The sequence below is a fragment of the Protomyctophum bolini genome (genome assembly GCF_963924005.1).
Source record: "Protomyctophum bolini genome assembly, chromosome: 10".
NCBI lineage: Eukaryota > Metazoa > Chordata > Actinopteri > Myctophiformes > Myctophidae > Protomyctophum > Protomyctophum bolini.
In genome coordinates, this window is record NC_137871.1 from 40140112 (window position 1) to 40249107 (window position 108996).

General features: G+C 41.9%; 8 protein-coding genes across 13 annotated transcripts; 4 read left to right on the plus strand and 4 right to left on the minus strand.

The window, feature by feature from the left end:
* The first annotated feature begins 9684 nt into the window (after positions 1-9684).
* On the plus strand, positions 9685-22771 carry pcdh12 (protocadherin 12). Of its 2 annotated transcripts, XM_080774514.1 has the most exons (4): positions 9685-13233; positions 15984-16075; positions 17816-17967; positions 21274-22771. In XM_080774514.1, the coding sequence occupies exons 1-4, from the start codon at positions 10294-10296 to the stop codon at positions 21696-21698; spliced, it is 3609 nt and encodes a 1202-aa protein (XP_080630640.1). In that variant the 5' UTR covers positions 9685-10293; the 3' UTR covers positions 21699-22771. The 2 variants fall into 2 exon arrangements, 1 of the variants encoding a protein (XP_080630640.1); XR_013964783.1 differs by lacking the exon at positions 21274-22771 and having other exon boundaries at positions 15984-16187; positions 17816-17935.
* A 3487-nt stretch (positions 22772-26258) lies between these two features.
* LOC308322720 (NEDD8-activating enzyme E1 regulatory subunit-like) lies at positions 26259-28404 on the minus strand. The gene is made up of 2 exons (XM_080774128.1): positions 28297-28404; positions 26259-27970 (listed from the first exon to the last, which is right to left on the minus strand). Exon 2 carries the CDS (start codon positions 27961-27963, stop codon positions 26350-26352), a length of 1614 nt encoding a protein of 537 aa, XP_080630254.1. The 5' UTR covers positions 27964-27970; positions 28297-28404; the 3' UTR covers positions 26259-26349.
* Positions 28405-30817: 2413 nt separating this feature from the next.
* stx5a (syntaxin 5A) lies at positions 30818-38932 on the minus strand. 2 transcript variants are annotated; one of them, XM_080774039.1, is made up of 12 exons: positions 38781-38932; positions 37760-37991; positions 36538-36608; positions 36259-36314; positions 36075-36145; positions 35833-35949; positions 34174-34230; positions 33949-34030; positions 33251-33331; positions 32994-33097; positions 32567-32688; positions 30818-32362 (listed from the first exon to the last, which is right to left on the minus strand). In XM_080774039.1, the coding sequence occupies exons 2-12, from the start codon at positions 37820-37822 to the stop codon at positions 32203-32205; spliced, it is 984 nt and encodes a 327-aa protein (XP_080630165.1). In that variant the 5' UTR covers positions 37823-37991; positions 38781-38932; the 3' UTR covers positions 30818-32202. The 2 variants fall into 2 exon arrangements, with proteins under 2 accessions (XP_080630165.1, XP_080630166.1); XM_080774040.1 differs by lacking the exon at positions 33251-33331.
* An 8692-nt stretch (positions 38933-47624) lies between these two features.
* On the minus strand, positions 47625-61864 carry vegfba (vascular endothelial growth factor Ba). Its single transcript, XM_080774133.1, has 8 exons — positions 60697-61864; positions 56293-56344; positions 55854-56050; positions 55476-55549; positions 55245-55280; positions 51041-51124; positions 49422-49619; positions 47625-48151 (listed from the first exon to the last, which is right to left on the minus strand). Exons 1-8 carry the CDS (start codon positions 60772-60774, stop codon positions 48130-48132), a joined length of 741 nt encoding a protein of 246 aa, XP_080630259.1. The 5' UTR covers positions 60775-61864; the 3' UTR covers positions 47625-48129.
* Positions 61865-63664: 1800 nt separating this feature from the next.
* dnajc4 (DnaJ (Hsp40) homolog, subfamily C, member 4) lies at positions 63665-71163 on the minus strand. The gene is made up of 7 exons (XM_080774741.1): positions 70811-71163; positions 69841-69953; positions 67211-67301; positions 66316-66485; positions 65340-65522; positions 65140-65226; positions 63665-64795 (listed from the first exon to the last, which is right to left on the minus strand). The coding sequence occupies exons 2-7, from the start codon at positions 69948-69950 to the stop codon at positions 64702-64704; spliced, it is 735 nt and encodes a 244-aa protein (XP_080630867.1). The 5' UTR covers positions 69951-69953; positions 70811-71163; the 3' UTR covers positions 63665-64701.
* Positions 70247-75619, plus strand: LOC308323116 (aurora kinase B-like). 2 transcript variants are annotated; one of them, XM_080774740.1, is made up of 8 exons: positions 70247-70281; positions 71926-71992; positions 72112-72136; positions 72500-72688; positions 73095-73233; positions 73768-73916; positions 74227-74401; positions 74605-75619. In XM_080774740.1, the coding sequence occupies exons 3-8, from the start codon at positions 72117-72119 to the stop codon at positions 74776-74778; spliced, it is 846 nt and encodes a 281-aa protein (XP_080630866.1). In that variant the 5' UTR covers positions 70247-70281; positions 71926-71992; positions 72112-72116; the 3' UTR covers positions 74779-75619. The 2 variants fall into 2 exon arrangements, with proteins under 2 accessions (XP_080630866.1, XP_080630865.1); XM_080774739.1 differs by lacking the exon at positions 70247-70281 and adding an exon at positions 71510-71604.
* Positions 75620-76191: 572 nt separating this feature from the next.
* On the plus strand, positions 76192-80844 carry LOC308323115 (aurora kinase B-like). The gene is made up of 9 exons (XM_080774738.1): positions 76192-76305; positions 76732-76770; positions 77968-78034; positions 78257-78299; positions 78528-78716; positions 79248-79386; positions 79473-79621; positions 79715-79889; positions 79993-80844. The coding sequence occupies exons 1-9, from the start codon at positions 76297-76299 to the stop codon at positions 80164-80166; spliced, it is 984 nt and encodes a 327-aa protein (XP_080630864.1). The 5' UTR covers positions 76192-76296; the 3' UTR covers positions 80167-80844.
* A 1027-nt stretch (positions 80845-81871) lies between these two features.
* On the plus strand, positions 81872-101661 carry bod1l1 (biorientation of chromosomes in cell division 1-like 1). 3 transcript variants are annotated; one of them, XM_080774247.1, is made up of 28 exons: positions 81872-82115; positions 83224-83348; positions 83538-83728; positions 83920-84417; positions 84701-84850; positions 85074-85234; positions 85761-85857; positions 86008-86125; positions 86445-86508; positions 86636-88478; positions 88573-88643; positions 88868-88988; positions 89191-89301; positions 89386-89429; positions 90209-90296; positions 90572-90636; positions 90775-90856; positions 91415-91473; positions 92251-92314; positions 92466-92512; positions 92660-92870; positions 93288-93361; positions 93667-93775; positions 94654-94727; positions 95132-95234; positions 95776-95875; positions 96512-96574; positions 100399-101661. In XM_080774247.1, the coding sequence occupies exons 1-28, from the start codon at positions 81999-82001 to the stop codon at positions 100520-100522; spliced, it is 4974 nt and encodes a 1657-aa protein (XP_080630373.1). In that variant the 5' UTR covers positions 81872-81998; the 3' UTR covers positions 100523-101661. The 3 variants fall into 3 exon arrangements, with proteins under 3 accessions (XP_080630373.1, XP_080630374.1, XP_080630375.1); XM_080774248.1 differs by having other exon boundaries at positions 93673-93775; XM_080774249.1 differs by lacking the exons at positions 93667-93775; positions 94654-94727.
* The last annotated feature ends 7335 nt before the right edge of the window (positions 101662-108996 follow it).

The window sequence follows — 108996 nt, forward strand, 5'->3', positions numbered from 1 at the left end:
TTGTTACATTTATCATGCATGCCGTTACAATTGATCCGATATGCGCAGCAAATGTAACACTGAAACAGCGTCCACGTTCGGTTGAATAACTCCCGACCTGTTTTATCAAAAAAATAACTTGAAGTGGTTTATGGTAGCTGACATGTGTAGGTCCGTTGCCTGAAAATATTACATGTGTAGCTAAACGGATCTCTGAGTAAAAGAATGAAACGTGCAAAATGTTACATCCTTGGCGGCTCTCCCCTATTAGTTTACTCACAGCACAGCACCGTCACTCCTGTCAGTTATTTCGTCCTAATAACTTGAAGTGGTTTATGGTAGCTGACATGTGTAGGTCCGTTGCCTGGAAATATGACATGTGTAGCTAAAGGGATCTCTGAGTAAAAAAATGGAACGTGCAAAATATGTTCTAAAATTGTATTGTATTGTGTAGTGTATTCTAAAATTAGTTTAGGGTTGTATAACGTTGTACAACTCAATCAATCAAACGTTTGTTTAATCAATGTATTGCCCCATTGAAAAAAAAGAAATGGCCAAACTGGTACACCCGATGCTATTTAATATTTCCCTTATGTTTGATACATTATCTTATCACATCCATGGTATGAAAACAATGCTAAGGAGTTGCTTCAATGAAATGTAATAGCTTTAAGCTGAAAACGATATGTTTAATGGTGTTTTTTAGCGTTGTTACATTTATCATGCATGCCGTTACAATTATTCCGATATGCGCAGCAAATGTAACACTGAAACAGCGTCCACGTTCGGTTTAATAACTCCCGAGCTGTTGTGTGTATTGCGTGGTTAAAAGGCCGTGTGTTTGTGTTGTAAACAACTCATGTTATGTCTGCGCACACTGTATGTTGCTATGGCTGCTGACGTTAGCATGTGTGCTATCAGGCAAAAGCTGAGATAGATATGCAACTACTACTGGGGAAAATGCCATACAAAACACAGCACCTAATTTCGGAATGTTATTGTGACCTATTGAGCACAATCAGACCATCATGATTTGCTTGCTGGACCTATAATTAATTTATTAGCATTAAATGTCCACTCGCCCATCCAAAAGAAAAGCAAGATGGCTGCGACAGATTGTGAGCGCGACGGACTACGGAGGCCAGGAGGAACAGAGCTGGTGACGTAAGAGGCAGGCAGTGTTGCCAGGTTTGCGAATTGTAAGCGAGTTGCAGTGTATGCAAGTAGCGTGGTTAAATTCCTTGTTTCTCGGCGTGTTGTGGCACCCGTTTATCTGCTGGCTCGATCGTGATTTTCATAAAAGTAATATTTGCAGAGTAACTAAGAAACTTGAACGGCTAAAAAATAGGCTATGTCAGTTCGGGGAGGGTGGCGAATTTATTTTGCATATAGAGATGTGTGGTGAAAGTGTGGTTCGGTCGGAGATAGAGCATGAAGAATGAGTATGGGTACACCTTTTCACTTGTATATATGATAGACTTGGTAACCTAACTGTAGGGAGTACAAACACAGTAGAGAACCTTTGGGTTAACATCTATGAAAAGGCAACACAATGAGCAGAAATGTTAAATAAACCATGTAAATACAACAAATTGAGCAGAGCACTCTAGGGACTTGAACCCCGTTCTGGAAAACCAGAAGTACCACACCAGTGCCTTAGTTTGTTTTGTTGTAATTTACAGGTCCATTATTTTCATCTTTTCTCAAATCCTGCAAAATCATGAAAAACGGCATGCAGTCTGGAACCATGGACTATAGTAGGCTATAGCCCAGTCAAGAAAGACGAAAATCCATGGGCTATATAGCTATATTTTGTCTTTTTTTCAAATCCTCAAAATGATGAAAAACGGCATGCTATAGTAGCCTATGCCGTCCGAGACAATGGGCTGTAAATTATGAAAGAAGAGGATTTGAAAAAAAGACGAAAATCACTCCGAGACCATGGGCTATAGTCCATGGTCTTCGAGTGATTTTCTACCTAAAATTCTGATTTAATAAATAATAAATAATAATAAAGATTCAACTACCTAAAACTGTATTGTGTGTTTACAAAACTAACTAAATCTAACTAAAATTGTAGATAAAATGTCCATAGTTTTAGTCTTTGGCAAAAATAGCAGATCTACATGCTCACAATGCGTCACGATGCGTTGCGTTGTGAGATTGTTATTTTTCCCGACCTTGTTGCATCTTTCCCTTAACTAATCCATATTACATTAAGAAACTAAACCTAACACTAAAACTAATTAAAACCAAACTTAACACAAGCCTTAATTGGAAAAAACATGAATACAAATAAAAACAAATCCAGCAAACCTGCTTTCGAATTGAAACTAAACTGAAATTGAAAACAAAAACTCAAAACGAAAGAAAAAAAAAAGCCATAATACAAAAACTATAATAAACTTGGGACATTTTGAAGTGAATGTATCAAACTGACCAGACACAGTAGAAGCAGATACAAACCATTTCAGTCTCTGACCACTAATCACACACACAGTATGGCTGGAATCTCTCTGTGATTGTTGCCAAGGAAACCATGTTTATTCTGCATAAAATAGTACCTCACCACTTTATGGCCTACGCGCGCTATAGTATGACGTACGATATGGGCTATAGCCCATGGTCCAAAATGATGAGAAACGAGGCTAACTTTTTTTTTCAAAATTTCAAAAAACATGGGCTATAACCCATCGTTTTTGTCATTTCGTCATTTTTTTCAAATCTTCAAAAATGATGAAAAACGGCGCGCTATAGTATGCCGTACGATATGGGCTATAGCCCATGGTCCAAAATGATGAGAAACGAGGCAAACTTTTTTTTTCAAAATTTCAAAAAACATGGGCTATAACCCATCGTTTTTGTCATTTTGTCATTTTTTTCAAATCTTCAAAAATGATGAAAAACGGCGCGCTATAGTATGCCGTACGATATGGGCTATAGCCCATGGTCCAAAATGATGAGAAACGAGGCTAACTTTTTTTTTCAATATTTCAAAAAACATGGGCTATAACCCATTGTTTTTGTCATTTCGTCATTTTTTTCAAATCTTCAAAAATGATGAAAAACGGCGCGCTATAGTATGCCGTACGATATGGGCTATAGCCCATGGTCCAAAATGATGAGAAACGAGGCTAACTTTTTTTTTTAAAAATTCAAAAAACATGGGCTATAACCCATCGTTTTTGTCATTTCGTCATTTTTTTCAAATCTTCAAAAATGATGAAAAACGGCGCGCTATAGTATGCCGTACGATATGGGCTATAGCCCATGGTCCAAAATGATGAGAAACGAGGATAACTTTTTTTTTCAAAATTTCAAAAAACATGGGCTATAACCCATCGTTTTTGTCATTTCGTCATTTTTTTCAAATCTTCAAAAATGATGAAAAACGGCGCGCTAAAGTATGCCGTACCATATGGGCTATAGCCCATGGTCCAAAATGATGAGAAATGAGGATAACTTTTTTTTTCTAAATTTCAAAAAACATGGGCTATAACCCATCGTTTTTGTCATTTCGTCATTTTTTTCAAATCTTCAAAAATGATGAAAAACGGCGCGCTATAGTATGCCGTACGATATGGGCTATAGCCCACGGTCCAAAATGATGAGAAACGAGGCTAACTTTTTTTTTCAAAATTTCAAAAAACATGGGCTATAACCCATCGTTTTTGTAATTTCGTCATTTTTTTCAAATCCTCAAAAATGATGAAAAACGGTGCGCTATATTATGCCGTACGATATGGGCTATAGCCAATGGTCCGAAATTATGAGAAACGAGGATAACTTTTTTTTTCAAAATTTAAAAAAACATGGGCTATAACCCATCGTTTTTGTCAAATTGCGGAATTGCGGAAATTGCGGAAATGGTAATTGTGGAAATTGCGGAAATTGCGGGGATATGGGCTATAGCCCATGGTCCAAAATGATGAGAAACGAGGATAACTTTTTTTTTATACTAAATACAATTAGCCTGATATGAACCACATCAAACAGTGCTGCATACATAAGTGTGAATAAAACAATCACTGACCATTGGTGTCTTGGGAGGTAGAACCCAAGAGTAGTCTTTGCTGTTGGCATCTGGTGTTTGTTTGAATGACTGAAGCTCCATTCCTTTTAAGGTGCTCCTAATCAGATAACGAGCAGCCATCTTGCTGCTGCATTCTGGGAGATGTCTGGGATGTCATGCTGACCATATTTGTGGTCCATGTCTGAGTTTTGACTCAACAATGAGTCCAGTGCTGATCTTAAAACATCACTTCATCACAAATTTTTGCATAAGAAATAAGAACTTTCTCAAACAAATATTTGTTCTGGGTCTAGTGAACAGAAATCATATGTAATAAATAGACTTGGTAACCTAACTGTAGGGAGTACAAACACAGTAGAGAACCTTGGGGTTAACATCTATGAAAAGGCAACACAATGAGCAGAAATGTTAAATAAACCATGTAAATACAACAAATTGAGCAGAGCACTCCAGGGACTTGAACCCCGTTCTGGAAAACCAGAAGTACCACACCAGTGCCTTAGTTTGTTTTGTTGTAATTTACAGGTCCATTATTTTCATCTTTTCTCAAATCCTGCAAAATCATGAAAAACGGCATGCAGTCTGGAACCATGGACTATAGTAGGCTATAGCCCAGTCAAGAAAGACGAAAATCCATGGGCTATATAGCTATATTTTGTCTTTTTTTCAAATCCTCAAAATGATGAAAAACGGCATGCTATAGTAGCCTATGCCGTCCGAGACAATGGGCTGTAAATTATGAAAGAAGAGGATTTGAAAAAAAGACGAAAATCACTCCGAGACCATGGGCTATAGTCCATGGTCTCGGAGTGATTTTCTACCTAAAATTCTGATTAAATAAATAATAAATAATAATAAAGATTCAACTACCTAAAACTGTATTGTGTGTTTACAAAACTAACTAAATCTAACTAAAATTGTAGATAAAATGTCCTTAGTTTTAGTCTTTGGCAAAAATAGCAGATCTACATGCTCACAATGCGTCACGATGCGTTGCGTTGTGAGATTGTTATTTTTCCCGACCTTGTTGCATCTTTCCCTTAACTAATCCATATTACATTAAGAAACTAAACCTAACACTAAAACTAATTAAAACCAAACTTAACTGGAAAAAACATGAATACAAATAAAAACAAATCCAGCAAACCTGCTTTCGAATCGAAACTAAACTGAAATTGAAAACAAAAACTCAAAACGAAAGAAAAAAAAAAAGCCATAATACAAAAACTATAATAAACTTGGGACATTTTGAAGTGAATGTATCAAACTGACCAGACACAGTAGAAGCAGATACAAACCATTTCAGTCTCTGACCACTAATCACACACACAGTATGGCTGGAATCTCTCTGTGATTGTTGCCAAGGAAACCATGTTTATTCTGCATAAAATAGTACCTCACCACTTTATGGCCTACGCCACCAACCACTGCACAAACTCTAGAGAATACTCTCTCTCTCTCTCTCTCTCTCTCTCTGTCTGTCTGTCTGTCTGTCTGTCTCTCTTCCTCTTTGTGTGGATGGGCATGCACGTGTGAAGGTTCACCAACAGCTGCAGGAAATATGGCATCCTTTTCCCACATTTGTCGCTTCCCTCTACCACTACACCTACTCACAAACGTTGCACAGTTTAGTGGCGGCATAGCCAATGTTAAAAAAAATATATATCACTACCACTCTCTCAAATATTGAATGCCAGCCCCTTGTCTCACAAGCGATGCCTCCACTGACTCAGTCCCCTGCCTTCCTCCCCTCGCCTTCGTCTAAAAAGCAACAGGATTCACCCACTCACTCACTCAGTCTATTTCATGAGAAGAGAAAACACTCATCTTGTATTCTTATGTTTATTGTGTATGCAAGAGTGGCGCAGACATCCGTTCGGCGGTGCCATGACAAACACGAACGTCCTTTTCTTTGTTCAGTCTATTTGCTTATCTGTCCAAATGTTTTGCCTACAGTAGCAGCTATCACTGCAGCCTGTGTGTGTGTGTGTGTGTGTGTGTGTGTGTTTGCTTCGTCGTCCCCGTATACCTCGGTGTCTCCGTCTGCAACTGTATTTTTACCACATTTACAGTATAATCACTGTGATCACGCAAACAAACACAATCACACACACACACACACACACACACACACACACACACACACACACACAACACGTACAGTACACTTCACTTCTTGGCTGCTCCGTCTTGTTTACCAGTGTCCGTAACATATCCTGTATCTGTCAGGAAACCATCATAAATAGTAGCTTTCTCCTCAGAGCTAGGTGGCTGGGTTCTTCTCTCTCACCTTCCTGTTTTCCATGACCACCACCAGCTATTGTTTTCAAAGCACAATGATGTTTAGGCACCCAAACCCCAGGAAAAACCAAAGGAGAAAGGACATTTTTGAGTTGTTTGGAGTGAGTAGCTGTGGGGGGTGTGGGGACTGTGTACACTGAAGGTTGTGTTTATGTTGAAATCCTACACTCGCACGACCCACAGCCACACGCACGCACACACATGCACGGGCACACACACACACACACACACACACACACACACACACACACACACACACACACACACACACACACACAGAGTAAAATTGTGGCAATCAGATGTACAGGCATTAAGCATCACGACTCAGCCACATCAAAGCTGTGGTTGGAGCCAGCCAAGTGAACTGTTTGCACGTGTGTGTGTGTGTGTGTGTGTGTGTGTGTGTGTGTGTGTGTGTGTGTGTGTGTGTGTGTGTGTGTGTGTGTGTGTGTGTGTGTGTGTGTGTGTGTGTGTGTGTGTGTGTCCATCTGTATCTCTGTGTTGCCATCAGTGGAGACTAGAGAGGATAAATGGACACATACTGTAGAAGAGAGGTGGAATGAGATAAAGAGAAACAGAATGAACGCCTGGAAGAAGGGAGAGAGAGTGAGAGAGAGATGGGGGGGGCTAACAAAAGGTAGAGCAAGGAGAGAGAGAGGGGAGAGGCCTATACGTTTAACAAAAGGTAGAGCAAGGTATTTCTAGGAGACTCTGGTCTTACTGTGTTTCAGACCTCAGGCTACAGATGTCTGACTCAGTCCAGACCACACTGCCCATGGGAGGAAAACATTGGCTGGCAGGTATAGATTTACAAAAGATGGTGTCTGATATTATTACCACCAACTACCAAAGTCAACAATGAGGTCGATTTTGTCTGTGGCTGCACAGTAAAATCCTTCAATCTGAGAGTGGTGCTAATACCAAGAAAGTGGAGCATATCACTCCAGTTGTTAAATCCTTGTGTGTGAGATAATTGATTTGAAAATACTGGTCTATAAAGCTTTGAATGGTAGGGCCAACCCAACATACATTTCTGGTCTTGTGCGATATCGTGAACCACCCTGGTCCTGCATTCTGTCCCTAAATTGAATTTGATTGAGTTACTTTTACTTGACTGTTTTATGCATCCTAATGTCATTGTTGTATAATAATGTATTTGCTTTGCTTGATATAATTTTAATTCACATTGAATTGTGCAGCTATACAAATAAAATTGTCTTGATAGATTCACAGAATGCTTAGATAATCCACAAAATCAGCTAAAGTTGAGATGCTTGGACAGGAAACTATGTTAGAAAGTAGTTGTGAGTACCAAAATAAGCCTAAGGCTTCACACAAAACTCATGCCCATCACCTGCTCAATATATCGTTAATGCCGAACTGCTCTTCTTACTGACGATATCTGTCTGCATGCTTCCAAGGCACTGTAAGTCTGTAACCCAAAATGAAATAATACAGAAAATCATGCATGCAAACAAAATCATTCATGTTCGTGTTGCATGGTGTGTGCATGATTGTGTGTGTTCACAGCGCACACGCGCACACACAGTATGTTTTAATTACTTCTTGACCCGTCCTAGGTTGTTTCTTTTGGTTCTTTGCTCTGACCACATGTAACAACCAGGATTCAAACCCATGGTCCCCCGGTGAGAAACCAAACATCTACTGCTCATTCAAAGGGGAATCCCCTTGGCCACAGGAGATACTGTCTGTCTGCCCAAAACGTGCAAACAAGAGCTGGTCACAACTTATGGATGGTGTGCTTTAATAGACACTTTGTTGTTAACTTTCTAAGTAGAACTTATTCATTACCACGTGTATAGATGTGAAGATTTACACATGTGTTAAATTAATTAGACTGCAGAGTGCACACTGCACATGTGGATGTGTGCGTGCGTGTGTGTTTGTGCTGTTGGGGCCATGGACATGTGCAAATGTGTTTTGGTGCACTGGTTAAGCAACTGTGGAGACATGCACATACAAAGTGTGAGGATACAGTCTCGCACGTACGCACGCACCCGCGCATGCACGCACCCAAGCACACGCGCACACACACACACACACACACTCACAGAGTTGCAATAAGCTTCAGAGTGGGGGCTAGAATGTGTGAGAGTAAATGCCGTGTTTGTTTTAGAGATATCCTAATCGTATTGGCTGACCCCATGCCCTCTGTGTACCACACAGGATGTCTCACTTGGATAGAAGAGGTTGGTCTGGGGGGGTGGGGGGTGGTATACCGTATCTTATGTGGAGACCAGAGCCCTACTTCAACTGTGACCCCAAAACGTACCGCAGGCAGAGTGGTTTTCTTCTATCTCCGTAATCATCTTTTCCCAGAGTTATCACCACCCCTGGCCTGCATTATCACTCTGTGAAAAGCTTTCATTGGCTGGCAGCGTCGATGGCTTTGTTTAGGTTTCATGACCCCCCCCCCCCCCCCCCCCCATCCACCTCCAAACTGAAAGGAAAGTGATATGCTTGAAACGTCTTTCTGTGTGATTCTTTGTCGGACGCAGGATTTTGTCAGCATTGAATGATAAATAAGCGTTGGGCAAGCTGGAAAAACATTAAGCACAGCCACAGCTGTGGTTTGTCAAAACTGGTCCTATAACTCATTTTTAACACGTGGAAACAACCCATTTGACATTTTTTTCCATATTATTAACATGCTTTAAGCATTTATTTCATTGTCATTTTGTGTTTTCAACGATTCCAAGCTTCCCAACAGTGATGCCTTCTGCATTTTGTTGGTTTGTAGGTCCTTGGGATCTGACAATGGCTGTCATTGTCTTTCTTGGATGTCCATGGCTGTAAAGATCAGGCACAAGACTTTAAAAACCAAGCAAGCGAATGAATTTACTGCTGTGGTGCTTAACAGAAAAGCCTCAGTGTCTTCACGAGATGACTTTAAAGCATACTGAACAGAGCTCTTCATGACAGTTGATTCACATTCTCCATATTTATGAGGGAGACTTATCGTATCTTATTTTTGTTGTCACAAGACCAGAATGTTCATCACCGAGACGGACTTCAGATACTCTTGTAGTGTGTTCGACCCCTCTGGGGTAAAATGTCACATTTTGCAAATGATTTAAGATGCCAGCATCCAGCCTGTGATACATTTATCCAGAGTTAGTGGTGGGGGGGTGGGCGGGGGTGCTGGAGAGGAGGCATCGCGTTTCTTTAAAAGCACTCCAGATTTTCTCTCAACTTCTGCCCAGCATCGTCAGAGCTGAACTTTTTCATGCGTCGAGACTGGAGAGCCTGGATTGGAGGAACAACCCCCTCTGTTTTGATTGGCTGTGACCTTCCCAGCATGTGGAGTCCTGTATCCAAACTCCCTCACTCATTCAGATCCAAACTTTTACTGAGAGCAGGAATACCATATGAGCCGAGAGGCTGGGAGCCAGCAGCATTGTGAGTGAGTAATGCTAGTAGGCAGGGCTGTTGTATATTGAGCAGTGGGTAGAATAGTGTATTGTACCATTGTCTGGAATCTGGATGGTGTGTGTTGGAAAAAGCTGTTTTTTAATGGAGCTCTTGGTAGAACGGAGTTATCCAGTAGGATAGATTGTGTTTAGTTATTAGTTATTGTGTGTTGTGCAGCAAGCAGGATTGTGTGAGCGGAAGATAGAGGCTGTTATTCTAATTATATACTTCTGTAATTATGTCCTGTCTAGACTGCAGTTTTTGTCAGATTTATGTTCTTAGAATCAACGTATTTACGTAGTTTAGAATATTATTATTAAACATTTCATTTTTATTCATTTTATTTTATTATAGCCCTCAACAAGATTATTGTTAATCCACTGGATATTTTGTTACATGCCATCCTTTGATTGTTTTATTTTTGAATGGTTGTTAAAATACATCCATATTATATTACTTTTACTTAAACAAAATCGACTTTTACAGTATAAATTATAGTTACATAATTTGATAAGATTTGAGTGGGCCTTATATCCTTGCCATTCTGAATGATAGAAAATGCCCATTTAGGTATTAGACAGCTGATATCTGCCACCACCATGCTGCTGGTTCTACTGCTGGTTCTGAGTGTTAGTTGTGAGGCCCATTCCTCCGAGTCGTCGCCGCTGACCCTCATGTACCGTGTCTGGGAGGAGCAGCCGGCCGGGACGCGGGTCGGCCGTCTGGTCGACGACCTGCGTCAGAGGGACGAAACCGGCTCCCTGGAGGACTTCCAGGTCGTAGAGCACGGGCAGGCCCTGCCCTTCTCCGTCGGTGCCCGAGATGGCCTCATCTCCACCCTCGGCCAGCTGGACAGGGAGGAGCTGTGCCGAGGTGCGGACCTGTGCGAGCTGGCCTTCAGTGTCCTGTACAGGAAAGGTGGCGCTGTGCAATTCCTGCGGGCGCGCGTGGAAGTGATGGACCTTAATGACCACAGCCCTAGCTTCCCCAGCCCTCTGCAGGAGGTGGAGATCTCGGAGACGGCCACCCTGAGGATGAGAATCCCGCTGGACAGAGCAGTGGACCCTGATGCCGGGCCCAATGGTCTCCAGACCTACTCGTTGTCCGTCAACCAACACTTTGCGCTGGATGTGAGGGTGGCCCCAGGTGGGACCAAGCAGTCAGAGCTGGTGGTGATTAAAGAGCTGGACAGGGAAGTTCAGGCCTCCTTCGACCTCACCCTGATGGCCTGGGACAAGGGGAACCCCCCTAGGTCAGGGAGCACATTAGTCCGTGTAAACATTCTGGACTCTAATGATAACAGCCCCACATTTGAGGACAGTACACCCATTGTGGAGCTGGCTGAAGACACAGCCCAAGGAACGCTAGTCGTCAACCTCAAGGCGACTGACCCTGACCAAGGCGCTAATGGGGAAGTGGAGTATTCCCTCAGCAAGCACGCACCTCCAGAGGTACAGAAACTCTTCAGCGTGCATCCCCAAACCGGGGACGTGACTCTGAAAGGCCTGCTGAACTACGAGGCCAAGCACTCGTATGAGGTGGACATTCAAGCCCGCGACCATGGACCCAACTCAATCCCCTCTCACTGTAAAGTTCATGTCAAGCTAAAGGATGTAAACGATAATGCACCGAGGATCCACATCACCTGGACGCCGCCTGACTCGCCTGTAGCCACCGTGTTGGAAGGGGCACCAGAGGACACATTCCTGGCATTGGTGATGGTCTCCGATGCAGATTCGGGGGACAATGGCAAAATGAAGGCCCACATCCAGCAAGGATCTGGCCCATTTCGCCTCAAAAGAATTCATGGGGACAATTACATGATTGTAACCAATGGCAGCCTTGACCGAGAGAAGGTTATGGAGTATAATATCACACTACTCGCCCAGGATTATGGAGACCCTCCACTGTCCTGTGTTAGACACGTCACTGTTCATGTGCTGGATGAGAATGACAACGCCCCGGTCTTCTCCACCTCCAACTACAGGGCTTCTTTTCAGGAAAACAACATTGCCGGCTTCCATGCTCTCAAAGTAAATGCCCATGACGTAGACCTGGAGCTTAGTGGAAGGGTGTCCTACTCCATACGGGAGTCCAATGAACTCGGATCACCCACAGCGTCGTTTGCCATCCACCCAACCAGTGGTGTGGTCAGCGTCCAGCAGTCTCTGGATTACGAGGAGTCCCGTACCTACTTATTCATTGTGGAGGCCATTGACCAGGGCCACCCCCCTCTCACCAGCACCACCACAGTCCATATTGATATCCAAGACGTCAATGACAATTACCCAATCATCACTGAGCCAAAGCCCGTGAAAGGAGTGGCATCTCTAAGTGTCCCTGTCAACGCAGACAGGGGGGAGATTGTGACCGAACTCGGGAATGGTGTGGATGAGGGATCCACCAATTCACCCATCAATCGCCCGGCACATGATGGACTCGTGGGATTCCTGGCTACAACCGTAAAAGCAGAAGACCCAGATTCTGGCTTGAATGGACAGCTCAGCTTCCTCATCGCTGACGGCAATCCCACTGGGCTGTTCTGGCTGAATCACATGACGGGGCAGCTGTTTGTCAACACCACCAATGCCACCGAACTCATTGGGAAAACATTCAAGGTGGACATTTCCGTATCCGACATGGGAACTCCCAGCTTGGTAACGAAAGCCACCTTGGAAATGACCTTCATTAATTTGAAGGACCATCTCAAGAACTCGTCTCCCGGCAACCGCCGCCAGTTGAGCTTCACCATGATGATAGCCCTCTGCCTCGGTGCCACGTGCCTCCTGTTACTGTTAGCCATCGCCCTGGTGACCACGTTCTGCCGCCCTGAGAAACGAGACAACCGGGCCTACAACTGCAGAGAGGCCGAGTCCACGTATACCCGTCATCCGCGGCGCCCGCAGAAAAACATCAGGAAGTCAGACATTCAACTTGTTCCTGTCCTCAGAGGACGAAAGGAAGAGCCCTCAGAGAACGAGAGTGAGGCCCAGCCGCTGAATCCCCTGCCCCCGATGACCGGGGAGCAGCGTTCTGGAAGCCAATACAGTATGGCGGCAGCATCCATGACGTCCTCTGTGCATCCCCAGTATCCAGAGGCCGACGCCACTCTACCCATCTCCCACGGCAGAATACTCAGGAAGCCCGGAAGCATAGAACTGGACGGCACTCTGCCCCGGACCCCGGCGACGCCATACCGGACCCTCCGCAACTCTAGAAACACTTCCTCGTCTTCTTCCGGGTCGCACACCAACACCATTAAGCGCTGCACCGACCCCGACTCCCAAAGCAGACCCGAAGGAGAGGAGGAAGAGGCGCCATCAGGTCCATCGTCGTCACAAGCAACGCTTCGTAGGCCCAAGAGCTCAGAGGGCAGAGGGAGGCAGGATGCTGAACACAGGCAGATGCTGAGGAACCTGGTCCGCCTGTCCATGGCCGCCTTTGGGGACAACTCCATTGAGCTGTCCGCGGCTTCACCAGAAGTACAGGTTCGATAAACTAATTTATTTCATTCTAGCACACTGGTCCTTAATTGTTTTACTTTGTCCCTGTGTATAACCAAAGCAAAGTTATTGCAGAAATTGTTTACCTCAAGGTTTAACGGGAAATCCATTACTGAGCATGGTGAGGGAGAGCCCCTCCTTCCCTTAAAATTTCCCAGTGGCCTCTCTGCTATTTTAGCCTGTTCCATGACTTAACCAGACAGCCTAAAGGGACAGCTGACAGATGATTTTAGAGCTAAAGCATAGCGTTTATTCAGGTGCTCATGTGTCAGAGACAGTCGAGCCGACGGCTCCCCTACCCTCCCCTGAGAAATAGGACCGATCCTTTCTACTCAATATCACATATCATATTTGTATTGAAAGAATGAGAGTGGGGGTGCCAGGAAGAATCAGTGGAGTGCTGTGATCCTTTATGGGGGTGAAGCGAAGCCAGCCAAAGTAAACTGCAGTGTATATGTGGTGTAAGGTAACACCGCTTTGACATGTAAGGGCTGCAGACTGTCCCGTTACAAATGGTCCAAATCACTCTTACTGAGCCTGCTGTGACGAAAGACAAACAGCAATGGGGCAGCTGAGAAATTCCACAATAACTTAAAGGTCACAATTGCGGTACAATCTATGGATTAGTTATATATAAATGATGCTTACTATAGACTCAGTTGGTTGAGCAAAATTATTGTAGGTCAGACGAATGCGCGCGCGCGCGCACACACACACACACACACACACACACACACACACACACACACACACACACACACACATGTCTGTATTTCAATTTGGTATTACGGTGCAACACTGTTGGGTCCTTTCGTACTTCAATACCATTTCAGGTTTTCAGTTGCGGACGTGCTGTGGTAGTCAAACCTTCCCACCATTAGGATGGAGACGTACAGAATGCTGTGGTAGTCAAACCTTCCCACCATTAGGATGGAGACGTATAGAATGTTATAGTCCAGGCGGACAACAACGCCCTGCTGACAGAGAACAAAGAGTTTGGCCCGTCCCGACGGCCTCACGTGAATTCCATTAGTAAGAGCAGGAAGCCGGAGGCTGATTCTTAACCCAGCTTTTCCTCAGCGTCCTGCGCTACCCGCCCTAGTTGGCACTTAGGCCTCTGAGGTCTCTCCCAAGAGGACCCTAAGGAAGAGGCCTTGGTGGACTGAGTGAGGGAGGGACTTTCTGCTGCCCCCCACACCCCTCCATCACCCCCCCACCCCCCACAGGTCCATATTTCTGAGGTCTATCCTGGAAGGAAACGGGTCAAAGAAGAATAGTCTTTTACGCAGAGGCCCTTTCCTGTCCCTGCAAAAAGCGCACGTGTGCATAAACACACAAATACTATAGCCTACGCGGAAACACTACGTACATGCACGTGTATTCACATTTACGCCGCACACTGGCATGCACACACAGACATGCACAGCACACAAACATGCACACACATGGCATGCACACACAGACATGCACAGCACACAAACATGCACACACAGACATGCACAGCACACAAACATGCACACACATGGCATGCACACACAGACATGCACAGCACACAAACATGCACACACAGACATGCACAGCACACAAACATGCACACACTGGCATGCACACACAGACATGCACACACAGACATGCACAGCACACAAACATGCACACACTGGCATGCACACACAGATATGCACAGCACACAAACATGCACACACAGACATGCACACACAGACATGCACACACAGACATGCACACGCAGACATGCATGCACACACAGACGCCCACCGCGTCCGCTAATACTACAAAGCTGTCAGCATAAAATGGTGAGGGCCTGGCCATTGTTAGAATCCCACATTAATATATACTGTTAAGTTCTCATACAGAAATAATATGTATCCATTTCACACCTGGCAGTGCTACAGTGCTTGTTAATCTCTTAGACAGCTAAACTAACTGATAGTGAAGAACTGAAGATTGAAGCACTTGGTCAAATAGACACCAAAAAAGTCATATGTGTAAAGTGAAGCCTGGTAATAATAAACAAATGTGGTTAGTTTAGACATACTATTGGTCCGACTGTCATTAGACCTATACCTCTAACCCTAACCCTGCATGTTCGACCACATGTCCTCTTGTTTCCGCATGTCGGTCCGTTGGTGTGTCTAATGTGCGTGTGCATCCTGTTTAAAGTGCTGTAAACAAACATCCCACATGACGTCACGTTTAGTGCTCTAAACAAACATTAAAAGTCCATAGGCAACATCTGCCATATACAGTAAAGGCAGACGTTGGAAGGGCTATAGCGCCAGCCCTCAAGAACAACACAGCTCTAAAGTTTTCTGATGGAAATCTTGGCTCAATCAACCGGTCAATCAGTCAGTCAATAGAAATCAAAAGTATTTTTTTTTTGGTCAAAGGCTTGTTAACCCATTCAGGACGGGAACCCCAAGCTCATAGCGTGGCACAGAGTGCCGCGCTACGAGCTTGTAGATCTGCTATTTTGGAAAAATCGTGAAAATGTGGCCAAATCTTTGAATATATTTTTTCAACTCAAATCTTTGCTTCTGGGGGGTGCCCTGGAACAACAGATTGTCAGATAGGGGTCCGCATACAAATATACATCCTGGGGGTCCTTGACATGAAAAAGGTTGAGCACCACTGACATGTTCTAAAGATTAAATGTGTTTGTCACCGTAGCATGGTCTCACTCCAGGTCTAACTGGCCTCTCCTGTCTTCCTCCTTGCAGCAGATCTCTCAGCTCCTGACCCTGCTCCGCCAAGGCCGGCTGCAACCCAGGCCAAACTTCCGTGGCAACAAGTACTCTCATCGTGCCGGCAGGTTAGCTCATTGACCCCTCCTCTTCATCTAAAAGAAACAGCTCTACAAGACAAAATAAGCAACAAAACTAGAAACTCAGCATGAAAAACCAAAGGATTTGCAGCTTTCAGAGGTGTTTAACATATGCCTAAATTCATGCTGCTCCAGAGGGACTATAAAAACTCTTCTTTTCCCTTTGTTCTTCCTCCCCCTGTCTTTTTTTCAGACTATCATGTCTTTGTTTAAGAGCCAGGTGGCTGCTAGAAAGCAGGCTATGTCCTCCCACTAACCCTTGCAGGCTTGTGTAGTCCATTTCATATTATGCTATGCTTTATGATCAAACCAATGTGCTTTTGACAGCAGAGAGGTCACATGACACTAACTTTATCCATGTGACCATGTGACTTAAAGAAACAGTACCGCTCCCAGTTTGATAACATCCTACACAGGTACGGAGAGTGAAACAACTCTAGTTGGCTTTTGAATCACAATTTGCTCATGCTTGATTGATTGTTGCCAGTCCAAACATAAAAACTTGTCAATGAGTGCAAACAGAACAAAACAAAGGAGAGAAGATGCCGATCAAAGAGGAAGTGGTCTTAACCTCAAATGACAGGAAGCATGTCTCATAAGCCCATGGGTGCCTGCCTGTGTGTGGGTATATGTGTGTCAGTGAGAGAGAGAGAGAGAGAGAGAGAGAGAGAGAGAGAGAGAGAGAGAGAGAGAGAGAGAAAGGGTGTTCAAGGGACAGGCTATAGCAAGACCAAGTGTTTAGTGTATAGTGATGGTGTGACTCAGAACTCTGTGCCAGGAAGCAGCACCTTCAAAAACCACAATGTTGTCTTAGAGATGAGATAAGAATTGACATCACTTCACCAGCTTTTGATACCACATACAGTAGATAGATGACAAATCAGGTGCACTTCATCATGTGCAGGATATTCCATGCGCATGCATGCTGCTGCGCAGGTACGCATACATTAAGTGAGAGACACACACACACACAGAGACACACACACACACACACACACACACACACACACACAGCTTACGTCCATGTAGGCCTGTCTCCAAGAACCCATAACTATTCTTGAAGATAAAATGTTCAATAGGTGTTTTCCCGGTGATTTTTAAGAACACGGTGAGCTTGTAGATCTGCTATTTACGGCACGCAAACCATGTAGCCCTTTAAGGAGCCCATAACATGCTGTAAATGAGCTGAAAGAACCACAGAAAGGCACTCTATTATCCATGTAAGGTGAGTGGGCTGCTGCTCTATGATCACATCTAATGATGACTGCTCTGGTCCAGTCCTATATCACACATGTTCATTATCTACATCATATCTACATCACCGACTGGCAGAGAGACTTCCTGTCTCAGCCTGTCTCTGCACTCAGTCTGATAAAGAGTGTGTGTGTGTGTGTGTGTGTGTGTGTGTGTGTGTGTGTGTGTGTGTGTGTGTGTGTGTGTGTGTGTGTGTGTGCACGCACGCGTGCCCGCCATTTATCAAACAATCAATGATTGCTTGATAAATGTGGGCATAAACTAAAACCTGGGCTCGAAATTAAGATGGTTTGTACACTGTACAACAAAAACGATGAATATACAAAAGAAGTATTAGTAGTATTAAACCTTTACAGCCTATGGACCATATACTATACTGTACAGTCTGGTGAGTGTGCTGACCTTCCCTGTAAATGCCATCAGTTGGAAGTCCATAACCACCTAGATACTATGTTTTCTCTCTCTCTCTTCCAGGTCTGGAGGACAGGACTGTCAGGATTGGCAGAGTACCAAGGATAGTGGACATGGGGAGAGCGAGCCTGGAGACGTAGACTGGGAGGCAGGCAGAGACTCACCTATAGACCCCCAGCTGGAGGAGGGCATTGCCAACCTGCTCAACAACACTGGTACGACGAAACCCTCTTCCCACTCAATTTAATGAATGCTGGTATATTTCATACCGTCAATATCACGTCACCCTACCTCGTCAGAATCTGCATTGTATATCCTGTCACAAGACTCTTGTGACAAGAGTAGAATCGTGACAGTGCATCATGGTGCATGGTGTTAGTTCTTAGTTCTATGAACAAACTGTTGCTCAGCAAAATGCTTCATAACGTAACAACAATGTTGGTGTAAATCAAGAGATTTGCTGGAAAAGGCTCTTGTATGCTATTGCCTACAGGTGGAGAGAGTGAAAGCAGTGTGCTTGCCTGAGAGAAAGCAGTGTGTGACTGTGTGTGCCAGTTGAGGTTGGGTTTAGAGATCAATTGGAAATAGTGATAGAGCCTTTGTTAAAATAAATGAAGATTGTAATACCAAGCAGAAACAGACTGTCATCATTTGCATGTTATACCCACTTACACACCCTACAATATGACAAATAGCTAAAATAGCCCATCTACAAGCTCACAACGCATCACACCGCTGAGTGACTATTTAATTATTATTTTTTTACAAATTTTGAATAAAGGATTAGAAAAAATGACTTTAATTACCCCAAATAGGGGCCCGCCATATAGGGTACTATGGTAAACATAGGCCTACATACCGATACATATAACTTCTTCCTGATATTGTTCTTGACAGAGGTACATTCTAACCAGGGGGCCCGCCTTTGTTCATGCTGATAAAAGGCCTAGTACACTGAATCTTTTTTTTTTTTTACCCAGCGAGCCTTGGGGCTCAGTAAGGGGATTTTTTCATCCTTGTGTGAAGATTGAGAGAGATTCATTTTAAGTCAGTGCAGCTAGTATAACAGAGAGGAAACAAAGGGCCGTGGCGCGGTGAGTGTGTCAGTGAGAAAGAAGGTGTGGGTGGGGAAGGTCAGGTGTGTGTGTGTGTGTGTGTGTGTGTGTGTGTGTGTGTGTGTGTGTGTGTGTGAGTGTGTGTGCGTACCAGTGTTTGTGTCATAGTTGAGTCACCGCTGCCCTGCAGGCACCATTCCTAGCGTAACTCCCCCTAGAGTAGAGTGACACAGGCCAATACGAGAGAAGATTACAGAGGTGTGAGTCTGCCTGTCTTTACAGATGCTGATTGATTTTTGCAGACCTCCGGCGACACATTACACGCACAAACGTGCACAGACTGAACACACACAGTCTCACACACACACACACACACACACAACTTGAAAATTATTAGGATTTTTTTTACCTGAGGGCAGAGTGACAAATGCGTCTGTCTTATAGGTGTTGTACTGTATGAGATAGATAGATAGATAGATAGATAGATAGATAGATAGATTAGCCTTACATTATCAAACAATCATCATTAGTTCAGCTTTGCTCTAATTAACAACATGTTGGTTAGGTTTTAATGGGCCCTATCAGTGGCTATTTATGGCTTTGGTCTTGAGTGCATGTGTTTCCTCAAGGTATTTGGGTATAGAAGGATTCGTCTGGTTCCAATAATGAAGTAATAGCCAGGCTACTTTGTGGACCATGTAGTCTCTTTGCAGGCAGACCAGCTGTAATAAAGTCAACACGAGTAAAGCGTGCCAGTTTAGTGGCAAGTTTAGAGAATGTTTCAGCCTCCACTCTGTCCGTCGGCGCAGAATGTTTCAAGCAAACGAGAGCAGCTTATCCCAAATTACAGCTGTGTTTTCGGCAATCGCAACCAACTGAAAGAGAAAAGATTAAACGAAAGATGGCCGTCATGAAAAGGGCCACTATTTACAGGGCCGATGCACTTCAACTGAAGCTGCTCGACCTCTCACTGTGATGTGGGCAGCTTTCTTTGATCGCTGAGTCGCCACGCTCCGTGTCAGTTGCACACAAGAGACCTTGATCAGGGCCAAGCGTGCCTCAGCCCGGGTCTCTCTGTAGCATGTCTTTACATGGTCCAGCAGCATATTAGCGATGCAACTGCAGGGCTGCTCCTGAGTTATCCCGGTGTTGTGAGGAAGACTTCAGAAGGGGCCGCCGGCCATGTGATTCAGCGCCGCTTTTGATGATCTCCGTGGTTCAGATGCTTCGAGCCGAGGCAGCCCTCTCTCCCTCTCTTTCTCACTGTCACTACTTAACAGGCGTGTGTGCTTGTATGTGTACGTGGGTACATGCATGCGCGCGCGCGCGTGCGTGCGTGCGTGCGTGTGTGTGTGTGAGTGAGTGAGAGAGAGTGAGAGAGAGAGAGAGAGAAAGATAATGTAGTGCAAGCACATGCCTTGCGTCTGGTTGCGATTAGATGAAAGAGACCACAGTGCCAGTAGTAAAGCTTTTTCCAGGCCATGAACCTAATTAGATTCAACAGTGGAGAATGACATTAGAGGAAGAGGGGTTGCACCAAAAAACAAGAGGAAGTCAATCAATTGCGAATTAACTTTTTTCTTGCTAACCTCTTAAACCCCAGGGGGGTCCAGGAGGGAAAAAATATCGGAGTTGGAACCTGAGACCTTGACCAGCCCCATTTACCCGCTGAGAGCTGTTCATGAGGTGGACAGCCTCTGCCCCCGCCGGTGGGGGATTGGGGCTTTTAAGCCATTGTATAGGCTACTGATGTACTATGCTATAGGCAGCACTCAGTGTAATAAGACTTTTCAAGCTCACAAAATCAACGTTGTTAAATTGTTACATACATTTGGTACATGGAATAAAACAAAAGGAAGACACAGTGATTCAGTGTCTAGGTTTTATGTCGGCCAAAGAGACACAAATCAGACACACCCTGATTTTGCATCTCCGAAAATGCCTGGAATGCTTGACTACAGAAAATGGCTTGGCTTTAAGTGTCTTTTCAGCACATTGGAGTGTGTACGTGCTCATTTTGTGCGACCACGTTAACCACTCCGACAGGACTGCTTCTCAAGAGGATGGCAGGAAATGCCTGTTCACAACAGGCAGATAAATATACTCCTCTGATGTCCCTTATCCTGTTTTTAACGCGACATACAGCACTTTAATCTATCTGAGGGAATTGTACAGTAGGACGGAACCTTGAGCCCCATTTCCCACAGTGGCTCCTTCTGTTATTGACGTATATCCTGGGGAATTACATTTTCTTGACAGTTCAAGGATCATTTTGTTTATTGAAACTGTTCAGTGTCTAAAGTTATAGAAACGTTTTCGGAGTCTTTGTAGAGAAACGGTCAGGGGAATAAACTACGGCCGAAATGCAGGGACCAACAACAGGACACCTGGCTGTTTATTACTTGTGTCCATCTGTAAAATTTGCTTCAACACCTTACGTTCCCTGTCTGTCGCCCGTTCCCGCAGATGACGTTTTCGCGGACTTCCACGACCCAGCATGGATGGCTCGGCTCTCACTCCCCCTCACTGGAGACTACCACGACAACGTGTTTGTCCCAAACGGGCCGCCATCCCCGGATGACCTCGGTTCCAACCACGATGTCCACCACGACTCCAGCTCCTTCTCCACTTTTGGCAAAACGCCAGAGAAGGAAGGCCCACTGGGCGGGGCTTTGCTTTCTGAGGTCAGCACTCTGTTTGAGATGCTGATGACGCAGAAGGCTGACGCTCAGCCCAGACCCTCTGCCGAGGTGCTCTACAGACTCTCTGCTGCCTACCGGCGGTCGCTAGGCCTTGATGTGGCTAGCGCTGGGGGGGCCAACGCCCCAAGGAACTGTGGGAACCCCGAGAAGAGGTTCCCTCTAGCTCAGTCCTCTGGACATTGCCAATAGATGTGCTGGTAATTGTCTATCTCCGTTCATGGAACAATGGACATATGTACAATCAAGTATGTACATTTAAGTACAATGGTGCAGACATGCAGATAAGCAAGTTGGAGAACTGCTGTCAGGTTTCTGCACTTTTTGCAGCATCTTCAGGCATTACGTGAAACACAAATAATATGTATTTGTACCTACCGACTGCAACTGTAAATATCAGTCACACCAATTTTGTTTCTACAGTACAATGTTTTATTTTTAATTATTTTCTTCTGGAGTGAAAATTATGTCCTTGAATGGCTAATGAATGACATGAATGATCACTGCCAGGGCTGATTAAGTGTTTCAATTCCACTATAGACCAAAGCCACCAACCACACAAAGATATCTGTATATGGTTATGTAAGTTATTTCGGGACAAAAGTGTGTAGCAAATGGCAAATGCTAAGTATTGATGTGTAGAAGAAGTAATGTGTGCAGATTGTATATAAATGATGGGGGTTAAAGTATACTTGTTCCTGGTATAATTTCTCTGTTCAGACAATCAAGGGGTCAACTTGATTTCAGCTTTTAAACTGTTTCAGTAGCCTACATGTGTCAGTCGCATAAGAGGTACAGTAACTATTTCATTCAGGCTCAGGAGATTGCCATTGAGTGAATAACGTGCTGTGCCTTTCTCCTGACGACCTTTGGAGTGGAGTTGCAGTTGAACAGCCGCAAGACCAAGCCAAAAGGAAATGTCCCTTTGTCTTGCCTTAAGACAAAACAATAACCACACTAGCAGTACTGTTGCTCCTGAGGTCTAGAATGTGACATTCCGTATTTCCTGCCTGTCTGCCTGCCTTGCCTACACTTCCATTAGGGCCCTTTGAAATATGTCTCTATTGTTGTTCATTATTTGTACACAAGTAAACTTCATAGTTTACTTTATTTGTAATATTTAAAGATATTAAAAAAAAAACGTGTTTTGGATATGTGTCAATTTTGCCTGTGAAATGGTTATTATTGGTTTAACTTTTTATTATGGAAAGCTGTTATGTTTTGTCCTTTTTGCTACATATCAAATGAACAGCACTTTGTATATACATTTTGCATTAAAATTGATCATGGTTATTGTATGGTCTCATCAATCAGGTTACCAAACATGCACAGCAAACCGGTCCTTGTGAGGTGCCAGCCAACGGATTAAACACTAAATAAATAAAGAGTATAGCCACACACTTGTTATATATAAACTTATATAAACCTAATTATAAACTAATTCAAATGTTGTGAAAATAACAATTGCCAGCTCTTATTGATTGATTGATTGATTGATTGATTGATTGATTGATTGATTGATTGATTGATCACATAAGCACACATGGTCAATGCTCACATACGCGTGACATAAACAAACTATTAGGAGATTAAGGATATATTATGTCTGATTAATATTACTTCTTTTCAGTTTTCTTTGTTTTTTGTATATAACATATACAGTAGTAGGTATGATAGGCCTTTATGTCCATAGAAAATCAATTGATCCAGAACAGGGTCTTCCCAAACCTTTTCATGTCAAGGACCCACAAAAAATGATACTCAATAGCCCACGGACCCCCCATTTGTAAATATATACCAAGGACCCCCAGTTTGACCTGAATCCGGCTACGGTCCTCTATTTAATGGCATTTCTATCTCTGGGACCCCAATGTATATTGTACAATCAATGTTAATTTAACTCTGAGAGTGTAAAAATGGAACCAAATGGACGCGAACTTTGGTTCCATTTTGTACACTCTCCGAGTTACAGAGCCATAAGGATCCATTTGGTTCCAAACTATCATTTAACTGGGGACCCCCTGGAACTCCCTCAAGGACCCCTGGGGGTCCCCGGGACCCCACTGCTCCAGAACACTGGTATTCTTCACTTTTCACAAGTAGAAGAGAACACACATTTTAGTTGGAAAGACATGACGCGTACCTGTAGTAGGTTATCCGACTCTTGAACACTTTTCCTCCTTGAGGTTTCTGCTTCCATATCGGCTTCTCTTCTATCAGGACACCTGACACAGCTGCACTAACTGGAGCCATTACTGCAATATGTAGAAATTTAAATGAATTAGTAACCTCCAAATTAGTGTAATGTCTCTGTATTCAAATAATATTATAGCATGTGTTAAATACCCTATTGGTCTGAATATAATTAAGACTATTGTCTGTTTTTTCCCATGGGAATATCCTAAAAAACGGGGTCATATTATGGGACAAGACTATTTGACATTCAATGTTCTTTTTCCACAAATTAGTCTTTCTTTTTTTTTTATTATCCCACGATTTTGTAACCCATTTTTCACCCCTGTGTCAATTATCTAATGTGATCCTGGGCTCTACACACCCTCCGCCAACCTGGGGAGAGCAACGGACTTGAACTCATGCATGAGTGTCCAAGTTGCTCCTTTACACCTGACAGGGGGGAGTTTCCCTGGTTGGACGTAGCGTGTGGAAGGAACACGTTATTCCAACCAGTTCCTTTCCCCTCCATCAGGCGCCCCGGCTGGCCAGGGGGAGGCAGTTTAGAGACCAGGATTACTGCATGTTTTTTGTGAGGGTATACCTACCCTAGGGGACACGGGGAGAACATGCAAACTCCACACAGAAAGGCCCTTTCGCCAACCCCGCCTCGGGTACGGGCACCGATGACAAATCAGTTAGTCTTTAATAAGGGGGTTGTCTTATAAGAGTCGTCTTACAATACGGTACATATTATTTAACCAATAAAGGTCATGAAAATCACATTTGTGTGGGGCACATTTTATCATTCTGATCGTGTATGAATGATGAAGTCACAGAAGTCACGCTCATGTGAAGTCATTTGCCATTGACTTGGACTGAAAGTTTGTAGGCCTACGGAACAAATTCTGTTAGAAAAGAAGTCCAAAGGCCACCCACATAACATCATGGGCAGAATACAGTACACAAAGCCTGACATTGGAGGGGCTACAGTGCCTCTCTTAAGAATGGCATTAATTTGAAATTCAGTAACTATACGATATTTTAGTGTGACATCTAGCTTTAGCTGGTCCTCATCAAAACCATATGCAAAAACAAGCTTAAAAACATATAATCATATTAGAAAACTCACCTTTATTATGTTTCCTGGTAATTTGTATCACCTTGGTCAAATGATGTCACTTCCTCAAACTCACATTCTTAAAGGAATACACAATATAGGAAACATTCGTGTTAGTGTTTTATAGGCTACATGTGACAGGACTGACTGAAAACATATGGAAAACATGAGTTTTAAAATACTAGTTATTTGTCAAATGTATTGTATGTAGAATTTCAACTAAACTTTAGTTTATGATAGGCCTATTCCTTCCCTAAATAACAGTATTCAGAATGACTAAGATGATATGAAGAAGATATGGGTTCGATACTGGCTGAGGACAGCTAGGCCATTTCTTCTGAATTTGTAATGTTTTTAATGAAGAAAGTAATATCTGAAAATCTAAAGCATTCCTTTACAGAACAACTCACTGAAATCAACCATCCGATTGATTGATTGATTGATTGATTAGCAGTTTGCATAAAACGTTCAATACAAGGTTTGCTAGAGGAATTAAATCCATTCTTTATGTAGCCTACATCAATTCATAAGAGTTTAAAAAATGTTTGATCATACAAGTTCTTTACAACAGTTAATGACAGATATAATTAGGCAATATTTTTTATGACAGTATAGTGGGACTTTTTTTCCCAGCAAATAGACATAGTGTCTATTTCACGATGATGTACGATGATAAGAATGCCCCTCACTTCACACAGGTGTGATCTTTTTTTCCCGGGTTGTCCAATCGAACATTTGCACATATGCCATTGGAGTTTTTGTCTATTTCTTCTTTCTTGCTGAATTTATCTCTCTTTATTTTGTGCCATTTTTGTGGAAATTATGGAGTGACTCAGACACAGCAGCAGGAACGACTAGGGTGCTACAGTGAGTGAAATAAAGACCAATCGCATCACAACAAGGAAACCTTAATAGTTGAGCTGTAGCTCCCTCCGGTGGACAAATTAGTGCATGCAGCTTACAGTGAGTAGTCTATACTTGGACACCCAAGCTACATGTCATGTGTCTGTCCAGAGATGCTGAAGATAAAACAAGAAACACCACGCCTATATACTCCAGCACATCCTCCAAGACATCTGGGACTGCTGGTGTGCGTCATCATCAACAAGATGAAAAACAGAGAGCATATCTTCCTACTGTCGCAGCAAGTATTCAGTCTCGAAAGTAAGTCATATAGACCATACCTCAGCCACCTCAGCACTCCATATGACACACACCATATGAAGCAACCTAGCTGCTTCATATGGTGTTTACTGTTTATTGACTTTGTGGAGGCTTTCGACGGTCTGCATCAACCACTTTGGAAGATCCTCCCCATGTTGTGTCACATTGTGTCCGTCCCTGTATTGCATGGGGAAATAATCACAAAGTACTTGGAGGCCAGGTTATGACATCAGAACTATACTGACAGTGTATGATGTCAGTACTGTGACATCAGTCGACCCCTGGGCCCTGTCCATACTTGGGCACACTCCTGGGCCTGGCACACAGACAGACAAAAATCTGAGATCCCCATGAAGCGGTGCCATTATTAGACCTCATTTCATTCTTCTACAGCGAGTAAGTGGCGGATGTCTGAGACATTGCATTGTAAATGAAAGTGTTGTTGAAGGGTACGAATTGGTGTGTGATGATCTTGATTGCTTCTTGAGCAGCTGAACCACCTACAAACGAAGCGACTGTGTGTGGCTCTGCAGCACCGCATCGGCAGAACTCGTGGACGTAATCATCTTTGATGTTTACCTCCAGGTTGTATTCCTGCAGCAGGCTGCTCACACACAGCTTCAGCTTACCGGTGTCCTCTTCCACCTGGTGATTGCAAACCCCCGGGTAACGGCAGTGCTGCTGAAAGAAGCGATCGACAGCGCGCAACATGAGGTAGAAGTTCATCTGGCTGTCTGGATCGTCCATTTGTTCAGTGATTGTATCCTTATTGAATGAATCCACGCTATATTCCTCTGCTAGAGACCTACAACGGACCACCTTCAGGAAGGCTGCGTTTTTACAAAACAGTTTGACCTCCTTTTCAGAGATGCTCTCCGGTGGCTTTCCCACAGCCTGCAAGATGCATTCTACATGCTTAGACACAGCGGTAGCATCCTGCAGTGCCTTTTCCCTGTAAACATTCTGAAGGTTGATGAACTTCTGGGAGTCTGCAGTCATATCTGGGATGGTGCCTCGCACAGGCAGGTTACCAGCGCCTTCATTCTGGACGAACTGTTTGACAGCTCGCAGTAACACCCAGAAGGATGGGGTCTGTGATGTGATCTGTTGTTCACAGTGCTGTTCACTGTTAAAGAGCTCATTCACAGCATCAGGAATCTTGGTGGCGTTTATGGCGGTGTTGACGTTATTAATAGCCTCCTCAAAGTTTTCCTCAACTTCAGGGACACCGTTCTCCTTTTTCAAAATCCCTTCCCTAATCAACTCTTTGAAGGCATCCTTTTCCGGTCTGTTTTTGGGTGGCTGATTATTGTGCTCAATGTCATCGAGCCACTTCTCCAAGTATTTGGCAACAATAATAACCCACGGTGTGTGACTATGATCCTTCTTCTTGAAGCTGTCCAAGTCATAGGATTCAGTGTGTTTTTTTAGCTCAGAAAATGGCTTTACTAACCGCAGATCTTCTATGGCATTGTCTGGGTGAGACTCAACCACTGTGTGTTCTTGCACCACTATTCTCATGTAGCCAATTAGGCCGTACGTTCTGCAAACTAGGAAAGGTACACGCGCGCTCCACAGAGCTGAACCTAGCCTCAGGCATGTGCTCTCTGGCAACTGAACACCAATGACCAGGGTGAACCTTTGAAAAAAGCCCGGGTCATTGTCCAGGAGCTTCTCTGGAGTCTCCTCGACAAAGTTTCCAGACACGTCGCTGTTCAGCTCTTGCAAAAGCTCCGTGGCAGCCCGAGCTCTGTTCTTTCCTATACAGCCGTAGCTGAGAAAAAAGTTGTTCCCAATATCCTCCCCAGAGACTGTGTGTCCATCGACGATGGTGAACGCTCCAATACCTGGGAGGATAAGGTTCTTCAGAATCTCTGTTCCGGATGCTGTTGCATTTATGAGACACACGTGTGCATTCTCGAGGGCCTCTTGACCGTGGTCACCCCACAGTCTGAGTTGTCTGTCATATTTCTGTTCTTTTGAGACTTTCAGGGCTGCCATGGTCACTCTGCAGAACAGTAATGAGTTAACACTCCTGCTATATATAGGGGCTACACCACTATACTGTACGTCACTAGAGCATCAGTGTAGCGTCATGAACGCCCTATTATGGTATTCATGAGGCATATAGTGAAAGCAGATTCTGATTAAAATAAATCATAATATTTTATGTAATTTATGTAATAATATAATAATAATGGAACAATGGAAACCCCCATAGACCCATGACGTCCTCGGAATAGCGAACATTGAGCTAGATGATACCATCTAGCTCAATACCATCTAGCTTCAGTTGTCACTGGGAGCAACTGAAGACGTGAACGTCAATCTCACCCATGTTCTGCATGTAGGTCTCCCCGGTACTGTACCCTCCGACGCAGTAGACCTTGTTCCCCACTGACACAGCAGCATGAAGGTTTTCCGATGGTCCTTTGAGATTCACCGTCCCCGGCAACATATTAGCAGAGAAGTAGAAACTTGGATCAATGAAGAGCTACAGAGTTACAGAGGGCTCAAATGTCACGTGATGCTTGGCCAATTCGCAAAGCTGATGGGTATGCATTGGGTTGGCCAATCAGGGAAGCAGGGCCTTTTTTAACCCTTGTTTTAGAGGGGCACTAGCTCCTCCTATATACCGCTTTTGTCCCCACTAAATGCCCGCAACACAAACATTAAATGCCATTGACAATGAAGGGGAAATTTACATCCTCTTGTCCTCACACGTCTCAATATTGGCAATTGACAATGAAAGGAGAAATTAGGTCAAATGTCCACCAAATATGACGTAAGTTTATGGCGACACAAACATTAAATGCCATTGACAATGAAGGGAAAATGTACATCATATGTAGACGTCATATATATATATATAGCTTTTGTCCCTACAAAATGTCCGCAACGCAAACATGAAATGCCATTGACAATGAAGGGAAAATGTATGCCATCTTGTCCTCACACGTCTCATATTTGCCATCGACAATGATGAATTGGCAAATATGAGACAAGATGACGAACATTTCCCCTTCATTGTCAATGGAATTTAATGTTTGTGTTACGGACATTTTGTGGGGGGCAAAAGCTATATATAGGAGGGGCTAGCACCCCTCAAAAAGAGCCAAACCTTACTGAGTGAGCAAGTTGTTGACAGGCAGGACTGGTTTAGGCATACAATGAAAAACAACCTTTCCCCTTAAGCAAGAGCAGCAACAAAGGCATTCAGTGCACACAGTTGTATAAGAGTCCCAAAACTGTCAGGTGGTATCTTCCAGGAAAATAGAAGCTGTGATTTGGTGGCTCAGTGCTGAATGATGCAGAAACGCACAAACTACAGTTTTACCATGCATAAAGTACCTCACTTACATGTGCTATGTGAGAACGATAAGACAACGATAACATAACGAAAAGAGAGGATGGGACTGTGGGGGTATTAGAGTCTTGATAGACTCTTAGTGGCATGTTACTGTATGTAATCATCTGACTGTATTGCTTGGTCATAACAGTCTGGTAATTACAGATGTTTAGACAATCAGGGTCCTTTACTCACATTAAAAGATTATATCTATGTGACTGCAGTGAGAGTTAGGGGGGATTCACACTATGGTTCCGGATGTGCACTCGGGACCACTGTCCAGATGTTGTGGTAGTGTGGATGTTGTGGTAGTGTGAATGCTGTGTACCGTTCCCGGGAGTGGATCACCCAACCGTTCCAGGGACCACATCGTGACCGATTGAAGTGTACTCGGATACGGATCGCTGCAATGTGAAAGCCTTGAATACGATTGAATGAAGTGTACTGGGGTGCAGAAGAATCAGACCAGATCGGTCTGATTGGATTAGCAATAATATGAAATAAAAGTAGCTACTACCTTATCTACATAGACAGTTTACAGGTTACATTAGGAAATCCAATTAAGGATTAAACAAATGTATATACTTAAATGTATAAATTAAATTTATATATAAAAAAGTACATTAAAAAGCCCATTTGATTTATTAGATTCATCAGCTGAGTTTGGGTTTTGTATCACCACATGGGGAAGTTGCAGACACTTTACACTGTCAAAGTTAGTGGCTAATGAATTCTAACAAATTCTGCTCTTGATATCTCAAACAAGTCGAACGCTAACCTAGGTGCCATTTCAATGAAATCTTAAGAGCTTAGGTAGCCTACATATTAAATCAGATAAGATGTCGTAAGAACTGAAATGTCTGCATGTAAAGGCTCATTCATAGTCTGGGTTTTCGGTGGTGGGGTGACCACCGAACTACAACATGACGTCACGAGCCTCAGTGAAGAGCAAACCACCGCCACCGCTCCAGCCCTTGTCTCCGTTTTTACTCACCACCGCTCAACGTTATTTCAGCTCCGATGGTCAGCTCACCACCGGAGCGGTGGTCACCTCACCATCGAAAGTCCAGACTATGAATAGGCCTTTATGCAACAGCTGGCGGCAGCAGAGTTCAGCTCAAGTCACCCATCTGTATAATCAGCACATTACCACAGAAAGCCTCATTACCATAATCAGATGAATGAATGCGTAGTACAAACTTAAATGCTCTCGTACAAATATATAGTAGTGAGCAGAAATGTTTTTCCATTGTGAATGTCATTAACGTGATTGTGTAAATAAAACAATTTGATAGATGATCGTGTAAAACATTTAGACACTTGTGTCTATATGGTATGCACATAAACCATCGGCGCATGACTGAGGGACACAAAATACAAATACAGCACAACCTTTAAGACTCTCGACTTGTGTCACCATAATAGCCAGCTCTGCATGGTTAATTACCAACTAGACAATCCTCTTTTCAAAGTTGCCATAAGGAATAACAGCCATTAACAACAGCACCCTATTATTCTTTTTATTAATATGCACTTTTCTTTTCAATACATGACTATTTGCACTTTATACACTGAAGTGAAGGCATTTGGCTAAAAAAAGACAGGGAAAATAGGAATAAGTGTTTTCTTTTTTTTTATATCTTAAAAAGTCGTGGTTATTTAAATTTTAAATAACTGTCTGTACATTAATTGCCTTGCCCTCTTTGAGAAAGGGATAGACTGCTCACAACACGAGGGGCAGTTACTATCGTAGCGAAGTAGTGAAGACCAGCCAGAATCTTCTGGGTCATCTGGCTGATCGTGAGTCACGTCATTAGGGGGCTTTCACAACTGGCATAACCCCTTTAATGTTTAATTTGTATGAGCTTGTAGATCTGCAATTTAGCATTATATGAAGCCTGCGTTGTTTTCACTTTCTTCAGCATGAGCATCTAATTCAACCGGCCTCATGATCGATCACACTGCAAGCTCCAAGGACCACAGAGAAATCAAGTCAAACCATATGAACCTCACTCGGGCCCCCACAGAAGGGTCAGTTGGGCCCGACAAGTTCCGACAACATATTACACACCGTTACTGGTCATCATAAACAATACGTCGTTCATGGTGATCCGTTTGGTCTAATAATACATGTTGCGTTCTTTGACTGGGTTATGCAAGTTAAGTCCCCTTCAGTCGACTGTAATACTTTGACCGTGTGCCTTCATAATGCAAGGAGCTGGACCACAGAAAGTGTCTTTGTATCATGTCACAGTTCTCGAAAAGTACCCATTTGGCAAATAAACCTCAAAACAAAGATTGGTCAAGTAAAAAAAAAAAAAAAAAGGTTGTGATAAATGGTTGACATATATCATTTTGTTATCATAAATCCCACTCTTCAATTAAAAGAATGCATGACAGAATATAGAGGGGACCGATTTGTGAACAGACTCCAGTCAGCCAATCATGGTTGGAAAGGAGGAAAATAAACCAAAGACAAAAGAAAATAAAACTAGTTTGCAGAATCAAACCATTAAAGGGATTAAATCTTTATGATTAATTGTTTCTAAAGTAACAAAACAGAGCTTGCACTATATATAAAGTGGGTATTCTTCAATAATTTATCCTTTTCATTTCGGGAGAATTCAACATCATTCCCTACTTGGTGGAGAAAGCTTAGTCAAAGTGAGACTGAGAAGGTTCGTTTGTAGGAATACCAGAAAATTACTTTTTATCCCTCCCACCCCCCTCCGAGCATGGATTCTGTGTGTCCAACAAACGTTGCCTCCATAGAATCAGATAATACCGTCCTCTAAACTGGCTGTTTTCCACAACCCTTTGCTTCAAGTCCAGCTTTAGCTTCCCTCGTCCTTATTGCGTCCCGTCCACTTGTTCACTTTGCTCCTTTGCCTTTAGGCAAAGAAGACAACAAAGACGATGAAAAACACAATGAGGACCAGGAAAATCTTAACCATCAGCCAGCGGTTGGACGAGACCGACTGGAAGTATTTCAGGATCTCGCTGTGTGCCATATCCACGTTCAGTTGGGTGTCCTCCACGTTCGCGTCAATCCTTCAGGAAAAAAGAAATAGCCAGGTTATAGTAATTCTCCTTTAACCACAGAGAAAATAGTAGAACACACCTATAATGACAAGTCTTCAATTATTTAAATGTAAGACTAGTTTACCTTAATTCACAATAGCAAAATTGAAAATACCATTAGTATTATTCATCATTTCATTCATTAAATTCCCCATCAACTTTACTCCCTCTCACCTTTGGATGGTCTCCTCTTGCTCCTTGACCATATGGGCCAGCTGCTGGAATATAGATCCTAGCTCCACGATGGTAGTCTCAATGTTCTGCATGGTGTCTGACCGGCTCTGGATGTACGAGTCCTGCAACAGCACAGAGAAGAGAGCCATCATCAACCATGGATGCCACGTATGCTGTACTTTATGAATCGTTGTATTCGGAAGGTTGCCAGTTTGCCATGGCGACCTATTCTATGTGAGCAAGAGACTTAACCCCTAACTGCTCCCTGGGCGTCATTAACAGCAGCACTGCTCCTAATGTTATGTGGAAAATACCCCAAGAATAAGGGAACACAATTGTGTATATTATTAGATCATGATTCAATATATCAATATATTATTATTACAGACTCACCATCACCCCTGCTCCTACAAACATGTACGCTTACCTGCTCGTCAATAAGCTGGAGCTGCATCGGGTTGGCTTGGGAATCCATGTCGATGGCCACATCGCCCATACTTCTGTTCTCATCCTGCATCAACACTGAGCTCTCTGAAAGAGAGAGAAACACAAAGACACACAGGCAGCTGAGGTGAGACAGAAATCCACCAACGGTAGCGGGAAAAAGAACAGAGAACAGCGGGTACACACACACACTAGCAGGTTATATACCCGCTTGGAGAATCGGACATTACAGGGAAATACCTTTTGAGGTTGTATAGCCCTGGTACTCATAGCGCTGCTCGCGACCGGCATGCGGCTCCTGGGCCCCTTTTTTGCGGCTCCCTAAAATATTTTCATGTTTTATATTAATTAGTGCTGCAGAATTAATCAAAAAAAGATTGAGATCTAGATTCAGACACCTATGCAATCTCATTTTGTGAAGAATCGTGCAGCACTAGTTGGCTGTCCAATTCATTTGAGTTACTCTTATGTTTGTTTTTTTTTATAAATATTTTCATGGAAAAAAAAACGAGAATCGTGTGAGAATCGTGATCTCAATTCTTGTGGAGGAAAATCGAGATTCACATTTGAGCAAGAATCGTGCAGCACTATTTTATATTATAGGTGACCAAATACAATGTGAATCATTTACATTACCTTTCAGCAGTTTGTTATGTATGACAAAAGCTAGCGGTTTGAATTTTTTGGACCTGTAAAGGAAGCGCATCAGTTCCCTGCTACTGGTGCATTTACAGGATCTCTTGTAATTACTAGCCATCACACTTGTATGCTTAGCTAAAAGTTGTTCTAGTGGGAGCCAGTGTTTTCCAATATTTCGATAAAGCAGCAGCAAAGAAAGAAAAGCTATGACTGGTGTGTTGGTGTCACAGAATATAAGAAAAAGAAAAAAAATAGAAAGAGCAGTTCTAAGTCAGGAAGCCGAGTGTGAAATTACTTACTGAAGTTGTTGGCCATGAGAGGAGAGGTGGAAACAGGAGGCTGAGAGAAATGCTCTCTCCTGCTCCGCTGCTGTTTTAAGTTCTAAAAGGGGGAAAGACAAGGATGGTTGGAAACTAAGTTAACATAAAGCAACATATTTATAGCAAGCAAAACCTTTCTCAATTTGTGATCTGTGGTAGACACTAGACAGGAATTGATGGCATGATACAAAAGGCACACCTTACCTCCGTTCTGACTTCCAGGACCGACTTGAAATCATTGGACATTGAAGCGAGTTTGGACTGTGAAAAGAGAAGACATAACTTGGTCAAACATAGTCTTTCCTGTTCTACCCCGGGTTCGAACCCAGGTCGGCTGTTTTATTTTTATTATGACTGAGCTAATGAGAGCCTGTCTGCTTGCTCAAGGGGGAAACTGAATTTAGACCTTCAGGTCAAAGTTTTGTAAAACCAGAAGCAGGATAGTGTCAAAGGTCGTGTCTAACTTAGGCACAGGATCCAAGCGTCTCAATAGAAGAGCAGGGAGACCAAATACATTGGAGAAGATCATTCACAAAAACATTGAAGAGATTTAGTCCATTTCTAATGATCAAATTCCACGACAGAGCAACTGCCACAGAAAGATATTGGTATAGGATCATGTTTAAACATATTGTGAGATGATTTCTTTTAAATTGAAATGCTTGTTTTGGCAGACAGGGGTAATACATTGGGATGAGAGTGATATTAGTTATTCTATTAAATGGTGCATTTATATAGCGCCTTTATCCAAGGCGCTTTACATAGATTGTGCATTACATTCACCCATTCATACACCGATGGCAGCGGAAACCATGCAAGGCACCAACTAGCACATCGGGAGCAATTAGGGGTTCAGTGTCTTACTTTCTTTTGTACAATAACCTAAAGGTTCAAGAGACCAATAGCATATATTGGAATAATTTTGCACTTGACTTTCGTCTAATAATAAAATAAATCAGCTGATTGCCATGGCACCAGCTAATGTGGATCCTTTAAAAAAGAAATCGCTCAGTGGTTCTCAAACTACGGTGTTGTTGGGGTTGCACATTGTCAACAAAAAAAAGAAGAAAAAACATATTTTTATCGCAAGACACGTTACAGCCACTTTTTACTTCTGCTTCTTGGCCAGGGAGTTAACAGTCTTCAAAATAAGACTTCCGGCTAAAAATACCTTAGCAAGAGGAGAACAGGGGGCAACAAATAAATCTGACAAGCAATAAGAGCCATTATGAGTGGTTGGAGATGGTAGGGTCAGGGTGGAAAAACAAGTTTGAGAACCTACCACTAATGAAAATGCTTAATAATGAGCAAATTAAAAAGCTGTGAAAACAACATTAAGAAAAGACACCAGACACAAAAATGAATTGACTGGTACTTACTGCTGTGTATTTAAGGTCCTTTCAGACAGGGAGCGACTGACGCTCCTAGTAATTAATTTTCAATGAGAGGTGTGCATTATTTTGGACGCGTAGAGAAGTTGAGGGGCGATTACACAAGTGTATTTTCATGGGAGCGGTCCTGTGAAATTGTCTCGCACGTGCTCATGAGCACAATCCAGGCGACTAGACCTGGATTGTCGTGAGCTTTTTTTTTTTACACTATTTTTGTTATTCATGTCCTCACTGTATTGCATTACTGCTTGTTTTTAATGTTGTTGCCTTGCTTTTCTTTTATTCTCCATTTTTCTGTAAAGCACTTTGAGCTGCATTTCATGTCATGAAAGGTGCTATACAAATAAAGTTTTATTATTATTATTACGCGTCCCACACCCCTCATGAGCAGACCTCTCGTTGATCCAGGCGACAACACCTTCGTTACCTGCACCCCTTCTGAAAGGACCTTTAGGGTTTAGAGTGGACCTACCTGTAAAGACACTACTATGGTGTTGGAATGGGTCTGGATGTGTCGGCCTCCCGGGGTACCACGAGACCTCACCAAGTCCTGCAGCTGGGCTATCTGTTTGTTTAGACTGTTGATGTCCTACGCACACACAGTTTCATTTTCAATTAACACGTTTTTTTTCTCCCCAACAGTAAAACATTATTATAATTTTTTAAAGAGACCATTGCACACAACTTGGGGAGGGAAAGAAAAAACAGACTCACTTGTTTGATGATGTATGTAAGCTCCTCAATCTCCACTCCCTTGTCATCAAATAGAGATTTTCTTTTTGCCACTGCAATACCAATGAAACAGTATTTCATTAGAACAGACGGTCTCAAATATACCCCAAATTTAAATAACGCTCCTAATTTAAATGAACTGAACCAAGTTAGGAGGATAACTTACAAATAGTGAGCTTCTCCAACTTGGCAAATGTATTGCTCAAGTCTTTCCCAATTCTCCTGCAATACAACAAACACATACTCTTTAGTTTCCTTCATCACCCACATGAAAAAAACACACTACTCCAGTTGATGTCATGGAGACTCCCCCCGCGTAAAGAAACAGAATTACATATACAAGTCTGCATACTGAATATCATTATGCTAAATCAAATAAGATAAATAGTTAAAAAACGTGTTAGTCAGCTATTAGTGTACAAAAGGCAGGTTTTATTGGACTCACTTAGCCATGACCGTAAAGTCACTGCGTTGCTTGAGGGCGGTGAGCACTGGTTTACTGGGTTGGACTCCATTCTGACATGAAAGAAACAAGGTAAATGATATGAAGTCATTGAGTCATATGAAAGAGAAAGTAAGTAGATACACATTGAGGTTTAGACTTGACAGTTTTCGATACACAAATTAAATGTATAATGTGTTATTGTGTACAATCCTAGGCCCTGCACACATGTGTCAGGAAAATAATGTTGGTAATATGATTGTAACATTACATACATTTCGGGGGCGTTCGGAAAATTAGCAACGAGCGCACTGGTGTGCCCTCATGTCATTAGTTTACTTAGTTTATTCAGTGCACTCGGGTGAGTTGTCGTTTGAAAATCTAGTGTGTTGTGCCGAGTGCCCACACTGACCGACCCTACTCAGAAGTTGGGGTTGTCCAGTGTGTGTGTGTGCGTCACTGCAGTGTCTCGAGCGCTCCCCAGCAGGGAGCTTTATTACTACATACGCATCAACGTGTAGACCAACTGCAGGTAGGCTAATGCTATGGTCAATGTTACAGGAAAGTGTGTTGTTCTAACTGGTCGTTCGTAAATAAGCCACACTGGTCGTTCGTAAATAAGCCACACTATGCCCAGTGCACTAAAAGAACTGAGCACATTCCCGGTGCGCATTTCAGAACGTACACTTCATGTATTCCATGTACACAGCCATAGATGATCACTGCCATACCCTATGCCAGGGGTGTGCAAACTGCAGGCCAAATGTGGCCCCAGGGCCCGCAGCTTCATACCTGAATTGTATTATGAACAGTATGGGAGTTTTCCATTGAAGTTTTTTAACCTAGGAATTTCCCAGAGTATAATTTGTCAGTGTTCCTCGTTCTTTTTTCCCACCCTGCTCGTCTGGTTACATTTGTAATGTGAACTATGGCTGAAAACAGGCTGAGTTATACTTTTTGATTACAGCACACACCTGACAAAAGACCATTGATATTAAATATTCATGACAATAGTTAAATAGAATCGTTTAAATCTGAAGGTACATTATGAAGTTGGCCCTTGGCGTGTTTTAATAGTTTCTAATATGACCACCTTTAAAAAAGGTTTGGACACCCCTGCCTTAGGCCTAGCTGGTAGCACCAGCATTCAAACGTAGGCATGAAATGTATGCAATATCATAGCCATCTGCCATTCTAGGGGCTAGGATAATAGAAATCAACATACCTGTCTGCCCTGGAGAGATTTACAGGCTGACTGGAACTCAGGGGTCCGGTCACGACAGGTCATGTTGTTGTCACCGGGGTGGGTGTCACCAGAGGATAGATTTGCGTGGAAGTGGCTCTTTGTATCTCCAGTGAATCGCTATTAAACTACCAAGAAGACCTGTCCCCCAGGTGTGTGGACGGCTCTCACATCCGAGCTGGCGAGTTGTGCATCAACATGTTCATATACTTTTCTGTAATAGAAGACATCAGAGTTTATTCACGATTGCCATCATCACACGACCCATCTACTAACTGAGACAACTTAATGTCAACAAGCTTAAACATCAAAGGATGGTAGTAGTACAAAATCCTCAGAGTTGATTTGATTGAAATTTGTATTCAGTTTAGAATACAAAAACTGCTACGAGGATGAAACCAGAAAGACTTGTTTACATCATTCAGGGTCCTCCATTTTCAATTCATCGGAACATTTAAAGACGTACACAAATGTAACCCTGTGAGTGTAGAAGCGGATCCAAATGGACCCCTAACGTCCCTAATAACAGTATAACTATTATTGTCAACAAATAAATGTAACCAAATGGTCCAATTGGTGCCATCTGTTACACTCCCACCCGGAGTTAACGTAACACTGACAATTTATGGTGTGTAGGAACGTCAGCAACAAGCCGGGTCGGTAACACGTCGACAATTACTAGGCCGAAATCTCGCACACCCCTGTAAATTAACATCATAACATAGCACAGCCATATTATAGGACAGACTCACACGGTCACAACAACAACACAACCAAAGTAACAGTCGGTCGTCCTGTGTGTCGGAGAAGAGGCCGATCACAGCTGATCCCCCGGGCCTGATCAGCTCACTCACGACGATGCTAATAAGCTAAGCTAACTGTCCGAGTGTCCGTCCCGTATCGTCCGATTCGTAGCAAAACTTTCCATCCAAACTAAACCGCTGACATTTGTACGCGCTTATCGGGGAGAGATCGATAGAGATAGGGCCCCGTTCCGACTCACCTGGGCCAGTATTATCGAACAGTCCACCGCGAAGCTTCGACGTGTTTCCAGCAGCAACAACCCCATCAGCCTGATCCTTCTTCTGACTGAGTTAAAGTTCCAATCCGGGTCGTTTCCGGAAATTGACGTCATTGCCACGTCTACCTACTGGCTGCTGCGAGCACGAGGCGCCGCCAGCAGGTGTCGCCGTATGTATTGTTTATGTTCAGACTGTTTGCATTCCTGACTGCATGTCTCTCTGCTGGTACCACCCTATATACTCTAAGGTACCACCTCACCACCTGCCTACTCCTCTCTCTTTCTTTAGCAGTGGTGGGGAAATAATTCACACTTTTTACTTTAGTAAAAGTATCAATACTGCAATTTTAGAACTACTCCGTTGCAAGGAAAAGTCCGGAATTCAAAATGTACTTGTGAGTAAAAGTACAAAAGTATTGGCATCAAGAAAGTAGGCCTATACTCACTATGCAGAATGTGAAGTGTTCAAATGTATAAAATATATTTTGAAAATAGCAGATGCGACACATTGTGAGCTTGTAGATTGGCTATTTTCAAATTACTGAAATGGATATAAGGTGTTTAATGTATGTTTTGTGATAATAATCACAAAGTAAAGTAGTAACTAAAGTTTTCAAATAAATGTAGTGGAGTAAAAGTACAGTATTTGCCTCAGAGATGTGGTGCACTAGAAGTCAAACTGTAAAAGTATGCCTACTGAATATTTGACATACTCAAGTGAAGTACAAATACCTCAAAATTGTACTTAAGTACAGTAGGCTACTTAAGTAAATGTACATAGTTAATTTCCACCACTGCAACCAATGAATTTATCCACAGATGTCAACAGATGTTCACTGTTTGAAAGGATGTTTTTGGTCAATATGCATTAAGATACAAGATACAGCTTTGAGCCCTCATGTTATTTCAGTATAGGCAGTGGACTGGTCAGCCCACCATTTTCATGATACAAAAGTAACAGCAAACCCAAAGTCTACCTATTGTGTAATGTATTTCCTATAATGTCTACAATAAGTGCTTAATGTCTGCATATGATCCATCACGGCATTGCCCTCTTTTTTGTCGATTTTGTTTAATTGAGATATGTTGATGTAATTCACTTCCTGTAGACTTCATTGTAACCACCAATGAAGGAGACTTGGCAGAAGACAGAAGCCCTGGTGGTGGTGGCGGCATAAGCATCACTTTGGCACAACCGTCAGTTTCAAGGTCACAGAGGAACTGTGCATGGTGGTAATGGAAAAGAAGAAGAAGAACCTCTTCGAATTTTTGTGAAAATTGTGACATATCCATTTAATACTTCCACCAATCAAAATGGAAAGGTTGTGGTGTATGCTAACAATATTTACCCGTGAAAACATCCCTAGAAGCTGATTAGCTTGCTATACAAAAATACCGCTTTAAAAGGATGTTTATGGGGGATGGAAGAAGTTCTATGTTTGTGAGAACGGCAGAGTGTAACTGGCAGAAAGAGAAGGTGATAGGCCGATGCTTCAAATGAATGGGCTTTACAGATATGGTATGGAGACAGATAACATCCAGAAGGCACTCTGATCTCCTCATACACCTACTGGTACCCACATCCTCAGTCTAACAAGACCTAGCATGCCAGACCACAAATATGCCCTCACCTTTATCTGCTAGCCTACTTACCCCCTACCCTCCTCACCTTTCCTCTCCTCTCTTCTGCTCCCCTCCTCTAGCCTGGCTCCAGCCCTTGATATCGCTAGCGACACCCATTAAGAAAAATATGTTCTGGGCGATTCAGTGAAACCAAATGAAAATTCAGGCTGAGTGTCAGGCTACTCCTCCTCATCACCTCTCATTCCCTCGCTTTTGAAACCATCAAATCCGCCTCACTCCGCATTACTTGCTTGATGGGAAAAGAAGAGAATAGAACAGGGAATACAGGTGTTTCTGTTTCATTCTCATCATCACATCACGTTAGTTGTTGACTTTGTGGACAGTTTCTCATGTACAGTAGGTCATCATCATGTCCTTCAACTGACTGAGAGTGCCGACTAGGCCCAGGGATGCATGTTTCAGTCAGAGATAACACTATTTGCTTTTATAATTTGTTCTTTAGAACCACACAGGGAATTTTGAACAACTTTGTTTTTCCACTTTAATAGCCATTGTCAACACATGATCATAGTTTACAAACTGTATTCTCTCTGTCTCTCTGTCTCTCTCTGTCTCTCTCTCTCTCTCTCTACTCACTCATTCACTCACACATGCACACTTGCGTGCACACATGCACGCATGCTTGCACGCACACACGCACGCACGCACGCACGCACGCACGCACGCGCGCGCACACACACACACACACACACACACACACACACACACACACACACACACACACACACACACACACACACACACACACACACACACACACCAGAGATACCATCTAACAACACACGTTTGCAGTCCAGATAGCGTCCAGTACCTGCTTCAACACAGCTGCTGCTACAAAGCAGGGAGGAAAACATGGCTGGAGGTTTTTTATCGTTAGAAAAACACAACTCCATGCACAGAGAAAGCAAGGTGGAAAAATACAGGAAGCCCTGGACACTGATATAAGAGTAAGAATGAAAGAGAGAGAGTGACAGTGATGGAGTGAAGGGGCAGACAGACAGACATCATGTAAATAACCAAAAATTCTAATCATGTTCTTGTTGTGTTTTTGTTTTGTTGTTTTGTTTATGTTTTTTATACTGCAATCATGTTTTCTGGATATTCTATATCTCATGTACAATGTTTCATTTTAATTTATATAGGTAGAGGCCTCGTATAAGCCCCTTGGGCTTTTTTGCCTCAGCCTAGCACCTTACCCTTCTCATATTTATATGTTCACTGTGTTGTTTTTATACTGTGCTGAATAAATAAATACAAATACAAATACAAATACAGACAGACAGACAGACAGACAGGCAGGCAGGCAGGCAGGCAGGCAGGCAGGCAGGCAGGCAGGCAGGCAGGCAGGCAGGCAGGCAGACAGACAGACAGACAGACAGACAGACAGACAGACAGACAGACAGACAGACAGACAGACAGACAGACAGACAGACAGACAGACAGACAGACAGACAGACAGACAGACAGACAGACAGACAGACAGACAGACAGACAGACAGAACAAAAGATAATGCCGACAAGCGAGCCCTATCAGCCCTATCAACATAGTTCTTTCACCCATAGCATTAGTCTGTAGTAATACTTTAATACCATGCAGCCTTTTAATGAGTGCAGCCAGGGCTCTAGGGAAACAGATATAGGCTATACACCTGATGTCTGCTAATGGATGACTCACTGGCTTTGACACTGTCTCTCTCCAACTACATCCCTTGCTGGCTGCATGTCTCCTATAAATCTATATTTAGTACAGGCAGACAGCCCTCCCCAGGCTCCCCAGATTGGCATTGGCCCTCTCCTCTCCTAAACACTCTGCAAGGTGCAATAAAGAGGGATAAATGCAATCATGAAATGCATGCCATCACTAGTATACATTAATTGTAACGAGACACGGTTATCATCGTTTAATCTTAGCTGTTTGATAGGTCACTAAAGTCAGGCCGTAATTGTCACGAGTAGGGAATTAGCCCTGCTGTAATATAGGACCTGCTCTGACCTCAAAATACTATATTACTGCCAGCAGAACGTAACTGCAGGTCTGTGTCATCAGCAGCAGCAGACCTCAGTTCGCCACCTGGAATGAGAAAAGGTGCAGGAGTTAGCAAAACGAACACAGAGACAACAGGCACTGAGACAATATGTTCTCTCTTATTTCCTCGCTTTCATTTCACACACATTGGTAACATGCATGGTCTGTAGTACTTGACGCTCATGACTCAGCAGAATCGAGCCGAGGAGGAGAAACAATATTATGTCTCATAACACCACGTCAGTCACGCACGCACTCACTGTCCCCAAACTCCCAGGGTGGCACTCTAATCAGAACGGCTGTTTATCTTTCATTACCGTCAAATGGGAAATAAAAAAAAGAGAGATAGATGGGGCTGTGGGTGGGGTGTGGGGGGGGGCGCAAGACAGTGCAAAATGCTGAGTGTTAAGTCAAGTGAACACAGTTTTACTGCACAGTAGCGTCATTTTGGGGATCCAGTGGATGGCAATTGCCACCTCTGGGTTTTAGCATTGAACCTCTTTTATTCATATTTCCTCCACGTCTGAATGTTTTTTTTTTGCAGAATTATCTGATTTTAGGTCGACACTTTAAAATTGGCTTCCCTATTTTGGAAATGCTATTACAGGCAAATGTTTTAAAAATGTTCTTTTTTCAAGCCGTGTTGTGATTGATTGATTGATTTTTGTTTTTGCCATCCTCTAGTTTCGAATGACATGATGCCTCTGGTAGGGAACAACGTTTCTCATGGATGATGCACGAGCAGCCGCAATGAGCAAACAAGAAGTTTCTATGAAAAATAAGTAATTTCCTTTATTATCATTTGTGACATCACGATTGTGCCCTGTTATCATCTTTTATATCTTTGACGGTGCATGAAACAGGTTTACATGGGCAATGAACTGATTAATTTCCATGAATATTAAAATGTAACATAAGACGGCATTGTTGTACAGTGTACACGTATACATGTCATATTGGGCACAAATGGTATAGCAGCAAAAAAAAAGAGTGTAGTCTGTCTCTTTATACATGGGTTACATCAGTACAATGTATTTGTAGAAAAGAAAATTTGTTTAGAATGTACATTTGAAATGAAGCTACAAATACATACTTTTATACAAGGTCATAGCTGGCTATTATATATTATAATTTTATATGCACTTTAATAGGGGGTGTCTAAAATCTACTTAGACACTGGAGGCTAGCATAGCACTATACCATTACAGTACAATGTACACAGTAAAATCCTTCATATTCATTTAACTCTGAAGAGAAAATGGAATGAAACAGACCCTCAAAGGTCCACTTGGTTCCTCTTTGTACACTCTTCAGAGTTAAATGAATACTGGAATTTTACTGTTTATGTAGATAAAGCACATTGATAATAGATACTCAGATGGTATATGAAGATAAATATATCTCCAGAGAGCCATGTATCTCAAAGAGTTGTGACTTTGAGATTCTCAAATCAATCTGGTGGCCTCGTTAGCTCCTAGGGCTTCCTGACATAATGTTTAATAATTTGATTGACCATGGGAGCAGTGTTTTTGGCAAACATTATTTAGCAATACAAAATGTGGTCCAGGAAGTAATGACCGGTTTCCCAGGGGGTTGAAAAAGGTTCCAGACATGCTCAATGTCACAATTCCTTTAGATGGAATGTTGATATGTCATGTACAGTGCACTGAATAAATAGAGCTTCGCAATTGCAGTTTATTTGCTCCTTTGAGTCTGTATTCAGCTACTAGGTTCTCTCATGGACCAATATGTGCTTTGCAATCTCAAACACAGTGCAATCTCAACTTGAATTTCAGGGACTGTGTTCTCCCAAAACATTTCCATCTAAAGTACGTCTTTACCTAATGGAAACTATATACTGTGGTAAAAGGTTAATGTTAATTGAACTTTTTAACCACTTGAAACCCTGCAGTGTCCCTATTCCAGGGGCGAACATTCAATTAAAATTGCAGATATACAGTACAAGCTCACAATGCATTGAGAGCTTGTAGAGATCGGCTATTTTCGGCTAGGGTGTTTGGTTTAAAGTAAAAAAGGAGCGGACCAAGACCATGTAGAGAGACCTGGGGGACCCCGGTCAACTAGAATATAGGGTTTAAGTGGTTATGTAAATGTAGACGATTCTATAAATGAAACAAGGATAAGATGTTTATGAATTAGCAAGAGGAACAAACCCCAAACATCAAATGATCTTAATCTTCGGGTTTAAGACTACAAAGGCTTTGGGAAACCAACTCTCACACGCATGCACGCACGCACACACGCGCACACACACACACACACACACACACACACACACACACACACACACACACACACACACACACACACACACACACACACACACACACGCACGCACACACACACACACACACACACACACACACACACACACACACACACACACACACACACACACAGTGCCTGGTCAGAGGACAAATTCAATTAACCTCAACGTTTTCCTTCCAATTATTGAGAAAATTGTTTTACAGGCTTCTGTATAATCTTAATAGTCCAACTGATGATACCTGACCACAAATCTGCTGCTGCTCAACTAGACTGTGGTTATTGCCAAATGTGAATAAAAAACTACTATAATCTTAGAGAGGTCTCAACAAAGGAATGTAACAACAGTGCTCTAATACATGGGTATTAATGTGTTATATAAGAAAGAGGTAGTGATTGAAAGAATTGATTGACAAAGTTACATCAAACATCAAATATCAAACACCAATAATCACTCATGTTTTAGAAGAAGAATCCGGTAGAGAGAGGTGGTGGAGTCTGTTTCATGACAAACAATAATTGGCGTAACCCTGGAGGAATTAAACATTTCTTGCAAAGTATAAGACCTGGAATACCTCCCCATCCTATCTCGCCCCGTTACCCCCCCCCCCTGTTCACAGCAGTAATCTGCATCGCTGTTTACATTCGCCCGCAGGCAAACACAGATATACAGCTCTGTCCCTATACTGCGCGACAAAATGAACGGAATACAAATCAAGCATTCAAATGCTGCATTGATGGTTATGGGAGATTTTAATCTAAGAAAAAATAAGTAAATGCCAAATTTTAACCAATATTCAATTCCCCACCAGGAATGATAGAACAATTGACCAGGTGTACACTGTTTTTAAATACTAACTTAAGGCTTCTTGCATTCTGGGTTGATCTCGGAAATTTTACACTGCTACAAAAGCTATATCTATGCCCTCTTCTCTTGCACGTTTGACACAAATGATATCATATACCTGTCTTAACGAGGTTTATCATTACCTGTCTTAACGAGGTTTATCATATACCTGTCTTAACGAGGTTTATCATATACCTGTCTTAACGAGATTTATCATTACCTGTCTTAACGAGGTTTATCATATACCTGTCTTAACGAGGTTTATCATTACCTGTCTTAACGAGGTTTATCATTACCTGCCTTAACGAGGTTTATCATTACCTGCCGCTCTACCTTTACTTTAACTTTATTTCTATCTCATCTATAAATGCTATTTTTTACTTCATTACATCCAGAATCTTTACTTTTAAAATGTTTTATTATCTTTGTGTTGCATCAACATTTCACTGCTTGTACCTGTATGAGTAAGTGACAAAAATAAATCCCCATCGAATCTCTTGAACTTCAGCGTGGGAAAAAAAAGTATCTAATCACAATAGTGTTTAGGAACTGAGCTTAACATACAGGTCAACTAAATAAATGTTTATTACTGTAATAATGCTTTTCAGACTATGGACTATGCACTTGAGATTCCCTGAAGTGTTCAGAGTCCTATAATGAGGCATTGGCCCATTGTTTGCCTTGCTGCAGGACTCTTAATGCTGAGATACCATAGAGAAGCTAAATGAGTGTCACAACAGGAGTTCACCTCCTCAATCTGCCAACATGATCATGTGTTCACATTATTAACCTCTGGATGTATAGCTAATTCTGCTGACCGGCAATCAACTTCCAAGCCCTCACACACACTGGTTAAAATCCCCTCCTCCCACCCAGCAGCCCTCCAGTCATGAACTGACATGGAGTAAAAAAAACTAAAACAAAGCGTGAGATTCAGTCAGAATATAAACAAGTCATGTTCCGACTGAATAACGCGCTTTCCAACCCAGCCCTATACAAAACAGCAAAAACAGCCATATTTTCCTTCAGCTTCACTGGGAACGGGTATTTGCTTAGATTCTGTGCACCACAGACAACACTGCTCAGCTGATTATTTGAATTACACATTGTAATGTATATAGTCTCCCATTCTGTGGCTTATGAGAGCCGTCTCTGTTTAAATCCAATACATTTGGGTATAGGTTTAGACGGCCAGTGTGTACATAGTTGGCCACCCAGTGTGATTCTACTCTTTATCCGAAAGGATTAAACATAAACTAAAACAAAACAAAGAAACATTCTGCATTATAAAACATCTTTCAATCAACAGGACAGAATTATAATACAAAATAGAAAACCAAGTGTACAATAAAAGTATTGCTTTAACAACGTCACAAAGAAAAAACAGAATTCCAACACATGGCATATTTCCACACATGATGTGGTATGGAAAAGAAAAGCTTATTTTTACTTGCATTCAATTCACATTACGCGTGATTGTACAAACTGGGTAAATATGTCTGTGCGTGTGTGTGTGTGTGTGCCTGCTCTCGAAGAGAAAGTGAGAGATTGTGTCTTTGCGTGTGTGTGTGTGTGTTTGTGTGTTGAAAGAGAGAGAAGCAGTGGACAGGCGCCAGGCCTCATTATTGTCATTCCCCTCACTGCCCTGACGAGGCAAACGGCTGCTTTTCAATCGGGGAGCTTTGAGAAGATGGAAACAAAAGGCCCGAGTTAAACAGACGACAGAAAGCGGATCGGAGAGCCAGCCTATGGCCATATGTGCTGAATGGCAGCCGGGGTTGACCCACGTGGGCCTTTCAGCGAGTTGGGGACCACACAGATACACCTAAGTCCCAGTCCTGCATTCAGCTCAAAATCATGCTAAACGCGCATGACTTATGAGTGCATGTGTGTCTGTGTCTGTATATGAACATCCATATGTGTGTTGTGTCCAATCACCACAGCTCTAGTTTTTCAAATCCATTCATGTTCACTGCATAGGTCCCCCCCCCCCCCCCTCGCTTCAGCATAGTACTTTCTCCACAAATAACTTTTCAACAGGCTCCTTTTAAAGAATGAACAGTCTGGATATGTCCTTCCATCAATGTCGCGTAGCCATGTCATGATTATCCACATTGTTCTTGCATGGCATAGTCATCATCATTGTATCCATTTTTGAATTCTCACAAATCCATAGCCCGTACATATTCCAATCTCCAAGCAACATCAGATTGTTGTGGATATTGTAGTCCGGACTCCAGAGGCAAGCTCTCGCCTTGCTCACAGACGCCGTATGTGTATGGATTGACAGAAGCAGCAGAGAAGCTATGTGATGATGCGTTTTTTTGACTGCACATACACAAACATGGCCATTAACACAGTGTACTGTATGTACACTCTATACATAACATTATATTCAGCTTGTAAAGCTGCATGTGTAGCATTATGGGTTATTCAGGGCTCATCCCCAGTACGTCCTTTAGTTTGAGGTACACTGCTGCAGAGGATGGATGATGAATCAGAAAGTTGAAGTGAAGTAGACTGATAGATCACCGTTTCATGGCATCACATCTGGAACAAGTAATAACATAAGAAAGGGTTTAGATCATTGTGTGGACCAAACCGGTTAACGCATTGACCACATAACTACAATGTCCTATACAAATGAAGGCAAAAAAGGGGTAAAGTATCCCCATTGCCCCTTTTCCTGGAAGTACATTCTCTTCCGAGGTTGACACAAACATTGGTGCCAGCTTAAAAAATCCCCAGTGGTCCTGGGGGCTTGGTAATAGAGGCTCTGTTTCCCCTTTTTTCCCACTGGCCTCAGTAAAAAATGATTAAGGGAGGAAGTAGGAAGGCTCAATCAGAAGCGTAGCGTCCATTGGGCCACTCTGGCACCGGCCCAGTCAAATGAGATCTTGCCCAGTCTAGCTACTGAAAAACGGGGGCGAAAAAACAAGAAAAACAACAAAGGATAGCCTACAGGGGCAGTAACCTCGAGTCACCAGACTTTCCACCTCACCTCGAGTGACATTGCTAGCCCCTCAGCCCTGTGCATGCAAATATCTGTAGTAGCCAACGTGTCCAAAATCACAACAATCACAGCAAGCCGCCTTTGTTTTGAATGGTACTCCATTAGCAAGTCGGCAAAACCGGTTAGTTGCGCGACCCCCCCCCCACCCATGGTAATTGGCAGAGTCAAAAATGTAATCCACGCTACGTGCCTCATGGGCTCAATGTCACGTCAATGTGAGACATAGAAAATAACATTCTGGCAGGGCTTATACGACACAGGGTGTGATGTGGGTCCATAGACAATTGGCTTTCTTTATTCATATATTTTGGGCCTTTATCTGATATTTTACAGTAGCTGACAGGAAATGGGGAGAGAGAGAGATGGGAAGTGACACGCAGCAAAGGTTGTCGGGATCGGGAGTTGAACCCGCAACACGCTGCCAGGCTGTCAGGAATGGATTAGCAGCCTAGGTGCCTTTTAACCCATTCTGACCGGGCACCCATTTTGGTGTTAGCATCATGTTACGCTTTATGTATTGAAAAATAGCAGATCTACAAGCTCATATCGCGCCACCGAGTGGCGCGATACGAGCTTGTAGGTCTGCTATTTTTGAAAAATTCGAAGAACGACTGACATTTTTAGAATCTGATCTCAGGTCAGAATGGGTTCATCAGACCAGTGTGTGTCCCGTGGAAACCTCGTTTGAATCTGATCTCAGGTCAGAATGGGTTAACCACTACAACATAACACAAGTCAGACAAAAAATTCAATGCTTGTAATTATTCTTCTGGATGTCTCAAAACGTGACTTTTGATATGAACTGACCTGCAACGGTGAGGGTTGAGCCTCCTGCCTTTTCGGCTGCAATGCTCAGAGGTGATGGTACAGCGGCACTGACATGAATCCACCTCTGGCACCCACTTCCTCCCCGAGCACGGTGGGCAGCGTGACGGAGATGGGGTGGTTGGAGGTGGTGTTGAAGGAGGGAGGGTTGGGGGAGGAGGGCTCGGAAGAGCAGAGGTCCTGGAAAAAAGTCGTTATTTTCAATAATGATGGTTAGGCTTCAGAGTTTGTTTATTATTAATTATGGTGGCCATAGCTGAGTGGGTATAGAGGGCGTCTGGGAATCTGGAAGGTGATGATTTATCTGCTGGGTGAAGCAGGAAAAATCAATTTCACCTCAGCGAGAGACCAGAAAATATTCTCGTTCGTTTTGTCGATGTAGACAAACTCTTTTTGAAACCTGTAACAGAGCTATCACTGTCCGTCTCTCTATCTGGCTGCGTCTCATGGTCCTTAAATTAAATCCATGTTTCCCTCACTTGTGTCATCACTTTATATATTTGGAAGTAAATAAAAGCTACATGTTTAACCCATTCTGACCTGAGATCAGATTCATACGAGGTTTCCACGGGACACACACTGGTCTGATTAACCCACTTCTGACCTGAGATCAGATTCTAAAAATGTCAGTCGTTCTTCGAATTTTTCAAAAATAGCAGACCTACAAGCTCGTATCGCGCCACTCGGTGGCGCGATATGAGCTTGTAGATCTGCTATTTTTCAATAGCTAAAGCATAACATGATGCCAACACCAAAATGGGTGCCCGGTCAGAATGGGTTAAACATCCATCATGTAGACTGCAGGTCCTCCTACATTTCTCTTGGGATTTTCTTTTCTTCTTACATATAGGCTACTGAACCTCTACAGTTAATTAATTGTGATTTTTAAATCCTTAGTTAATATCAAAAGCGGTTAAGAGTCCATCCTTAGACCTGAGAGTGAGATGCATGCAGCTTCTGTTAGTTGCAATGGCTGTGTAGACTGTAAGAGATACTCATGAGGCCTAAGACCCAGCCCCTAGAAGTTCTAAATATTCTCTGTGAGGCTGAGAAAGGTGCCTGCTCCATTAAGTTCATTAAACGGCCCTGGTCCTGCCTCGGCCCTTCTGGGAGGCCAGTGCCTTTATAATTAATAGAGTAACTTAATGAGGAAGAGAGAGGCCATCTTTGTTCAGGTCCCACTGACCGCAGCAAATTAGCCGCCGATTTCACACCTGCCAGGGCCTGAATGGGGCCGGTTCTGAGTGATGGATGGGCTTGAGGAGACGCTGCTTCCAAACGGGGTGAAGTCTGACTGCTGAGGCCGGAAATGAACTGACAGAATACTTATGACCCCCCCCCGCTGTATTGCTGGTCTCAGATCATCCTCTTTGCATTCCCAATTATTCACAGTAAAGTAGTAGCCTACATTAACTGTATAAATGGAACCAAGTTATCAAAGTCAAATTTACTGGCCTGTGTTCCCGTTCCCTACAGGCATGACATTCCAAAGCATAATAGTAGTCACTTATATAAGTTCCATGCCATTAATTCATTGTTAGCGTCCAAATGGCTCAAAAGCCTCAATAATTGCGTGGTACGTATAGGGGATCTCAACCTACATCGTTCTGATGGTCTTTGTTTTCTTCCGTTTGGATTTTCCCCTCTCCCTTTTCCTGCCTTTCCTTGTTTGCTTGGGATCGGGCCTGGAAGTCAGAGACAGAGGTAGGTTAGACAATAAAATATTAAGATCTACATGCAAAAAGCATGTGCACATCCAAATGAGAAACTATCAGCTGCTGTACAGAACATCTGAAAAAGACAATCCAATCAATCAACAATCATAACGCACACCTGCGCACACACTGTATAGTGTTTGATGAGGTGAGATCAACATATGGAATGTCAGAACAGGTCAGCTCCATATATGGAGATCTAAGGGTGGCAGCGGGTGAATGTCTTAAGTGGACAGGGTTTGATGAGGTCAAACGAGGTCAGATCAATAATATTGATCTGACCAATACAGAATTCATTCCATATATTATATGGAATGAATTCTGTATTGACCATATATGGAGCGTGTCACGGGCATGATGGACGGACTGGTTTTGCATGTTTATATAGTTATAGTAATAAATACTATAAGTAATAAATAGAGAGATAAACTGCGACCTATGGTCGCAGTTTATCACTCTCCCTCTCTCTCTCTCTCACACTCACTCACTCACTCACTCACTCACTCACTCACTCACTCACACACACACACACACACACACACACACACACACACACACACACACACACACACACACACACACACACACACACACACACACACACACACACACACACACACACACACACACACACACACACACAGCTGCACTATGGATTTTTGATTCCAACAATATCAGCTGAACCATTCTAGGAGAATATCTCTCCTTCTGACTCTCTCCCTCTGACTCCTGACTCTCTCCCTCTGACTCTCTCCTTCTGACTCTCTCCTTCTGACTCTCTCCCTCTGACTCTCTCCTTCTGACTCTCTCCCTCTGACTCTCTCCCTCTGACTCTCTCCTTCTGACTCTCTCCTTCTGACTCTCTCCCTCTGACTCTCTCCTTCTGACTCTCTCCCTCTGACTCTCTCCCTCTGACTCTCTCCTTCTGACTCTCTCCTTCTGACTCTCTCCCTCTGACTCTCTCCTTCTGACTCTCTCCCTCTGACTCTCTCCCTCTGACTCTCTCCTTCTGACTCTCTCCCTCTGACTCTCTCCCTCTGACTCTCTCCCTCTGACTCTCTCCTTCTGGCTTTGAACACGAGTGTCCCAATCCTGCTCAAGTCTTGTCTTTCAGCATGTAATGTGGACTAATTAGTTTGGACTTCTAATTTGTTATCAAGAGTGCATGAGTCTGTGTCATCAATCAATAGAGAGCACCTGGCAGGGAAGATAATATCGTCTCTATGGCGACAACAGGATGTGGGACGACCCAGGGGATACTGGGTTGGAGTCACACACACACCCACACCACAACTCTTTGAGAGGCACACACGCGTGCGTGCGTGCACACTCGCACACACACACACACACACACACACACAGGCACACACACACACACACACACACACACACACACACACACACACACACACACACACACACACACACACACACACACACACAGGCACACACACACACACACACACACACACACACACACACACACACACACACACACACACACACACACACACATGTAAGTACATGTACTGTAAGCACATGTACAGTACACGCACACGCACACACACATTTCAGTCATTTACGTCCACATCATAACAGGAAGCCTGGGGACATAAACATTAAAGATGCAATCAGATGTTTTGCTGGACCTGCCAGAATGTATCACACAAACAAACATTAGAGATCCTGAAAATGATGCCCGTCTCGCACTGTTCAGCTAACACGCTAGCTGACACTGGACAGTGTGTGGCCATCTCTGAGACAGTAGACATCCTTTACCATTATCCTTCACATGAAGGCGTTCTCAAACACTTGTGGACAAAACACCAAATCGATATGAGACAAACGCTGACATGATGACCGACAGCGTTTGGCTTGAAATGGCTTAGCAGTTCAACATGACCACCCACCTCTTATACCGTATCTATGCCATCATATGACACACAAACAAACCACTATCTTAGAAACAGTAACAGCCACTTCACCGCTGACCCGACATTAGCCTTGATGACAAAACCACTCTCTGAATAAACTGACACTGGATGTGTCAAAAATCACAAGAATCAACTTCCAGCACGCAAAGGCTTGATTTCCAGCCCTGCTGCTGAACCTTAGCTGCTGGGTGAGTGTATATATTAATAACACTTTCCTAATTTCCTAATTATGTATGCATTGTCTCACACAGTGAGCTGTGCAAAGCACATAGACAGCCAACAGACAAAATAGCCCACCTAATGCTATTTTCAAATAAGCTTTGTCAGATTCTCATTTCCTCTTTTCAGTTGACCCAGACCAGGACCTAGGTCAACTGTCTGCTGATCTTTTCCATTCCTTGGTTGCTTGAACACCCTGCACTGAGTGCACTCCATACTCTGCATTTAAGCCTAAATGAGCTGTGCATTGATAGTGTGTAAGTTCAAGTTTAAGTCCTTTATTTGTATGCAAGAAATACAGACAGTAGTACCACTGTCTGCAGGCAGTGAAATGCTTGTACTCTCCGAGCCTATACCTTAACAGCATGAAGAAAAGCTTGCACTACAAGCATTGCTATGACGGTATATGTGAGTGACATTAAATAGCAATAAAGTAAACTGTAAAGCACTGTGGGATGGGGTACAGCTGATTTATCACATGGCCTGAGTCAAACCATTTGGACTCATCCCCACAAACATCCAGGGAGAGAATGCCTCTGTCATGACAGGTCAAGTATCTGGATTTTATCTTGTTTTTTTCCCTTGTTGCTATCTATGACAGGGGTGGGAAACTTTGACGATGGAGAGAAAATAAATAATATATAAATATTCTGATATTAACCTGAGGGCTGCATTAATCCATTCTGAACGGGAACCCGTTTTGGTGTTAGCATCATGTTATGCTTTATCTATTGAAAAATTGCAGATCTACAAGCTCATAGCGCGCCACCGAGTGGCGCGCTACGAGCTTGTAGGTCTGCTATTTTTTGAAAAATCGAAGAACGACTGACATTTTTTAGAATCTGATCTCAGGTCAGAATGGGTTCATCAGACCAGTGTGTGTCAAGTGGAAACATTCGTATGAATCTGATCTCAGGTCAGAATGGGTTAAGTGAAGGTGGGGGCCGCCAGTTGCCCATGTATGATCTATACACCAAGCAGCATGGCAAGCAGTTTCTGATTACCATACTCGGAAAGAGAAGAAAAATTATTTGACCCCCCCCCAGAATATTTTAAAAATCCAACTGAATGGCGGGAAAATGGAAATTAAGAGTTTACATAGTACTTGCATAAACATTCTTTAATGATTATATTCGGTTTCAGTATTTATTTATGATGTATTTTCTCTATTATTAAGGTTATTGTAGTGGTCAATTTTTATTGGGGGTGGGGAGGGGCGGGAGTTGCGAGACATGGCCAAGGCATTTCCGGGGGTCCCCCCAGCCAAAAACGTTGAGAACTCACACATGCACAATACTCTACTGCTAACCAAATATCTATAAGCAACTTCATTAAAAAATATATATAAATTGTGATGACTAGTTAGTTCCAAAAGGTTTTTGTCAACACATTCTCTCTATGCAAAACTTACATGAATTAAACTACATTAGTCATTCTGTTGCTTATAACTTACTTGCATTAACTCTCAGTCTCAAGGACCCCTGTAATCCTTGGAACCCACTTTGGGAATCAGTGCAATATACTATGGCCAGCTGCCTGGCACGTGCAACTAATCGTTCATGAGTTCCCTTGAGCTACATGAGAGCTGGGGAGGGGTGTTGTTCAGTTTGTTGTCGACTCTAATCACAAGTGCCATATGCCTAAAAGATGAACACTCCCCTGGTCGCCCTGATTTGACATAACTGCAACAGGGATGCAATGTCTTAACACACACTCGCACGCAGGCACGCACGCACGCACACACACACACACACACACACACACACACACACACACACACACACACACACACACACACACACACACACACACACACACACACACACACACACACACACACACACACACACACACACACACACACACACACACACACACACACACACACACACACACACACACACACACACACACACACACACAGGGTGAAGCTTTACCTTGTAGTGGTTGGTGACTGGAGCTCTTCTTTTACTCTACACATAAAGACAACTGTGTCAGGATGCACAGTAAGGTCCAGTGTTAAAAATGGACCTGTAAGGTTCCATTTTTACATAGTTAAATTAACACTCTTACTTTGTACACGCATACATAGTAGATGGCAAACCAACATGTACAGTATACGGTGTGCATGGCCAATGGCCATGTGTTTTAAATGGGTACTCACTCACCTACACTCACACTGGCTATGCTCAATGAAGGGCAGTTCAATGAGTTCATGCTTCATGAAGGAGGTCCTCATTAGCTGTGGAAGGCCAGAAAATAATGACATGGATTCAAGCATGCTCTCAGTGTTCAAGGTATAACTATTTAACTGTGAACAAACTGTCTCTGCAATATTGTCGGGGAGATGGCTCTGTATGGGAATTCAGAATGGGGGGGGGGGGGGGGGGGGGGAACCCAAGCCAGGTAGGATGTGTAAAGTACGCCAGACTTCGGTGCTCTATATAAGGTCATATGCCGCATCAACATCCATATTTCTGGGTGTACTGTATGCGAGCATGACAACATGTATGAACATCCATCTCTTTCTCTGTATTTGTACACACCTCCATGGTGAGCGTGTGTGTGAGTGAGGGCACACACTCCAGGGCCTCGTCGGCACAGCAGCCTCCGCAGCGTCTCACCGACACACAGGCCGGAACAAAGAGGTGGTGTGTTTCCCCCGGCAACTCTCGCCACACCTCCACCAGCGTGTCCCGTGGCTCACAGCCACTCCGGGAGTAGACCTCCAACCACCGACGAACTGAGAGAGAGAGAGAGAGAGAGACAGGAATAAAGAAAGAGAGAGAAAGTATGAAAGAAAGAAAGAAAGAGCATTCAATATTCAATAGCGTGGAGAGTGTAGGCCGAATAGGCCGATTGAGAGTGGGGAGACCATTGGACCAGGTGTCCATGATTTAAAGGGGGAAACAGAGGAGAGGGTAATGGAGGTGAAGATACCACATCTTAGACTCTGGGATCTTTCAAGAAGAGATGGAACCGTACCTTCACGTCCCTCTCTGGACTTTGGGGAGTCTGCTGGTCGCCAGTGAGCAAGCTGAAGGAAGAAATAGAAGTAACGATATGCTGGTATTATGTATTTGTAAAGAACTTTCCTGACAATTCCGTGTTTAAATACATGCTCTTATAGACACGCGCACACACGCACACACACACACACACACACACACACACACACACACACACACACACACACACACACACACACACACACACACACAATATTGCCATTGCTATAAATTGTTAGAACCCAAGATTATAACAAATTTCAACATCACTTTTAGAAACATCTGGCTGCCTTCGAGTTCAGTAGAGCTAATCTCGAAACTAGATGAACTAAACATGGAGACGCAGCGTTCAGTCACCAGTGCATATCTCAAACAAACTCCCATAACCTGCAGGTCGAATACAACCCTCAGTTTTAAATCAAAGCTGATTCATATGGATATGAAGGAAGCATCACCTCGCAGTGAAAAAGTACAAATTCATCCAAAGAGTGAGATTCATCTTTATCCACACACGGACTGTAACTCAATATAATAAACAAGTCACGACCTGACAGAATCACGGGGATGATTTGCTTATTTTTGGAACCAGTGTTGGAAAGTAATGAGAGCAAAGCATGCAGTAATGAATAATACATTACTTTTTTGAGCCCAACACTGTTTGGAATACAGTTCTTATAATAGTATGACGTGATTTCCTAAGATTTTCCCATGGGATTTTTAATTGCGACCGAAGGTCGCAGTTAACTATGGAATCGTGCATTTTCCGTTTGTTGGTCGGGCACCATCAGTGTTTTGGTCGTGACATGATTAGAGATGGAGATGTGGAGACCCTGATGTCATAGTAAATGCGACCTGCTGTCGCAGCTAAGCCCATATATGGAGATCCCTGATGTCATCAATATTGGCCAGCAACTCTACATCTGACCTCAAACCCTTAGATCTCCATATATGGATAGTCTTGCAGAACCAGTTCTGACATTCCCTTCCCCATCCATCCTTCCTCTTCCTCTTCGATGTCTCCTTTTTTACTTATACCTGTCCATTCAAATTCAAACTCTAGACGGACCTGACCCAGTTATTAGTGCAGCCACGCCCGGCAGCTGGCGAAAACTAGAGTTCTCAACAGGCCCACCTGTCCATTCAAACTCTAATAACAAAGTTATTAGTGCAGCACTGCAGCCGTGCCCGGCAGCCGGCGAAAACTAGAGTTCTCAACAGGCCCGAAAATTAAGGCCCGGCCCTACCTGGGCCCTCATCAAACCCTGTACACTCAAGAGAATGTCCCCGCTACCACCTTTAGATCTCCATTATACTGTATGGAGCTCACCTGTTCCATATGTTGATCTGACCTCATCAAACCCTGTACACTCAAGACATGCTCCTTATATGGCCAGTACAGAATTCATTCCATGTTGATCAGACCCCCCATGCCAAAGCGCCAGCGCTCGCCCAGCAGTCTGCCGTCAACGAGGCAGAAAATACTGCAGTGACCCAGGGGAGTGACGTCAGGACTTCGGTAGCCTACTCTAAAGCACTTTGAATTGCCTTCTTGTTGGAATGTGCTAAATAAGTAGGAGGAGTAGGACGAAGACTCTACGGGTCTTCCCGGTGGGGGCTCCTCACCGGTAGGTGAGTCAGTAGGATACAACAGCAGTGACAGCACATGAATGTGCGTGGGGACGAGGAATCAATATGTCATATAGATACTGTACTGTACGTCATAGACAACAGGTGTCATAGACTGGCCACATGAAGTCCAAGATTCACCGTTACTGAAACAAGTCTTGTCATTTTACCGTTAGGTTTAATAACAAATTGACAACATGTATGTAAATCTGATGATGTGTAAAGTGTGAAACCAAATTAAATCAAAACCTTGACTAGCACAACTGTTATTGAATTGAAAGCATTTGTTATGCTGTTTAATTTTTTAACACATTTTACATCACAACTGGACTTGCTGAAACGTTATGGCTATAGTTTAAAAGAGGGCACTAATTGCAACTCTTTGATTTCTTATTTGTAATGTTACATTCTTCAAAATGTGGGTCATATGATAATATGATAATTATCATATGTTAGTGTTGCACCCAGCCAAGACCCGGCCCACAAAAACCCTGCCAATCGGGCTCAGCCTTATTGGCAGGGCTTGGAGCGCGGGATCCTTGCGTGAGGGACATGAGGGACGTCGTGTGGGGTGGTCCGTGGCGTGAAAGACTGGGGGGGGGGGGGGGGGGGGGTGTGATTGTAGCACCCAGCCAAGAGTCAAGACCCGGCCCACAATAGCCCTGCCAATCGGGCTCAGCCCTATTGGCACGACAGGTTGTCTGGCGAGTGGGAGACTGGCGTTCAATCCCAGCTCCTGTGCATCACTACATTAGCAATTGTTTTCTCTTTCAGTTCTCTAAGCAAAATGTTTTAGTTAGTTAATGGGAAATCAAGGAAAGAGGGTACTGAAAAAAGATGGAGAACCACTGGTAAATAATACAGCACTACAGCGTATAATATAGTACTACTGTAAATCAATATACATTGCTCAGCTCCCCTCATTGATCATATTCCTACTTTCCACTTTCCCAGTAGTTTTGGCCAGCTCCCACATTACAAACGGGAGGATCCACTATGATATATGTCAGGGCTTTAATGTACTTTAAGTGTTACTCTAACCAGTAAGACGCCCTGAGGGTGAGAAGTGTGCACACATCCGCCTGGGTGCCTTGATTGTACAGTGTTTGATGAGGTCAGATCAACATATGGAATGTCAGAACAGGTCAGCTCCATATATGGAGATCTAAGGGTGGCAGCGGGTGCATTGTCTTAAGTCGACAGGGTTTGATGAGGTCAAACCCTGAGGTCACGGGGCGTGGCACGGACTGGTTTTGCATGTTTTCATAGTAAACTGCGATTGCGTATGGTCGCAATAACCAATGCATACGGTAACATGTCTGGGAAAAGAGAAACTATATATTGTATAATGTATAGCTTTCTCTGTTGCTCTGTCTCTCTCTCTCTCTCTCGCACACACACACGCACACACGCACACACACACACACACACACACACACACACACACACACACACACACACACACACACACACACACACACAGCCTGTGTGTGGGGACCAAGGCCACCTGTAAGGGAATGTAGACTTTGCCCAACATCCCCGCTCCACCCCCAACCACCACCAACACACACAGTTGTTTGGCCCACATTGATAGTTCAGCCAGGACTGTGGCCATTTTGTGAGTAGCAATGACCTGATTGAAGGTATTAAATAAATAGATTGAAATTGATGATATGTTTGACCAAATACCTTAATATCAATATTGTGATGATAATATTGAACTGTGATAATAATTAAATCTATTTTTCAAAAATAGCATTTTTGTGTCAAATAAGGGTTATGTGATTAAAACCAGACACACTTTTGCCATTCTCGATAATAGGATATGGAAATTCCCAGACGGCATCTAGTCTCATATCTCCATATCGATATAATATCAAACCTATGGTGTATCATTTATTTCTCTGTCAGATCACTAGGGGACATCTGCTTGGGGTTGTATCACACACACACACACACACACACACACACACACACACACACACACACACACACACACACACACACACACACACACACACACACACACAATTATCTCAGTACCAGGGCCGAACCATCTGCAACAGTCATGCATTTGCTGGTGACGTGCAGCTGCACGTCACTGGTCTGGATCCCATGCTGCCTCAGGGAGGGCATCACTTCATGATAGTCTCTCAATACACAAAAAAGAAATCAGGCACATATAGGTCTGCCTCTCTCTCTCTCTGTCTGTGTGTGTGTGTGTGTGTGTGTGTGTGAGAGAGACAGAGAGACAGAGAGAGAGGGAGGGGGGGGGGGGGGTAGAAATTGAAAGAGTGAGAGAGTCAGTGTTTCTCTTGGAAAACTATTATCAAACAGCTCATGCCAATACTATTATGTAGTGTTACAAAATGTGCCCTGCAGGCTAGGCCAGCTACTGTATGCCACAGTGCCACTGCTGCCCACGCAACCCGCTACGCATCACAGGCTACAGTGATGACTGAACCAACCATTCCATTAGCCTTCAAAGTGGCAGCCAGGCGTCAATGACCTAGGGGATAAGTTCCACAACGGTACAACCACAACGGTGTACATTTTCTACACAAGCATGACAATGTCATGGAGGACACATAGCCATGCATGCAGACACTGTCATTCACGTACTGTGTCATTGCAATATAGGTCTATATGGCAAAAGAGAAACATATTAAACGATTAACTTTAATTATCCTGTGAGATTTTAACAATTCAGACGGCTGGGGTTAAATAGCCTTAGCTATAGGCTACATATACATACCTTGGCGTGGGACGAGGGTATTCGGGTGAGCAGCAGGAATTGAAACATTCCAAGAATAACTTGCAGCATAATCCCCATTGTGCAGTAGTCCAAGAAGCAAGCAAAAAAGATTTGGACCAATCCAAAAGGTGATTTATTGTGTCTCCTTCGTCTCTTTGCCAGTTCAAACACGCAGATATTCCAATGGTATTCCACGTTGCCCCTTGTTATACTGGGACACCTTAAGTGGCATTCTCAATTCCACAAACTTTACAATGTTTAATTTGGCAATTAAAAAAAATAAAAATCATAATATATAGTATTTTAGCCTATTTAAAGACCAAAAAACTGCCTGTTAATAATATTAGGATCTAAATAGGCTGCTACGTGTATAAACCTTGTTTTGACAGCTCGGCTTACCTCAAAGAGAAGATAACGCATGCAATCCTATAAATTAACACCTGTTTGTTGCGGACATGGCAAATCAATATTCCGTGGACATTTTGGTTAGACTTATAGCAACTTTGAGTGACCCCCCTCCTCCAGTCCCTATTTCTAATGCCAGTCAGGGGTAGTCAGTCTTATTATTGGTCAGAATCCCGTTAAACGGTCCAGCCAGGCGTCCAGGGATTCGGGTGGCGTGACAACAATACAGGTCCGTGGCCAGTCTCACCGTGTACGATCATTAAATCCTTGTGTCGTTTGAAAATAAATCATTTCAAATGACTCGTTCATTCCCAAAAGACCCCACGCTTTCGAATCACAGGGCAGTGTCGCACGTTGTCACGCCACGCCACGGCAATACGCGGGCCAGCATATTGAAAGATGACGTTTCCTCTCGAGGCGCATCTTCACAGACGTAGGTATCCCTTCTTCACGAATAATTATCCTGCTATAAACTAACAATATAATCCTCCGTTGACATCACATTATTACTCACCATGCCCCCCCGTGAAATGAGTGTCCGCAGATCATAAAGGGGGCGTGTGGAAAGAAAGGGGTCCTCATTTTAGTTGTTGTATAGTGGGTCTCCTCGTTTCGTTTGCCCTTCAGAACATGCACAAAATCATGACACTCCGCAATTCCGCGCAACCGCTTCACTGCCAACTTTTTCAAAATGGGACGGGCGCCGCGGACACAGGTGTGTAGTCTGTATAGGACCTCCTTTCAATTCATAATTCAGCAGGTAAATGATTTACCTCTCTGCAACTAACTGAACAGTGTAGGCCTAGATATCAAAAATATGAATGAGGCAGAGGTAGGCTGCTAGGCCTACATCAAAGCTAATTTTGACCATACCTATCTCAATGTCATCCAGTATAGGTTATCTCTTGTCACACTTTATTTGCACATTAACTTGAACTGTAATCATATAAACATAAAAGCAGTCAGATTGTCATGCTGCTCCAATTCCCATGAGTATAAAGTGAACCTTGTGTTCCCTTAACCTTGTGTGTGATGTGTGCGTGCTTGTGCCTGTGTGTGTGGGGAGGCAAGCCGCCACCAGTCTCTGTCAGGGAAGTGTGTTTGGGTTATAAGAGGGCACTCACACACCACACAGTCCATGAGGGTGAAGGTGGTGGGGTTCTATAATGCGGGAAAATGTTATCTCCTGCTGAGGTCTCAGCTGCTGATGACAAGAGAAAAGCTCACTGTGAGAACAATGGCAAAATCCGCCATGAAACAGAATTCACATGATACTCTTATGAGCTTAAACTGTAATCGGTTGTGGATTTTTAGCTTATCTTTCCCCAAAACTGGAAAAGCAGAGAATTATGATACTATATTTATAACAGTGAGTAAGAATAAGAAGCATCATGCTGAAGGACATATCAACAGAAACAACAGCTGCATATGGACTGGACTATATGACCTCGCCATTATGTCTCATTTATATTTTGTTGTGCAACTGTCGCTCACGAAAAATCCATAACTTCCAGCCAGCGACATATACGTACATAATGGGACACCACTAGGTGCGACTGGTGATGTCAGAGACAGTAATTCTGGTGATGTCAGCCTGTGTTGTGCTACAGTTACACCCTGCTAAAACCAACAGCCAAACCATACACAAAGCATTTCTGAGAATGACAAACTTAAAAGTTAAGAAATCAAATAAATGTTCAACCAAGATGAGTGTTTTAATGATATTGGTACCGGTGTTATTATAAACAATCAAAAGGCATTGTGGTAATTGTTGGCAGCATGTAGTGTATACTTGTATTATATTATTGTACTGTTGGAAGTAAGTTGAAGCACAGTCTGGCAGAGTCCACTGCACCAATATTTCACTGTCCATATACAGCTCAGCGGCCTTGTGGTTAGTGTCCGCCCTGAGATTGGGAGGTCAAGGATGGATCCCCGGCCGGGTCATACCAAAGACTCTAAAAAAAAGGGACCCAAAGCCTCCCTGCTTGGCACTCAGCATCAAGGGTTGGGTGGGGGGGAAGTCGCTGGCGCTGCGACATACTAGCTGTATGGCCATGGGGATGTACTTGTACATCAACAAGAGATAGGCTCCTGCCCTACAAGCCTCATGGCTCAGCAAGGCTTACCGCCGATACTTACGTATGTGATAAATAAACTCTTTGGACCTTTGAATCTACCCAAATATCTGCTGAATTGAAAGACCAAAGTATTCAATGACACCCTTTGAATTACCCATCTTGCGTATATTCTAGACCCAGCAAAGAGGGTAAAGCTTATAATTAAAAAAACAGTTTCATCATGAGGAAATGGCCGGATTAGTTCCACACTAACACTCAGAGGCACATAAAGGAAAACATAGTAAGTTAGTTCATAGTGACAATCAGTGAGTTCAAGAGAGCACTAAATGTACAATAGCATGTTACAGCTACTTTGTCTGGAAGAAGTGACCTGCTGTGCAAATTGTGCATGTGTCACAATCCAAATATTCTTGTGACAGGTGGCCCACCTGGTAAGAGCCCATAGCACATAAGTTCTAATATAATAGTCCTTCCAGCAGCTGCCTCAGGTTTGAATCTGACCTGATTCGCTTAGCTGCATGTCACCCCCTTTCTCTCCTAATCTTTGCACGGCCATTACCAGAAATAAAGCAGAACTGGCAAAAACAAACAAAAAAGAAAAAAACCTTGATTCTCTTCAGAATAATGACACAGAAGCAGAGCAGCTACTGAGTGTAGAGTGCCCTCTGTGAGTCAAATTAAATTGCTAATGTCTTGGTTTCCTTCCTAAAGCAATATAATAAGGCAGGACTTATTATACTGCTGTTGACACCTACAGTTGGACGCACTGGTGTACTGAATATGGAAAGGCCTTCTTCAAACAACAAGCTGCTTTAAAGGCCCACTTCACCACTTTTCAACCTAGGTCCGCACTAATAATCATGATACAATGGCACAGTTTTTTTCTACTCAGTCTGTGTCTCATAGGAGGGGTCTGGGCAGTTCAGAAACCCGTCCACCAGTGACATCATCGATAAGGAATCCAAGCTAATAGAAACAGGCTTTCTAGTCCTGAAAAGTAGCAATGCGAAAATGGAAGCCAATCGTTCTCACGATAATACAAATAAACATTTTTGTAAATAAAATCTTGTTTAAAAAAAAATCTGCAGTCTGCATGTTCCTGTTCCATTGCATTAACTTCTGGTTAACAACATTGTTGTTACCGGTACTTTGGAGAGGTATGTGTTCAAACATGGATGCTCAGAGTCCACTGAATTTTGACAATACACCTTTTCATAACATGGTCAAACTGTTTGCATTATGTCCCTGGTGCTGATTACTCCATTTACATTGTCTTGACTGTACCCGATTCAATAGCCCTAATTGAGGACCCAGTCCTGTTCAGTACAGATCAGCTTGATGAGGAGTTCAACACCATGTATCCCTTTATCCTGTATTACGGGAAGGTTCTGTGCATCTTTAAGCTTTAAGTACTGACACTTTCAACAAAGTCAGCAAGTCCCTTCATAAGCATAATACAAACCCTTTGGTCAACTGAACCCAATTGTCCCAGTTATTCCACACCAAGATTTGGAAGCTGCTACTTGTCATCTCCTCCGCGGACTTTGTATTTCTCCAGAAATTCTGCGTGTTTCTGACGCAGGATTTCTGTCTGTTTCTTAAAACCGTTGACTCTGGGAAAGAGCAAGCATAGAACCAATTAAATCTACTGTTACCAGTACCACATGTGGTACATAATGAATATACAAATTATTATAAATAGATAGCTTTGTTGAATACTCAATTCTGAGTGTGGTCTATTATTTCCTGATGGCAGATTCAGTAACAGACTGCTGCTTATCAAAGTTTTGTGTCAAATTATTGATTCTGCTTAAGTTATAAGGTAAGTAGTAAGTGGGACAGTGTACTATGTCACTTTTTAATGGAAAATAAACCTTGACATGGCAAAACAGGAGCAACATTTACTACTTTTAACATCATTTCAAATAAATGTATGAAAAGTAATTATTCTACACACCTGGCCCTCTCTTTAGCGTCCTTGTAAATTTCTGTGAGGACTCTGTCTTTCTCGTCCATGAAGTTAGTATGGAATTCATGGACTTTCCTGCGAGGGTAGGGCAACCACTAGAGTTATAGACAACCTGCAAACAGGAATATTCTCAACTACTACTGAAGAAGATAGGTGCCATATTCTCCTGGCGTTCATTTGTTTGTTACCTGAAGAAGACAGCATGGGCTCCAATGCTGAGTACCATGGTGAGAAGACAATATCCCACCAAGCGAAAGTTCCTTCTTCTTCGCTTCTGCCACTCCTCTGGCGTCATCTCTTGGGGCTGGGATTGCCGGAAATGCTCCCAGTAACGTATGTTCTCCTGGGCATCGGTGCTGTGAGGTGAGTAGCTAACGAAGGTGTGTGAGGTAGACGGAGAAGACAGCAGACGGTGGGGACAGAAGAACAAAGAGTAAATGAAGGCTGTAAGAAAGCGTTAAAGTTAAGATGGGTGCTACTGCTTTCACACCAGCAGGTTAAGTCTGGTTGAATCAAACCCTGTAGCATTTACCCCACTGGTTCAGTTTGTAATAATAATAAAAAATAAAATGGCTTAGTCGGATAACTTACGAGTAGAATTAACCAATATTTTATTATAGATTGTGAATTTTTCATTTAAATAATTTCAACTTTTATTTAGTTCTTGGAGAACACACCGAGGGCTGGGATCCTTCTTTTCAGCGGTGCCGAGATTACAACAACAATAGAAAGTGAATACTTTTTGGGAACCCTAGGACTCTCCACCGTTTTGTGTGGTAAGTATGCTTCAGCCTTCATATTGACAAAAGCTCAGAATTATGATGAGTAAATGAACGCACCAACATAACCAGACAGAACTAAAACGTTTCTGATGTAGAATGCAATAAAAGGTAGATATTTGGACTTGGATCAATAATTTAATTATTCTATTATTCATGCCACTGTCCTATTTCCAGGCATTGCCCGTTTAATGATGAGTGTGGCACTTCAACACTGCGTTGCTGAGCTGGCGGTGTGAACTGTCCTTAAGGATCAGGATGCTTCCCTTACAGAAGGACCTACATATTTTATATGGAGCACTGCACTGCACTGCTCTAGGAGCACGTGCATGTGAGGCTCCAATAAAAATAGCATACATGATTGGTTAATTGTGCATGTACCCACCTGGAATTACTGGAGGTGGACGTAAAGGCCTGGCTACCAGTGTAGTGCCGACTGAGCTTCAGGTCATACTCCTTTCTGCTCAGTTCCTTACTCAGCACCCGGTATGCATCATTCAGCTGCACAAACTGGCTGTGGAGGCCTGGATTAGATGGATCACTGTCTGGGTGTAGCTATAGCAACATGTGGAAGGGCGGATATGTCGAGAGTCAGCACTGCAGGCATAAAGGGCTACAAATATGGATAAAATCTTGATTAAATCTATTAGTTTGATTAACTTTTTCACTCCTATATGCATACACTGTATCTAATCCAAACATTTACGGTAAGTACACAGACACGGGTGCAACTTGTTGTGATCTCTATCATCCACAAATATCATCCAATTGCATGCATGAAAATAATTTTCATCCTGTACCCTAACTGACATTCCTGGTGAAGCCACTGTTATTATGAAAAGCGGCTGATCATATTTATTAATTTGTCAATTTGACATTTAATTTGACATCCAAATGTTCACTACAATTGTACAAATGTACATCTCAATATTGTAAGGCACTTTTGAGTTACAGTCTATGTATGGTCCTATCATGGTCTACTACTACGATAATGATATTATAACTATTATCATAACCGTGTATGATGGACAATGCAAGCTGGGGGTCTCCTTTACTGCAAAACCACAATGTGCAAACATTTAAATATACAACAACAAACATGTCCATGCTCCAAAAGCCCACTGGAAGAAATGTTGAGGGCAAACATGAATTGTACAAAAGCACCCTCATGTGGCCATATAAAGAATCTACAGCAACAGTGGTCAACAAAATGGTCACAGCAGGCAAATTGTGTCACATCACATGTTGACAGTTCACTGATGAAGCTGGAAGAACCTTACCTTTTTTGATTTATCAAAAAATGCATTTTTTATTTCTTCCAAACTGGCATTAGGTCTGACTCCCAAGATTTCGTAGTTGTTCAAATTAGATCTGCAATGACAAAACAAATACAGCACAAGAAAAGTCAAACAAAATAGTACTGATTCTGTACAACTTTACAAGTTTAGCATCACACCACAAGTGGGTGAAATTATTTTTTTTGCCAGATTCCAATAAATTGAAGTTACGTTAAACAGGTGCTGATAACAATCATTGCTATGTAGTGTTTGTTCAGTCGAGGTCTCCCTGTCTCTGCAGCGGTTTAGAAAATTAATTTTCAGTTCAGGATAACAATTTAATCCAGTCAGGAGAGAGAACTCCTCAAACAAGTGCAATTGGTAGTGATGACACAGAACTGAGCAGTGGAATGCCATACAATTTAAGCTGATAAATGGGTAGCCTACTCTTTACTGATTGGCTGAAATAGGCAACCCAATTACCCACCTGATGTTTACTAAAGAGCAGGGGCCTATTTCACGAAACTTGGATTAGAGATTAAGCCGGGCTTTAACACATATCCTGGCTTAATATATCCTGGATCAGTGCTTAACCGGTTTCATGAAAGCTGGTTGATCTTGCCAGATTAACTTAACCAGTTAACCTGGATATGTTGAGGCTTGATTCGGTTTCATGAAAGTGATGCTACATAAGTTACCATGGAAACTTATGCTTTGGACTTAGCCTGCTCCGGACCAGGCTAACAGCCAGGTTTAACCTAATCCTGATGTCTTTACTGTTCATTAAGCAGTCAAACTGATCACAAACCAATGATGTTTTCCAGATTTATTCAATTATTATGGGTTTATGTTGCCTTATTTGTATCGGTCTGCATTAAAGGACTAATTTAAGCACTATATAAAATCAAATAACCAAAATATATAGGCTGCACAACATCATGACAGCTTGTGAGCTTGTAGATCAGCTGCTTTTGGTGAATGTTCCCCATGAATAGGTTTGCTGTCGTGCAAGTGCACGGTTAAGAAGAATTATTATATTATATATATTATTTTTTTGTAAAAGTGAAAACCACTAAATATTACCATTACTCATTGTTTTACAACATATTACCATTATAACGTTTCACCCATAGTCCTACTTACACCTAGAAACCCCATTCAAACCTATTTAGGTTCATCCTACGGTGGACATCTGTGCCTGAAAAGGAATCTTTTAAATGTTTCATAGTTTTAGAAATATAGTGCTTTCAAATTTGAGACATTTATAGGCAGATAGTGGCACTTCAAAAAATCACTTTCACCTAGAAACTCCATTCACACTTTGTAAAATTCAGCTTACTGTGGAGACACATGCTGGAACTTTTTACTTTGAAATGTTTTGTAGTTTCTGAGTTATTTAACTTAAACGCCCAATGTATTCTCAATGGCAATAGCACAAATTTTGGCCTCACCAGTCTGGCCCCTGTCTGGACAACAACCCCCTTCCCCAAAGGTAGCTCCCTCAGAGGAGGGAGTTATGGCCAAATATCACAATGCGACAATATCATTATGCTTACAATATTAAGAATTCTGTTTTAAGTTAATAGTAGTGGTAAAATGTAAACTATATTTTTGGGGTAGTTAATCATTCAGTCTATCCACTATTGAGAGTATGTTCTCTCTTTAATTACAGCAGCAGTATTTATTTTAGAAGCTTAAGTCCTTGTATCAGTAAGTCTTGAATAGATTAGTAAAGATAATGAGATATACAGAAGGGGGCTGTAATGCAACTATTAAGGATGCAAACTGCCTTAATACCCCATGAAGAAGAAGGATCAGTAAATCTTTGATCCACAGAAGGGGTCTAGAGACAACAAGCCAGACTGTCTATTAAGCCAGGCTTGCTGATCCCGGCTCGCCAAATCCGCCAATTCTGAGCCTCGCTTGGCTTTAGTGGAACGGAATAAACCAGGCTGTAAAGATCAGGATTTAAAAAGCCTGGCTTTGGCCTATATCCTGGATTAGTTAATCCAAGATTCGTGAAATAGGCCCCAGGAGAGACGGGGAAACCCCTGTTGAACAGTAGCTCAGGTCCATAGGTCTAATGCGTTGCATTAGAGCAATGCAACGCATTAGAGCTATGGACCAGAGCTAGTTGAACAGACACTATAGCAATGATTACTAACAGAATACCAGTAAGACGCGCAAACGCGGGAAGCGAACGCAGCTCGTACATATTTGGGTTTTGGACGTATAGCTGCTTTGGGGACTCCTTATATGGTTATGGCTGAGTCATGGTGACGTAATCACTCAGCTCCATATATGGGCACAAAAGCGGGACAGACACACACACAGACACACAGACAGACAGACATGAATAAAGCTTTAACAATTTAAGAAAAAAACGAATGAGTATATTAGACAACACCATATATATTATATATATATATATATATATACATATACATATACATATACATATACATATACATATACATATACATATACACACACACACACACACACACACACACACTTTACCTATGTGCTTATATATATATATATATATATATATACATATACATATACATATACATATACATATACACACACACACACACACACACACACACACACACACACACACACTTTACCTATGTGCTGAGCTCTGGGAGAGTAGCCTCCATGAGACTCTCCTGTAGCACCACAGACAATTCTGGCACAACCGCACCTGGGCCTCCAACTGCATGATGGAAAATGCCATCGCCTAGATAGATATGATGACACCAACAACAACTAGGTCAGGCCATGGTGGGAGAAGCAGAGATACTGAGCGTTTATATTTGGAACACAATAGTGTACAGGGTGCAGTTCTCAACCTAAGATTGTGAAGCTGTATCTCCTTTTAGCACTGACTGTACTGGTCAGGTCTACAACTGATTAATTTGTTTCAATGGCCAATCATTTTAGTGAGATTTTCTGACCCCACCTTCAATGTGTCTCCATGGGAAACATGTGTGTCAGCAGCTGCAAAACGAGGGACACACTGTCCCTTCCTTCAGCAACAGTGATGTAAACACAACAGAGGATGCTAGGTATGATGAATGAGATGTTTTGTTTTGGAATGGACTTTGATCAACGCTAGACTAGTTGGTTCTAGTAGTCTTATTGTCTGGTTTATAACAGAAAAGGTGCAAAAATGCAGACAATGCACATTTTAGAGTTGTAATAAAATATTTGGTCAACATGTCTTTTATACACACACATCAATTCCTCCTCGGAACATCAAACAAAGTATACCCTTAATATCTATATTGGTTCATACAGTCCACGGAATGCAATGAATAGCGGCCATAACTTAAATGGTTACTGTCATTCATTTTCAATCAGAACAAACTGTTCTACCTGAGCAAGTTAATGTTATCCAGTCAGATTAGCCAGGCAGGCTAACATTAGCATTTAGCAGGATTTAACAGACAAACTATAGCTGGACAGCCTGGACTGGACAGCGGTGACAATGACATCAATGGACATTGAGAGCTAATACGCAACTTAATTGGCTGACATGGTCAAAACAACAACAAATTAACAATAATTGAAGACAGAAAAGCATAATGTACATACCAGCTGCTCTGTGGCTTCACCAAGGTTGTTGCATAACTAGTGTCACGGCTAGATTCTGCATCCCTTGTTGACTGTTGTGTTGGGTTTGTGGTGGGAGCCGATTAGTGCACGCATCTTTAGTGCACACTTCAATGCAAGCCCGTGCTTTGTTCTAAAATATAATAAATAAATACATAAATAAATAATCAAGATATAGTCCTGCAGATTTGATTCGGGTATTCTGGCTCTGAGACAGTCAAACCAATTTTGTATTTGGCAATCCAGCTACCCGGTATGTTGAATAAATAAGCAATTTCCAGTATCACCTAACTCTTGTGATTGTTATTTAAAATTATGCTTTTACTACAGTTTGTTTTTCATGGCTTAGCAGGCGGTGCTTGATAGTAACCAACACTTGTGCTCCAATCACACTGGCCATTTTGAACAATTCCGACCAATGGTAGACTGGGACCAGGTTGCTGATCCGGCCTGAGTCTAGAGCGGATACGGAAAGCTACTTGCGTGTATGAGTGCGTGCAATTGACAGGGAAACGATAGGTGGGTTCTAGACCGGATCACATTAGTTGAGGTTGGTTAACTTGGCTGCCTGGTGACGCGAGGTGTAACCGGGTGTAACCAATGGGGACCATTTCTGTCATACGTATAGGACCAATCATGAACAACCAGTGACTTCAAAACAGTGGGCTGAACGTTTCATACCAACAGTTACAGTAGCTTTATTTAAGTGTAATAAGTGTGTATTACAATAATTCGATCGCGGTGTTCAGAAATTCTTCAGTAATCAGTATATGCGGGTAACGTTCCTTTTTTAAATATATATTCCCATTGTTGGCGCTGTATTATCATGTCATTGAGTTTAAAATGTCAGTTATTTCCATTAGGCTAGTCCCAGATTGCCAGTAGGCTATCAGCCTATCTAGCTTTAATGTAACGATATATTAGCAAAAAGGTGCTGCTGTTGTTAATTATTTGAAATTGTAAACTCATGCTTTTGTGGTGTTGTGATGTGATGTCATTAATTCATAATTGGAAGGGCCAACTCCAACAACAGTGACCTCGCCCAAAACTGTTCTGTAGCAGCCTAATAACCAGTATTTGTGTGTGTTTCTAAATAGCATGCAGTAACTGGCACACATCGTGTTCAAGTGGTTCCTGACACCAAAGACAAATCTACAATCACAGGTAGACTACGCTCTGCTCTTCTCCTGCTTAGAACACATTGAGCACATTAATCATGCCTGTTCCATGCCATTTCCTTGCTGTAATCAATGCATGTTTTCCTTGCTGATATTTTCTACTAGGGCATATGATGGACTCAGCAGCAAAGTGAGTGAAATATCACAGTTTACGTACTTATCGTGTCAAAGTTTACTTTGTATAAAATGTGCTATATATATAATTGAGTACTTATTATGACATACTGTATTTTAGAGCACTGTTTCCCAAACAGTGGGTCGGGACTTATGTGGGTGGCAAATATACCCCTTTATACCGGTACCCTACATTTTTTAAGTTAAAAACAAATTCAAAGTAAATTCAAAGTAAAGTAATCAGGCTTATAAAAGCAGTGTATTGGAGCAGCCAGATGATTGTTTTCCACTGAGAGCACACAGAGCTCTCAGCCTGATAAGCCTTTTTTTTTTCTTAAGCAGTGATTCCATACTTTGTGCATCCTTCTCTTCTCTTCAGGACATTCAATGTCAATGACTTTGACATTGGTCGACCACTGGGGAAGGGAAAGTATGGAAATGTTTACCTTGCGAGGGAGAAGTCAGTGAAAGCCACTGTGGCGCTCAAGGTGATATTCAAGTCTCAGATAGAAAAAGAGGGCATGGAGCACCAGCTGAGAAGGGAGATTGAGATTCAGTCCCATCTCAGGTTAGTATTTCTGTATGTATTTATATAATGTTCATGTTATTTTAACAATCCTATAAGTATTTGCTTAGTTGGAGACCTTTCCAGATTCAATTTGCATCCAGTTTGATTCTGAATAAAATGTCTAACTACTATGAACCTAAAAACAATTGTGGTTGAGGTAGTTTTTCCATTTTTTATGGAGCTTCTCCAATAAAGAATTTCACCCTTTTATTTCTGTAAACCTGTGATGTGACAATAAAGTTGAGTTCAATCGAGTGAACCAACCGTAGTCTTGCATTTTCCTACAGAGAAACCCCTTACAGATTTTTTTTTTGCCCTGTTGATTTTGCTAACCCTGTCCAATACTACCCTTCTGCAAATAAAACTGCTAGTAAATAGTCCACTATTAATTTCTCCCTCTCCTCAGACATCCCAATATCCTCTGCTTCTACAACTACTTCCAGGACCGCTCACGAGTCTATCTGATCCTTGAGTATGCACCACGTGGTGAGATGTACAAGGAGCTGCAGAAATGTGGCCGATTTGATGAACAGCGCACTGCTACAGTAAGACAATTGAAAGAGTCTTTATTATGTAAAATGTATTAATGTTTTGGCCTAATAACAATAGGACTGTCCTGCAATGCCTTGTTTTGGTTCTGAGTTCTGACAAAATATCACCTTATAGAGTGGTGAAGCTAGTCCTTACAGCTATGCGAATGCATATACAAAGCATATTGGTATGTGGTGTCTGGTTGCATGAACTATTATATCATCAACAGATATTATTTTCCCCTAGACTTTAGACATGGGTATAACTTCTAAAGTCTAGGGGAAGTGGAGAACATAATAACATTTAAGATAAGAAGTGTGTGTGTGTGTGTGTGTGTGTGTGTGTGTGTGTGTGTGTGTGTGTGTGTGTGTGTGTGTGTGTGTGTGTGTGTGTGTGTGTGTGTGTCATTGTCCTTGCCTCTGAAAGTGTTAATGACAAGTAAATGAAAATTAATTTATGATGAATTGCCACATGTTACCATTTTTGTTACTCCTAAAATGATAGCGAAGTTCTATTCTAATGTTAATTCTAACATTTTACATCTTCAGTACATGGAGGAGCTGTCTGATGCATTGATGTATTGCCACGAGAAGAAAGTCATTCATCGTGACATCAAGCCAGAGAATCTGCTACTTGGCTTTCGTGGGGAGCTTAAAATTGCAGACTTTGGCTGGTCTGTCCATGCACCATCTCTAAGGTAAGGTAATCCGAACACTGTGATATGTTTCGACTATTACTATATATATATATAAAGCTTTCTCAAAAGCAAGTAATGCCATACAAATTGAAGGCAAAATACAAATAGATGAATAAATAATAGACCCCTTATATTTGAAATAAAGCTTTTGAATATTTTATGATTTTTTTTCATGATAACACCATACTATAATAATAATAATTATTATTAATGCAATTGATATAGGGCTTTTATAAATACTCAAAGTTGTGTGTTATGGATAATTACCGTACTATCCATACATTTTTACTATACGATTTTACCTTTTTAGGCGAGATACCATGTGTGGGACACTGGACTACCTGCCCCCAGAGATGATTGAGGGGCGATGCCACAATGAGAAGGTGGACATGTGGTGCATTGGGGTTCTCTGCTACGAATGCTTGGTTGGCAACCCACCTTTTGAAACCAGCAGCCACACAGAAACATACAAAAGAATTACAAAGGTTAACATTTCTCTTTTTCTATTCCCTTGGGCTGTGAAAGTTTATACAGTTTCTATTTGTAATAGCCCCTGCAAAATGGCAAAACAATTTCAGAACCTATGGGGGGGGGGGGGGGTTCCCATCACAATTGCTACTTAAATAATAAAGAATGTTTTTTCTCGCAACTATGACTTTATGACATTGTAACTAATTGGTATTTTCAGGTGGACTTGCGTATGCCGTCAATTGTATCAGAGGGAGCTCGAGACTTGATTTCTAACCTGCTCCGCTATAATCCGGCGAAGCGGCTGTCTCTGCAGAACGTCATTGACCACCCCTGGGTGCACGCCAATTCAAGGCGGCTTTTGCCCCCTGGTTATGCGTCTGACAAACAATGAAGCCACTGTTGTCTTTGCCTCTGTAGATTTCTATCACAAATATGGTTCTATCAATGAGCATTTGAATATTGCTCAGTGTACTGGTTAGTATTCTCCCGCTTGTCAACGTAGCAAAAGTGACGGATTGGTTGCTTGAATACCTACATTCTTTACTTACTGTACTTGTTATGCCAACTTTGGGTATAGGCCTCGGTCACAGTTGAATCACCCAATGTGTATGATATAGAATAATCAATCTGGGAACCCATCTGCAAAAAAGGGGTTGGAATCCTTTGAATTTGCTGCTGGCTGCTGAATCTTATATATCATTCGTTTTAAAAAGAAAAAACCAAAACCAAAATGTTGTACTTTGCACATATCGTAATGGGATTACTTACTGCTGTGCTTTTTGTGTCTGGATACATTTTTGTTTACTTTGCACTTTCTTTTAAATGAACCGAGAACCATTATTTATGACTAGATTGTTTTCGTGAATTATGTTTTTGTTTATTTCAATGCCCAACTGAATTCAACTGAATTATAATTCACTGATAAATCTGGTTTTATGTGAAATGTTCTTGACATGTATATACTTTGTGTGCAATGTATCCAGGATACATTGGTGGAAGATTTGCACATTACCCTTTAAATGTGCAAATGTGTCTTCCAGCGACCACAAGGTCTGCTATCCGTCTGTACCGTCCTTAGAGTATATATTAAGGTCTGTACTCCTGCTGTCTGTGTCCAAAGGACAAGTGCCTCAAACAGTCAAACCCTGTACTGATAGATTATAATGTGTATGGTTCTAGATCTTGCCCAATATTTTACAATATTAATGATCTTTTCTTTAATAAAACCCAAATTTCGATGCACACGTGTGTAGAATGCATTTTATATGTGCTCAGTCAAATCAAATTAACTATTACAGAAGCTCTCGAATTTATTGACCTATAGGCTATATGTTTCACCCTGTATTTTCTTAATCCTGTACTAACTTTGTATTTCTTTATATCCAGGAACATTATTATTAATGTATGAAAAGAAACACATTTAGCAGCTTGTACTTTTATGAGTGTGTACTGTGTACCTTATGAATCTCTTGGCTTTCCTATTTAGGTTTATTTTATGATGATAATCCGTGGTATGACGGTGATGTAGGTAGGCTGTTGCGAACCGAAAACAGGAGGTTTCTATTCCAAAATCCGAACAATTGTGGTGGTCCGTTCTAGAGCCCGCCTACTGTTTTCGTATCCGCTCCCTAGCATGATCGCTCTTGAACTAAACCGGATCAGCAACTTGACTACGCCCATAGAGCCAGTACGTACCTTCCGACTACTTCAATGCACCAACCACAACGTTACATTCCAACCAATGGAGAAGGTTTCAGTAGAACATTTGGGACCAATCGCGAACAACTAGCCCGTCTTTAAAACATTGGCGGCTGTTAGCAGGGAAGAAGGAAACAACTCAGGGTCGCTTCGCTGCTTTAAACGTGTTTATTATTTTTCCGTCCGACATTCCATTTTTACAATTTCCAATATGATGCAGGTAACGTCTTTGTTAATTTCCACCGATGTGTGTCCCCGTGTTATTGAGCAGCGATAAGACTGGACAGATCACAATGTAACATACGCGAGTTTTCTTTGTCGATAACTAGCATTAGCATTAGCATTGTAGTGACAAAGATATAACGCCTAAGTAATATCGAACGATGTATGTATATAACCTTGGCATGTAATGGAAGGTGATTGATATGAACTCAGCGCACATAATTTATGGTCAGCTAGTAACAGACACTGTGGTGGCGTAAGTTAAGTTAGCTAGTAACCTTAGCATCCTTCCTTGTGTGTGCGGTGCACAAATATACCCACTTGGATTTAGGGAATCGTAGTAGTAGTACAGTACAGAGACAGTAGGCCTACATTTGAGTACAATAAGCATCACTTAAAACGAATCCGTCTGTTTCTTCCACAGAACAAGGAAAACAAAGATCCCAAAACTCTCCAAAGACCAGTAGGTTTTCTATCTCTTCCGTCTAATCATTTGCTACACAACAGTAGCAAGGCCTACAGTTTGTGGTGTTTTGTCGGTGCCCTGACATTAGTTCGACGGTCCAAGTTGGTCTTTGTCTCTCACATAAAATAAAAGCCTGGGTAGTGGGTACCGACTCCGAGGCGATCTCTGACATAAATAAGCCTAAACCAGAGGGAGCTTATAACCACCCTTTAAGTTTTGATTGATAATACTAGTCAGAAATGTAAACAGCACGTGGTACAGTTAAGACATTAAGTATATAGCTGAATTATAACAAAAGTCCTGGGGACTTGTTACCATTGTGGTCCCATGTATTCATTAAATTAATCAACATGGTATAAAGTTACACAATGCATGTCACATCAACAAATACATTAAATCAATCAACTTTATTTGTTCAGACTAAGGGTCCAATAATAACAGACAACATAAAACACTACATACAGAGAAGAAACCCCTAAACCATAAAAACATACATTTTACAATAAACATTCATACCAGTGCAGAGATTAAAATAGGGTGCATTTTGCATCCCAAAACAGTTTATATTTAAGGGACGCAATAAAACAACGACCTCTGCATCCATGGGATGCACTACTGTACTGTACTGTTTTTATTTATTATTATTCTACTTTATTTTGCTAGCTTTAGTTATAATAATAATAATATCTTCTTCTGCTTTCTACATGAATATAATCCACATTATAACCATATAAAATTAAATTGTAGTTAAATGCAATTTGTAAAAATGTCAAAATATGACTCCTAACGTTGTTGAAGTGGGACTCATAAAATGTCCCTGGACTCATTCTAAAAGACCATTCCTGCATCCCGGGACTCATTACATTGAAAACCTATTTACATCACTGCCAGTGCCCAGTGCTTCCAAAAAGCAGACTGATACCTGGTGCTACTGAAGCCCAATAATATCGCCATATAATACTAAACTAAATATTTGATGCATTTATCATTATAAATTCTATGTATGTCTATAATTATGAATGTTTTGGTCATTTATTATACTATTTCACATTTTCATTTTGTTACCCATTTTTGTTCACAACAACATTGGAAACAGAAAAGTGGCAACAGTGAACTTGCACACTGACAGCTGTTTATCAACTGGAAGCACTACTTTTTTTTTTAATGCCTTGTCTGTCTGTTCTCAAATTTCAGTTTGCCACCCCATCTACAGTACCCGGCCCACAGCGTGTTCAGGTGAACCGCACGACTGGGATCACAGGTACCGACTGTTCTTCTCCTGTATTCTAGTATTTTTTTAAATCGAAATAAAAAAGGTCACTTAACAGCAGAAATTAATGTATCACATTCAGATACTGTTATTGTGTGTTTTTGTTACTGTAATTGTTTATGATTCAATGTAAGTTTATTATTAGTAAATATTTGGAAATGAATGTATGCTGAGAATGTGAGAAAGATGACCTGTTTGTTTTGGTGTTTTTAGGTCCTGGGAGAGCCCTTGTTTCTTCATCATGCACTGCAGCAAAGTGAGTCAAGTATACAATACATACAACACTGTAATCTACTAGTTTTTATATTGAATGTTCTATCTATTTACTATAATGCACCACGTCTCTGTGTACGTCTGTAATCCACGTAACTCGAGAACCGTTAGCCCCACCGACTTCAAATTCGACATGTGTGCCACACCATGTGTTGTCTTGTCTTAAGTTTTCTCAAACATGAGCTCCATTTGTACATTCTTCTCTTCTCAGGACATTCACACTGAATGACTTTGAAATTGGTCGACCACTGGGGAAGGGCAAGTTTGGGAATGTGTACCTTGCAAGGGAGAAGTCACAGAAAGCCACTGTGGCGCTGAAGGTTCTGTTTAAATCTCAGATAGAAAAAGAGGGTGTGGAACATCAGCTGAGACGAGAGATCGAGATTCAGTCCCATCTCAGGTTAGTATTATGTAATAGGTATATATCTAAAGTTGCATCTGGCTCCATGCTCAGGAGCGTGTTTTACTCAACCATGTCAATTATTTTCAGTGATATCTTCATTTTATTTCTTCAAAGAAATTTATTTTCACTGGAATATAAAAGTGCTGTGCATGTTTTGCCATGCCCTGTAGGTTTTAAACGATCTGGTTTGGCTGCCATTGTAGTAGTACAAAGCATTGTCATGCTAGACTCACAAGAGTTCAGCAGGTGCAAATTGTTAAACATGGGTAATAAAAAATGGGGAACATCCAAACTGTTTTTTTGTTTTGTTTTTAATTGATAGCCAGATAAGCCACAGTCAAACTGCTTTTTCAGCCCTCTTGTCAGCACTTACTGTGCAGCTATGCAAACTTGTTTCCTGATTGTGGATGTGGCCATTGTAGTATTTGCTTGTAATTCTCTGCAATAAGGTACACACATTTGTGACATTGTTTTTAGTCTTTAGTCTTTAGTTGTAGCTCCTGAAATATCACTCTACCCTCTCCTCAGACATCCCAATATCCTCCGCTTTTACAACTTCTTCCATGACCGCACACGAGTCATTTTGGTTCTTGAGTTTGCCCCACGCGGTGAGATGTACAAGGAGCTGCAGAGACTTGGACGATTTGACGAGCAGCGCACTGCAACGGTACAAGTCAATGTTTTTAAGAGGCACTCGATTTATGTTTCTCCTAATGTGAAAGGTGGTCTAATTCTAACATTTTAAATTATCAGTTCATGGAGGAGGTGTCTGATGCATTGAATTACTGCCATGAGAACAAAGTCATTCATCGTGACATCAAGCCAGAGAATCTACTCCTTGGCTTTCGTGGGGAGCTTAAAATTGCAGACTTTGGCTGGTCTGTCCATGCACCATCTCTAAGGTAAGGAATTCACTTATGTGATGTGATTTGTGCATGTATAAAAATGAATGAGCTGTAATAACAGGATCTCCTAATGTACTATAACCTTCTTAGGCGACGCACCATGTGTGGGACACTGGACTACTTGCCCCCGGAGATGATTGAGGGGCGAACTCACAATGAGAAGGTGGACTTTTGGTGCATCGGAGTGCTGTGCTATGAATGCTTGGTCGGCAGCCCACCTTTTGAAACTAAAACCCACACCGAAACCTACAAGAGGATTACAAAGGTTAACATCTATTTTTTTCCCAACCCACTTTTTGTGTGTGTGTGCTCATTGTATGTTTTTTTTATTATTGGACATTAGACAATGTTGTTCTTGATATTTTCAGGTGGACTTGCATTTCCCAGCATTTGTCACAGAGGGACCCAAAGACCTGATTTCCAAGCTTCTCCGCTATAATCCAGCTAACCGAATGTCCCTCCAGAACGTTATTGACCACCCCTGGGTGCGCGCAAACTCGAGACGGGTCTTGCCTCCTGTCTGTGCATCTGAGAAACAATGAAGACCACCACCTTTTTACGAATTTGAACTTTTTATATTTGTTTCTATATTTCTATCCTCAACTGTTTGTTTTTCAAATTTACTTTTTATATTTGTTTCTATATTGCTGTCTTTAATAAATACACACCAATGTAGGCATACCCTTACGCAAGGTTAGAGATGTCCCGACGCCATGTCTTTCCTTTTCTTTCTTCCTTGTAGACTTCGTTCAACTACCAGTCTGTAGTAGTCTGTTTGGGGGGGGGCTAGTCTGTGAAATTTAGTTAATGTCACTGTCTGTTGCAGACGGACAAGTAAAGGCTCATTCATAGTCTAGATTTTCGGTGGTGAGGTGACCACCGAACATGACGTCACGAGCTGCGGTGAAGAGCAAACCACCGCAACCGCCCCAGCCCTTCTCTCTGTTTTTACTCACCACCGCTCAACGTTATTTCAGCTCCGGTGGTCACCTCACCACCGGAGCGGTGGTCAGCTCACCACCGAAAATCCAGACTATGAATAGGCCTTAAGACCCTGCTCACTGCAGGGATGTCTTCAACAACTCTTTATACTAGATGTATTTCCTCATGCAGGTGCGGAAAAGCATGACACCCGTCCCCGACCTACGTAGTCGGTTATGCCAATTGTTGTGTATTTTTGTCTGCTGTAATAAAATGCATTTTCTTTTTTAAATATTCAACATGTGGGTGTCTTGGGTCTCTATTTGTATTAACTCTGCCAGGCCGAAGGCGTGGCCAAGGTTATTTTAGGCATTAAAGCCTTGATATTACTCTTACAGATCACGGAAATTGGTACACATTATCTCAATACCTGGAACTGATGTACACAAAGTTGCTTTACATGTGTGGTGTGGGAAGAGGGCAACTAATGGCGGGGGAAAACTAATGTAAGTGAAAAAGAGATACGAATTGATACAAATCAAGAAGTACCTGTGATATTGGCTAAGCTTGACTTCCTATACCTGTCCTGCTTTTTAATGCTTTGTATACTTGTGTGTAAAACATTATAGAAGGAATATTTAATGGGTCACCAGATGGTGAGAACTGAATCAGGGTTTTAGGTTAGATAAATGTGTATACTGTATATGTAAACTGCAAGTGACCGATTTTATGTTAACATCGACACATGTATGCATTTCTACTGTACTTCAGTAGCTGAAAGTGATTTTTATGTTAATTGGGAGTGCTTTGTCTTGACACTTTCCAGTGCTCAAACAGTGGGTTATCTGAGTTGACTACGGATAAACGGTTGAATTGAACTATATTGGTTTACCTGTTCAATTTGTCTAGTTTTAATCACTACAGACTGCGATCATAAGTTAACCTTTTTAATGGCAGATGACTACATGGTCGTTCCACCGGTAGCGTGGCCGAGCGGTCTAAGGCGCTGGATTAAGGCTCCAGTCTCTTCGGAGGCGTGGGTTCGAATCCCACCGCTGCCAATGTTTTGCTTTTGTTTTGATGTAAAACTAATTTTTTAAGCCCCAACAAATTTTAAATGATTCAGAATGTAATTTTGCAACTCCTATTTAATTTTAGTTCGTTTTGTATTATGGCTGTGTCTCTTGGCGCCTCTCCAGGATCATGTGTGTAAATTATACGCCACTAGAGGTCGCTCGCTGATAGAGTGTTTCGTAGTCGAAGCGACAAACATGCTTATTTCCTTCCGGGTGAAGCGTTTTCGAACTTTTAGAATCATAATAGAAGCAGAAGAACCCCGGTGTTATTGTTGGATGAATGTGGGACATTTATCAGGCAGCGCGACCTGTTTAGTATCGTTACGTTATTATCCCTAAGTACTGTCTCCTATTAAACTGTATCTGAAGTTCTGAACATGGCAGGATTGCCTCCCGGCGACCCACAGCTTGTGTCTATGATCGTGAATCATCTGAAAACACAGGGACTCTTCGATCAGTTCAGGAGGGATTGTCTTGCAGACGTGGATACGAAGGTCAGCTACTACAGTTTACAACAAGAAGCCTGTTCCCCAGTTAACCCTAACTAACGTTAGCTAGAGGGTTTCTTTGTATACATATCTAACTAACTAAAATATAATAAATCATCACAATATATAGAGCGCAGCGGCTCTTGGCTACTGTGGCTAGATGACATATATACGATACTCCACACACACAGTGCATTGCATGTTAGTAGTCACATAATGGCTGATATGATATTCCATACATTGCATCATGTATTCCATACTCGGCCATAGGAAACGGTGCATTTTCGTGGAGGTATTCTATCAACTCTAAACACTTCTATAATTGATTGATTGAAACATTTACATTACACAATAAGTCAATACAAAAACTGTTACTTGTGGACGAACCACGATAAAGCATTGCAGGGTCCATAATTTTCAAGTTTAATCAGAACATTTAGAGACGTACAAATATACACTTCTATTAAAAAATCATATTTAAAAAAGGGATAAACCTGTACAGTATGGTATGGGGGGTAGGGGGCGGGGCCCGGGCCCCCAGGGGGCCGGGCCGGTTCCGGCGTGCTGCCCCGCGTCCGAAATGGTTGAGAAATGACAGAGTTACCGTGCGGCGGTCCCTCTACTGTACCCTCTACTGTACTGTACTGTCACTGTACTGGCACACCTGAAAGCATCATATATACAGTTAATATGTGTGTGTGTGTGTGTGTGTGTGTGTGTGTGTGTGTGTGTGTGTGTGTGTGTGTGTGTGTGTGTGTGTGTGTTGGTTGCGCACAGGTGGTGAAAAACAACCATGTTGTTGGAAATTATACTAGATTACAAGCACTGACTAGCCCAAGTCGCAGCAATTCATTATTGTGTGTACGTACATAACACACTGATAATGCTGAGTGCTGAGACAAATAAATCCCTCCATGAAAAATGCATCAAGTGTTATATCGCTGTCTAAGGAAAACATGCAATGGAAAACATGCAATGTATCAGCAATTCTATGGCTAATAAAAATGCATATTAGATCAGAATGTAGTTCCACTTTATGCACTATATTGTTCCTGTATTGTTACTTTCAGTGTTATCTGTATATAGATTAAACATCCATCGTCCACCTTTACAGCCTGCTTACTTGAATCTGAAACAAAGAGTGGACAACTTTGTGTCCAACCACCTCTCTAACCACACATGGAGTCCACATTTGAACAAGAACCAGCTCAGAAACAACATCCGACAACTGGTTCTACAGTAAGTGAGAAGCGAGCGTTGACTAACTTCATTATGTACACCCCATCTTCCATGCACCCCACTCAGGCTACATACGCCTCATGAAAATCCTTAATATTTATGTTGTGTTCCCTTGCGTTCCTACGTCTGCGTTCCTACATCGCGCGGACTAAACCAAGGCTAACGATGCTGTTCTCTTGTACTTGTTAGATCTGGAATGCTGGAGCAGGGGGTGGACAGGATAGTAGCACAGGTGGTGGACCCCAAAATCAATCACATTTTCAGGCCACACGTGGAGAGGGTGGTCAGGGAATTCCTGTCCCCTGGTAGCTGCAGTGAGGAGCCCCCTCTTCCACTGGCTCTACCAGAGATGACACCAGAAGGCATCGTTCTTGAGCAGGGTACATAATATATAATACCTACTTAGGGGTGGGGGGGAGGGGTTGTTTTCAACATAAAATAATATCAACTCAAATATGTTGAGTGATCGAGGTTCGAGACGGTAAACATTATATATTTTAATTTATTTTATATTTTTTACATTCTGTGGTTTGACACATTTTATCTAACATCAAAATTCACCCGCTTCCAGCCTCATCGTCAACACCAGCCACCTCCTCGGCCCGCAACGCCATGTCTATCCTGGACACCATATCCTCTCTGAACCAGGAGGCCAGCTCGAGGGCCACCCCCGGAGGCTGGAAGGGTCAGGATTCAGAAGAGCTTACAGGGGTGGAGGAGGGCGAACAGGACATGAGTCTCACAGATGAGGGGGATGATGTCGATGGCGACGAGAAGATGCCAGACGAGGCGGAAGAGGCAAAGCTTGCGTCAGAACTCCAAGCACTGGACGTCAAGGTGGAGGAGGCTCAGGAGGAGCAAATGGTGTCTGCCAAAGATGGACCGATGGAGGAAGTGCAGATGGTGCAGGTGAAGGAGGAGGAGACATCAGGCGGTCAGGAGCAGGTGGATGATGCTGACAGGGCTGGCAGCAAGAACACAGGCAAGCACATGGAGGACAGGCTGGAGGATGAGCTACTGAAACCCTCCTGTCAAATCAAGCAGAAAACCAGAGAGAGGCTGAAGGAAGGTGAGCTGTTAGGAATAGTATTGTTCTTTCTGTTTTTCCTTTGTCAAAATTATCGTTGTCTTGTATGCCGTAAACACTTTTCAATATAGGCTACTGCAGATATTGACGTACCTAATCATTGCGGCTTCTTTGGTTCTGTTTAGATTGGTGAAATGTCTCCCCTTTTATCTGAACTTTTTATCTAAACTTTCTTTTTAAACTTTCTTAATACACGTTTGTATTTAAAACCCTTGTTGTTATTACAAAGGTAATGTACACGATTATTCTGTCCTCTCCTAATTAGAATATTCCTTGGAGGACTCTGATCTTGATGGCCTGAGTGACATCACAGTGAGCTCTGTCCACACCAGTGACCTGTCGTCATTCGAAGAGGATAGTGATGAAGATCAGCCTCCATCCGATTCCTCAGAGGATGGAGAGCTTTTGTCAGATGGTCTGTTGATCATACCTCTGTTTACATGTTGTTAATTATTTCCTAATAACCTTTTAGCCAAACGACATACTACTACCACAATTACCAAAATGAGTGACAGTCCACCTTTGTGTCCTTTCCTAATGTTGTTTCTTAGTTGCTGGATGACGAACACCATAGTCAAGGCCTTCTTTTATGGTGGTTTCCTTTGTTCTTTGTTCTCTGTCTTTGCCCAATTTTAAAGCTGAGGGAGGAGAAAAAAAGCAAGGCAGTGCTGCAGACACTGAAGACGACAAAGACCCCAAGCCTCGTCGAAAAGCCTACGTCCACAAGCCCTTCCTCTACTCCCGTTATTATAGTGACTCGGATGATGAGGTCACTGTGGAAGAGCGCCGAAGATCAGTAGTGAGTATTAAAGTCTTGCTTGTCTATTATTGACTACTGTATTTTAAACAAAATGGATTTTTTTTTTTTTTTAATTATTGATCAACTATCTGATTTGCTCCCCACTAATCTGTAATGAGTTTATTTACTGGACATAGTTGATTATGAGACTGACTACCTAAATTTCATCCGTCCAAACTCCATACTATGTTGTTTGTTTTTAATAGCTTCAAGTTGTGGTTTCTGTCTGAGCATCATTTATCAGTTCCTTCTTCTCAATAAGTCCCTGCTTCACCATCACCTTAAGACCGGCGAGCTGCCCAGCACAATTACATTTATTCTTACTGTTGAACACTAAACAGCTTTTGCAGTTTACTGCTTTGCTCATTGGAACCTTGGTAGTCGCTATAACTGTCCAAAATCACCCATCCAGCACAGGGAATTAAACACCTGTTTTTTAATGTTATGTATATACGTCTGATGAAAACCCTGGATGTGTTCTTTTTTCTCTCTTGCCGTATCGCTTCTTTTGCTCCTGTTCTGTTAGGCCAAGGACAAAGAAGATAGACTGCTGAAAAGACAGCAGAACAGGGAGCGCTGGGAAGAGAAACGAAGACAAAAAGCAGCTCTGGCTGAAGAACAAGGTATTTTTATGACGAGTATCACACCTTTTGTCCCTTGCTGCTGCTGATCTAATTTCTCTCAAACACACAGTCTCAAAAACAAGTGTGCAATGAGAAAAAACATTGAATGAAATGTTAGACTGGCAGCTAATTGTACAATTCCATCCAAAGATGCAAGACGACGGCTGAGAGACTCGCCCAGTCTGGAAGGCCCCAGGGCCAAAGAAGCTCGTAAAGAAAGGAAGGTTCTGGAAAAGAAAATGGCCCTCAAGAGGAAGCTTGACTCAAGGTGCATTTACAGAACCTTATACTGAATACAGAGACAAAGGCTGCATGAAGCCTGCAGCTAAAATGTCATTGTGATTTTGTGGTTATTATCTCAACATCAATATTTTATTTAGATGTTTTGAAGCTTATCAACCTGGCCATTGTTTTTAACTACAGCAGAAATGAAATGTTTCAACAGTATCCTGTTGAAACTTTACTATTTACTATACTATTCACTATTGAAAGTAAATTTGTACAATACTACTATTCACCATTTATTGTCAAACTTTGATAATATTTTGATAATTGGCTTAAGATACTATATCACATTTACTCCTCAGGAAAGAAGGGAGTGTGTCAAGCAAGAGGAAAGGAGATGCAGGTGGAGAAAGCTCTAAGAAAGGAGTAAGTAAACATGGCATTTAGGAGTACTGAAGTAGTATACATTAGTATTGAAGTAGTATACAATTCGATACTGAGTTGTTTTCGCATTGTAATGTATTGTGTGTTTTGCCTCTTGTCGTTCCAAAAGGAAGTGAAGCCTTCATCCTCAAAGGCGTCACAAGCTAAGCCGATCAGACGAATATCAGAATCCGTATTATCAGATGAGAGACACAGGAAAAGTGGTAGCATCTCTGAGGATTCAACCGAACCAAAAAAGCTGTCAGAAAAAAGCCGCACACATTCCTTCATCCTGGAATTGGAGCAAGGTACCCAGGAGTCACTGAAACATCGGCCCTTAGGAAAATTTGATCGGCTTCCCCGCAAGGAGCTGCATTCTAAAGAGCGCAAAGAGAAAGAACGCAGCCTGTTAGACGACCGCACTAAGCTTAAACCGAAAGTGGAGAAGAAAATTGAGTCCCAAGCAGACGAGACCGAACAGAAGGAGGGAGTCAGTGTTAAAGTAACACCCGATGAGAAAGGAGAGAAGAGACCCAAGGTCAAAAGTGAAAAGAAACTGCTAGGAACGACTAGGGAAGGGAGAGTGTCTGAAAGTGTAGCCGACGAGGGGGCTTCGAGAGATGCCACTTCCAAGAAGCCAAAGACCCCAGCTGTGGAGGCTGCTAAAGTAGATAAGGAGAAAGACAAAGATAAACCTAAGGACAAAGAGAAAGTTAAAGAAAAAAATAAAGGAGAGAAGACGCCAACGGTTCTGAGTAAAAGTGAAACTAAGCAGGTACTACGCCCAGATTCTGCAGGTTCCTCTGAGGACAGGTCAGACATGGAGCCAGGTCCTGACAGCACTAAGAAAAGGGAAAAGCACTCAAAGGAAGTTGTGAAAAAAGTAAAAGGCCACAGCGATGACAAGCAAGTGGAGAAGCCCAAATCTAAATCTGACGCCAAAGACAGCGAGAGAGAGAAGACTAAAGCAGAACTAGACAGCCAGAAATTTAGCAAAGCTAGCTCTGAAACCGAGAAAGATCCAAGGAAATCCAAGTTCACAGATAAGGGAAAGGCTGTGGAAAAATCCAAATTGAAATCTAAGGAGGAAGTGAAAACTGCCATGTTAACAAAGACTGACAAAAAAAATCTGAGTTTGGAAGGCAAAGGTAAAGGAGTTGCAAATGTGGCCAAACATGAACAGCAAACAAAAGAAAAGAAAAAAGAGGGAAGTGGAAAGGAACACAGGAGGACCCCAGAAGACGCTCCACAAGATAAATTGGAGAGTAGAAGTGCCAAAAAAAGGTTAGAGAAGAAGGATAACATTTCAGAAAAGAAAGAAGAGAGCTTAGATGAGAAGAAGGCATGCAGAGAAGACAAAACCGACAAGTCTGAAAGGTCCCAGACGCCTTCTGTTTCCTCGCCATGTCCTGAATCAGAAGAGCCTCCAAATAAACGAGCTCTTCTCCAAGATATGAGCACAGACTCCGAGCCCACTGCTACCACAGTTGTTACCTCTGTGTCCGAAGACACTTACGATGCACTGAGTGACATCACTCCTGAGCCAGACGACGGTGAGGCGCAGCTTCGACTCGGTGAGCTGGAAACACATCCCATGCCACCTGAGGCAGATGCTCTGCTGACTCTGGTGGACATTTGTACATCGGCGGATGCAAGACTTGTGCACAGCGTTTGTCAGGAGGTTGCCGTCCCTGAAGTCATGGCCCCTAAATTGACACTCATTGACGCTGACCTGAAGATGAAAGAGGCGGCTTTGACTCTGCTTTCTATGGACCCTGATAGCACGTTGTCTCCCAGTCTAATCGCGGTGGACTCCAGAGAAGATGGTGAGGTGAATCCGCCTCCACCAATGGATACCACTACATCCACTACATCTGAAAAGGAAGAGCCGAATGCTACTGATGTTCAAATGGTGGCACCAGCTCTATCACAGGAGGTGGATAAGCCTGTTACTGGAAAAACAGACGGCACGGGTAAATTGAAAAAAGTCAATCTGTTGTAAATATCAGATTCATACTCAAGTATGTGTTTGTGTTTTTTCATAAGCTAAATCTGTTCCCTTTGTAGATGCCCCTGATGTTAAGGAGAGAGAAACGGATGTGCCACAGGTACAAACATCTGGTTCATTCGCTCCTGAGGTGAGAATACATTGTTGTGCCTTGTAACAGTTCTAATTAAAAAATAAAATAAACGTTCTGCCAGATTAAAATTCACATTGAATACATATTTTGAAGCTTTCAGTGAATATCTGAAAATGTTCTGTCAAGTTCAGCAGGATCTATTTAGATCTAAAAAGCAATATTCCACTCCCTTTCGTCATCTTTCATCTTTAAATCATACCATTGTTCTTTCACATGTGTAGGATGATAAAACCACCCCAAAAGAACAGCAGGCTCCGGTAGCTGAAGAAAAAGCTGTTGAAAGTGAAACTGTTCCTGAGGTACAGCCTGTTAAGGAACTTGCACCACTAGCTGATGTACAAGGTATTTCACATGTTTTCATGGCTATTTATTATTATTATAATTCACTTGTGCAAGTCATCAAATTAGTTGTTATACAGAAAGGAAGTTAAAGTTTATTGTTATATAGAACAATTAACGTCTTGCTTGTATAAATACAGAGAAGAATGAAACTACTAGTAAGTAAATAAATAGAATTATTACGTTATATTCTGTAACATTTCAGGTGCAGAATGTCTGAGATCCGAAAGTGAGGAGACCAGAGATAAAAAAATGGAAGCCATTGTTTTTGACCCACTTTCTGTGGAACAAGCGGCAGACACTTCCCGCAGACATGGTGAGGTTTTGTATATTGTTTCTTCCAAATAATTAGCTTTCCCTTTAGCTTTCCAGTGTCCTCATCGGTTTGTTTTTTTTTTAGATGAAATCCAGTCAAATGTGGCAGCGGTCAAGACAGCCACTAAGGTGAGTTATACTTCATTTACTGATATAAACAATTTGTGGTCAGAAAAGTTGATTGAAAGTGGAATGCTGTGGAAGAGCTGACCACGATGAATGTGCAGTATTGTAGAAAAAGTAATTAAAAGTAGCGAGTGATGCCAGGAGTGACATTTCAGACTGGCACAAAAAAGCATATTCACATATTATTCACCTACAGATACGACTGATCATAACACATTACCAACCTATCACTGCGCTCCGAGCAGTGAGATCGACACAAACACTGTGTATACGCCTCAGAAAAGATATAATACCTGGGCACTTAAGAAACAAATTAACTGTAGCACTTGGCTCATATTTGGGTAGTCTTCTAAAGTACCCAGGTATTATATATTTTCTGATGCAAGTTGTCTCTGTTGAGCACAGCACCTTTCTACCTTCTGCTGGCTAAAGCCAGGACTTCTCTAACTGTATACGCCTGCCTGCCTTCACAAAGGGCGACACAGACAGGATTCTGATGGAATTGGGCAGGCCACTTCGATCAGTTTCACTAACTGGGTCAGTGCTCGAAGCGGGCAAGGCATTTGCCTACGTCACCCACTCCTGGCGCCGCCCCTGGCTAGTCGTACAATACTAGAAATAAAAAAACACACTCACTCATAGCCAAGGTTGCATCGAGGTTACGACTTGATGCAACCTTGGCTAGGACTATGAGTGAGTGTTTTTTTTTGTTTTTTTTACTAAACATAATTCAGTGAGCAATGTTGAAGTTCATGGTGGTCTGTTATTGAATAATACTGTAGGTTGAGCAAATGGCAGATGAGAGCAACCAAGCTAAGATGGATGCAGAAGATGAGGACAACCAGGCCAAAATTGATGCAGATAATATTAGTAAGTGGTTCATCTAACTTTACTTCGTATTTAGGACTGCACAGCTCATGCAGTTACCTATTACAGTTTATACCATGAATAATGAGACCTTGGCCAAACAAAACATATTGAAATGTTTAATTTATAACACCTAACATATTATTAAAGTCGTATATTTCTCTTAAATAATACAACCAAATGTTTTAGTTTTTAAACACCTGAGCTCATCTTAATAGCAATTTACCAAACCTATAAAATACAGTCAATGTTTGATGTTTTCTCTCTTCACTGTTTAGATGAGGACCACAATGTAACAAAACCTGAAGAAAATGTTGCACAAGAAAACAGAGACCCACAAAATGTAAGATTTTCTTTTAGCATGTGTTCACAAAGTGAACAGAAATTTAAATGTATTTATATTGTCCTTATTTTTTCCTTGTTGATTCTCATCGGTCTCATTTTTCTTTATTGCTCTCTCCCTTTTCCTTTTCTCTCTCAGTTGGAGTGTGATGCTCCTGACCACCCTGGCGAGGTCAGAGAAACAAGACGATCACGACAAACTAAACTAACCAAACAAACCAGTGAGTCTTCTGGGCTCTGGAAATTGATTTATAACATGTTACCATTAATGGGGGGAAACATTATCACTTTTTACTTAACCAGTGGCTCTTTATTTCCTTTATTTTGGCACCTGTATTCAAGGCATAGACCACCAGACTGACAAATATGTCGCCACCAAAGCACAACAACACACACGACACAATCTGGCATTTCCATAATACGTTGATAATTTATCATTAAATATTGTTTAATTTCAAGAGCTACAGAAGATGTGCTCCGACTTGCTGACATCACCTCAAAGTCTGCACATCTTGTTGACATCTGTTCCTCTGCATTTATTTAATATTTTCTTATTTAATCTATCTATTCTCTCTCTCTCTATTCTATTGTCTATATTTCCAGTTTGTCGCAAAAATGATAATGATTTAATAACAGGATAGTGTTGTCAAATAATATGAATATGTTCAAATATAGATCAAATACCATATAGGGTTACAATATAGAGGAAGTGGTGTGGCTTTTGTGGCGACGTGTTGCTGGTCTGGTGTGTTGCTGATTGTTAAGACTGTATTTTTCAGGTAGTGCCTCCGATTCAGACAGACAAGAAGATGAAAAGGGATCAGGCTTGTCAGAAAAGGTAATTGTTTGGGTTCTTGGCGTATGTTAAGCAGACTTAAAGTGATGTTGATCTATGGTAGAACCCTGGATTGTATGTTGCTTCTGTGATCGTGGAAGTCGTGATTCCAGTCACTCTTACTGTGAACCAGGTATAAAAATCACATTCTCTGACGATTCATGGTCACACTAATAATTGTGATTAATGATTTAATTGTGCTTTGACATTAAATTGGAACATTCAGTTTGGCCTTTTTAGGCTTCATAAAATATAATACAAAATATTGCACAGGCAGATATGACAAATAACTTGCATAATACAAATACATTATATATTTAATAATTCTATAAGCTTACATTGCATCACTTTGTGATGCGATTGGCCGTAATTTCTTCACACTGGCTTGGGAACGCCTCAGGATTCCTCAGGAGGAAGTGGCGGGAAGTCTGAAGCTAACAAATAAGTCCTGGTACTTATTTCTGGTAAAGTAAAATGGTTGCATTTTTGTAATATTACAATTACACTTAATTCACTAGTGCCACAGAAATCCGAGTAGAAAAAAGGCAGAAAAAAGTACCAGGAGACATCTTTTTAAATATATAATTATATAGACATTATATTTGTTCACCTTCGTTTATGGGAAGGAGTTGCTACTTCCGGTTACATGCTCACAGAGTGCAGAAGCAACAAATTCAGATGATCTACAATATTTGTACTTATATTATGCCCAGGTAGCTACACAACACACAGTTCTACCAAAGTTCAACATCTTTGAACTCCTTCACATCTGTTTTCCAGGAGGGGAGAACAGAAGGAAGGGTGACCCGCAAACGGAAACTGCCTTCAACGACAGAGAACACTGGTATTGTGGCTGAGTCTTACGTTGACACGTTTGGTCTCTTTTAACGAAAGTGGATTCTTGGTGTTTTACATACATTCAACAAAAGTTTACAGGTAATGTTTTGTAAAAGGAATTTGTATGCAAATTATTTTTATTTTCTTAAATGAATCAGGGGAGGATGGAGATAAAAAGGAGAGCCAAGAGGAACCGTCTGCTGAGGTGAGGTTTTAAAGTTGCATCAATGAGAATATGTATATATTTTTTAATTAAAACCAGTTTGTACATTCATGTATTTTCCCCCAACAATAGCAATCTGCTGTACTTCTGTGGTTCCACGTGTTGGCTCAGACAACTTTGTTTCCACAGGAAACTGAGCAGGAGAAAGTTGCAGAAGCCAAAGCGCCACGCAGAGGACGGTCATCCAAAACCACCACTGATGAAGAGGAACAACGTAGAGGGCCATCATCCAAACCCACCACTGAAGAAGAGGAACAACCTAAAGAGACAGATGTATCAGAAGAGATGCCCACTCGCAGGGGCAGGCGAGCCGGAGCCCAGGCCAAGGATACCACTGACGGTAAGCTGCTTATTCATCATTTTGCTGTAATATTGTGATTCGATATTTCCAAAAAAGAGCCCAAACCATTTCTGACACAGTGACTACTAGTATTACTGGTAATGATGACAATGATACTAATAAACTTTTTAATATAAACCAAGGGATTACATTGTCTACATCTATACTGGCATTTATCAGAACAAAGAGGTAGGAGCGCACAGCAATAGTGGGGAGGTGCTGACCACGGCAGATAAACTTGAACAGAAAGGAGGATATGTGGCAACTCTGAGTTACAATGCAAGAAACTTTTATATTAAGATGACCAACATTTTGGCACAAAATACCTTCTTCAGGGTTCAAGTAATGTATTTATCAACATGAGGTTTGAAAATGAACTTGTGAATTGACCCCCCCCCCCCCCCCCTGTCTACTTAGGTCAGTCTCCTTCGGTGAGCCCGGCCCAGCCAGGAGACAAAGAGGAACAGTCAACTGAGAACAAAACAGACCATGTATGTTACCAGTAAATGTCTTTCTCAACATAATGATTGATTGACATCTTTATTGACCAAATGCATATAGTATAAAGATATTTGTACTGTCTAAAGAACAAAACACAGTAAATTCCGACAGCTTATTTCCATTGTGGTCCATTGCGATATATGCAGTACATATATCATATCATATACCTTCTCACTCTCACACACACACACACACACACACACACACAGCCCACCGTAATAACACCCACATATTTGTACATAATGTATGTGAGTGAGTCATCCCTGTAAACTGTAGGATTTAATGATCTCCCCAGGTCGAGGGGGATGAACAGCCCCAGGAGGAGCAGGACTCGGCTCAAAAAAAGCCTGGAAGGAGGGGCAGACCCTCCAAGGGAGCTGCAGGAGTGTCCACGGAGGACTCTGGTAGGGCCTATTTATGCTCCCTCCCTAAAGCTCCTTCTCCACCGAAGAGACTGTTTCCAATTCCAACAGACTGATGAAGAATTGTTTTTGCGCATGCAAAGTAACCTGCACAGCGCTGGTTTGCAGTGTTGCCAGGTCTGCCTATTATAAGCGACTTTGGGCTTGTTTTCCTGTAAAGTCTCTTGTAAATATTCCTATCCGCGGGTTGCTTTTATTTGGATAGTTGGTGTAGTTGCTTATTTTGGCTTGCTTGTTGCTTTCAATATTATTTTTGAAAATAGCTGATGTAATCGGGCTCAAGTGGTGAAACCGGTTGCTTGTTTTGGGCTTGTTTTCGTAGACCTGGTCGCTTGTTTCACTTAAAGAATCCGGCAACACCGGAATCTCCGTATCTGCACCAAAACAAAACACTTTTCACCAGCCCAGGGCTAACGACGGGCTTAGCCTGTCGGGCCCGACCAAACAAGTCTGGTTGGCCATCAACGTCCGAATAGAAGTTCCGACCAGGTCCTGAACGGCTGATAGTGCCGTGCCGACGGTGGTACAATGGGTGCGTTCATAAACTCACTCTTGAGAACACTTGCCAATGCTATTCTCATTCGTAAATTGCAACATAATTCTAATCTGTGTCCTCTCACCTTCTGAGTGTGCAGATTCCACAGCAGGGTGGAATTTCCCATTTTCAACCAGTATATTTAATATATTAGATATTTAATATATTGCTGCTGAGTCTTAGTCAGCTTTCCTCTTTGTATATCTAGGTGAGCACTACAGTGAACTTGACTTCATTCAAATTAAGTTGTGAATTGACCTTGGATGACACACCCCCCCCCCCCCCCCCTCTCTCTCTCTCTCGGTCTGTCTCTCTCTCTCTCTAGGTCAGTCTCCTGTGGTGAGCCCGGGCCAGCCAGAAGACGAAGAGGAACGGTCAACTGAGAACAAAACAGACCACGTATGTTTCCGTACCCTGACATTATTGATTGACATAATGCATAAACATATTTGTACATATCTATTTGTACAAAAACAAAACACACAGCTTATTTTCATTGTGGTGTATTGCGATATATGCAGTACACACAATACATTACAGTACATACATTTATTCAGTGTTAGTGATGTCTTAGATTTATGTTGATTTGACTCGATGGATTGAATGATACACCTTCTCTCTCTCACACACACACACACACAGACACACACACACACACACACACACACACACACACACACACACACACACACACACACACAGTATATACAGATCACCGTAATAACTGCCACATATTTGTACACTGTGTGTGAGTGAGTCATCCCTGTAAATTGTAAGTGCTAAGGATTTAATGATCTCCCTAGGTCGAGGGGGATGAACCGGAGGAGGAGGACACTGCTCAAAAAAAGCCTGGAAGGAGGGGCAGACCCTCCAAGGGAGCTGCAGGAGTGTCCACTGAGGACTCTGGTAGGGCCTATTTAACCCATTTTGGGTGGGAACCTTATGTTATAATTTAGCTATTGAAAAATAGCAGATCTACAAGCTCATAGCACGCCACCGAGTGGCGCGCTACGAGCTTGTAGGTCTGCTATTTTTGGGAAAATCGTGAAAATATTTATTTCAGAAAACTGGAGGATTTAGAAGATTCTTTTAGGTCAGGCCTAAATGGGTTAACAGTATCCTTTACTGCAGGGGGTCTCAACGTTTTTGGCTGGGGGACCCCCGGAAATGCTTTGGCGACCTGCAGGTTGAGAACCCCTGCTTTACTGGTCCACTTGTTACACACTTTCAGTCAGTTCAAATTTTGATCTGATTGAAATCATAGCAATTTTACCTTGCACATAATTCATGTGAGATGACTCACTGTGAAGCAATCTATTCCTTGTCTGGTACATTTTATTATAATTATTATCCTTTGAGCCATCACGTGAACATTTGTCACATTTGTAACTTCATATCACGTTTTTTTGTTTTTTAAATGTGATATGATCTTTGTTTCTCTTTACAGCGGATACACAGGACAAAGAGAAGGAGCAGAACGACGAGGAAGATGATGAAGAAACCAAGAGCAGAACAACGCGGTCCGCAGCTCGTCTTGAAGCTGAACGGTACTTTAATAAAAGATTGACTATGTACACTCACGCACGCACGCACTTAGCTGAAGAATATATGTTTTACATGCATACAATAAACTACAGGAACTGGAGGGACAAGACACCAGAGCATTGTAATTGGCTAGTATAGTGTTAAATCACATAGCCTCATAGGACACATATCCCATTTTGTGGAGGGATGATTGCTCTGTGTTTATTAATTCAGAAAAATTACATGGTAGTCATTTTCAAAAATATTCATCACTTGAGGTCCTTGGCATTGTTGTAGTATGCAAAATATTATGCAAATCGGCCTATACTAGTAGTTTGCGAGATTGTCTGAGCAGACTCGCACAGGGCTGAACGCAATACCCAATACCTAGTAGTTGTCTTTGGAAGAGAGTGTGTATAAACATTAGGGCTGTCCCCGATTAAGGATTTTTATAGTCGACTAGGATTGTCATTTGTCGACTAATGACTTTTGTGTTGTTGTTGTGGGGGCTGATGGGGGCTGGTGAAAGTTACAGGTGTGTGTGATATTAAGTGTGAGCTTAGTTTACCATAATCACAGGGATCCGTAATCATGTCATTTCATCATATTCAATTCAATATATTCATATTCATAATGGCTTTATTTTGTATTTTTAATAGAAACAAGCCGAGTAAGCCGTCTACACGAGCCAGTAAACAGGGCACTAAAGAGGAGAGCCCACGGTAAGTCTCACTCATCAAATGATGGTATAATTGGTAATAATAATTGGTATCCTTACCCTGAAGAAGGCAGTTATCTGTCTGTCGAAACGGTGTGTGTGCAGCCACCTTTTTTGTCTTTTTAAGACTTTACATTTAGATTGTTCTGCCGTGGACGGCACCACTACAAAGACTGGCATGTGTAGCATCCTCCTGCACAATAATAACTGGTACACCTTGAGGCAAGACAAACAGCCCACACTGCACCGATTAGCCCACACTACACCGATGTGTCATTTACTTATTTTAATACATCCACGGTTGCCTCCTCATTTGTACAATGATAAAATACATCTTTCCATCTGGAAAATGATGCAGCCTCATGACTCTTCTCCTAATATGCTGATTGGCTTGAACTTGACAGAGTACATGCAGATGACGATGTCCAAGCAAGGATTTTGACACTTTTTAATCGGGTTAAAACCAGATTTAAAATAAACCCGATTTAAAATGTCCATGTATACACCTAAATAACCCGATCAAGCCCAACCAGATTTAAATTTGAATCGGGTGCAGAGGGGTGGTCTAGATAGACTACCCGTAGTCTCTAGACTTTTTTTTTATCAGATCTTTGATTGGCCACTTACAAAACCTACACCTACAAAACATGTAGGTGCCTGCTGCCCTGAACTTTTTAACTGTACTTTTGTGAATGCCGAATTGGTTTGCGATGAGGCAGTATTCTCTCTCGGCTCCCTCTCCCAGGGAGCCCCCCTCTCTCTCTCTCTCTCTCTCTCTCTCTCTCTCTCTCTCTCTCTCTCTCTGCGAGCATGCGCACACACACATACGCACAAGGTTTAGCTGCTACTATATTGCCGAAAATCTCCCATGCAAAGTGTTGCACAGTTGCAGCCACTGAGATAATGGATGATGGATGTGAGAATCACTCGTTAATATGCTCTGCCCCCCCCCCCCCCCCCCCCCCCCCGCTGCCTCTGTGATCGCAGATCATTTTAATTAATCCAACTTGGAGAAAGGCTATAGGCCTAATCATGCTGCTTGGCTGAAGAAAGTTGATATCCAATACTAGGCCTACATGCCATTATAGTTTAAACTTGAAGCCGTGCTGGTCAGTTATAGTAGGCTAGTGTGCTTCAAGTCAGACCAGCTCCGCTGCAGCTAATTGAGTTGACCCAGTTTCATGTCTTTTGCTAGTGATGTAATCGATTCATCATTTGGAACCACATGAGTAAAATTCCACAGTAACCTATTTAACATTTGAAATGTCTTGCATGCCATGTACTGTTTTCATTGTATAGATATACTTTACTGTAGGGCTGTAGGCCTATACACACAGCAGCGTTGTAAAAGTAGGCCTATAGCCTATAGGTACGCATCAAACTGCTGTTTCCTTAACAAAGCAAATCCAAATACTGTGCTTTTCAGTGTGTCAAGGCAGGAGGGAAGAATGCGTAAAAGTGGGAAAACACAAGATGTGGTGACCCATTTTATAGTAATAATAGGCCTATTATGAATAATAGGGTAAGCTGGATGGAGGGGAAAGGAACTGGTTGGAATAACGTGTTCCTTCCACGCGCTACGTCCAACCAGGGAAACTCCCCCCTGTCAGGTGTAAAGCAGCAACTTGGACACTCAGGCATGAAGGAAGCATGAGTTCAAGTCCGTTGCTCTCCCCTTGTCCCCCATATATGGGGACTAGGTTGGTGGAGGGTGTGTAGAGCCCAGGATCACATTAGAATCTAATGTGATCCTGGGCTCTACACACCCTCAGTCATACGAGTTCTAAACTTGGATTTTATTATTTTCATTTGTGAAAAGGCCATTTCACATAAGTACATGGAACCAAAGTAGGCATGCAATCAGGGGATACTTCTCTGCTCACAAGAGACCAAATTTCCTTCTCTTTAGCTCTGACCTGCAGGTGACAGTCACTTACTAATCCAATAATCTCCATTTAAATATCTGAAGTTAATGCAAACACATCCTGCATTTTATCGGACAGCAGTTCAATGACAGTAGGCTCAGTAAAGAGGAAAGGGTTTGATACAAAAGCAGCTACTTGACTCATGTGTTGTACTTCAACAAGTTTTCATATTTCATATTTATCATATTTTTTGCTCTATGTGTGCATGTGTACAGAATTCAAACTGTAGCATTGATTATTGTCACGGACAGAAGTAATTCTTTCCCTTTGCATATGCCCTGGAGTGCACTCGCCTATTAGTTTGCATTGCAGACTGGTATATTCAGTATATTTTTCTCATTTTTATATTTTTGTTGTTGCTGCGCAGCAGTTGAGGAGAACGCAACTATGCATTCCTTTAAGCAACACAACTTCTGCAGCTGCATCCATATGTTTAGAATTTGCATCAATGATCAAATCCCAATAATAAAAAATATTATAACAACGAACAACGAAAACTGAAGGAGCAGCGGCGCTATCGGCTAGTAGTCCCAACTCTGTGTCTGCAGCCTGTCACGAGCCCCGTAATGAACTGATACGGGAGGCACGTTGTTCCGTATTTTAATGTCGGGTCGGAGAATAAATACAGTATGAATGACGGCGGGATTTATTTGACAACTCTGTCCTGCTTTCTTCACGAGAAGAGAAGAGCGCTCACAGCTGCTAATATGGTAGCAGCCCTGTGGCTGACCTGTCAGTTCTCTTTACGGCATGACATAGTGTAGAATAGTTGATGTGAACCTGGGTCTGGGAAGCTCAGAGCTGCAGCCATTGGCTGATGATACGAGCACACGACCAATGGGACAGATCATTCAGTGTTGCTAAGATACCACCACACACGCACAGTCGCACACACACCCTTGGACGATGGGGTCTATTCTCAAACTCAGAGCCACAGCGCTCTGCTCAAAATTAATTTGCATGTGATGAGCGGCACTGACATTATTCCAATGGGTCTGTCTGACACTTCGCGATCGACTGGAAACGTTCCCGCGAGCTACCGGTAGATCGCGAACCCCCGGTTGGTTACCCCTGCATTAGATGATTGACACAGGGGTGAAAAATGGGTTACAAAATCGTGGGATAAAAAATCAGTATCAGTACAGTACAAGAACAGTATGAGTACATTTCAGTACAGTACAATGTAGTAGGCTACATTACAAGTACAGTATCAATACAGTACAGCACAGTAAGAGTACAGAACCAGTACAGTACATCACCACTCTGTTCAGATGGGTCTGATTTCATTATACACACAGCTAACCTGATTAAAAGTGGGCACATGTAAACACCAATCGGTGTTTACATCAGGTTTATTTTAATCAGATTGGAAGAAAGGTGTTCATGTAAACGCAGCTAGTGTGACGGCAAAGCTACACCAGGCAATTTTGCGCGCGTGCGTATGCGTTTACTGTGTGCGTTTACTGCGCACGTACAGTGTGTTTTGATTGGACCAATATATGTCAATGATACCAGCTACACCGGGCGCATGGCCATCCTACGCGTGCTCTAAAAATAGGATCGATTCTTAAAAGAAATACGTGCGTATGCGCCCATGCACGCGTATCTATATATCCTCCCAGAAGGTCCCGCACAAATCTGCCACACGCCACAGATCTGGTGTAGCCGGGGCATTTCGTACGCATACGAAGCAGTGCGCTTACGTCAAACGCACACATGCCCGGTGTAGCTTGGCCGTGAAGCTCATCGGCGCCACTTGAAGGTAGGTCACCCTGTGTTATTGCAGCTGTTCATACCCCAGTCAGACAGACATAGATAAACGCCATTGGAGCGGCACCGCTCAAAAAGATCAAGTATGGACATACAGAACCACCAAGACTTATTCCTTGTTTTCCCTTCGCAGTGGAGCAAGAGGCCAAACAGCAGCAGTGAAGGCAGGTCGTAAACGAGAACCCAGTCCCCCTGCGGTACGCACCCGAGGAGGACCGAAGTCAGATGAACCCCCCGCCAAGAGAGCCAATCGTTGATCACTTCAAGTAGAATCCTGTCCCTAAATGGCCGCTAATTACTTTAAATATATATATTATTATTTTTTCACTCTCACAGCATAGTGTTGTCACTGCTGTTCGTATCAAATTCACGTTGCAGGATAACAAAATGATGGCTACTTCCTGTCCAGTTAGAACTCCTTGTGTTATGTTGTTACCCACATAAAGTACGGTTTGACAGGGGGCACTGGCTACCACTACCAGCTCTGTGAAGTATTATAATACTTATACCCAATCATTATAGATCCTTAATCTTAAGGATTTGTGGAAGAATCCCATGCTCGTACCTTCTACTGCGCTACAGCCATATGGTTTGGATCCGACGTCTTTCTTCCATCACTTATCATCATCATTTAGGGCCAATCATGGCCTTATGTGTAGTTGGGGTGAATTTTGTGAGGAGAGGGTTAAACATGAATTGCAGAGTCGACGACTGCTTCACCTTTTGGCAGGCAAGCTGTCGCACATTGAAATGCTGTCGAGTTGATTTGTTTTGATCTGTAGTGCGATCAGTGATCACTTTATAGTTTGCACCTCTGCTTTACAGCCCCACATGTACATAGAATCACTGTGAAGGATTAAGCTGTCATTGTGAACATGAATATCCATTCTGTGAATGTAAGAAGCTGTTTTCCTCCCCACTATATATCTTTTGTGTATTTGGCTTTTATACTTCATTGCTCATAATAACATGGTTATAGTTTTAGTTTTCTTATCTTCATTTTTGAATGCTAGAATTGTACTGGACACTAACAGGAAAAAATGTGAAGTCATTAAAAATGTTCTTGTTTTTATCTCCTCAAACTGCTACATCCTGTTAAAACGTTTTTTGAAAACCATGCTGGTGTAGAATATAATTTAGTCTAGTAAAGTTATTGTTTTTGGAGATGGATTGGGTTTTCTAATGGCTGCCTGTGATCTCTACCCAGTATAGACATTGGTTTTAATGTACTGTATATTACGTTTGAACCATTTTCCTGTTTCCATACATACATTTTTGTGCTTCTTAATATCTGTGGTCCATATGGCCCATGCATATTTCTATTTTTGTAACAAGGTCACTGAGCTTGTATTGTATGTTGTGAGTCTTTTAACTAAATAAATGCCTTGCCGATCAATAGGCCTCAGTTTAGTATCCTGCTCTTAATGTTGGCTTAGATCGTGTATCTACTACTGTTTTATTTTAATCGCAGTGAATCGATTCATAGATGAAGATGATGGGGCTCACAGCCTCACACACAATTCTCAAGCATTTACTTAAAGCAGTTGATTTGGTGAGAAATATATGCTAATAGTACTATACTACTGTCTAATATGGCCTAAGGTTGTAGACTAGTCACTATTCATATCTGCCAAACTATTTCCAAAACCATGATGTTTACTTTATTTTACAAGCTTGAAAGTTAGAGGGAATGTTGATACTGTTGAATAGCAGTCTGGTACTAAATATACAGATTGTCATTCACCCTTATTAAGCGTATCTCTTAAGTGTTATCTCATACCCATAGTAGGCTATCCCATATTTCTAGATCGCTGAGCTGTCCGTATGTGTAAATAGCGGAGACATTAACCAATCACTTTCAAGGGAGAAAAAAGCGAGGACATTCCTTTCGACTAATGGAGGATAAAACTGACAAACTGAAAATGAAATATTCCACTATCGTTAACACGTAAGAGTAGCCTACTTAAATCATTGCTCCTGAATCCAAAACCGGGGAGAAACGTTTAGGCAATGAAAAGTTGAAAGTTATTTTTTGAGAGCCCATGATAATGAGGTTTTTTTGTATTGTGCAGGTAGCATATTTCTTGGCAATGGAATCCAGATTACAAGCCCTTAAACATTTTACAAGTACCAACTGGCTATTATTTAAAGGTGTGATCGATCAACTTCGTTTAGCTTTTGTTTGAAATGTACACACTATAAACTGAATACAAATTTCAATCAATCCACATTAGCAACGCTTTTTTTCATTATTGATGCCATTGCATTGCAGGAAAATGTATTTGTTTGTGGTCTTTATATGTTTTAACTATAACAATGTATTTGCCTTCAATTTGATTAGGACAGCTTCTGTAATGAGTGATTTTAAAGACTTGAAAGTCTTTAAAATCAACTCTCAACATTGAGTTCAGAAGCTTTGCCTATATGCTATTAGTTAGTCCAATAGTCCATGCAAACTGATCATGTTATCACTGATCATAGCGTTTTGATGTGTCAGTGTATCTTTTTTTTCCTCTTTTTTTTGTAGACTGCATAAAACCAGGACGTACACGTTTCAGCCTGAGACTGACTAGACAGCTGGCAGGAACCCAAAGCAGGTGACAGGTCAGTAACCCAAAATATGCCTATAGACTCAGGCTGTGACAGAAACACGACCAGCATCCCACCTAAACCATTCGAGGTGGGTTTTAACACGAATCTAGAGATCTCCACATGTCCTTGCTCACTCTCCTATAAGCAAGTCTGTCTGTATGGCTATTGGGTAGCTGGAAAGCTGTCGAACGGCGGTGGTTTTAACACAACTGTCAAACACAATAGGACCATTTGGATCTGAATAGAGGAGGACCAGGTCCTCCCAGTGCTGGTGGGGGTAAATTGAACAGCTCTCCTCTCTGTATTGGGAGCGGTCTTGGTCTTTCCTCTGCTGGGGATTTGGCCAAGGCGACTGGCAGCGAATATAATGGCAGCCCATTCAGCCGCTCTCTCCTCTCATAAGACATAAAAGTTAACAGGTGTTTAACGTCAGAAGTGTTTCATATGAGAGTCACAGAAATAGAGACGGGCAGCATAGGGAGGGGGTGGACGGGTGGTGGTGGCTATAGCCTACATTTTTTTCCCCTCCATATTTTTTGGAGTATTGCAATAATTCCTTGGCTAGGCCTATATAAGAATTGAAGCCTCCTGACTGCGGATGCACGCCAATGTGCAGACAGGGAGCTCCATGAGAAAAATAGGCTACATTTTTATGCACTGACCAGCATTTTGAGGTCAAACTATAGTGGTTACTTATAAGCCAGCCAGCTATACTTGTATTAAATAATTTTATTTATCTTATGTATTTATTTATTATTAAAAATGCAAGTCCTAGAAATTAGAATATCCCATGCTTTTGTAATTGATTATTTTTAGAGCATCCCTAAGCTTTGTTTTTGACAATCATTTAATGAAGGTAGCCTAGCATATACCGGTAAGTCCGGTATACATTTTTCCAACACAGAGTGTTGAGAGCTTTCAGAGCTATATGATTTTAGCTGACAGGCTCAGCTTGCAAGCTCTGTCCATTAAATTAGACCTATTAGCTCCTATCTTAGCAGATAGCCTATATAGACATAGTTTAATGAGGATTCTGAAATGCATATTAGGCCTTCCCTGAACATTGAACTTGACAGGATCGTGTTCCAACAGTTGCACATGTTCACTAAAGACATTGGAAATGTGCTTATTTGACTTTTGACTTGCTATATTACTTCACAATATGTGTAATAATTGTTAATTTAACTCTGTTTCTAGGCTACCGCCTAGGATATACATGATAGAGTATAGTCTGTAGTGAAGGACATATTTATTTAGTCGTGACTCGAGAGAACATGAGACAGTCAACGGCAATGCCAGACAACCGCACTTCAGTAGGCCTATAAGAAAAGCCTTTTAAGATGTGCTTGAGCTACACTTATTGGCTATTGCGTGCATGCCAAAGGCAGATGAAAGCTCATTTGTCAACACAGCAGTCCCAGAAATCAACTATTTATCTTGTCTACACACTATCTACAGTGGACTAGCTGCCCTGCTAAAGTGCTTCTGTGGTTCTGCTTCTGTGGAGCCAGAAATGTTGCCAGTATGAGCTTCCAAGAAGAGGAGGCAGGAGGGCCCTCCTTGCAGCGACCGGGAGAGCCCCTTGTCTCTTGGCTCCATTTACAAGTATTAAGTGTGTTGTCCCAAGGGTGCTTCCATTTAGTGGTCCATCGCATGCAAGGGTAATTTTTCTTTGGGAAAGGGGGAAAAAGATTCGGACGGTTCAATCGTTACTTAGGCGACTAAAAGCATACTTAAAGCTGGCAGGATACCCCCCCTATCCCACTGCACTTTTCAATGCTGAGGTTGATTAAGGCTGCTATCACAGTGGAGTAGATATGTGGCGAGAAATGCAGAGGACGTTTTGGGAGCATTTATTGCAAATGACTCTTGGCAGTAGTGCCCTCTCGTGTATTGCTCCATCTGAACACAATTTGGCAGCGAGTCTCGTGTAAGAGAGGGGGAGAATGGCGTGCAAGTGAGCCTCCTTCCTCATACCAGCACGCAAAGGTTCAAGACCTGTCATAAACACACCCTGATCAGGAGGGGAAACAGAGATGTTGCCATGGTACCGTTACCGCATCAAGCACGATTTCTGCTTAACACACAAGATTAAATATATATTATATTATAATTTGGGAAATTGGAATGGATGAGGGCAGATATGCCTATTCGAGCTTCGTCTGAGTAGCCTAGGCCTAATACTGTCCGCGTTAACCTTTTTCTTGTGATGTGGGTGATGGAAGATTTTCATCTTTGCATTACATAGACCTAATCTGGCACACCAAAGGTGTTATATTTTGAATGGTTAAAACAATAGGTTTTTGAGTGGTGCAACCACTCCAAGGAACAGCAATGTCACTATGGGACTATGGGACTATGTGACTATGTTTAGAGTACCAGTAGGGGGGAAAGTGGCGCTGTTGTGCCAGAAACAGATAGATAGTGTTAGAACCAATAGGAACTGAAATTTGAACGATACAGAGAAGAAATCGGAACGATACAATTTGAAACGATACAGAGAACCAATAGGAACTGAAATTGGAACGATACAGAGAAGAAATCGGAACGATACAATTTGAAACGATACAGAGAACCAATAGGAACTGACATTGGAACGATAGAGAGAACCAATAGAGGGCTAAGAGGGGAGTTGCACCACTCAGTTCACACTGGTGTGATTTTTGTTATTAAACAGTTGAAGCTCTATATTCTGATAATTGATAATAATTAGGATAGGATAAGAATAATTGCTATATAGGCATATAGCATATATATATATATATAACATATCCTGCGTTTGTAAAACAGATTTTCAGGGTCTCTCTAATATCTGCCCAGATTGTTAATAAACAGAAAATGCATTTTCAGCTGCAGGTTGCCAATTTCATCAGATTCAAATGTATTAGGTTGTTTACATTTCATCTGCTCACTCTTTGTGTTATCACTTCCGATTTACACTGGTTTGGATCCTTTGCATGAGTTATTTCTCCTGATTGGATAAAACTGTCATCCCATGTCTGAAATGTATTCTGTTTATATTAAAGAGCTGGAGAGAGATATATAGTGAGACCCCTGTTACTGAACAAACAAACACTCTAGCAATTATGACTATATCATGATATAGAATAGAATATAGCCTATACCTACTGTGTATATATACAGTAGGGTAGTAGGGTACATACATACTACAGTATATGTCCCTAACAACTTTATGACAGTGATTCATCTTTCCTAACCAGCAGGGGGCGCCCTCGTGTAATCTCAAACAACTTCCCCTATTTTACTTATGATGGTCATGTGATTTTCCATTTTACTTCCCACCAGTCGCGTAATTAATACCGTATAGGTCTAGTGATATTTTACTTAGTAGCCTATACTTGACAATTTGCCTATTTTGCCTATTATCATGACAATTTGAACTAAACTGAAATTAATGTAGGCCTTGACTTTGATTTATCAATGACAGATATAGGCTATAGGTATACTTTAATAGGAACAATCACAGGTTTAGAGCCTATATATACATTTCTGAAATATGTTTTCACATTTTATTTCATTGTAATAGTTATCATTAGCTTATATGTTCTGTCCGTGCCTGCAGTTAAAGGACCCTTCACCACTTTTCAACCTATCTTCATATAATTGGTCCTCTTGTTCATGATAAAATAGCACGTCTCCATGTCACGTGTCTCATGTGGTGGGCAGTTCAGATCTTCCAGTGACAATGTGATGTGACATACATCATATGCAGATTTTTCTTTCTCCATTTCTTTAATGTTTAGAGTTTTATGAGAACTGTGGCTTCCATTATCGCATTGCAACTTTTCAAGAATAAAAAGCCTGCTGTTTCTTATCTTGGAATTCCCCATCGATGATATCACTGGAAGATAGGTTTCTGAACTGCCCACGGCCCTCATGAGACACAGAATGATTGTTTTTGTTGGTATTTTATCATGAACATTATAGTGAGGTGAGGACAAATATGAAGATAGGTTGAAAAGTGTTGAAGTCGTCCTTTAAGCTATATCAAACACAGTATATAGGTCAGTTGAGGTTGGTTTCCCCATGCTAAGAAATATAAGCTATTATGGAAAATTTGATATATTTTAAGATGCCTTTAAGCGAATAAAAAAAATAAAGTTTCACAATTTTGCGGACTCAAACGTGCATGAGAGAAAATCAAATGTGTATAATTTCCTTTAATTTGATAATCCACGGACGACGGACCCCATGAAATATTCCAAATGAAAGAATTCCCATGAAAAATGTATCACGTGCACTAAATGCAGGTGAGAGGCAGGTGGCCTAAAGCCAAGGACCGACAGTATATATTTCGCTGACCTTTCGTTGCGCTTGTAACTTTTATGATGCTGTTGATGAATATTTGCTCTATATAACAAACGCATAAAAGTAAAACATGCTTTCAGAAGAGTGTCCGAATGAAAACACGTTGCCATGCAGTGTTTTTTGGTTGTCTCCCTTTTTGAATCACAGCTTGTGGTCAAGTGCCCTATATTTTGCTTCAGAATCGTATTGTTTCTGTACTGTCTGTGTGTGTGTGTGTGTGTGTGTGTGTGTGTGTGTGTGTGTGTGTGTGTGTGTGTGTGTGTGTGTGTGTGTGTGTGTGTTACACACAAATACTGTATGTGCATGTGCTGGACTTTAAGTCACCTATAGGCCTAGCAATTTTTGGATATTGAATTTTTTATTTTGGCTAACAAATAGGCCTATACTTGACTTGTGAGTTGTGATCATATTGTAAAGGTTGTGATACGGCAACTGTGAATGTTTGCAATGAAAAGGGTTTGAGGGGGGAAAAGGGAAAATAAATAATAAAGACCATATGTTAATATGAATTAACATACAATACGTGTTATTCTATTTTAGAGTACTGTAAATAAATTCATACATTACCTGGAAATTCTAATTGTCAAGTTGTGCTCGATCAGCTATAAATCAATCGTAAAGGAGGTTATTATGTTCGGCGGCCAGTGGCCACTAGATGGTATAATGTTTGCGTGCAACAGTTTGCCTGATGTTTGTTTAAAGGTTACGTATTCCATCATTGGCATAAACTTAAACTATACTTTTAAAGATCATCATTATTTGTTACAAGTTGCTGAAGAAAACGTATATAGGACTATATGCCCTATATGCTTTTTTGTTTGTTTTTTCAAACATTTTCAAAAATATTCAAAGCAGCCGATCCACAAGTTCATAATGTATATCATTGCAAGTTTTGCAACACAGTGTGACCTTGTATGTATATCTGCTATTTTTTTTTAATATAAATGGCATAATGAAATTCAAGTGCTATACAGTATAGGCTATATATATATGTCAGGATTTACGTGCTGCTAATGTTCTCTTCAGATCTGAAATGACACGAACAGCCCGGCCCAGATTAAATCCTGGCTGGTCATCATTTATTTTGAAGAAAGGCAAATTCAACTTTTACAAATAAAACCCCCCGGGAAATGGGAGAAAGAAAGCTGTTTTATTTGTCCTATATACAGTACAGAAGTTCATTTCGGCAAATCTCTGGAAACAATCTGGTTAATGTTAGCATTTCACTAATAATATAAAATTAAACTACAAAATAAATTCTACTTCAGAGATCAATGCCATCAGGTTATCTTGTTTATCGCTATATACTTCGAAATTACTTGTATGATAGCTCATGTAATCATGTTAAATATTATACAGTCATGCTCACATTCAAGTCATATTTGACATTTTATTGAAATTATAATTTATAATGGTTTGCATATTTGCCAATAATTAGGCTATTATTATTATCATCATAACAACGATGCATCTGATATTTTCATAAAATAAGCGTATCGTAGGTGATTGTTTAAAATCAATTTCACACGTATATGGATGAAGTCAATAGCTTCATTGTTTTAGCTGTATAGTCGCAATCATATCTTGTAGCCTATATAATAAACAGCTATAGCTATAAGTAACGTGAAAAAAGTGAATCCATGCGCGTATTCAAGTCATTGCGTTGTTGGTAGAGTTAGTTGGTGGCATAACATTTTAACTGTAAAGACAAATACTTTGATATGTGCAGCGCAGCCTTTCAATTTTATAGTTGGCTTCATAACGTATAGGCTAACGTCATGCATGATGCATTCACAGCAAATATTGCTTA

What these genes read in the sequence shown, in the direction of transcription:
- stx5a (XM_080774039.1), bottom strand. Translation starts at nt 37,822, where the DNA reads ATGACCTGTCGTGACCGGACCCCTGAGTTCCAGTCAGCCTGTAAATCT. An exon ending in TTACATACATCATCAAACAA is followed by an intron (nt 35,950 to 36,074) that starts GTGAGTCTGTTT and finishes GTGTGTGCGTAG; the next exon opens with GACATCAACAGTCTAAACAA. An exon ending in CAAGAGGAGACCATCCAAAG is followed by an intron (nt 32,363 to 32,566) that starts GTGAGAGGGAGT and finishes TTTTTCCTGAAG; the next exon opens with GATTGACGCGAACGTGGAGG.
- LOC308323116 (XM_080774739.1), top strand. An exon ending in ATGATGGACTCAGCAGCAAA is followed by an intron (nt 72,137 to 72,499) that starts GTGAGTGAAATA and finishes TCTTCTCTTCAG; the next exon opens with GACATTCAATGTCAATGACT. An exon ending in ATGAACAGCGCACTGCTACA is followed by an intron (nt 73,234 to 73,767) that starts GTAAGACAATTG and finishes TTACATCTTCAG; the next exon opens with TACATGGAGGAGCTGTCTGA.
- LOC308323115 (XM_080774738.1), top strand. An exon ending in CCGCACGACTGGGATCACAG is followed by an intron (nt 78,035 to 78,256) that starts GTACCGACTGTT and finishes TGGTGTTTTTAG; the next exon opens with GTCCTGGGAGAGCCCTTGTT. An exon ending in ACGAGCAGCGCACTGCAACG is followed by an intron (nt 79,387 to 79,472) that starts GTACAAGTCAAT and finishes TTAAATTATCAG; the next exon opens with TTCATGGAGGAGGTGTCTGA.
- LOC308322720 (XM_080774128.1), bottom strand. Translation starts at nt 27,963, where the DNA reads ATGGCAGCCCTGAAAGTCTCAAAAGAACAGAAATATGACAGACAACTC.
- bod1l1 (XM_080774247.1), top strand. Translation starts at nt 81,999, where the DNA reads ATGGCAGGATTGCCTCCCGGCGACCCACAGCTTGTGTCTATGATCGTG. An exon ending in TGGAGAGCTTTTGTCAGATG is followed by an intron (nt 84,851 to 85,073) that starts GTCTGTTGATCA and finishes CCAATTTTAAAG; the next exon opens with CTGAGGGAGGAGAAAAAAAG. An exon ending in TTCAACGACAGAGAACACTG is followed by an intron (nt 92,315 to 92,465) that starts GTATTGTGGCTG and finishes TAAATGAATCAG; the next exon opens with GGGAGGATGGAGATAAAAAG.
- pcdh12 (XM_080774514.1), top strand. Translation starts at nt 10,294, where the DNA reads ATGATAGAAAATGCCCATTTAGGTATTAGACAGCTGATATCTGCCACC. An exon ending in TACTCTCATCGTGCCGGCAG is followed by an intron (nt 16,076 to 17,815) that starts GTTAGCTCATTG and finishes TCTCTCTTCCAG; the next exon opens with GTCTGGAGGACAGGACTGTC. An exon ending in CAACCTGCTCAACAACACTG is followed by an intron (nt 17,968 to 21,273) that starts GTACGACGAAAC and finishes CCGTTCCCGCAG; the next exon opens with ATGACGTTTTCGCGGACTTC.
- dnajc4 (XM_080774741.1), bottom strand. Translation starts at nt 69,950, where the DNA reads ATGGCATTTTCCATCATGCAGTTGGAGGCCCAGGTGCGGTTGTGCCAG. An exon ending in TTTTTGATAAATCAAAAAAG is followed by an intron (nt 66,486 to 67,210) that starts GTAAGGTTCTTC and finishes ATGTTGCTATAG; the next exon opens with CTACACCCAGACAGTGATCC. An exon ending in GACGCTAAAGAGAGGGCCAG is followed by an intron (nt 64,796 to 65,139) that starts GTGTGTAGAATA and finishes GCTCTTTCCCAG; the next exon opens with AGTCAACGGTTTTAAGAAAC.
- vegfba (XM_080774133.1), bottom strand. Translation starts at nt 60,774, where the DNA reads ATGGGGATTATGCTGCAAGTTATTCTTGGAATGTTTCAATTCCTGCTG. An exon ending in GTCCAGAGAGGGACGTGAAG is followed by an intron (nt 56,051 to 56,292) that starts GTACGGTTCCAT and finishes TCTCTCTCTCAG; the next exon opens with TTCGTCGGTGGTTGGAGGTC. An exon ending in CATAGCCAGTGTGAGTGTAG is followed by an intron (nt 55,281 to 55,475) that starts GTGAGTGAGTAC and finishes CTTTATGTGTAG; the next exon opens with AGTAAAAGAAGAGCTCCAGT.